This window comes from Pelophylax lessonae (genome assembly GCF_965119305.1).
Source record: "Pelophylax lessonae genome assembly, chromosome: 2".
Taxonomy (NCBI): Eukaryota; Metazoa; Chordata; class Amphibia; order Anura; family Ranidae; genus Pelophylax; species Pelophylax lessonae.
In genome coordinates, this window is record NC_138769.1 from 567,965,734 (window position 1) to 568,109,912 (window position 144,179).

A 144,179-nucleotide genomic window follows, 5' to 3' on the forward strand; every position below is an offset into this window, starting at 1 on the left:
GTGGTACTGTTTAAGCAAGCCGTACCGAGCCATACCATGTAGTGGAAAAGCGCCGCTGTACCAAACCGTACCGAACCGTTCAAACACATTCCAATGCGGTACCATGCAGTGCAAAAGCGCCAAAGCGAGCCATACCGAGCTGTACCATGCAGTGAAAAAGCGCCATAAGTGTCCTACTCCTGTAGGTGGGGATAAAACCCTGTTTGGTCATGGATAAAGAAGAAGCAGCTGTGTCCGTCAATTATCATAAGAGAAAATGCCTTGGGTCTGTGGTAAGCAGATGGAAAAAAAATGTTCGGCCTCAATGGTCAGTGAGAGGAAAAAAAATGCCCTCTATTTTTGATCAGTGGGTGCAAAAAATGTCCTTGGCAAATGAGGGACAGTTGGTAAGTATGCATCTCAGTGCTTTTCACAGCAAAAGATTTTCAGCTTTTTCTTTTAAAGACAATCAGCAATGGCAGCCTTTTCAAAAAAGAAAGAGCTTTCATACACAATGCACACAGTTATTACATTCCAAGTACAGTACTTGAGATCATTGTTGTGAAATTATCTGTATGAGTATCTTACATAGTATGCCGCTACACAGGATACAATTGCAAATTCAAATAACATCTTTCAAATAACACAAATGTACCTTGACCCTTACACATGATCCCTTTAAACTTGCAGAGGCCCAATATTTGAAAACATTTTTTAAATACAGTATATAAAGCAAAAGTCTGTTATCCAAGTTGAGTAAGGCCTCTTTCACACGGGCGTTCTGTATGTCCGTATATCACCCCATCCGTTTGTGGGTGATATACGGACATAATTCAGGTCAATGGGATTGCGGATGTCAGCGGATGACCATCCGCTGACATCCGATTTGCATCCTTTCAGTTCTGTTCTGTTTTTTGGAACGGAACAGAACCCTATTTTTCTTTCATTTAAAAAAACGGAAAGGACGCAAAATCGGATGTCAGCAGTGTCATCCGCTGACATCCGCAATCTCATAGACATACATTATGTCCGTATATCATCCACAAACGGATGGGGGATGGGATGATATGCGGACATACGGACTGGATGACACAAGTGTCATCCGTGTTCGTAAAAAAAAAAAAAAAGTGTCGGAGCGGATCGCAATATGGTCAGCTCCATGTGAAAGAGACCTAAATTGTTTTCTGATTTGTTTTGAAAATGTATTAAATTTTGTCTGAACTATGCAAAACATTTTAATACAGATTTTTTCCACATTCATGTATTCATGGGAAAGGAAAACCATCTAGAGAAAGTAATTTTTTATTATTTTTTTATTTAACAAGTGAACAGTGAAATACGTATGCATGATATGCCATGGCTATAAAAATATAGCAACAACAGAAATGGAAATGTTACATAATTTCATGCAGTATAACCTGTAGAGATTTGAGTTGTCCTAATATAACATTGAAAAATATATTGATATTACCTGTTAATACTGCACACCTAAAGCAGCTTTATGCTTACAATAAACATCATGTGTACATAGTTTTCAGCCATGGTAAAATACCCCACAATTGGCATATTTGGAAGGGGAATCCACATTGTTGTTTTTGTAAAGTAAATAGCTTAAATTAGGCAGTAGAGGTAGTTAAGCTTTCTGGATTGATGTAGGTTTGAGTATGCTAATAAGGAAATCAGTGATTATAGTAGGGAAGTAAGACAGTGGAATGTAGAGCAGTTTGGCATCCCAGCCTGCAGAATAACGTGTCTTGGGGTATTCAGCTGTCAGGGCATGTTCCATGCAATCAGTTACCAGAGACAACTTAGTGCTGCAGGTTGCCAAATGTTTTTCAGTAACTGAGCAATCTAAACATAAAGGAAAAAAATGTTAAAATATAAATCACAAGGTGATCAGTGGTAAAACTGACAGAAACATCCTTAAATTATCAATGACAGCATTTAAGTTTGGAATTAGATTCCCCTTGAGGCAGTCATGTGACTGGTAAGAGTGGGAGTTTGGTGGGGCTTATGACGTCATCACATCGGACCAGAAGTGCCGTTGTTCAGGAAGCCTGAGAGGTGATAGTGACTTGTAAGGCTAAGAAAAAGCCTTAAGTGGTCAGTGTATACATGCTATATTTCAATGTGCACAAAATTTGCTGAACTTTTAAATGTGAGCGAATTTCTTGGCTTTTAATAAACATGGAGAGTTTTATATTTGAAACATGCTGATGGTCTTTCTTGGTTTTCTTGAAGAGTTGCTGTGAAGTGGCGTATTTCATCTGAGTGGTCCGGAGAACAAAATCTGGAGGATTGTTAATAAAGAATTTGGAGAATTCTGACATGGAGAAGAGTAAAGCCCCCTGATGGGGAAAGCCCATATAGACCGATTCGTTACATAGGGCATATAATTGAGGTGAGCGGATGGTGTGACTGGTGGAGGTCAACATGTGGTGGTTTGGATTATAGCATTTCAAAGCTCACTGGTACATAATAGGGACTCCAACTAGAGACTGTTTGTTTCACTAGTATTTTTGACTTTTCTTACATATATTATTTTTTTACTGATTGTTTAAAAAGATAATCTCAAGTATTGGAGGTTCTCACCATTATTCTTAAGCTGCAATTGAAACTAAAATCATGTTGATACATGTACTTTTTTAATTAATATTTTTTTATTTGCTTTTTGTATTTGAGTTTTGAAGTCATTTTGGAGGTGTTGCTAATACTAACAGCTTGAAACTGGTTGTACAAAAGTTGATCAGTAGAATGCATGAAGGTAAAACAACTTTGAGCCTTTACAACCACTTTAAGGCAAATAATGTACAAATGGTGTCTAGCTGTGCTCCTTGTATGCCTTGTGTAGATTATTTTATATTGTTTAGCTATTTTCATTGAAAAAAAACATAGTTAATTTATAAAGCATAAAATATTCTACCTACTATACGTTACCTAAATAAGTCTTTATTCCACTTTCTAATATGCAGAGTCCAAGTACTCAGTACAGTAACCGTATCCATAACTAGTGGGTGTAAGCCAAATGCACCCAAGTTCCATATACCGGAGGTTTGCCCAAATGCGCTGAACTTCTGAAAATGAATCCAAACCCCTCTGAAGTCAATAGAAGCCAAAGCTTTAAAATCAGTTATGGCCATTTTAATATTAATAAGCAAGGGATTGTCAAACAAATGGCACGGGGAGTTTGGCACTGCCCTGGGGGACAAGTGCCAATGCAAAACATTTTATTTTAATAATGGTTAAAGTGAAAAATTATATCTCTGGGTGATGCTCTAAACTAGGGGTCTCCAAACATTCCAAGCAAAGAGCTAGTTTACTGTCCTTCATACTTTAGGTGGGTCGGATTGTGGCCAGTGGAGGCAGAAAATGCCCCAGCATCAATGGGAGTAAGCAATCCCTCAGGCTTGATGGTCAGTAGGAGTAAATAAATGAAAAGTGAATGTGGTTAGAAGGAGCAGGGATAATGACCACCATTGGTATTAGAGGGAGGAATAATGCCCTATCATTGGTGTCAGTGGAAGAAATGGTGCCCCGTTGTTGGTGTCAGTGGTTGTGATACCCTTATTCTTAATGAGTCTGTTGTGGATTTTAAGGGGTAATCTATGCAAAAACAAGAAAATTACCTGCCCCCCCCCCAAATCCAAACCAAAAAGTCACAGAAGCATGCAGCCTGAATGGCCAGAAGAAGAGGGATGGGCATGCACCCACCACCTTCTGAACCATACCAGGCCACATGCCCTTAATATGGGGTGGGTATCTTGCCAGAGTGGACCCCCCCAGGCAAAGCACCTTGTCCTCAGATTTAAGGATGAGGGTCTCTTCCCTACAACCCTGGCATAGTGGTTGTGGTGGACTGGGGGCAGAGGGTGTATTGGAATCTTTTGAGCGTATTGAAATTTTGAAGCCCCTTGAAAAATAAGAAAGGGGTACATTGTACTCAAATTTATTCCCAAAAGTAAACAGTAAATAAACACACTTGCACAGTTTTTGACAAGTCCATTAACCACTTGCCGACCGCGTACTGTATATGTACGTCGGCAGAGTGGCTCCTACAGCCATAACCACGTACCAGTACGTTGGTCGCCTGGGGGCAGCTAGGGGGTGAGCGCGCGCCGCCGGTTGCTCGCTCCCGCCCCCGATCGTCAGCGGGGAAGCCGATGCGTGTGTCAGGCGGCTCCGATTGCCACCTGACACCCGTGATCACTCCCCGCTAAGAGAGAAGGACAGTCGGCTGTTGTAAACACAGCAACCGTCCTCCCTGAAATGATCACAGAGCTCATGTGATCCTTCTATATAGGATCACGTCTCTATGGTCATCTCAGAAGCCACGCCCCCCACAGGTAGAATCACTCCCCTAGGGTCACATTTAACCCCTTGATCACCTATACTGTTAACCCCTTCCCTGCCAGTGTAATTATTACAGTAACAGTGCATATTTTTAGCACTGATTACTGTAGTAATGTCACTGGTACCCCCAAAAGTGTCAAAAATGTTAGGGGTCCGATCTGTCCGCCGCAATGTCGCAGTCCCGCAAAAAATTGCAGATCGCCGCCATTACTAGTAAAAAAACCAAAAAAACAATAAAAATGACATAAATCTTTCCCATAGTTAGTAGACGCGATAACTTTTGCGCAAACCAATCAAAATACGCTTATTGCGATTTTTTTTTTACCAAAAATATGTAGCAGAAAACAAATTGGCCTAAAATGTAAAAAGATTTTGATTTTTACATTTATTTTTTTTGAGAATGTCATACAACAGAATCTGAAAAATATAGTTTTTTTTTTTTTCAAAATTGTCACTCTTTTTTTGTTTATAGCGCAAAAAATAAAAATTGCACAGGTGATCAAATACTACCAAAAGAAAGCTCTATTTGTGGGAAAAAAGGACGTCAATTTTATGTGGGTACAGCGTGGCACGACTGTGCAATTGTCTGTTAAAATAACGCAGTGCCGAATCGCAAAAAAGGGCCTGGTCATTAAGGGGGCAAATCCTTCTGGTCTTAAAGTGGTTAAATAGCATTTAGCGGTAAAAAAAAAAACGCTGTTATTTGTACCACTTCCTGCTGCAGCTACAGGTTTGGCTTGCCAGATGGGTAAACACCGTTTGTTTGCTAAACACCAAATAGGCTAAAAGGGGACTGGCACCAGATGCGACCCATTCAAGCGAATCTGGCCGTGTCACAACTGCCCTGCAACCACATGCAATGCAGGTGCAGTTACAGCATGGTGGTATTAAATCAAACCCAGAAGAAGTGACATATCACAAGGTCTGCTGTAAATGTAAATGTTATGGAGTCCTAAAGGATACTTTTCCAGAGAGGAAACCTGGAGGTTGCCAATGCGTTTTACTAATTTTAGAATAAAGGTAAAATGCGTGGTTGTCATGATGACCCATTTGTTTTATTACACATAATAACTAGCCTTTCTTCTTTCTCCAGTGCATATATAGCAGGTGGCATTGAACATACTAAATCCTATCCATGGGGTAATTAGTCGATGTGTGCTGCTCGTGTCTTTCAGCAACAGCATCTTAGTTGGACTTTGCAATAAATAACGTTCGAGTTTACACAGTGGAAATTTAAACACATTGGCAATTATCTGTGTTTGTGTTAGTTGCGTACCCTATAATATTAGAGCTCTGTGTCCTATCAGGCTGTTGTGATATGAGAGGGCACCTACAGGACCCATAAGAAAGAAACATGTGCCTTACTACAAAAGTCAACTAGCAGTTTTAGGAGAACAGCAATGGCAACCAGGTTAAAGGTTTACTTTAAAAATGAAGCTGTTAAAGAAGATCCACTATGTTACTACGGGGAAGAGTCCAAAGTCAGATCACTACAGTCATTTATTGATACATACTCACATTGTTCATAATATTGCTGTCCATAGCTCCTTCGGATTTCCTCTGGAAGTCGTATCCACATTTTTTTCGCACACTCTTTTAGAATGTTTGCATCTGCCACATGTGTACTGAAGAATCCTGGCTCTATAATGCAGACCTTCACCCCAAAAGGGGCCATCTCATGGCTACAAATCAAAAATACCCTATAATAAATAGTCTGAGAGAAATGGATAATGGGCTCTACTAGTTCCATATTACAGTGAAACTCAAACCGAATCCTTTTTTTTTCTTTTGTTAAACTGTATGGATTGGCAAAATAAAAAAGCGTACGCGTTCAAACAAGTGGCGCATATTCCCCTCAGGGTCCATACTAGTGGGTGAATAACTGACTTAGTTTACCCCAAATATGTGTATCCAAAAGATTGTATTAAGGGACATAAAACTAAAAGTGCCACTGAAGCAGGGACTGATGCCAAATACTCAGTGTATGCTGGAAAGTGCTATGGAATTATATAATAAACAGTAGAAATAGTTGCTTACCGGAGACTGTCCGAGAATGATTCGACTCCATACTTGGACATGCAGTATCCTCCACCACAGATAGTAAATCTACCTGCAATGCTGGCTACATTCACTATACGTCCTCGTGCTTTTCGGATCAGAGGAAGCATCTTAATAGTCACATCAACAACCCCTAGCAAGTTGACATTCAGGATGTTAAAGAAATCGTCCTTGGTCAACCACTCATTTGGAGCAGTTGGAAGAGATATTCCTGCGTTATTCACCAAGCCCCAGAGCCCTGCAGAATAAGAAATGAACTTGAATGAACAATGTTTTAATTGATTACCTATAATGTTTGTGCTATCTTCATGTTGTTTGTATTTTTTCTGTAGCACCCTGTCCTAAACAGGGGCTACAATTTAAATTTAGTCCTGCTAGGTAGTAATTAGTCTAACATTATTTAAAGTCCATTTGTTCATTTGGTTTCCCCCTAAACTCAATGGAGCTGTAGTTTTTGGTGCCTCAAGCAATAGTATGAGAAGCTACTGAATAAGACTGAATTATGAATATTTATTTTTCCCCTAGCCAACCAACTAGAAATATTTATGTTTCCCCTAGCCAACCAGTATGAGTTTTGTTGCCACTGGTTTAACCTGGGGGAGAGCATAAATATTTTGGGAGGGCCATGTGATCTCTCTTTCCTCCAGGCTGTGGCCTAGGGAAGGTGTGTGCAGAGCAGTTAAAAGACTAGGCCAGGGGCCTGGGAGGCATTTGCTTGGAGCAGAGGTCTGGAAGCACAAGGAGCCTGCCTGTCCAGAGTGTCCTGCTGCTTGAGACCCAGTACAAAGAAATTAGGCATGCCGCTTCAGCCTCTAGTGGGTCCTTATATGCAGGCAGGGAAAGAGCTCATCTCAGCTCTATAGAAGTCAATAAGGAAGGAAAAAAAGTCCCAGGAGCCACACATCACACCAAACCCTCATTAAAGAGTGTTAGCAGCCTCAGCTTAGACCCAGTCCAGGCCCCACACCCAGCATGTTTCAGCCCGCCAATGTGGTTTAGTCATGGGAATGACTTCCCATGACTAAGCCCAGTGGGCAGAGTGGGACTTCTTTTCCTTCCTCATTGACTGCTGCCTGAGATCCTGGGCTCAGGGAGCCTTGCAGAGGACAGGGAAGGATAAGCGATGGAGTACCAGAGGTACCTTCATTGCTTGAAGTCCTATGGAGGAAGAATTTACAAAGAGTCTGGAAGAATCACTAAGGCTGCTGCTGCTGCTAAAATGGTTTTGGCTGCTTTTGGAGACTGCTGCTATTTCTAAAAGGGCACAGGTTGCTGTTTCCAGTGTAAAGGCCCTTTTTGCCTGTACTGAAGTATGTTGTTTGATTTTGAGTTTTAGGGCCAGTAATGGGTGTTCTGAATTACCTACCCTTCTCTCCCTGGAGTTTGAGTGAAAGCTAATAAACTCCTTTTGTTTGCATTTATTGTGACTGCTGCCCATCTGTACACATTTTTCACTATTGCCTAAGGGACTACAACCTGAGGTGAAATGTCAGCCCTCCCTGCTTGCAGGAGTCAGGGGGTGCTACATTACCATTAACAAACATTAGTTACTGCAAATAAAACAAGCAACATAAAATACAAGATACAGTAGCTCACAAAAGTAGGTACACCCCTTACATTTTTGTAAATATTTTATTATATCTTTTCATGTGACAACACTGAAGAAATTACACTTTGCTACAATGTAAAGTAGTGAGTGTACAGCTTGTATAACAGTGTAAATTTGCTGTCCCCTCAAAATAACTCAACACACAGCCATTAATGTCTAAAATGCTGGCAACAAAAGTGAGTACACCCCTAAGTGGAAATGTCAAATTTGGGCCCAAAGTGTAAATATTTTGTGTGGCCACCATTATTTTCCAGCACTGCCTTAACCCTCTTGGGCATGTAGTTCACTAGAGCTTTACAGGTTGCCACTGACGTCCTCTTCTACTCCTCCATGGCGACATCACGGAGCTGGTGGATGTTAGAGACCTTGCACTCCTCCACCTTCCGTTTGAGGATGCCCCAAAGATGCTTAATAGGGTTAAGGTCTGGAGTCATGCTTGGCCAGTCCATTACCTTTACCCTCAGCTTCTTTAGCAAGGCACTGGTCATCTTAGAGGTGTGTTTGGGGTCTTTATCATGTTGGAATACTGCCCTGCGGCCCAGTCTCCGAAGAGAGGGGATCATGCTCTGCTTCAGTATGTCACAGTACATGTTGGCATTCATGGTTCCCTCAATGCACTGTTTCTCCCCAGTGCCAGCAGCACTCATGCAGCCTCAGACAATGACACTCCCACCGCCATGCTTGACTGTAGGCAAGACACATTTGTCTTTGTACTCCTCACCTGGTTGCCGCCACACACCCTTGACACCATCTGATCCAAAAAAGTTTATCTTGGTCTCATCAGATCACAGCACATGATTCAAGTAATCCATGCCCTTGTCTTCAGCAATCTGTTTGCAGGCTTTATTGTGCATCATCTTTAGAAGAGGCTTTCTTCTGGGACGACAGCCATGCAGACCAATTTGATTCAGTGTGCGGCGTATACGGTCTGAGCACTGACAGACTGACCCCTCACCCATTCAACCTCTGCAGCAATGCTGGCATCACTCATAGGTCTATTTCCCAAAGACAACCTCTGGATATGACGCTGAGCATGTGCACTCAACTTCTTTAGTCGACCATGGCGAGGCCTGTTCTGAGTGGAACCTATCCAGTTAAACCACTGTATGGTCTTGGCCACTGTGCTGCAGCTCAGTTTCAGGGTCTTGGCTATCGTCTTATAGCCTAGGCCAACTTTATGTAGAGCAACAATTCTTTATTTCAGATCCTCATATCCTGAGACCTTGTAACACGAATGAGTCACATGACACCGGGGAGGGGAAATGGCTATTTGAGCCCAATTTGGACATTTTCACTTAGGGGTGTACTCATTTTAGTAGCCAGCAGTTTAGACATTAATGGCTGTGTGTTGAGTTATTTTGAGGGGACAGCAAATTTACACTGTTATACAAGCTGTACACTCACTACTTTACATTGTGGCAAAGTGTTATTTCTTCAGTGTTGTCACATGAAAAGATATAATAAAATATTTACAAAAATGTGAGGGGTGTACTCACTTTTGTGAGATACTGTATATCCAATACCTTTGTTAACCACTTGACAACTGCACTATAGTCGAAAGACGACTACAGCACAGCCTAAATTGCCAGGAGGGCGTACATAGATGTCCTCCCATCCTCTGCTCTATGAGCACTGAGTTCTTGGAACTCTGTTATTTAAACCTGTGAGTAGAACACGATACAGTGGCTCTGAGGAAGAGGCACATGCCTCGAAATGCGTCAGCCGTTATCCTAATAGGACAATGGACATTCGTATGGACTACTTCTGACACTCAATTTTCTGAGTCCGATATGATTGATTTCATCTGCGTTTGTGAGTAGCCATTTTTTATGTTACAATAATAAAGCTTATTATTATTTAGGATAATGCGCTAGGTCGGTGCACCCTTTTTTGTGTTTTTTGTTTGCAGTACTGTTGGACTGCCCCAGTCCTTTAGGGCAGCAAGACCATAGACACCCGAGACGCCTTTTGCAAAGTCCTGTGGGAAGAGCAGTCGGGGAGCCTCGTTTTCTGAGAGCAGGAGAAAGGTGGTACATCTTATTTTGTTTGGAGCAGTTCTTGGGACTTGGCTGATCACAGATCGGGTAAAGGGCCAATCACAGCGGGCCCTTTACCACATGATTGGCTGTCAGCCAATCGATCCCCCACAGTGTACATCAGTGCCACTGATCAGTGCCCTGCAGTGCTGCTAACCAGTGCCCACCAGTGCCATCTATCAGTGTCCATCAGTACTGCTAATCAGTGCCCACCAGTGCCACTTATTAGAGCCACTTCTCTGTGCCGCCTATCATTGCCCATCAGTGCAGCCTCATCAGTGCCTCTCGATCAGTGCCCATCAGTGCTGCCTATTAGTGTCGCCTCATCAGCTCACATCAGTGAAGGAGAAAAATTACCTGTTTGCAAAATTATAAACCAAAATTTGAAAAACCTTTATTTTTAGGTTTCAAAATTTTCGGTCTTTTTACGTTTGTTTAGCATTTGGATACAATGTTTCATTAACGCACAATTGTCATTCAAAGTGTGAAATTGCTGAAAGCTGAAAATTGTCCTGGGCAGGAAGGGGGTGTAAGTGCCCAGTAAGCAAGTGGTTATTTATTCTGCCCTCTATCTCAGCAAAAGATTGTTCAATTTAAAAGTGGAGAGTAAAGGGCCGTACATATGGGCAAAATATGGAACGATATCGGCTGGTTCAATAGTCACCGGCTGAAAATCAGCCCGTGTGTGTACGGCAGCCGGTCCAGCCTCTGTCGAAGGAGCTTGACTGAAAAAGGTCTGTCGATCAGCGCTCCCAGCCAATGGCTGAGAATGCTGACTGGAGTGTTCCGGCGGGGTGGGGCAAGGGGGGGGGGTTCGTCCCCTGTCAGAACACAATAGCTCAGCGGGGGAGATCGCTATACTAACATCGGATTGTTAGTACAGGATCTCTTCAGTTTTTTTGTCATTCAGCCTGCTGGGATGAAGCAAAAAAAAAAAACCAGATAGTGTGTACCAGGCTTAAAGCTGGCCATAGATGGATAGAATTTCAAATGAAAATTTTTATGAAAAGCCTCAGGAAAATTAGTACGACAATTCTCAGAACATTTAAATGTAATTTCAAAGATTTAATTTGCTTTTGATTTTGGAATTAATAAAACTTTACTAAACGAAAACCAAATACACTGTTAGAAATACGTTCATTCAAGAAAAATGTTCCATCCTGCTCCTTAAAATTTTCTCTTTTAGTTGGAAATTCTACCTATCTATGGCCAGCTAAAGTGTACAATTCCAGCAGCCTACTTCACTATTACAAGATTAGGGAAGCTTCCATTGCTAACCATGCCTTCTAAAGATGCTTATTGCCTGGCTATAATATTTATGCATTGGCTCCAATGCTTCCTAACTCACTGATTTGGAACAAGTATAAGGAGTTCTAACACATTTCTAATACTCACTTGCAGCATACTTGCTCCAGGGTGTGACTCAAAAAGTACTGTTGGCAGAAACAGCCAGGTACCTAGTATTTTTACAAGGAGGGCGGCTATGACAGGCAGGTCCTGTACATCATTCCTAACAGGGTCATGTGTGTGCAGTTGATTCCTGAACTGTAATCCATGTAACAAAACCAACCTTTACCCTAACCTGCATAACACTCTCAGTGCATAAACATTTAGATACCCCTATGGCCATAAACATAAGAGACAGCAAAGAAAAGAAATGGCTCTTTTAGATAAGTAAATCATTTTACACAGTTAAATGGCTATTAAGATGTCTATCAACACATGACATTCATAATCCAAAGAGACTATTTTTATTATCAATACCTGTACATTTAGATGTTATCAGACATGTTCTGACTCATAAAAGCATTTAAAGCATTTATTGCATGTCAGTAGGTAAAATGTTGGCTGATATGTTTCAGGGTAAATACACTACCTTTATTAGGACTATAAAAAGATCACAATACATTTAGGCCTCATGCATACTGGGTGTCAAAAACGCTGCTCTTAAAGCGGAGTTCCAGCCTAACCGCACACTCACCTGTCCCACGGTCCAGCGATGCGCCATCTTCTCCCTCTCTGCTCCGCGGCGCCGGCATCACTGATGTGGGCACCCGGCTGTGACAGTTTGCGGCTTCACAGCCGGGTACGCACTGCGCATGCGCGAGTTGCGCTATGCATCGTGATTGGCCGGCAATCTTCTGGGACCTCTGACATGTCCCAGAAGATTGCAGGGAGGGAGGGAAAGAGGAGAACTTCCGCTCAGGGCACCGCGGCGCTCCGAACGGAAGTGGGAGCGGGTACCTGTCAAAACTAGGTACCCGCTCCCCCCCCAAAAAAAATGACATGCCAAATGTGGCATGTAAGGGGGTTAGGAACTCCGCTTTAAGGATGTTTGACTTTTTTTTCTGCCTCTAAGTGCCCCTCGGCATGCCTAAACAGGCTTAAATGCGCCTAGACCACATTTGTCAAACACAAAGCCCACCAGGCCATTTTATGTTGCCCTCACACCCAGGGCTTTTTTCAACTGAAATGTGTCAGAACTCAGTTCCGCCACCTCCAGCCTTTGCCCTCTGCTCCCTGCTCACCATAGTCACTTATAAACACAGAGGCCTTCTGTGTTTACGAGGATAGCTCTCCTCATGGCAGCTCACGGCTGTCACAGATCCCTGTCTGCCCTACATGCACTTATGATGGGAAAAGATGTCGACCAATGATCTCCCTGCAAGTGAGAGAGGCGGAGCCTGCACTACAGAGGAGTACTAGAACTGGGTCGGGTGAGTAGGATGTGAGAAAGCTTTGGGGGGGGGGGGTATATGTACAGAGATGAAGGACGGGGGAGAGTGGTGCTGAGGAGGAGGAGGGGTGGAAGTGAGGTGTGGACAGCTGGAAAAGAGAGCTGAACCCTGTATTCTGTACACAGTGCACCCCTGAACTTTGTGTGTAGTATATTTCGGAACTCTGCACTTTGTACATAGCACACTCCTGACCACTAAACTCTGTCCGTAGTGCACCCCTAAACCCTGCGCTCTGTAAATAGCATACTCCTGAACCGTGAACTCTGTACGTAGCACACCTCTAAACTCTACACTATGTAAATAGCATACTCCTGAACCGTGAACTCTGTACGTAGCACACCTCTAAACTCTACACTATGTAAGTAGCATACTCCTGAACTTTGCTCTCTGTTCGTTAAGCACTCCTGAACTCTGCACTCTGTATGTAGCGAACTCTGCATACATAGTCTTACAGATACAACTGGCCCTTTGAGGGCAACCATAATGCTGATGCGGCCTGCAATGAAATCTAGTTTGACACCTCTGCTCTGGACAATCTTCTGGCCAATGGAATAAATAAACATCCAAACGCAGCACATTTGCAAAAGGCAGATTTTGGTGTGTTTTTTACGCTGTTTTTCTCCTGGCAGGAGAAAAGGTGTTTACAAGAGCTGGGCAAATTCTCATGAATTGAGGCCTTAATGGTTGGGTTTCCTTTTTTTTGCTTAAACTTAATCCCTATGAGCGGCTAGGATCTTCCTATCTTTCCTGCCCTCTGAGGAGTGCACAGAACCTGTGGGAGGGTCTACAGACTTCCATGAAGTGTCATTGTCTGGGACATTCCAGTAATAGGCAGATACGCATGTGCGTGCAGAAATTCTCACATGCGCACACAGATTCGCCTGCGCATATAAAGGCAGCAGCTGCACTAGTGCAATGCTGTTTGATCTGCAGCTTTACCTGAGTTCTGTTCCTGTGCCTGTATTGATTTCTGTTTTGACCCGGCTTTTCTGACCACACTTACTTATCTCCAGAACTGACCGCAGCTTGCCTAGACTTTGTTATACCTGCTTATCTGCCTGAAATCCTGTTGCCAACCTCTGCCTGTATACTGACTATTCTCTGCCTGCTGCTTATGCTATATCTGATTATCTGTGACTGATCTGGCTTGTCTGACCCTGCTCCACTCTTTTGCCTATCCTGCTCTGCCCAGTGCCTGGTGATGCTCTCCTGCATCCGCTGTGCGTCTGCACCAATGTTTCTGATGCTACCTGCTGCTCAGTAGTCCAGTCTGGTGACTCAGCGGCCACACATCTCGGCTGCCAACAGAAGACCAGGCACTCTTACCCCACTGCACTCTCTCATTCACTGTTCCTGAGCCAGGGTGGTACGAGAGGTCTCCCTCCGCACATCAGGTTCTGCCACAAGGTACATGACAGTCATACTGACAATGGGAGTCTAGATCCACCCTGTTTCCTTCTCTGCTCTCTCCTTCACACAACACCCAGAGCTACTCTCCTCCTTCCTCCTCCTTCCTCCCCTTCGCTCCTCTGTCCCAGGCAGAACGATCTCAGCTTACACAAACCTGTAATAGTAGCAGTAGCCTTTAGTGCAAGGATCTTCAAACTACGGCCCTTCAGCTGTTGCGGAACTACACATCCCATGAGGCATTGTAAAACTCTGACATTCACAGCCATGACTAGGCATGATGGTAATTGTAGTTCCTGAACAACTGAAGGGCCATAGTTTGAAGACCCCTGCTGTAGAAGTCACTGAATGTGCTCTTTATAATACATTCTACATTTCTAGGAGTTATAATGCAAAGTATACATTTTAAAGTAAAACACAACTGGCCATTATCAGATATTTCACTTTAGATTTAGAGGGCAGGGAGTTCTCAGCATTCCTCTCCCCTGCAGCCAGTGGCGGCTGGTCTATTTAGGGCGCAGGGGCGCCGCCCCCCCCATCCATGCGTCCGGCCCCCTAATCTGCATGCAGGGGCTTCCGGATGCATGGAGTTCAATGGGATTTTTTTTTTTTCTTGGCATCACCTGATTAGAGCCAGAGGCTCTAATAGGGTGATGCAAAGGGTGGTCCCGGGGCGCAGAGCAGTGTGTCCCGAGCCCACCCATTGTGTCACAATAGCGAATGAAAATTCGCTATTGTCACACCGATCCTCCTCCTGACCAATCAGGAAGCGCGTCCGATACGCGCTTCCTGATTGGCCACAAGGCAAACCCCTTGCCATTGGCCGAGGAGGAGGCAGGAGCGGAAGGAGACGCGCCGCCGGTCACCGGGAGTCGAGACTCAGAAGAAGCTGCCCGCCGCTGCTGCTGGAAGGGCTCGTGGAGCTGCCCGCCGCCGCTGCTGCTCCAGGTAGGTAAGGGGGCATGCACGCTGATCTCTGCATTGGGGGCATGTATGCTGGTCACTACATTGGGGGCACGCACGCTGATCTCTGCATTGGGGGCATGTATTCTGCATTGGGGGCATGTACTCTGCATTGGGGGCATATACTCTGCATTGGGGGCATGTACTCTGCATTGAGGGCATGTATGCTGGTCACTACATTGAGGGCACGCACACTGATCTCTGCATTGGGGGCATGTACTCTGCATTGGGGGCATGTACTCTGCATTGGGGGCATGTACTCTGCATTGGGGGCATATACTCTGCATTGGGGGTATATACTTTGCATTGGGGGCATATACTCTGTATTGAGGGCATGTACTCTGCATTGGGGGCATATACTCTGAATTGGGGGCATGTACTCTGCATTGGGGGCATGTACTCTGCATTGGGGGCATGCACTCTGCATTGGGGGCATGTACTCTGCATTAGGGGCATATACTCTGCATTGGGGGCATGTACGCTGGTCACTACATTGGGGGCATGTACGCTGGTCACTACATTGGGGGCACGCACGCTGATCTCTGCATTGGGGGCATGTTTGCTGGTCACTGCATTGGGGGCATGTACGCTGGTCATTGCATTGGGGGTATGTATGCTGATCTCTGCATTGGGGGAATGGTATGCTGGTCACTGCATTGAAGGGGGCATGTATGCTGGTCTCTGCATTGGGGGCATGTACGCTGATCTCTGCATTGAAGGGGGCACGTACGCTGGTCACTGCATTGAAGGGGGCATGTACGCTGGTCACTGCATTGAAGGGGGCATGTACACTGGTCACTGCATTGAAGGGGGCATGTACACTGGTCACTGCATTGAAAGGGGGCACGCTGGTCACTGTGCTTTGAAAGGGGGCATGCTGGTCACTGTGCATTGAAAGGGGGCACGCTGGTCACTCTGCATTGTAAGGGGGCACGCTGGTCTCTCTGCATTGAAAGGGGACACGCTGGTCTCTCTGCATTGAAAGGGGGCACACTATACCTTAATTACTGAAGGCCCCTTTCACACTTTTGTGACCTCAAAGTCACGTCTATGGGGGAATCGGATGAGAACGGACTGCCTGTCCGTTCTCATCCGATCCCATCTGCTGGATGGATGGAAAATAGGGTTTTCATCCGTCCAGATTTGATGGACCGGATTGGATCGGATGTCAGCGGACATGTCTCCGCTGACATCCGATGCCCCATAGAGATGCATGGGGCATCCGTTCAGATCCGCCTGAAAAACTGACAGGCGGATCTGAACGTTCATGAAAGTGTGAAAGAGGCTAAATCTTCCATTGTGTTAATTCACAGAACAGAATGCCACAAAAACAGGGGCTGATTTACCATGTCTTTCCTTATAAATGAATACAGTGGGATGTTTAGAGAGCATCTCCTATATTGGTTTAGAGGATCACTGAGTATGTGAAGTATTAACTGGCACTTTCCCCCCTTCGCAATGCTGACTACCGGATCTCCCTACCCCATCCCCTGTGCTTGCAGACTTTGACAGCTGCTGATTAATGGCAGGGGGGGTCGAGATAGTTGGAGATCAAAGCCCATGGGAGAGGTGAAGGAAAGCTGCAGAAGGGAGAAGATACAAACTGGAGGGAAAGTGCAGCCAACAACACAAGACCAGCAGAGCTACTGGAGGATAGGAAACAGACTGGGTTTTGTAGTGACAAGTTGCCATGGAGATGGTGTGCTTACTCTTGCTGGCAGCTGGGGGTGTGCCTGTTTACCAAGCATAGCCACATGTCCAAGAGAGGGAGGGACTAAAAGAGGGAGTGTATTGCGGGAGAGCTTTCCACCCTGTGACCCCTCTCTAAACTTTCAAACAGAGAAAGAACCGTTACCTCACAAATGAAATGCCTGAGGAAAGAAAGAAAAGATATGAAAGCATGAGGGTAGTATATAATGCTTATTTTTGCTTTCCAATACTTCTCCTTTAAACATCCAAATGCGGCCTTATGGGTAAAGCTAAAGTTTAGGCAACTTTTTACATAGTTAAATTGGTCCAGTTTGGACCAAGGTAGGTTGGTATGTGTCATTCCTGTTGGATCCAAGTGGAAGCTGGAAACCACTGTAGTAGGCACCACTAATTCACTCCACTCCACTAGCTTCTGGGTCCTGTTCTTAACAGATACCTTGCTGCATTGTGAACACAGGAGGTTGCTTGCTCAGCACAGGAGCCATTCGGGGAACACTTAGGATTTCCTCAATTAGTGCAAAGTGTTTTATGATTGGATGAGGTAGAGAGGCAAGGTGGTGACATCACAATCTCCACCTTGTCCAATCAGAGAACACTTTGTATTCCTTAAAAAAATATTATATACTAAATATAGTATACTACTATATACTATACTAAAGTATTCTCTGAATGGCTCCCATGGCAAGCAGGCAAGTTTCTACTGTATGTTCATTAACCACTTGCTGACCGCTCACAGTACTACTACTGCGGCAGGTCGGTTCCCATGGGTCCAGCGACGTAGACCTACCCCGCTGGACTCCTGGTGATCTCCGCGCCACTGGAGGCTCACTCCCGCAGTGTTTAGACACAGCGGGAGTTGGGCTGGAGGAGGAGAGGCTGGGATCGCTGCCTCTCTTCCCCGATCGTCGAGGGAAAGTGTGAGAAGATCCACCTGCTTGTGTAAACAAAACAGGCAGATCTCCTCTGTGACAGACAGGAGGAGATCACAGGATTCAGCATAGCTGAACCTGAGATCTGTGTATGTGTGTGTCACAGAACCCCCCACACACGTCAGTAAGCATGAGGCATACATTTAACACCTTGATCACCAACAGTGTTAACCCCTTCCCTGCCAGTGTCATTATTACAGTAACAGTGCATATTTTTAGCACTAATTACTGTAGTAATGTCACTGGTCCCCCCAAAAGTGTCAAAAATGTCAGTTAGGGGTCCGATCTGTCTGCCGCAATGTTCTAGTCCTGCAAAAAATCGCAGATCGCCGCCATTACTAGTAAAAAAAAAAAAACAATAAAAATGACATAAATCTTTCCTGTAGTTAGTAAACGCGATAACTTTTGCGCAAACCAAACAATATACTCTTATTACGATTTTTTTACCAAAAATATGTAGCAGGAAACAAATTGGCCTAAAATGTTAAAAAATTTTGATTTTTAAATTTTTTTTGGGAATGTTATATATCAGAATGTGAAAAATATTTTTTTTTTTTAAATTGTCGCTCTTTTTTTGTTTATAGCGCAAAAATTTAAAAATCGCACAGGTGATCAAATACCACCAAAAGAAAGCTCTGTTTGTGGGGGGAAAAAAAAGGATGTACATTTTGTTTGAAAACAGCGTCGCACGTTGGGCACGTTGGCGCAATTGTCCGTTAAAGTAACGCAGTGCCGAATCGCAAAATATGGCCTGGTCAGGAAAGGGGTAAAATATTCCAGTCTTAAAGTGGATAAAAATACGCTCATTAAGAATTTTTTGTCAAAGACATGTAGCTAAATACATTTTGGCCTAAATATATAACAAAAATTGAATATATTGGATATTTTTTAACAGTCAAAGTAGAAAATGTCAACTTTTCGCAAAATTGTTGCTCTTTTTTTTATTAATATCGCAAAGAATAAAAAGCGCAGAGGTGATCAAATACCACCAAAAGGAAGCTCCATTTGTGGGGGAAAAAAAGACATACATTTAGTTTGGGTACAGCATTGCATGACTGCGCAATTGTCAGTTAAAATCACACAGTGCCAAGTTGAAAAAAGTGGCCTGGTCATTGAGCAGCAAAACCTTCCGGTCTTAAAGTGGTTAAGCAGCAGGGCAGACACTTTGAATGAGCCCCAGAAACGAGTGGCGATCACTGTAGTAACAGTGGCTACTACAGTGAATTACAGCTTCCATTGGATCCCACAGCTATGGCATATCAATACTTACACTGATCAAAGGTGAACCAATGTCACCTTGTAAAAATTGCCATACCTCAACTTCAGCTTTAGGGAAAGAATATGGTGTTTGGTGGTAATAAGTCATATTAGCAACTATAAAATAAAAGATACATAACAAAATAATCCTAATGTAGAATTACAGATAAGGGGGAGGGAAGGGCCCTACACATGTTATGAGACAAATATATTTACAAAATTAAGTGTAGTACCCTCTAGTGTGCTACTAGAATAGTACAGGCAACTGTATTTGACTCATGGTAAGTGTGAGTATGGAATCTGGATCAGTGTTTATTGCAGGTCAGGCTGGGTGACTCACAGAGGCAGGTCTCTGGTGGTGCCTCCCCCTGATTCTGGATGTTTAGTGAAACCAGGAGGCCAGGAGGGTTGATCTACATACTTACGGAAATTTGGCCTATCCCCAGGTGTACTGTCCTGGCAGTATGTCTAGGCCATCCCTAAAAAATAGTTGAGTTATGCCAGCAGGGGAGTCGGGTGGAATATGGAGTGCTGAGGAGACTGTCGGTGGCCTAGGAGGGGTCTCCTAGGTCTAGGGGAGACCCCAGCTCCATGCTGGGCTCGGGCTGGCCCAGGAGGATCCATTCAGCAGAGCATTGTGAGTACACCAACACACCCAGGGATTTTGAAGGGGAGAGACTGCCACATGTAGCAAGGTTTTTAAAGGACAGCATTGTGCTTAACCCTTTTATTACCTTGCCCTGGGAGATCTTCAGAGCAGCCAGGAGAGCTGGTAGTGCCTGCAAGCAGTGTAGTTGGGAGCAGATCTACACAAGCAGAGGATACACTCCTGCATACAGTTTCCCTCAATTTTTGTGCAAATTTCTAAGAGGGACTGAGAGCTCCTAGCCTGTAATGGACTTTTACTCCTAATCTACTAAGGACTGTCTGAGGAAAGGAAAGAAAGCAGTTCAGGATCTTTTGTCCCCTTTTTGTTGTTGTTCTTCAAGTTGAGCATCCCATAAATCCCTTCATCCCATCCAAGTTGTTAAAGCGGAGTTCCACCCAAAAGTGGAACTTCCGCTTTAAATAGTCCTAACCCACTGACATGCCACATTTGGCATGTCATTTTTTTTGGGGGGGGGGAGCGGGTACCTAGTTTTGACAGGTACCCGCTCCCACTTCTGCTTGGAGCGCCGCGGCGCCCTGAGCGGAAGTTCTCCTCTCTCCCTCCCTCCCTGCAATCTTCTGGGACATGTCAGAGGTCCCAGAAGATTGCCGGCCAATCACGACGCATAGCGCAGCTCGCGCATGCACAGTGCATACCCGGCTGTGAAGCCGCAAACTGTCACAGCCGGGTGCCCACATCAGTGATGCCGGCGCCGCAGAGCAGAGAGGGAGAAGACGGCGCATCGCTGGACCATGGGAACTCCGCTTTAATAAAACAATAAAAACAAAGCCAAGGGACTGACTTCTTGTTTGGAGATGCAAGTGGAGAATGCATGTTGCCTGGCTGTGCAGTATGGGAGCCAGTTACCAGCAGCCCCTGCAGGGGTAGAGCTAAATTTAAAAAAAAAAGAGAGAAATAACCGAAAAAAAAAAGAGGTTTATTTACAAAAGTTTTCACCCAAGATTCACACAACTTTCACCCAGGATTCACACATTTTATCAATTGAATCCAATTAGAAAAATGTATAAATCTTGGATAAATGTTTTCTGTTGCAGAATTATATCACTGCAAACAATCAGCAGTCTTCAGATTTCATTATTAAGACATTGGACACACCAAATGCTGTAGATCATAAACCTATATTCTTTTAATAAATAAAAATATATTGTGATCTGATGTTTTTATGGTCCTGATGACAGGGATTGTATTTCCCTTGAAATATGTTGGACTTTGTTTTACCCACTGAATCTCAATAAAGCATCTGAAAGATTCTGACTCTATATTGAGATTCAGTGGGTAAAACAAAATCGCTGTGAGATTGGTCTCCTGGCACTGGCAATAAAACGCATGTTGACGCTTTATTGTCTGGACAGGCGCACCATGACCTTCCACTTTTACAAGCGTCCTTCAACCCCCAGAAGGAAACACCCAGGATCTTTTTAATAATTAATCTTCTTTATTTTTGCCCTAAATTGACCAGTGCACTCTGATCACCCTTTTACACTCTGATGACTGCTTTTCTTGGGAAATATTGGGCAGGTTGGATTTGCTAAGCCTGGAACTACTGTTTTTCCGAGATATTATTGCAAAGAACATTCCATGTTGATGATCAACCTGGTCCTAAAGCGGTAGAGAAGGTTAAACAACAACAGCAAGAAAAAACTTTCCCTGCAAGGCTAACCACTTGCCTACTGGGCACTTTTACCCCCTTCCTGCCCATGCCCATTTTCAGCTTTCATCGCTGTCGCGCTTTAAATGACAACTGCGCGGTCATGCAGCACTGTACTTATATGACATTTTTATCATTTTTTTTTTCACACAAAGCTTTCTTTTGGTGGTTTTTAATCACCACTGGGTTTTTTATTTTTTGCTAAACAAATGAAAAAAAGACCAAATATTTTGGAAAAAAAAAAGGTTATCTTACTTTTAGTTATAACATTTTGCAAACAGGTAATTTTTCTCAATTATTGATGTGCGCTGATGGGGCTGCACTGATGGGCACTGATATGCTGCACTGATGGGCACTTATGAGGTGGCACTGAAAGGCACTGATAACAGACAGCAGGATTCGACCCCGCCCCCCGCTCCCTCGCCACTGGCTTTAATTGACAGCAGCGGGAGCCAGCTCTCTATGCCCTAGCAAAGCCAGTAAGTGAGGGGAAAGAAGAGCTGCAGATCTGCTCAGCACTGGATCAATTGAGGGCTCAGGGAAGTAAAGTTGAGGGGGGGGGGATGCTGATACCTAAACATTTCTTAATGCAAGGAATGCATTAAGGTAAAAATGTTTAGGCTTTAGAACCACTTTAAGACATAATGTGCTAATATGCATTGCATACTAGCACATTGTGAAGGACTTACCTTGAAACGATGCCCCCCAGCAGCGAACTCTCACTGATGCAGAGGCTTCCATCTTCACCTGGTCTTTCATCCGGGGTTGGCAGGCTGCAGCAGCTTGAATGGCAGAGCCACGATTATGTCACTCCCATGCATGGGTGTTGGAAACACAACTGCAGCACAGAGTTCTGAAGGAATGGCATGGGTATGCCGTTCCTTCAGAGCGCATGCACCGGTGGCGTCGCTTACTTCTGCTCACTAGAATATCTCCTAAACAGTGCACGTTTAGGAGATATACATTTAACCTACAGGTAAGCTTTATTATAGGTTTACCTGTAGGTAAAAATAAAAACAGAGTTTACTACCACTTTAAGTAAATCTTGGTAGTCATTGTGCCCAGTGATATTACTAGTATATAATCTTTCATAATCCCGTAAGGCTAGCATGCTATGAAGTGGCTTCTCTGTTTTGTTTTAAGCTCGCCATGATGACATTAAATCAAAACTTGTAATAAACCTATGTTAAAGCGGAGTTCCGGGCACAAAATCTGTATTTTTTTTTTGTGCCCCTCCGCTAGCTACACATAACCTGAAAAGGAATTGGATAGTTATTTTTTTTTTTTTTTTGTACACTCACCTTGTAATCGAAGATCGTAAATACTCACCTCAGGGTACTTCCTCCTCCAGCGCCGAGGCTCACCCCGTCACTTCCTGCCTCGCGATGATTCCTGGGAGCTGAACGTCATCGCTCCCAGGAATCAATGCGACGGCACCGGCCCCGCACGTCACTTCCGGGCGACGCCGCATTCCCCTGCTAAACAGCTTCTGGGCATGCCCAGAAGCTGTTTAGGAATGCGGCGCCGCACCGGAAGTGACGAGATGGGCCGGTGCGGCGCATTCTGGGAGAAGAAGACGCGGAAGAAGACACCGAAGAGGACCGCGCCGGCTTCAGCTGCCCACAAGAGAGATGGAAACGCTGTGGAAGAAATTTTCAAAGTAAGTATTTCTTCTTGCAGGTAAGTGCGAACCGGGACAGATCAGAGGCTAGCCATTGTGGAATGTGCTAGCCCTGACTGTCCCGGGGGTATGTTCATCAAAAAATGAGATCTGTGCCCGGAACTCCGCTTTAAGGGAAATAAGAAATCTGCCATTGCTGAACCAGCTTCTGAAAATTACAGTTTTCCTAGCTGTAATAGTGGTAATGTGGGTAGTCAGTGGCCATCAGAATCTAAGGCAGATGTGCATGGCAACCAATCAACTTCTAGCTCAAACCTTAACTGAACAAGCTAAAGATAGAAGCTGATTGGTTACTATGCACAAATGCTCCAGATTCTGTCTGCTCCAGTTTTAAAAAATGCCTAACAATGTATTTTCTTCACTCCTTAAAGAGGAAGTAAATCCTCCTCTGCAAGTTATACCTATAGGTAAGCCTATGATAAGTCTTACCTGTAGGTACTGTAAATATCTCCTAAACATGCACCCTTTAGGAGATATTTACCTTACATGCAGCCAGTGACGTTACTGGCGCATGCGCTCTGAAGGAACGGCCGCTGGTGCCGTTCCTTCAGAGCCCCGTGCCGTGACCGTCGGCTCCCGCACGAGTGCGCGGGATTGACTTTACCGCGGCTCCGGCCAATCAGATGGCCGGATGCTGCGATCCCGGAAGACAGGTGACTGGACATGTCGCCCGTCATACAGGTAAGCGGGCGGAACGGCGGGGGCTCGTTCTAAGGTAAGTATTTCATAATGAGCTAGTATGCGGTGCATACTAGCTCATTATGTGTTTCTCTTGCAGGTTGCAAAAAAAAACATTTATGGGTTTACAACCTCTTTAAATGATTAACTATTGTTATGTTGTGTAATGGAATAATTTACAACATTCAATAATAATTTTTCACATGTGGATGGTTTGAAAAAAAGTCTCTGCTTGCCTCAAACAAATCATATGTCATTTTAAGATATTTAATATGTTTAAGCTATGACAACCTTTTCATTTTCAGGTGTTTTCTGTAATGTTAGAAAATTAGGCATTCAACAGAGTCAAATCACTCACCCTGATCTCCTACAATATCAGCTACCCACTTGGCTGTAATGCTCACACTCTGGCTGTCTGTGACATCTAGGATCACAGTCCGCAGCTTACGGGATGACTCCTTTTTCAGGTCTTCAGCTCCTTTCACAGTCAGACAAGCTGCAAGAACATTTAGTCCACGTCTGTCCAACTGTTTTGCTGCTAAATTTCCAAAGCCAGAGTCACATCCTGTAATCAGCACGTACTTGTTTGTGAGATTTGGGAGGATCAGACGTTTTTGATTCCATCTGTATAAGTAGACCAGAGCTAGGATCCCTAGCAGTAGAAGCCACATGATGACACACGGCCTGCCAAAAAAATCCAAGAAATGTATGTTCAATCAAATAGAAACTAAATTGTAGATCAATTCTCCTGTGCTTGAGTGAAAATATGACGGAGGGAAGAGGGATACTTCAGACTTGACTGGATAAAGCTTATGGTCTTGCTGCCCCTTCAGGATCAAGGGTGTCCGGAACCAACTGGGAAACAACAACAAAAAGAAAAGGGGCGCACTGACCTAGTGCATTACCACTAAAAACATTTATTAAGATATTAAAAAGTATTCATTATACTCACAAAGCAGGTGTGAATATACACACATCAACATGATATACATAAAATCTCCAAGGAACCGCACGATGCTGAATGGTATGCAGTGTGACGGCTGGTCAGCAGCAACTTTTTTGGCTCTGAGGAAGGGGGCTCGCCCCTGAAACGCGTCAGCCTAGCCACAGCAGCCTCATGCGGCACACTGCATACCATTCAGCATCGTGCGGTTCCTTGGCTACCTTGGAGATTTTATGTATATCATGTTGATGTGTGTATATTTACACCTGCTTTGTGAGTATAATGTATACTTTTTAATATTTTAATAAATGTTTTTAGTGGTAATGCACTAGGTCGGTGCACCCCTTTTCTTTTTGTTGTTGTTTCCCAAATAGAAACTAAACACCCAATTGTTGTGGAGCTCATGGAATAGCCTTTCTCAATCTTTTCACACTAGAGGAACCCCTGAATAAAAATGTAGGTCTTCAGGAACCCCTGCTATAAATTATTTTATCTACAGCTCACAGTACATTAGCATGATAGGTAAATTGTAGATATAATCATAAAACCCAGCTTTAGATAATTACAAAATTAAAATTAAACAAATAGTAATAATTACTAAAAAAGAAAAGCGAACAATGAACACATTTGTTCACTATACATCGATGAAGAATGGAGAAGGGCCTTTCCTACATCAGCAGAGAAGAAGACCTTACATTTATGGTCAGTAGTACAAGGGTCCTCACATTGGTGGACACTTGAAAGAAGAACATACTTTACATTAATGGTTACATTAGTAGTTAGTCAAGGAACTCCAAGCAACCTTTGGAGGAACCCTAGGATTCCACGGAACCACGTTTGAGAAACTTGGTCATAGAAGAACATATACCTCTAAGTAAAATATTTATGTGCTTTATATAGGATTCCTAATAGGATAGGCTTTTTGTAGAGGGTTAACATGTGTGTTGGAGTTATAAAGAGGGTTAGTATTAGGGGGTATTACTCTCTGTGCCAAAAATTTCCAGTGCTGAGCATTCAGATTTGAAAAGTGAGGTATAAGAAAATGTACCTTCAAAGTAACCTTCAGTGGACTGAAGCCTCGTACACACGCAACGAATTTCCGCCGACCGGTTGTCCGTCTTTTGTCCAGAGTGCTGTCTGTTGGTTGGAATGTGCTCTAGACTGCACACGAATTTTCCCGCACGACAGAATTCTACTTCAGAAGTGATGTCATGTGTTGTATTGCTTTCTTTGTGTTCTTTCATCTCTGAGCATGCCCAGTCTTGCTCATAAGATTTTTCCCCATCGAAATCTGTGCTAATGTGACGAAAATCGGCCGTGTTTTGACGGTCGACAAAAATTTTATAGCCTGCACACCAGATTTTTTCGGCCAAAAAGTCGGAGTCGGTTGTCGGAAGCACCATACTAACAAGCCGAAAATCGGCAGATCGGTCGTCGGACGAAATTTCCCGGCCGAATTTCTACTCGTGTGTACGGGGCTTAAGAGTCTGCTGAAGTCTGTATTTGCATAGATTTAGAAACCTCCCTTGTCCCACCGATGCCAAGGCATTGGCTTTAGCCATAGGTCACCTAAACTCTTCATGTTGTACTATGGGGAGGGGGTTAGAAGTAGGGATATTTCAGGGGGGCTCTGGTGCCTTCACCTAAATGAAGAAGCTAACGATTCCCCGTTTAATAGGTAACTTTAGTTTAGAACATTTTTCTTCACTGCAGTTTTACTCCCAGTTTCTCTATTATACTAATTTCAAATACATTTCTTCCATCCATGTTATAATGTGGCCTAAAAGAAACTTAAGTATATTCTGGAAACTTAGTTCATGCATTGAATCCATCCATCTATGGCTAATTTAACTTTGACAGGTCCTTTGTTTATTTTCTTATCACAAGGACTCACAGCTTCTTCACTACAAAGGCAACAGAAATGTCCCTGCTTATTCCCTACTTTACTATTCAGGAAGCTTATTATTACTGCCTGGACAGCATCTTCCCTATCTCCCATCTTATACAAAGTTCCAGTAACTCTGGGCAATGTAATGTTTAAAGAGTTCCATGCAAAATGTGTTCGTAGCTTGTAAGCAGTGTAAGTACCTGAAACTGAGTTGGTTTTTTGGACTCGGTCCTGCACAATGCAGGCGGTGGCAGGAGGATGCAAAGGCCCCCACCCAATGCAGGACAGCACACAAGGCAGTGCCTCTTTTGCATCTGCCCCAACCAGGCACTGAATTCAGCTTTAGACTCGCTTTATGCTAATACGATTTAAGAAAAAGGTTCCTGGACTGCTTGGAACTCGTGCACAAACTTGATAAAGTTTCATTTTTGACTGTCTATTTGTTCAGCAGGAAAGAAGGATAGGTTGACAAAGCTGCCCATGACCTGTATTTGTAGCATTTGTTGCTGACTTGAAAGGGATGTCAAATCACACAAAACACCAACGTAATACTTACATATTTCTTCCCAAGCTCCATCCCTGCCTGTATCAATCACTTGCTGCAGATTGGTCGGCTGCACATCCATGATGCGAATCTCCCGTTTCACCACATCCCAAAGGTGCTCTATCGGATTGACAACTGGTTACTGTGGAGGCCATTGGAGTACAGTGAACTCATTATCTTGCTCAAAAACTAGTTTGAGATGATTTGAGCTTTGTGACATGGTGCATTATCTGGCTGGAAGTAGCCATCAGAACATGGGTACACTGTAGTCATAAAGGGATTGACATGGTCAGAAATACTCAAGTAGGCCGTGGCATTTAAGCGATTCCCAATTGGTCCTAAGGAGCCCAAAGTGTGCCAAGAAAATATCCTCCACACCATTACACAATCACCACCAGCCTGAACCATTGATACAAGTCAGGATGGATTCATGCTTTCATGTTGTTTACGTCAAATTCTGATCCTACAATCTGAATGTTGCAGCTGAAATCAAGACTCATCAGACCAGGTAATGTTTTTCCAATCTTCTATTGTCCAATTTTGGTGAGCCTGTGTGAATTGTAGCCACAGTTTCCTGTTTTTACTGTAGCTGACAGGAGTGGCACCCAATGTGTCCTTCTGCTGCTGTAGCCCATCTGCTTCAAGGTTCAATGTGTTGTGCATTTAGAGATGGTATTTTGTATACCTTGGTTGTAGTGAGTGGTTATTTGAGCTACTGTTGCCTTTCTATCATCGTGAACCAGTTTATTCATTCTCCTCTAACCTCTGGCATCAGCAAGACATTTTGTTAACACAACTGACACTCACTGCATATTTTTCAGACCGTTCCCTGTAAACCATTCTCTGTAGAGACGGTTGTGCGTGAAAATCCCAGTAGATTAGCAGTTGTTGAAATACTCAGACCAGCTTGTCTGGCACCAACAACCAAGGTCACTTAAATCCCCTTTCTTCCCCATTCTGATGCTTGGTTTGAACTTCAGCAAGTCGTCTTCACCAAATCTAGATGCCTTAGGCATTGAGTTGCCGTCATGTGGTTGGCTGATTAGCAATTTTAATCACCAAGCAATTGAACAGGTGTACCTAATAAAGTAGCCAGTGAGTTTACAGCACCCCTGGACATACAAATATATAACACCAAAGGTATAGGAAGGCTAATGAGGGCCTCAATGGGAGATTGAAGTTGGTCTTCACAATACTGAGTATGATAGAAAAAAGAAAAGGAGTCTTTGTGTTATTTCCTGTGCACGTGTTTCTCATAAATCCATCCTCATACATGTTGATGATAAAACCACAATATTAACCTTGTAGCTTTATAGAATAGTGGAAATATTTGGCCTTACAATACTCTGGGCCAGTCTTTCTCAAACTTTTCAACACAGAGGAACCCTTGAAATAAATTTCTGGTCTCGGGGAACTCCTGCTAAATTTAAAAATGTCGAACTCATGACACATTACTGTGACAGTTAGTGGGAAGAATGCTCCTTAAGCCTCGTACACACGTGTCGAAATTCGGCCGGGAATTTTCGTACGACGACCGATCCGACGATTTTCGGCTTGTTAGTAGGGTGCTTCCGACAACCGACTCCGACTTTTCGGCCAAAAAAAATCCTGGTGTGCAGGCTATAAAATTTTTGTCGACCATCAAAACACGTCCGATTTTCGTCTCATTAGTACAGATTTCGATGGGGAAAAATCTTATGAGCAAGACTAGGCATGCTCAGAGATGAAAGAACACATAGAAAGTAATCCAACACATGACATCACTTCTGAAGTAGAATTCTGTCATGCGGGAAAATTCATGTGCAGTCTAGAGCACATTCCAACCAACAAAACACCACTCTGGACAAAAGACGGACGACCGGCCGGCGGAAAATCGTTGCGTGTGTACTAGGCTTTACTCTTGTCATCATTGGGAAGAATTACCCCCTTACAGAGAGCTAAAAGGAACAATGGTGTCATTGGGAACTTATCTGAGAGGCAGCCCAAGGAACCCCTAGCAACCTCTGGAGGAATCCGAGGGTTCCACGGAACCCTAGTTGAGAAACCTTGCTCTGAGTAATTATTTGTGACCCATTAGTAGTTCATTAGTGACAACAGTTATATATCACATTTTAAATATCACATTGAGACTGTAAAGAGACAAAAGTTATGAGCAGAGGAGAAAGTGTGGGAATTACTGAGAACACAAAGAACAGAATTGACAGCGCTGAGATTCCGAGCCTTCATTATGAAACATACCAAGGATCCCACGTCTCATGGTCAAGCATAGTAGTCCAAAATCAGGGTTATTACTAAACTAAATGACTGGGATTACTGCTTGTGGCATTACTACGAGACGGGAGTGACATAAGAAATGAGACTGGCAAAGGATTTTTTTTTTTTACTGTACCTTGTTTCAGTACACCAGCCGAGGATAGGGAGAGAATGTAAACGCAACACAAAAAAAGCTGAAGTATGTCAAAGACTCGGGGACAAATTTCATGGGCTGGGTTTTACAGAGCTGGACTTTATTACTGTTATCACATTTCCCCCCTCCCCTTTACTAAGAAAACACAGCGCAGGGATGGTCTGATCTGTTCATACAACTGTGAAACACTGTGATGCATTTACAGTCATGGCTGTAGACCCTCCTCCTCAGTTACATGGTCAGGAATAGGAAGGAAAGAGGTGGACACCATCGTGCTGCAACTAGGAAATAACTGGGAGAAAGTACAGGATTTACTTGGGGTAACCAGGAGATGTTAAGGCAAAACTCCAACCTTTTTTGTTTACAAAATATTTTTAGAAAAGATTCAGAGAGTCTGTTTTCCAAACAGAATACTGCACTCGGGAAACTATCACTGCCAATATTTTACAATAATTATTTTCTAAGAATGTTTTGTTAGATTGTAAGCTCTAACGAGCAGGGCCCTCTGATTCCTCTTGTACCAAATTGTATTCTTAGGGCCGGTTCACACATATGCGATGCAGGAACCCTGCGAATCCACTGCAGGTTCCCGCATTGCACTCAACTCGCAGGCAGCTCACACTGCCATATGCAATCGCTGGGGGTGTCAATACAAAGTTTATGACACCCCCAGATCAGTTCGCATATCGCAGTGCAAACTGTCAGTTCGGTGTGAACACCCATGCGATCCAATTCTGATGCGGACCAAAAAAAGAGCCCTGTGCGACTTTGGTCCGAATGCAATGCAAATTCAGATATACAATCTGTATGGCTGAATTTGCAACGTACAAACATTGCATGTGATTTGCAGAGCAGTTCGCTGCGAATCACATGCAACGTCTGACATCGCATATGTGTGAATCGGGACTAGCTGCAATGTCTACCTTCATTTTGTTAAGCGCTGCGCGAACTGTTGGCGTTATATAAATCCTGTATAATAATGATCGCTTCTTTGTTTGTGACACACTATACTGTATCAGAGAAGTGCATAGCATTAGAAAAGCAAACACAACATTTTATATTTATTTATTTCAGGTACTTATATAGTGCTGTCAATTTACGTAGCGCTTTACATATACATTACACATTCACATCAGTCCCTGCCCTCAAGGAGCTTACTATCTAAGGTCCCTAACTCACATTCATACATCCATAGTAGGGCCAATTTTATACAGGATCCAATTAACATACCAGCATGTCTTTGGAGTGTGGGAGGAAACCCATGCAGGCACAGGGAGAACATGCAAACTCCAGGCATGTAGTGTCGTGGTTGGGATTCGAACCAGTGACCCTCTTGCTGCGAGGTGAAAGTGCTAACCACTACACCACTGTGCCGACTAGAAAGAAATGCATTTGTGTACAGTGAAGGTTCATTTTAAAAAATGTATTTTGAAAGTTTCTGTAAAGCTTTGTTTCCACTAGTACGACTTGTCATGGGACCTTGGACACATTAAGTCGCATGACAAGTCACAGCCCATTGATTTCAATGGCTCCCGTTCCAATCTATGTGACTTAAAGGGTACAGCGACTTTGAAAAGGTGCCTGCACTACTTTGATGCAATTTTTGATGTGACCTTGAGTCAGAGAGTGTAAAATCAGATCAAAATTGCACTCAAAGTTGCATCAAAGTCGCACTGCAAAGTTGCACTGTAAATCGTGCGACTTTGGGGTCACACTAGTGGAAACGTAGCCTAAATGGTAATGGATTACAAAGATTTTATTGGAAGGATACATACAGCTCCAGGTGCCTGTCTTTGCCCTCCTCTGCTATTTATTATTTAAATTGTTTTTTTTTTTTAATAGCGGACAAAATTACATCTTCGCGGACAAAATTACATCTTCTCTTTTCTGCTCATTCATAATGTGGACTGTCTCTTCCTTTTAGTAGTTGATCCTTTTTTAATCTTTACCTCCTCACTTCCATTTCTGCAATGGCTCCTATCATTATGTCTTTCTATGGAGCCACCACAACAGGCATACTTTTCCCCCTTGCAGATGTGTGCAGCCGCCTCTGTGCACCGACATGCACAGGTGCAGGGGTCAAGTCCTGGGAAAAAAAAGAGTGGGAACTCACCCAAGATTCCCCCCGCCCACCTCAAAAATAAAAAGGGGGCATGTGTGTATGTATATATATATATATATATACTGTATACATATGTATATATACTCATATACATATAAAACATACTCCTTTTTTAGCAAAATAAAGTGCAACATTTATTGTGAAGTGCCAGTTTACGACGACACCTCCAAAATTCACATGCATTAAAAAAATACATATAGCACAGATGTAACAAAAGTATAATTCAACCTGTATGCTTTACTAACAAAACACCACAATGTGTGATAATGGTTTCCTCACATGGAATTTCTAAGAGACGTTGCAATGACTGGGGGCCACTCCTGCACTATGTTTCTATGCAAGCTCCGATATGTGGGGCCCCTCCTGCCCCAAGGTGTCTGCACACTGCTTGGTCTGTGCAGAGGAGTGCGGCCGGGAATGCTGAGTGTGCTCTCCTCAGGCTGCCTGTATTGATTGTGCAAAGTGCGGCCCAGGCTCCAGGACACTCACTCCTCAGTGTCCATGCAATGCAGCCTGATCGGTGTCCATCAATGCAGCCTAATCAGTGCCCATCAAAGCAGCCTGATCAGTGCCCATGCCCATCAAATCCAGCCTGATCAGAGCCCATCAATGCAGCCTGATCAGTGCCCATCAAATGCAACCGCCGCGTTTCGGTCCTTTTCCCCGCTTACCGGACCCGCCGGCAGCGGGGAAAACGATCCGGTCCCGGATCCTCACAGACAGGATGTCGAGTGAGGGCAAGCTTGCCCTCACTCGACTCTATGGTCTTGGAGGACCGGAGCTACGGCAAACGTCGTTGCCTAGAAACCGGTTTAAAGGTTTTTAAAACGGTGTAAAAATAAAAAATAATAAATAAAATAAATAGTAAAAAAAAAAAAAAGAAATTAAAGAGCCCTGTCCCCGTGAGCTCACGCGCAGAAGCGAACGCATATGGAAACCCCGCCCACATATGTAAACTGTGTTCAAACCACACATGTGAGGTATCGCCGCGATCGTTAGAGCAAGAGCAATAATTTGAGCTCTAGACCTCCTCTGTAACTCTAAGATGGCAACCTGTATAAATTTCTAAAATGTCGCCTATGGGGATTTTTAAGTACTAAAGTTTCCGTGAGCGTGCGCAATTTTGAAGCATGACATGTTGGGTATCTATTTACTCGGCGTAACATTATCTTTCACATTATGGAAAAAAATTGGGCTAACTTTACTGGTTTCTTATTTTTTAATTAAAAAAAGTGAATTGTTTCCAAAAAAGTTGCGTTTGGAAAACCACTGCGCAAATACGGTGTGATAAAAAATATTGCATTAATCTCAATTTTATTCTCTAGGGTCTCTGCTAAAAATATATATATATATATATATATATATATATATATATATATATAAAATGTTTGGGGGTTCTAAGTAGTTTTCTAGCAAAAACAACTGATTTTAGCTTGTAAACACCAAATGTCAAAAATAGGCCTAGGCAAGTGGCTAGGATGCATGACGGTGCTCCTTGGATGTTGGGCCCCTTTATGTGGCCAGGCTGTGAAAAAGTCTCACGCATGTGGTATTGCCATACTCAGGAGGAGTGGCAGAATGTATTTTGGGGTGTCATTTTTGCTGTGTACATGCTGTGTGTTAGGAATATCCTATAAATTGACAACTTTGTATAAAAAAAAAAGTTTTCATTTTTTTCCCACATTTTCCAAAAACTTGTGGAAAAAAATCACATGTTCAAACGACCCATAATGTCTCATAGAATATACGTTGGAGTGTTTGCTTTCCAAAATGGGGTCGTTATGTGGACTTTTCCACTGTATTGGTGCTCTAGGGCCTTCAAAAGTGTGATAGGTAGTAAGAAAGTTTTATGTGTATTTATGCTCCTAGAACGCCTGAAGGTGCTACTTGGATGTTAAGTCTCTTTTTGTGGCCAGGCTGTGTAAAAGTCTCACACATGTGGTATCACCATACTCAGAAGGAGTAGCAGAATGTATTTTGGGGTGTCATTTTTTCTGTGTACATGCTATGTGTTAGAAATAGCTTATAAATTGACAACTTTGTCGGAAAAAAAGAAAAAAAAAATGTCTTCATTTTCCCAAGAATTACGGGCAAAAATTATAACTTCAAAAAACTCACCATGCCTCTTACTAAATACCTTGGACTGTCTACTTTACAAAAAAGGGGTCATTTGGGGGGTATTTGTACTGTCCTGACATTTCAGGGCCTCAAGAACGGAGATAGGCCATCAGTACATCTGGTGTGATCAATTTTCAGTAATTAGTACCATAGCTTCTAGACTCAATAACTTTCACACAGACTAAATAATATACACTAATTTGGGTTAATTTTACCAGAGATATGTAGCAGTATAAATTTTGGCCCAAATGTATGAAGAAAAATTAATTTTTTGCAAAATGTTATAATAGAAACTAAAAAAAGTGTTTTTTTTTTCAAAATTTTTGCACTTTTTTTGCTTATATCATGAAAAAAAAAACCCAGTTGTGATCAAATATCACCAAAAGAAAGCTCTATTTGTGTGAAAAAAATGATAAAAATTTTGTTTGGTTACATTGTAGCATGACTGAGCAATTGTCATTCAAAGTGTGAGAGTGCTGAAAGCTGAAAATTGATCTGGGCAGGAAGGGGGTCTAACTGCTCTGTATGGAAGTGGTTCAGGAAAGACACCTTAATATGGCAGTTAATGGATGATTGGACAGCAATTCCCAATGCAAGCCAGGCATAAAGAGAGAGAGAGATGTATTTTTCACAGGCTGAACACAGAAGGATTTCCTCTTTGCTGTGAGGAGACCGAGGGGCGCACATCAACCTTCTACAAGCCTGTGGATGCGTGCTGAGGACTAGCGTTGCTCCAGGCAGATCCAGAAGTGACATCTGGACAGTGAGACTCATCACTCTGGTTGTTGTATTGCTAGGACTGGTGAGAGGACACTGCTACCATTACCTGTTGTTGTTAGCAGAGACTGAGCACTTACAAACTTACCATTTAACAAGCAGAATAATTTACTGCATGCACACTTTACTGGGACTGTACTCATGTGCACCACCATAAAGACTGAACTTACTCAATGATGCCAGATGCCGGAAGGTGTGAAAGGGGCGTGGCTACTTTATGTTGAGATGGTAACACCTCTTTCTCAAGCCTGCCTACCTATAGCATACCATTCCCTTTATGCACCCAGTGGCTGGCAAGAAATCCCATTACTGGACTACAGGAGACAGCGATGCCACCTGATCTCCGTGGACACAGAGATACAGGCTAGTAAAGGGCCAATGATCCAGCCCATACAACTCATAAAGGACAATGGAAACTGCAGACTGTTGTGGTGCTCACAGCAGTCCACAGATTCCATTGCCCTTTGTAAGTTGTATGGACAGGGTTTCTTGCCAGCTGCTGGGTGCATGAAGTAAATGGTATGCTGTAGGTAGGCAGGTATAAGAAAGAGGTGTTACTGTCTCAAAATGCCCCTTCCAATCCTCACCTTCTGACATCCTCTACCAAGTTCCCAGGCTGTCAGGTCAGCTCTTGAGCTGTTGCATCTTCTGCTACTGGTGTTTTTTGCTTCTGATCATCATAGCATTGCCTGAGTTCCCTGGATGAAAGCTACAGAGCATAATATGCATTTTTAATCTTACTACATATGAGTGGCTAAATTGTATTTTTACTAATATATGATCTTCTTTACTTCACTTAGATGTGCCCTCTTGTGTCACTTTGTATTATTACAGATACTCCTATCTGCTGAAGAGCTGCAATAAGAGTAATGAAGCCAGCTGAGTTTACCCATAACATATTCCTTGTGGACATTATGAACGTTTTAGCTATGACTTCACTAATCTAGAATCTACTGGCTGCTTTTTTTTTTTCCTTTTTTTTTTTTTTTGCGCGCTCCAACAGATTTATTTTATTAACTAATTTCTGTTCATACTTTACATACGTCAATGGTATTTACTGCAATCCGTGACAATATATTGGGTTCATTTACCACTATCCAGTCTGATGTTTGCCTACTGATATGGAACCTTAGTTTGTGCTCTCAGTAGCAGTGCAGTATCCATTTGCCTAACCTGGAGTGTCAGTGGGGCGGAGGTTGTTCTCAGAGTTTAGCAGAAGAACGGCACACGCAATCTACCAAGCAGCTCCTGTGGAAGTAGCATTACAATATTAAGAAGAATGTTAATTGGCACCAAAATACCAATCAGCCATTGTCATTGCTGTGTAGGATAGGGTTGGGGATTTTAAAGATTAGTGACTTTTGGTTCCCAGGGGTCTGAGATTTTAGGTTAGGGTGCTTTAGAGCTGAGGGCTTTCGTTTTTAAGGATGTGGATTGGAGACAATAATATGATTACCTTCAACCCTCTTCTAACATAATCTGTGAATGGGAGAGAGGATCCTGTGATTGATCAGGCTCTCCCCCATTAACAAATCATGTTGGAGGTAGTGTAATCAATGAAACAACTTTACTCAAAGGGAGAGGAGGAAGAAGGTGGCATGCCCCCATTGGACCATCTGTTCAGCTGCTCTGCCTGAAGCTGGCAGGAGTTCAAAGACAGGAAGAGGACAGGCAACCCTGCAGTGAGGATTTCTCCAGGATCCAGCCTCCCTCACAATGTAGGACATCCTTTATTACAGGTAAGTGAAGTGACTTTTTTAACTTTAGCTTTAAAGTGGAGCTCTATCCACTCTGGGTCCCCAGAGCAATTTCATTAACGTGAATTCCAGTTGATGATATAGCCCTTGACTATTGTCACAACATCTTTTTCCATTTTTGACATCTTATTATACACTGCACAGCTCTGCACTGTGGCCGGCTTACACAAAGAAAAAAGAGTTTGCTAGAAATCAAGTAAGGCAGATTTTTGGAAGGACAGACTTAAAAAGTCTAGAAATTTTTCCTTTTTCTGTTCAGTTTCACTCTAAATGTATTAGAATTGGGCAATGAGCCTACTGTTTTAACGTAGCAGCATTATCTTTCCGAGAAGGTTGTAGGGGGATATCAAATTGACAAACAGCCAAATATTACCCATGTCTGCTCATTTCTAAAAAGAGCATATTTGTATAAATAATCAGAGATTCCTACTTTCAGCAATTCTGTACAAAGGCTAAAAAGCTCACGTATTAGATTGGTTACAGCTGTATTGCAAAAGCAAGATATATTTATTTATAACAACGTGTAATTCTTTACTGTGCAAGTTCAACAGAACTTTTTGCGGTTTTGTGTACTTCTGCTATCATCTTGTGTACTCTTCTACCAATGTCTTCTTGAAAGGATGAAATCCATTAACATCGTTGGGCAGTAGGAAAGAGGCAAAAATATAAGTTTAGCATCCCAGCCAGCAGAGTATCGTGTCTTTGGGTAGATAGCTGTAAGAGCGTGCTCCATACACTCTGTTACCAAGTGAAGTTTCTTACTGGTCTTTGAAAGGCCTTCAGCAACACTCTGGCAATCTGTGTGAACAAAAAGTAAGCTTTAATTATCTAAAAATCTAATATGAATTATATCCCTAAAGAAAAATTCTAGATTATCCTATACGCTGATTTAAGGGTAGAAGATTGGAATAGGTGGGGTCATTTGGGACAACATGGGGTTATTTTAGGCCCCCTTCACATGGGCTTTCTAATCAGCTCCGCCCGACAGTTTTTCTGGCGGACCTGATCGGACGCTCCATGCACCCCTATGGGACAGCGGATGTCAACGGTTACATGTCCGCTGACACTCGCTGCTATCCGATCCTGTCTGTGAAATCCAGACGGATGGTAACCCTATTTTCCATCCATCTGGAGGATCTCATCTGATGGGATTGGATGAAAACGGACAGGCATAAAGGAGAGCGGGGCTCTGACAGGTCCATCTCACCACAGGGAGTGGAGACTGACTTGTTTTCCGCCTGCTTAGCGGGGATCAGCGGATCGATCCCCCGTTGAGTAAAGCAGAGTCCGCTGGGCAGAAAGTTCATGTGAAAGGGGCCTAAAGCTGGAGAGTGCAAAATCTGGTGCAGGTAGCCAATCAGCTGCTAACTTCAGCTTTTTCAAAATCTCGTTTCTATGCACAGCTGCACCAGATTTTGCACTCTCCGGTTTTAGTAAATCAACCCCGGTGTGTTGAAAAATGTCAGTGTGCAAACCCCTGCTGCAGCCTTGATAATAAATATCCAGAAAAATAAGGATACTTCGGAATATACTCCAAACTCTAAAAAAAAACAATGCTGAATATGATACCATACACTAGAAATAGGAGTACAGTATCCAGGGCAATCAGATTCCATCTCGTAATAGTCAGATTTCTTTGACAAAAGCGGTCCCTTTTGTTTCATTATTCAAATGCTATGTTCACCTTTTACATAAACCGAGCCATGAAAAGAAGGGGCCTCAGGAGTTTAAAATCTACTGTACTGTTTGTAAAATTATTCCTGATGACCAGCAACATACTAGTACATCACTGGACTTCAAGTGGTTATACCAGGATGACACGAGCAGCTCTAGGCTTCATCCCGATATTGTCTTTTAGAGCTCACTTGTAAAAGCAATACTAGCGGCAAATGGAAGGGGACGCCACGTGGAGCCAGGGTTCATTTGTTGTTAGTTAGCTAGCAGGCTCTGAGGGCTGAGTCTCTGTCACCTCCCCCTGGCTCCTGGAACCTTCCTGAAAAATTCCAGAACTTAAAGGGTGGAGGGACAGATATCAAGGCCTAAATGTTTAGGGGATCTCTACCAATCCCTGGGTGAGGTTGGCCCAGAAGGTGGGAAGATGGCCCTTATATAGGCCGGGACCTGGCCATGTGGGGAGAGAGTTCAGGATCCAGAGGGCTGGAGGGGACCCCTGTGCTGGGGGGCTCTGCCTCCAGGCAGAAGGTGCCAGAGAGGGAGAGGGAAGGTGTGCAGAGGGAGAAGAGGAAAGAAGCTGAGAGGAACCCTTACCCCCTTCAGCTCCAGCCAGCAATACATAGTGATGCTATATTGGTCTTGGAATCTAGACATCAATAACCTCTGGTAACAAAAAGTTAAAAACTGTTGCGTTTGGCATGGAATATTGCCTCTGCCCACCATCCCTTACATTTCTGACTATTTATTGTTAACTTGTTCCAAACTGACTACAGTTAGCAATACTGGGTCACAATTCATAAACACCCACATTTTTCAAAGAAAGCCTGCCCGTAGGTCTTCCGGATTTCATCTGGTAACTTCTCCCATCTGTTCTTTAAAATTTCCAGAAAATGCTTGTAATGAGTTAGTTCAGTTCTGAAGTAGCCTGGCTCTATAATGCTGACCTTCACACCAAATGGGGCCATTTCACGCCTAAAAAGTCCAGAATGTTAAACAATAACAAGAGACCTTCCACTACATTAACAAAAGAGAGTCAATTATCAATAAACTGCAAAAACAAATATTTTCAATTTATAGCAATACATAAAATACATTTCTCTTACGTCCTCCGACAGTCGCCGCCTCTTCATATTCGTCACATATGGGGTATTAGACTTTGCTCCGAAGGAGTAGCTAGGCAACAGAATATGTTAACATTAAAGCTTTTAACATATCCCACCCTCAAGGGGTGGTCCCCCCAGTCAATACCCTCCTACTTCCTGCAACCATATCTCAGTTTCAATGTCTAGCTTGTCAGGAGTGGCTGGCTCTCTCTGTGCTGGGGCTTTGTGCCCCAGACTCTTTCTTCTTTTTTGATTTTTTGTTTGAGTTTTCTCTCTACCTTTACTTAGCTGTTCTTTTTGTCAGCGTTAGTTAGTTCTTCGGATGAAGAGGATCATGCGGGCTGGGTCTCGGGCTGATCCCCCTGGTCGCAGGTCGTGGGTCAGTGGCTTCCCAGCCTGCCATCGAGCGTTCAGCCAGGTAACGCTCCTGGCACAGTGAACGACCCATCCCTGTTCGGTGCAGGGATGATTGGTGAGGTGGCTACCTCACTGGACGCTGTGCGGTTTCTTAACCCCCATTCTGTGCGTCTTGTATGCGACTCTCCCTGCCTCATGTGCAGCAGCTTGTTCGCCTGTGCGGGTCCCCCACGCCATTGTGAGGTAAGTGTATCTATGTGGGGACCTGTCTGTCTGGGGGGGTGTCAGTCTGGGACTGTGTAACCTGCCTCTGTTCACACTGTTTGTCTCCCTATCACTCGGCTGCATGCTGTGGGCTGCAAGGGGGGGGGGGGAGCTGTGTGACACTATGTGTGTCAGCCTTGTCAGTGTGAGAAGCTGTGTGCTGTGGGGCATGTTTTTGGGCATGTTTGGGCACTATACAGCGATCGCTGCGGCGATCTGACATGTTTTTTTATAATGACATGTGTGCATTACTGTACTGTGGAGCGGCGGTTTCGGCGCCAAACGGCGCCATTTTGCCTGCACTCGCTCCGGCCGCATGTTCTACATGCATGGCGGCCATTTTCTTGTAGCCTCCCATAGGCTTTCATAGAGCGCCCTGGCAGCATCACTTCCTCTTCTCCAGGAACACCGATCGAGGCAGCAGCAGCGGCGAGGGTCTCCTCAGGTTATATCCTTCCTATCCATTGCCTGTGTCAGTTTTATTGTCCCTGTGGGGGTCTCATTGTGCTTGTGTGTGGTGCGGTGGGCTGCGCTCGCCGCGCTTGTTAAAGGGGCAGTTAACCCTTTATTATCCGGCATTTGTAATAGGGGCAATGGATTCTCAGGAGGGCAAATTTCCTACCGCCTTGGTGGAAAGCCAGGGGACCGCTGTTTCCCCCCCAGGGGGGGATTTAGCCACTATTGTGGCTGGCCTTGCTGCTCAGGTGCAGATGCTGGTGGCTGCTCAATCTACTAAAAGACCCAGAGTTTCTCTTTCCTCTGATTCTGAGGGTGAAGGTGATGGGGCTGTTATGGCGGGGGCCTCCTTATCGGGGTCCCGCTCCTCCCTGGATCTAGTGGGGTCCGAGGTGGAGGCTGAAGTTGAAGGGGTTGATACTTCTCCCCCTGGCTCGCCTGAAGAGCTCGCAATCATGGATGAATTGATTGCTTCCATAAAACAAACGCTGCGTTTGCAGGATGAAGTGTGTCCCCCCGCTGCCTTGGCGGCTTATGGGACGCAGAGAAAACGCAGGACGCCGCAGGTTTTTCCCTGCAATGATGATTTTCAGCGCGCTGTTAAGGAACAATGGCGCAATCTGCGCAAACCTTTTGCTGTACCAAGTAGGTTCAAGCTGCGTTATCCTTTCTCGCCTTCCACTGATGAAAGGTGGTGTGTACCACCCCCAGTGGATCACGCAATTGCGGTTTTAAACAAATCCACTGCGATTCCTGCAGAGGATTCCCCTGTGTTCCGTGATGCCACGGATAGGAGATTGGAGTCTCTTGCCCGTCATACTTATTCTGTTACGGGTTCTATGCTTAAGGCTCTGTTTGCCTCTCTCATGGCGGCCCAGGCGGTCGCAAGTTGAACGCAGATGCTTAGGCGCGTCCTAGTGGCCGATTCGGCCTCGCCGGCGACCCTGGATATGGTGGATCAAATCCACCAGGGTGTCATGTATCTGTGTGATGCGGACTTGGACCTAGTCCCGTTGGCTGCACGTGTGCACAGCGTGGCGGTGTTGTCTCGCCGTCTGGTTTGGTTGAAATGTTGGTCGGTGGACCAGTCTTCACGTAAGACCTTAGCCAATCTGCCTTATGATGGGTCTCGCCTTTTTGGGGAGTCCTTGGATGTGTTGATTAAGGGGATCACCGGAGGTAAGAGCACTCTCTTACCCCATTTCCCCAAGGCTAAGGGGGCTTCTGGGAAGAAGCATGCTAATTTTCGGCCCCCTCAGGGGTCCTTTCGTGCCTTTCGGTCGCACTACAAGGGCAAACCGTTCAAAGGTCAAGGCTCTCAGAAGAAGCCCTGGTCTGGTAAACAGAAGTCCGGTCAATCCGGATCCGCAGCCCATAACAGTGCGGCCTGAAGGGGCGCCCTCACCCAGTTTTGGGGTGGGGGGACGCTTGCTTGGTTTTCTTCAACCCTGGTTGGCCCGCGTGCGGGACAGATGGGTTCAGGAGATCGTTCGATCTGGTTACAAGATCGAGTTTCTCTCTCGGCCGGAGAGCAGATTTTTTCCCTCAAATCTTCAACTGTCTCCAGAGCGTTTACGGGACCTGCACCTGGCGGTGCGGGACCTGCGGGCTCAGGGAGTGGTAGTTCCGGTGCCTCATCGGGACAGATTTCGGGGTTTTATTCCAATCTGTTCACCGTGCCCAGAAAGGAGGGCAAGGTTCGCCCAATTCTGGACTTGAAGGCTCTGAACCGCTCTGTGCGGGTTCGCAAGTTCCGCATGGAATCCCTGCGGTCGGTGGTGGCTGCCCTGGTTCCGGGGGAATTCATGGCCTCCATCGATTTGAAGGATGCGTATCTTCACATCCCCATTTTCGAGGGTCACCAGAGGTACCTTCGATTTGCCATTGCGGAGGATCACTACCAGTTCGTGGCGTTGCCCTTTGGTCTCGCCTCGGCTCCGCGGGTCTTCACCAAGGTGCTTGCACCGGTTCTGGCATTATTGAGGGCCCAGGGCATTTCTGTCCTGGGGTATCTGGACGACATTCTGGTTCGGTCTGCGACCAGCCAGGGTCTGGAGAAGGACCTGTCTGTCACGATGCAAACTCAGCAGGAGTTTGGTTGGACGATAAATTTTCCAAAGTCGACACTGAGTCCGTCGGTTCATCTTCCCTACCTGGGAATGATTCTGGACTCGGTGCAGGCGAAGGTCTTCCTGCCGGAAGACAAACTCAGAACTCTTCAGGAGGAAGTCAGGTCCCTCAGGGACGTTCCGCACTCGTCTCTGCGGACGTGCATGAGATGTCTGGGATTGATGGTCTCGGCCTTCGAGGCGATTCCCTTCGCCCAGTTTCACACGCGGGGTCTCCAAGCGGAGATCCTGTCCATGTGGGACGGGCGACCTCAATCTCTGGATCTTCAAATCTCGTTGAGTCATCGCACCAGAAGAGACCTTCTGTGGTGGCTCCAGTCCCCGATGGTGTCCGGGGGCAAGTCGTTTCGTCCTATCTCGTGGACGGTGATCACCACGGATGCCAGCCTGTCGGGCTGGGGTGGTGTTCTGGGTGTTCTGTCCGCCCAGGGAACTTGGTCGGAGGGGGAGTCTTCCCTTCCGATCAACATTCTGGAATTGCGTGCGATAAATCTCTGTCTTCATCGCTGGACGGACCGGCTGCAGGGCTTCCCGGTTCGGGTGCAGACGGACAATGCCACGGCGGTGGCCTACATCAACCACCAAGGGGGCACCAGGAGTGCCCAAGCGGCTCGAGAAGTGGCCGACATTCTGTCTTGGGCCGAGACTCATGTCCCGGCGATAACGGCGGTTCACATTCCGGGGGTGGAGAACTGGCAGGCGGACTATCTGAGTCGCCAGACCCTGGATCAGGGGGAATGGTCTCTCCACCCGGCTGTCTTTCAGTTGTTGTGCGCGAAGTGGGGTCTTCCAGATGTGGACCTGTTCGCGTCTCGTCTCAACAACAAGGTGAGAAGGTTCATGGCAAGGACGCGCGACCCTCGGGCGGACGCGTCGGACGCGTTAGTGGCCCCGTGGCATCAGTACAAGCTGATGTACGCGTTTCCACCGATTCAGTTGCTGTCCAGGTTCCTTCGCAGGTTACACTCGGAACGCAGCACGGTGATTTTTGTGGCACCGGACTGGCCTTGCCGGTCCTGGTACGCAGACCTCGTGAATCTGGCGGTCGACGCCCCGTGGCGTCTGCCTCTTCGAGACGATCTCCTGTCTCAAGGACCGATATACCATCCTGCTTTACAGTCGCTGGCTTTGACGGCCTGGCTGTTGAGACCGAGGTCCTGAAGGAGAAGGGTCTCTCCCCAGAGGTCGTTCATACTTTGATCAACGCGAGGAAGTCTTCCTCGGGGAAGGTTTATTACCGTACTTGGAAGGCCTATTTTGCCTGGTGTGAGTCCAATGGGTTTTCCCCCCGCACGTACTCGGTTTCCCGAGTGCTGTCCTTCCTTCAAACGGGTGTCGATCAGCGATTGGCGCTGGCTACGATAAAGGGTCAGGTGTCTGCGCTGGCCGTTCTGTTTCAACGTCCCGTGGCTTCCAACTCCTTGGTTGGCACTTTTGTTCAGGGAGTGCGGCATCTGGTTCCTCCTAGGAGGGATCCTCTGCCCCCTTGGGACTTGAATCTCGTTCTATCTGTGTTACAACGTGCTCCTTTTGAACAGATCAGGGAGATCTCGTTGTTTATGTTGTCCAAAAAGGTCGCCTTTTTGGTTGCGATCACTTCGGCTCGCAGAGTGTCGGAGCTGGCGGCTTTGTCCTGCAAGTCTCCGTATCTGGTTGTTCATTTGGATAAGGTGGTCTTGCGACCTAATCCTTCTTTTCTTCCGAAGCGAGTTTCGGAATTCCATCTTAATGAGGATATTGTCTTGCCTTCGCTGTGCGCGAAGCCTAAACATCCAAAGGAGGTGAGATTACATTCTTTGGATGTTGTTCGGGTGATAAGGGTTTACCTTAAATCGACTGAGTCTTTTCGAAAGACGGACTCCTTGTTTGTTCTTCCAGAGGGTCCTCGGAAGGGCATGGCGGCGTCGGCCTCTACCATCGCCAAATGGATCAGGCAGACCATTGAACAGGCCTATGCCTTGCAGGGGAAGGTTCCCCCTGTGCCTGTGAAGGCGCACTCTACTAGATCTCTGAGTACGTCTTGGGCCTGTCGTCATGGGGCTTCTGTAGCCCAGGTGTGTAAGGCGGCGACTTGGTCGACCGTGCACACTTTCACAAAATTCTACAAAGTAGATGTTCAGGCATCGGCGGATGCTTCCTTTGGCCGCAAGGTTCTTAGTGCGGCAATTCCCTAGGGTCCCTTGTTGGGGACCTCTGGCTGTTGGGATAAGTTTTTTATCCCCTGGTTATTTGTCTTTTCCTGGGTTGTTGCTCCTGTTGAGCAATTATTTTTCCTGTAGCCCAGCTGGTTTCCTTCCTTTGGTAAGGTTCCTTTCTTTGATGCGGAGACTGCGTTGCCTTTCGGCGCGGATGCGTTTCCCACCCCTCATGTTTGCACTGCTTTGGGACGTCCCCATATGTGACGAATATGAAGAGGCGGCGACTGTCGGAGGACGTAAGAGAAAACGGAATTTTTGTAAAATCTTACCTGTAAAATTCCTTTCTCTGAGTCCTCCGACAGTCGCCGCCCCCGCCCCTCTTTTGGGGTTTGGTTGTATACTCTACTGCTATTCCACTGAAACTGAGATATGGTTGCAGGAAGTAGGAGGGTATTGACTGGGGGGACCACCCCTTGAGGGTGGGATATGTTAAAAGCTTTAATGTTAACATATTCTGTTGCCTAGCTACTCCTTCGGAGCAAAGTCTAATACCCCATATGTGACGAATATGAAGAGGCGGCGACTGTCGGAGGACTCAGAGAAAGGAATTTTACAGGTAAGATTTTACAAAAATTCAGTTTTTTCATTAGTCCAGGCTATAAACATCCCAACCTGTAGTCAGCTTAAATAAACGACAAACCCCTAAGATTTGGATTTATGGAATCATTTAATTGGGGGGGGGGTGACGGGACTGTGAATCCCACTTTTAGATCAACTGCCTGCTTCTCTGCCAGCATTATTTCTACTTGTGTGGGGCTGCTATTCCCTGCGACCCTATCATTTAAAAAAACCTTGCTAGAGAAGAAGTAGTATACTTATTTCTCATGCAATATGTCTCCTGTCCTACTTCTGATATAGTTGTTACACCTGTTCTAGGTCAGTGTCTTATTTTGAAGCCAGAGATAGCCAGTCAATTTGGATTTTCTTGGATTTTTTTTTTCTTTAAATCTGTAGACAAATGTTTTCTCTTTCAATTCTATTTTAAACTGAATGGGTTGTTTTACAAGGTGATCGTTTACATCCCCATTCACACCTGAGTCCTTGTAACACTAATGAGTCACATGACACTGGGGAGGGAAAATGGCTAATTGGGCCCAATTTGGACATTTTCACTTAGGGGTGTACTCACTTTTGTTGCCAGCGGCTAAGACATTAATGGCTGTGTGTTGAGTTATTTTGAGGGGACAGCAAACTTGCACTGTTATACAAGCTGTACACTCACTACTTTACATTGTAGCAAAGTGTCATTTCTTCAGTGTTGTCAATGAAAAGATAGAATAAAATATTTACAAAAATGTAAGAGGCGTACTCACTTCTGTGAAATACTGTATGTACTTTGCATACAGCCAGTGACATCACTGGCGCATGCGCTCTGAAGGAATGGCTGCCCGTGCCGTTCTTTCAGAGCCTGTGCCATGAACAGTGGCTCCTGCGCACATGCACAGGAGTGACATTGTTGCGTCTCTGGCCAATCAGATGGCCGGGGGACGCAAACCCAGAAGGAAGACGGCTGAACATGTCAGCCATGTCACCACTGCTAAGCAGGAACACAGATCCCTGTTTTCCCACATTTAAAGCACCCCCCCCCCCCAACACAATTACAAAGCACTCCCTATTCACACGTTTAACCCTTTGATTGTCCCTGATGTTAACCCCTTCACTGTCAGTGTCATTAGTACAGTGACAGTGCATATTTTTTAGCACTGATCACTGTATTGGTGTCACTGGTACCCAAAAAAGTATCAAAAGTGCCACTTAGTGTGCAATTTGTCCACTGCAATGTTTCAGTCCCACTATAAGTCGCTGATCACCGCTACTACCAGTAAAAAAATAAATAAATAAAAATTCCATAAAAATGTCTCATACTTTGTAGACGCTATAACTTTTGTGCAAACCAATCGATATACGCTTATTGGGGTTTTTTTTTTTTTTACCAAAAACCTTTTAGCAGAATACATACTGGAGTAAATTTATCAAGAAATTCGATTTTTTACATTTTTTTATTGGATGTGTTTTATAGCAGAAAGTAAAAAATATTGTTTTTTTTTTTTTTTTTCACAAAAATGTCAGCCTTTTTTTATTTATAGCACAAAAAAGAAAAACCACAGAGGTGATTACATACCACCAAAATAGAGCTCTATTTGTAGGGGAAAAAAAGGACATCGTTTTTTTTGTGTACGACATTGCACGACCGCGCAATAGTCAGTTAAAGTAACGTAGTGCCGTATTGGAAAAAATGGCTTGGTCATGAGGGGGGCGTAAACCTTTTCCGAAGCGGTTAAAGCAGGTCAGAGGGAGATCAGAAGAATATGATCATCCCTGTCTATCAATCCCTAAGGCTGCATTCACACCTGCATATTCTGCATCACATTTCCATGTGCTTTCTAGCAATGTGTGAAAAAATCCATGTCTCACTTACAGTGCCATCAATTGGTAATGGCACCCCAAGAGCAACCAGCAAGCATGCTAAAACATGCAGTAAAAAATGTATTAAGCTCTGTGAGTGTTTGTCGTGCAAAGGGCAGCCCAGTCAAATGAATGGGCTGGCCTATGATGTCAGGTTAAATAAGTGCAAAAAAGCACACATTTGCAAAGTGTGAATGGGGCCTAAATTATATTTTAGGTAAGCAATCCAAATGCATTTTTAATTCTCCGATTCTGTAATCACCACACATTTTCTCTGTACTGTAACTGCATAAACATATTTGTACCCCAAGTGTAAACATGAAAAAGTGCTGCAAAGAGCTACAGTTTATACAAAAATAATATTTATTATTGTAGACATTTACAAAAAAAATGGGTTTTACCGTAAACTGTCTGAAAAAGATTCCACTCCATATTTGGAAAGGCAGTATCCTCCTCCACAGATTGCCACTCTCCCAGCAATGCTGGACACATTAACAACCCGTCCGTGGGCTCTTCGGATTAAAGGCAGCATATTCAATGTGACATCGATTAGTCCTAGAAGGTTTACATCCAGAATTTTCTTGAAGTCATCTTTAGTTAGCCATTCATTGGGAGCAGTAGGTACGCCAATACCTGCATTATTCACCAAACCCCAGAGGCCTGTATGAAAGATGGTGGAGTTAAAGGGACACTAAATTCTGGTTAAAAAAATATATATTCAAGTATATTTTCAGACCTGAACCGCGAAACCTAATAAAGTCTTTGGGACCCAAACCTGAAAAATCAAAAATCCCCAATTTGAAAGCTTATATGCAAGTTGTTTTTGGCCATAAAAAGGGTATGGGGGCCCGGGTACTGCCCTGGGGGACATGTATCAATGCAACATTTTTAAAGGAGCAGTGATTTTAATGATGCTTAAAGTGAAACAATAACAATGAAAAATTCCTTTAAATATAGTGCATGGGGGGGGGGGGGGGTCCCCTTAGTCTGCCTGTAAAGTGGTGCATCTGTACTATGTATAGAACCTGCTGAAGCAAAACTGACATATAGAAAGAAAAAAAAAATGACATTTAAATTGATTTTCCCAGCTGCAAGCTTTCTGGAAGAAAAACATTGGCAGTAATACAAGAATATGAAAAAAAAAAAAAAAAAACGGCATAGGGGGTCACACCCAATCCATACCAGGCCCTTTGGGTGTGGTGTGGATTTAAGGGGAACCCCACACCAAAATTTAAAAAAAAAACGGCGTGGGGTCTCCTCCAAAATCAATGCCTGACCCTTATTGTAGCATGCAGACTGGCAGGCCAGGAAAAGGGGGGGGGGGTAAGCAAGCACCCCTCCTCCTGAACCATACCAGGCCACATGCCTTCAACATGGGGGGTGCTTTAAGACAGGTGGGGCTCTAACCCCCCCACCATAAAGCGCCTTGTCCCCATGTTGATGGGGACAAGGGCCCCTTTCCCACAATCCTGGGCGGTGGTTATGGGGGTCTGCAGGCAGGGGGCTTATCAGAATCAGGAAGCCCCCTTTAACCATGTGAATGAGTTTGGTGTACATTGAACCCCTACTCATTCACCAAAAAAAGTGTCAAAAAGAAATAAACACACACAGTTTTTGACAATTTCTTTATTAAAAATAAAAAACAATGTCCCCCGATGTAGATCCATCGTCAGTCATGACGCCCGCAGCAGCGCCGGACCTGGAAAAAAAACGATGACAAAGGCTAACTGCTGACTATCCACATCAACATGGGAACAAGGTGCTTTGGGGTGAGGGGCAGAGCCCCCCTGTCCCAAAGCACCTTGTTCCCATGTTGAGGGCATGTGGCCTGGTATGGATCAGGAGCAGGGGGAGCTCGCTGGTCCCCCCCTTTTTTCTGCAAGGGCATGCTTGGATAAGGGTCTGGTATGGATTTGGGGGGGGACCCCATGTCCTTTTTCTTCAAATGCTTCTATTGCCAACAATGTTTTTTTTTTTTCCATTCAACTGTCAGTTGGGAAGCCCGCTGGCAGCTGATTACTCATCTGTTGTTAAGAATACGGCAGCCAGCTTCCTGGCCCGCTCCTTAACAACCGGCAGCTATTCACTGTGCGATTGGCGGGCGAACATCCTTAAAAATTAGGGTGTTCGGTGAACACCTGAATGGGTGATGTTCGGGGGCGTACTGATACTCGGTCCAAACTGTTTGCTCATCTCTAATCCTCAAGAAGCAAGTGGCTGACGCTGTGCTCAAACAATTCAGCTGACTCTTCTGTGCATGATGGTGGGGCTATGGCAGTAGTAGCTGTGGACATGGAGGCAGAAGAGGCCACTCTGGCAGCTGCAGTGGACTGTGAACTAGTGTCAGCTTGGACGATAGAGGATGAAGATGGTTTAGTAGGCCAGTTAACCACCTCTTCTACATGCCGTGGCTGAATAGCACGGGCAACATCAGTAAAAACATACAAACATGCACCACCTGAGTACGGACCATGTCCACCTTTGCATGTGGACACAGACACTGCCGGTAGGGTTGCCACCTCATCCCTTTAACCCCCCTGGCAGTATTCCAGAGTGTGGCTCGGGGTTAACTTTCAGTACCAAAAGCGGTAGCAGCGAGCTACACTCGGGATTACCCCAGAATGTTACTCACCTTCACTGCAATCCCCTGCCAACCTCCCCGGCGTCCTCACACTGTGCAAGCTGTGATTACTGCTACATAGCTTGTGGAATTTGGGAAGTATTTCAAATGATTTTAGAATTTCCAACGGAGCTATGTGCCAAAAAGAGACATCAGAATTGTCGCTGTCATCACTTTCCGTACCTGATGACGAATTTTCCCACGAATCGCTATCGCTCAGTTCTTCAAGTAACTCAGTTTCGCTGTCGCTGTTTTCCAGTTCGTCTAAAAGTGATTTTGCGCAAAAAAGAATGCTTTTTGGACTCCAAGGTCATTCGCTATTTTCCAGGCACAAAGAACTGGAAAAGCACAGGCAGGGCACTGGAAAAGTCACCAGGTACAATCCTGTGGTGAAATGGCATGATACAGTGTAATCCATTAGGATCGCAACTTTGTATTAGGTCATTTAGTGTATTTACATTTTTTAAATTGCTGCAGGTTCCACCCCCCTGCGTCGCAACGCTCGCAGGGAAGGGAACCGGAAGATAGGTGCCGGCATCGGCCGAGCACACAGCGGGAGGACAGCAGGAGATCGCAGGGGAAGGTGAGTTTTGAAAATGTAAAACAACAGATTTCCATGTAAAACAATGTACCACTTTTAGCACACAAATCTGGACATAATCAAACCACCAGGGAGGTTAAACCAGGACACATATTAATTACACAGATTCTGTGGCTGATTGAGGTGGTAATTAAACTCACTTAGTGCCTTATGTGCAATATATCAGCCTCAGAACATGTATAATTATTATGAGTCCTGGTTTAAAGGGATGAGGTGGCAACCTTAGCTGCCAGCCCCCTCATAGTGGTATGGGAATGGCTGCTTCTTCTTGTAGGAGGGGGGGCTTAGTACACAAATGTGTTAGATAATAGGAAATAGGTGATTGGATGCACTTCATTTAAAGCAATGTGGTGTTTTGTGCACTATAAACAGTATACAATTGAGGACTGCCACAGACACAAATTGAAAAACTAAAAAAAATATTAATAAAAAAAGGGGGAACACCAGTGTCGCAGTAAAACAAACTGCGGCTGACAATTTTAAAAAAAGGTCAGGGGAATAACAACAATATTAAAAAAAGATGCAGTGACAAAAATTTTAATTAAATTAAATGTGGTGCTTGGTGCATTATAAGCTGTGTAAAATTGGGGACTGCCGCTGACACAAATTGAAAATTAAAATACAGCACTGTATACAGCACTAAATGTAATGTATTTCTGTTAAACACTGCACTACACTCACACTACACTACAGTATACTCACTCTACTCTGCCACAGTACACTATAATCACACTACGCTAACACTACACTGCCACTCTACACTCAGAGTCACAATAACACACTAACTAGTAGCTAACTAATGCCTCGTACACACGTACCGATCGTCGGCCGACCGATCGGCCGTCTTTTGTCCAGGGCTGTCCTGTCCGCTGAAAAGTGCAAAAGACTGCACACGAATTTTGTCCGCCGACTGCAGAAGTGATGTCATGTGATGGTTTTTCTTCTCTGAGCATGCCCAGTCTTGCAAATCTGCTGATTGTCGGCCGAATTCTGTACTGACTGGCGAACAATCGGCCGTTCTGGTGTTGGCCAACAAAAATTTTAATGCTTGCACGACAGATTCTGTTCGGCCGAAAATGCGCTGTCGGCTGTCTGAAGCATCATACTAACAAGCCTACAATCGGCCGATCGGTCGTCGGCCGAATATTTACGGCCGACAATCGGTACGTGTGTACGGGGCTTTAAGCCTGCTCTATCTCCAACCAAAAAACACACTGCAAAAGGTTCCTGTGGGAAGGAACCTTTTATAGTGTGGGGTGGGACTATGAGCACTAAGCCATTTTTGTGCAAAGTAATCATGACTATGTCCAATCAGGGCTCTGACAGTGCTCTGTGCCCTGATTGGGCAAAGCCTTGCATCTGGCAGGTGCATTGCTTCATCCAATTATGGCCCTAGAATGCACTGTGCATTGTGAGGTGCTCAGCGGGCGAACATACCACTGAGCTCCCCGCAATTTCGGGTGTTCACCGAATGTTGGGGCCGAACCTATGCTTGATTCGAATGGTTTGCTCAACACTATTCCTGACATTGTGATTGTGACTAGGCACTCATTTTCTGTAGCCTCAAAGCTGTATATCTGAAGTATGAGATCATTTAAGATATTACTACCTCTGATTGCTAATCCTATGAGATTTTGTGTGAAAATGTGAATGTCTCTATTGTGCTGTTCACTGTTCTCCTTGCTGGAATAAAAGCTGTAACTGAAAACATTACATCTCATCTCCCTGCTTTTGTTTCATCCATTATGAGTTTACGATTTGTGAAACTGATTACTGATTAGTGGCTGTGGAGAAGTAACTCTAGTTCTTTTTAAAGACACATTGGGATTGATTTACTGAAGGCAAATACACTTTACTAGTGCAGTTGCACTAATTTTCCCAGAGCTTAGTGAATGTAGTAAAGCTTCACTTTATAAAGAATACCCAATCAGGTGCAAGGAAAATAAAAAACAGCATTTTTATGATTGGATGATGGAAGTCAGCAGAGCTTCACCACATTCAGCTCCAGTGAAAACAAGTGCTTTTGCAAAGTTCACAGTTTATTTGGCTTAAGCCTCGTACACACGCACCGATTGTTGGCCGTGAATTTTCGGCCAACGTCCGATCGGCCGATTGTCGGCTTGTTAGTATGATGCTTCCGACAACCGACTGCGACTTTTCGGCCGAACAAAATCTGGTGTGCATGCTATAAAATTTTAGTTGGCCGTCAACAAAACGGCCGATTGTTCGTCAGTCAGTACAGATTTCAGCAGACAAAAATCAGATGAGCAAGACTGGGCATGCTCAGAGAAGAAAAAAAACACACGGAAAGTAAACCAGCACATGACATCACTTCTGAAGTTGGTTGTTGTTGGCCGACAAAATTCGTGTGCAGTCTAGAGCAACAACACTGGACAAAAGACGGCCGATCGGTCAGCCAACAATCGGTGCATGTGTACGAGGCATTAGTAAATCAGCCCCAATGATACACAAGCCCATAGTGCTTGTAGCCTAAAAAAAGTTTGTAACGTTGGATTTCCCAAGAGGCTGGTTGGAAGGCGTTTGGGTGCATAAAAGTGTATCCTCCAATCTTTCTGACAGATTGACTCAATTATATTTCCCCCTTCTTTGCACCCACAGAAACAGCTTAGTGTACATCAACCAAATTGGCCATTACTATTGCCTAAATGCAACTCCTTTCCCCGGAAATTATTACACATGGTACAGCAATGCCAACAAATTCAAGGTTGCAGGGTGAATATTAATAAATGCTGGCATGATATTATAGGCATACTAATCCCGTTGGAAGCCAAATGGTGTCTATCAATTGCACTGGCCAACATTTCTTATGTACCTTTGTTTGTAGCTGTATATAATAAATAAAACTTTACCCTGCCAAAAGTTGGTTTATGAACATTGGGACCGACCACCCCTACAAATAGCTTAAAGTATGGCATTGCAATCACCCAAAACAGCCAATTAGAATCCATCAAATAATGGTCTCACCTCAGTAGAGTGAAATCTAATTGTATTAAGGAAGTATAACTTTTTTATAGGTTAAATCTACACAGCATATTAGTTATTTGTATATTTTAGGATATCAAACCTTGATCAGCGACTATATAATTGACCCACTTGACAGCAGAGCTCACACTTTCCGAGTTTGTTATATTGAGGATTGTTGTTTGCAGTCTACTGGAAGCCTCTTTCTTCAGATTCTCAGCCCCCGTCTCTGTCAAACAAGCGGCCAGAACCTTCATTCCACGTTTGTCCAGTTGTTTAGCCAACAAATTTCCAAACCCTGAATCACATCCAGTGATGAAGACATATTTATCTATAAGATTCTCCAGGATCAGACTGTACTTGTACCATCTGTACAGGAGGATTAAACCCAAAGCCGCCAGCAGAGGGAGCCACATGATGAAAACTCAAGATACCTATAGTAACAGTAAGAGGTATTAACCATTGCATTTTTTATTTATTTACAAGAAACTATACATTGGAGTCTTGTTGTCAGTCTTCTGCACATTTTCATATCAAGCACCTCAAAAATGTCTATGTTAAAAGGCATAGTCCACCTTTTGCTAAAAATTACTAAATGCACCCACACTAATTACAAAAACAAACATTAATTAATTTTTTGCATAGGAACCTGCAAAGTATTGCAAGTGTGATCAGTGGTTTACAGGTGTAAAGCACAGGCTCTTCCTCTATGCAATTTCTCCAGCTGCATATACATACCGAGGTATAGATCTTCAGATACAAACTGGATGAAATAGTAATTGACTACAAGTTCTGTGACATCGCTATACCTGTGCTTCATTGAGATTTACAGTCTCTTTGTTACAGTGGCAGATGGGACCTACAGTATGAATGGATGACGCAGCTGTGCTGGTGGAGCCATGGGGAGAACCCCTGAATTCAGTAAGGGGGAGGAGGGGCAGTTTGGGGGTAGTGTAATCTAGACTGTGAACATGTACTGATGGGCATTTTTGATAGACACTGATTGGCATCTGATGGGCACTGATTGGCATCTGATGGGCACTGATTGATATCTGTGATTGGCACCTCTGATGGGGGCTGCGCTGATAATCAATGTGCTCATTATCATCGCAAACCCCCCCCCCCCAAGTCGGGAGAGCCGCCGATCGGCTCTCCTCTGCTCGTGCCTTGTCAGTGCTAACTGGGGAAAGCCAATTTACCGGTGTTCCGTGAAAAAACCATACCCGTGAGAAAACCATACCCTCGTCAATTTTGGTTCAGCTACGGAGGGTATGGATTTCTCACGGTACTTACACTTGCGGCCGTTACATTAAAACAGCTCCACTGCAACATCAGTCATCTCCGCTCCTTCCCCTCTCACTTCCCTCATCTCGCCTAATAAATATAAAAGCGGATCACGGAGCCGAGATCGGCGTCATTTACATCTCATACACCCGCCGCCGCTTATATATTTATTAGGGGAGATCAGGGAAGTGACAGCGATAGGAGAGCAGATGTTTGATGTTCCAGCCGAACTGTTTTAATGATACCGGCGCAAGTATTACATTTCACACAGTGCCGTGATTATTTCCTACCCTCTGAGCATGCGCACTTGTGAACTTCTTTGCTGTTCAGTTACGTCTCCGGGGCTCTGAGCATGCGCACTGCTGCGCTGCTCAGCTGTTTCACACAGGAAGTGACGAGGGTATGGTTTCTTCACGGGGTATGGTTTTTTAACGTTACACCGGCACTTCCTGGTTACTGCTGTGATTGGTCATAGATGATCACGTGGTAAGACCCTACATCATAGGCTCTTTACCAAGATCGGAGATGCGGTGTGTCAGAGTGACACACTGCACCACCGATCGCCCCCCCACAGGGGCACGCACGAGCGGCTTATCCTGCTGGACATCATATGACACCCAGTCAGGATAACTGAGCCACCTTGCGGATGTCATTGCGCAATAGGCCAGTAGGGAAGTGGTTAATTGATGGATTTAAATAAATGTACTGCGCTATCAATACTGTATATTACATCTCTTTTGGATTCATGATTCATATTTGAATTCGGGAGAGGAGCTGCAGAGGAGTGCATAATAAATGTTGAACCCATCTCTCCTTTTTTGTTGGCATAATCCAAAGGCTGAGCAGGCCTTTATGGCCACTGTACAGTGCATCCGGAAAGTATTCACAGCGCTTCACTTGTTCCACATTTTGTTATGTTACAGCCTTATTCTAAAATGGATTGAATTCATTATTTTTCATATAATTCTACAAACAATACCCCATAATGACGACATTAAAGAAATTTGTTTGAAATCTTTGCAAATTTATTAAAAATAAAAAACGGAAAAAATCCCATGTACATAAGTATTCACAGCCTTTGCCATGACACTCAAAATTGAGCTCAGGTGCATCGTGTTTCCACTGATCATCCTAAAGATGTTTCTACAACTTGATTGGAGTCCACCAATGGTACATTCAGTTGGTTGGACATGATTTGGAAAGGCACACACCTGTCTATATGAGGTCCCACAGTTACAGTGCATGTCAGAGCACAAACCAAGCCATGAAGTCCAAGGAATTGTCTGTAGACCTCGAAGCATAGATCTAGGGAAGGGTAAAGGAAAATTTCTGCAGCATTGAAGGTCTCAATGAGCATGGTGGCCTCCATCATCCGTAAATGGAAGAAGTTTGGAGTGGGCCTCCAGTCCAAACTGAGTGATCAGGAGAGAAGGGTCTTAGTCAGGGAGGTGATCAAGAACCCGATGGTCACTCTGACAGAGTTTCAGAATTTCTCTGTGGAGAGAGGAGAACCATCCAGAAGAACAACCATGTCTGCAGTACTCCACCAATCAGGCCTGTATGGTAGAGTGGCCATATGGAGGCCACTCCTCAGTAAAAAGCACATGACAGCCAAAAGGCACCTGAAGGACTCTCAGACCATGAGAAACAAAATTCTCTGGTCTGATGAAACAAAGATTGACCTCTTTGGCCTGAATGGCAGGCATCATGTCTTGAGGAAACCAGGCACCGCTCATCATCTGGCCAATACCATCCCTACAGTGAAGCATGGTGATGGCAGTATCATGCTGTGGGGATGTTTTTCAGTGGCAGGAACTGGGAAACTAGTCAGAATCAAGGGAAATGTGATTGCAGCAATGTACAGAGACATCCTTGATGAAAACCTGTTCCAGAGTGCTCTGGACCTCAGACTGGGGTGAAAGTTCATCTTCCAACAGGAAAATGACCCTAAGCACACTGCCAAGATAACAAAGGAGTGGCCACAGGACAACTCTGTGATTGTCCTTGAGTGGCCCAGCCATTGTCCAGACTTCAACCCGATTGAAAATCTCTGGAGAGATGTTCCCCATCTAACCTGCTGGAGCTTGAGAGGCCCTGCAAAGAAGAATATGAGAAACTGCCCAAAAATAGGTGTGCCAAGCTTCTAGCATCATACTCAAAAAGACTTGAGGCTGTAATTGGTGCCAAAGGTGCTTCAACAAAGTATTGAGCAAAGGCTGTAAATACTTATGTACATGTGATTTTTTTTTTCGTTTTTATTTCAAATAAATTTGCAAAGATTCCAAACAAAATTCTTGTTCTATTTTGTCAATATTGGGTATTGTTTGTGAAATTTTGAAAAATAATAAATGTATAATAATAATGGAATAAATGGAAATAATAAGGCTACATTCACACCTGAGCGTAGCGTTTTTCGCGCGTTTTTTACCGCGATTTTAGCGGCTTTTTTACCGCGATTTTTACCGCGATTTTTGTGCAGGCGTTTTTAGATTGAATAGAGATCAATGGAAAACGCCTGTAATCTGCCCAAAAAGAAGCTCATGTACTTTTTTGAGCGTTGGGCGTTTTGTATACAGCGTCAAAACGCTCAGATGTGAACAGGGGCCATTGAAATGAATAGGATTTGTCTTGTTGGGCGTTTTGAGAGCTGATCCTAGAGCAGAAAAACGCCCCAAAAACGCCCCAAAACGCCTAGATGTGAACGGAGCCTAAATGTATTCCATTTTGGAATAAGGCTGTAACATAACAAAATGCGGAAAAAGTGAAGCACTGTGATTACATTCTGGATGCACTGTAATCCAAAGGCTGAGTAGGTCTTTATGGCCATATACGTCTGGTGAGTGGTTTACCTTACCACAGGTGGTGGAGCACTATTTTTTGTCACTAATAAGCGTGACATGTTAGGTATCTATTTACTTGGTGTAACATTATCTTTCACATTATACAAAAAAATTAGGGTAAATATTGTGTTTTGTTATATTTTAATTCAATAAAGTTTATTTTTCCCCCAAAAAATGGATTTGAAAAATTGCTGCACAAATACCATGTGACGTAAATTGCAATACTCACCATTTTATTCGCTAGGGTCTCTGCTAAAATATATATATATAATGCTTGGGGATTCTGAGCAGTTTTCTAGCAGAAAATTTTTTTTTTTAAGTTGGTGTCCTGTTATCTAAAATGTTATTTTAGGAAATTACTTTTGCAGAAATCGTATAAATTTTTTTTCTAATTAAAAGTGGGGGTTTCTTCCACATTTGTCATATACAACATTTTTTTGAGGGCTACAAATAACTGCATACCCAAGTAGGGCATATTTTTGAAACGGAATTTATACATACATCATTTAGATTTCAAGGGCCAGTTGCCAAAAAATCCTTTATATACTGTAAGTATCCTATCCTAATATATATTGGTTGATTTTGTAATGCTATTCCCAGCTTCATCCCAATGGGATTTCGTCAATATTTTAGCCATCGCACAGCCCTAATCCCCATAAAGAGTAGCACCCAATTATATCTTCACCCTGGGTGCCTGAGGACTTTGTCCTCACACAACATATACCCTATCAACCCCACAGATGAAAGGAGGGATATGCATTTAATACCCAGGCCAGTGGACCATTCAATGGCCACCATTTTCCTTCTTCCCAGGAATATTGTGCACCAGGGATAGGTGAAATGAGCAGAGGACAAATTGGCTTGGGAACAATGTGATTCTGGCTAAGAAATTGGAGAAAGATGATGTTTTGTATATTGCTTAAATTTAATCCTATATGATTTGCTATATAACACCTTGTACTATTTTGTCCTCTTTGTGACAGACTACACATATGTACGTATGTCCATATAACAGAATGATTGAATATCTAACATAACATGATGTAACACAGTAAACAGTATATAGTCCATCACTGCAACTATATACTCCAATATACGAGCATATGTAAACAGACTAAATAATTTTAAATATAAATATATATATATATATAGTTATGACTGTTCCATCCCTGATACTCAATCAGTAAAAAACATATGAATAACAGCAATTGACAGTAAGTCCCAACACAACTCAATGTGTAGACGAATAATGTCTTAAGTGATGAAAGTTGAATGTGCAGTAGGGTATTCCTAGTGATATATGAGAGTCAATGAAGTCTTAGTAGAATCCGGGACAATCTCCACTTCTTGACTATAAGGTCAATAGGTGTATGAACTGCTTACCAGATCCTCATAAATTTGAAGCAAGGTTCAGAAAAAGATCTCCCAACTCCAAACCAAGACGAACCTCTTGCTAACATAGTCCTCAAACGATAGAGAAATCACGGACCAAGTGCATGTAAAAAATAATAATCCTCATAGCGTGATACTGTTTATGCACTCAAATAGTTACTGTTTCACCTTAAGTGTAATCATTAAAGGAAGGTGCTCAAGAGAAAAAACCTCCACCGACAGTAAGGCTGCTTACCAGTAGTGATGTCGCGAACGCGAACCTCCGCAAATGTTCGCGAACGGGCGAACCGCCATAGACTTCAATAGGCAGGCGAATTTTAAAACCCACAGGGACTCTTTCTGGCCACAATAGTGATGGAAAAGTTGTTTCAAGGGGACTAACACCTGGACTGTGGCATGCCGGAGGGGGATCCATGGCAAAACTCCCATGGAAAATTACGTAGTTAACGCAGAGTCGGATTTTAATCCATAAAGGGCATAAATCACCTAACATTCCTAAATTGTTTGGAATAACGTGCTTTAAAACATCCAGTGTGTGTATACTATCAGGTATGATGTTGTATCAATCAGGTAGTGTAAGGGTTACGCCCGCTTCACAGTAACAGACCAAACTCTGACAGACCAAACTCCCCGTTTAACAGTCAGTCAGTCAGTCCATTTGCACAACCGCAAACTCCCCATTTGCACAAGGTTGGATACCAAGCTAGCCATGTCCCGTTCCTCGTCCTCACTGACGTCATTGAAGGTCTCTTCCTCCACCCAGCCACGTACAAACACCAAGGGCCCCCGAAAGGTGACAACAAGCCCCCTGGGACGCCTGCTGTGGTTGGTCTTCCACCTCCTCAAAGCCACCTTCCTCCTCTGACTTCTCTTCTTCAGACTCCTCTCTCTGCGTTGCCACAGGTCCAGCAATCGACAATGACAAGGCTGCTTCTGGTGGTGATGGGGACCACAACTCTTCCTCTTCATGCTCATCTACGGCCTGATCCAGCACTCTTCGCAGGGCACGCTCCAGAAAAAACGCATATGGGATGAGGTCGATGATGTTGCCTTGGGTTTGACTGACCAGGTTTTGTCATAAAAGGATGCATGAGCCTACAGCCATTGTGCATGAGCATTCAGTAACACGGCCAAAAAATACCCAGCTCCGCAGAGGCTGTCCTCTTTATTTTAAATTAAAAAAATCTGTTCTTATCAGTTTAATCCCTGTTACGTTACGTCCCCTATCAGGGGCTGGTGTACGGAATAGATTTTAGGAACCGGGAGATGGAAAAAGATGGTTGGTCTGTCCTCTTACTTCCAATTTTGGGCACTATGCGTGCGCCGTGCAATGTACTGGTACGTGGTACTATTCTTATCAGTTTAATCCTTGTTACGTCCCCTATCAGGGGACGTGTATCGAATAGATTTTAGACAACCGCAAAGAGTTGTCAATAGTTGACACACTCATGACATAAATTTTATTCCTCTATGCGCCAATCTTGCTGTAGTGATGACTGTGCTCGTTTGGGAGATTGCAGGTGATGGCGGTTTTTCAAAGCCTATGGTCGTGCTGAGGTAGTTCAGTGACAATTAAGTGACCCAGAAAACAATGATTCTGCAGTGTGGGCCCATTGTTGGCCTAGTAGGCTTTAATGATCACTCAAGATGATCATAAAGAAAATTAATGTTTTTTCTATGAAAAATTATCCAGCGGATCGCTTTTGGTCTGTTCACAATGAAGCAACGACCTTATCATCTGGGGTGTGCCAACATTGCCAACACACTCCTAGAGGTGATCGCTTCATTGTGATACGCAAGCCCCTTCACCACAACAAGGTAACGATCACGAAGGGGAATTGACACATGTATGTGCCTTATTTTTGTGTTTTGTTTTTTGCAGCCACAGTGTAGCACCAGAGGCCAGAAAAATTAGGCATGTACACATGCCTGAAAAAGTAGGTATTGTTGCAGCCGCTGCTGTAGCAGCGGCTGGAAAAATTTAGGTTTTCCAGGCAGAAAGTGCACTAAAACATTGCGGCTTGAACCGTAGTTGGTGGCGGAGAAGTCACGTAAGTCATCCGGCATGCAGAGATTAAATACAGCAGCGTGTGAACCATTTTTAGCCCAAGGCATCTCATCAGGCCTTTTTTAGTCAAGTGCATCCCCCACTGTCAGTCCCTTCGGGATCCATGCCTCATTCATCTTAATAAAGGTGAGGTAATCTAGACTTTTTTGACCTAGGCGACTTCTCTTCTCAGTGACAATACCTCCTGCTGCGCTGAAGGTCCTTTCTGACAGGACACTTGAAGCGGGGCAGGCCAGAAGTTCTATCGCAAATTGGGATAGCTCAGGCCACAGGTCAAGCCTGCACACCCAGTAGTCAAGGGGTTCATCGCTCCTCAGAGTGTCAATATCTGCAGTTTAGACAAGGTAGTCTGCTACCTGTCGGTCGAGTCGTTCTCTGAGGGTGGACCCCGAAGGGCTGTGGCGATGCGTAGGACTTAAAAAGCTCCACATGTCCTCCATCAACAACACATCTGTGAAGCGTCCTGTCCTTGCCGGCGTGGTTGTGGTAGGAGGAGGATTACTTTCACCTCTTCCCCTGTTAGATTCCCGTTGTGCTGTGACATCACCCTTATATGCTGTGTAAAGCATACTTTTTAACTTGTTTTGTAACTGCTGCATCCTTTGCAACTGCCGGTAATTCGGTAACATATCAGACACTTTCTGCTTATACCGGGGGTCTAGTAGCGTGGCCACCCAGTACAGGTCGTTCTCCTTCAGCCTTTTTATATGAGGGTCCCTCAACAGGCATGACAGCATGAAAGACCCCATTTGCACAAGGTTGGATGCCGAGTTACTCATGTCCAATTCCTTGTCCTCACTGATGTCATTGAAGGTGTGTTCTTCCCCCCAGCCACGTACAACACCACGGGTACCAGATAGGTGACAACGAGCACCCTGGGATGCCTGCTGTGGTTGGTGTTCCTCCTCCTCAAAGCCACATTCCTCCTCTGAATCCTCTTCCTCAGACTCCTCTTCCAGCTTTGCCGCAGGTCCAGCAAGCGATAAGGCTGTTTCTGGTGGTGATGGTGACCACAACTCTTCCTCTTCCTCTTCACGCTCATCTACGGCCTGATCCAGCACTCTTCGCAGGGCACGCTCCAGGAAGAAAACATATGGGATGATGTCGCTGATGGTGCCTTCAGTGCGACTGACTAGGTTTGTCACTTCCTCAAAAGGACGCATGAGCCTACAGGCATTGCGCATGAGCGTCCAGTAACGTGGCAAAAAAATACCCAGCTCCACAGAGGCTGTCCTAGCACCCTGGTCATACAAATACTCGTTGATGGCTTTTTCTTGTTGAAGCAGGCGGTCGAACATTAGGAGTGTTGAATTCCAACGTGTCGGGCTGTCGCAAATCAAGCGCCTCACTGGCATGTTGTTTCGCCGCTGAATATCTGAAAAGTGCGCCATGGCCGTGTAGGAACGCCTGAAATGGCCACACACCTTCCTGGCCTGCTTGAGGACGTCCTGTAAGCCTGGGTACTTATGCACAAAGCGTTGTACAATCAGATTCAACACATGTGCCATGCACGGCACATGTGTCAACTTGCCCAAATTCAATGCCCCCAACAAATTGCTTCCGTTGTCACACACCACTTTGCCGATCTCCAGTTGGTGCGGGGTCAGCCACTGATCCACCTGTGCGTTCAGGGCGGACAGTAGTGCTGGTCCGGTGTGACTCTCTGCTTTCAGGCAAGTCAACCCCACGACAGCGTGACACTGTCGTATCCGGCATGTGGAATAGCCCCTGGGGAGCTGGGGGGGTGCAGTTGGTGTGGAGCAAGACGCAACAGCAGAAGAGGACTCAGCCGAGCAGGTTAGCAAAGAGGATGGAGTAGGAGGAGTAGAGGAGGTGGCAGCAGGCCTGCCTGCAAGTCGTGGCGGTATCACCAATAGGGATGATCGAACTTTTGAAAAGTTCGGTTCGGCCAGAACATCCGAACTTCCCGAAAGTTCGGCCCGGATTTCAGAACCCCATTGAAATCAATGGGACCCGAACTTCGGTAATCAAAAAACACCAAACACCATTTTAAAGCTCTAAAACCCAATAAATGCCCCTAAAAAGTGCCTAGGGTTCTGGGTCATGCCCCAGGGACTATTAATCACACAAAAAAAGTTCTTAAAAATTGTCATTTTTGATAGAGAGCCAATTATTGAAAAAATTAAAAAAAAAAAAGAGATTTTTTGATTTTGACCCAAAAAAAAATGCCAAAAAAATGCCAGTGCCAAAAAAAAATGCCCAGGTTTGTTCTTGCAGGCGTTTTTTTTGGCATTTTTTGGGGTTCTTTGGAGGCAGGCATGACATCTGAACTTCTGTATAGGGGTATATATACACACCTACACATATATAGGTGTGAAAGTAGCACAACACTATACTTTTGCTAATGAAATAATTTGCACTAATATGGCTACGCTCCTAACACACCTATATATGTGTGTTACGGAACAGGGCACCCCTGAGCAGGTACCTCCGTTGACAGATGCTCCTAGTGCTTCCCGAGGGCTCCAAGCACTCCACCAGACACCGTAAGCACTTCAGACTCCACGAACCGCCGCAGCTTGGTTAGGGTCTTGGCATCTCCTACCCACCCTGGACCAACGACAAGGCCCCAGGTTCCTGTGGGTGAACCTCTCTTCCCCCAGAGAGTGCAGCACGAACAAGCTCTTACACAAGCTCTTATAAGAGCTTAGTGATTCTCTAAGGGAGTATGGAAGACCATAGCAATCCCTGCAGCAGATTTCCCCAATAACGAGACAAAGCTCCGAGATGAGGGTAAAACAGGAACAACATTTATTGGAACAACAGAGCACACTTTTATACAGAAATTGGAACATCCTTCCCCCAACAACCGCTTTCCCATTGGTCAATTGTAAAGTACTTGCAGTTCTCACTAAGGTCCTCTCCAGCATATGCAAATGAGGGCTTGAAAATGAGTCAACAGGGATTGGTCAGATAGCTTTGACCAATGCAAGGAGACAGAAGCCCCAGGGGGCAATCAATGTACACAATAGTCAGACACAGAACAATGGTTCCCCAATGAGCCCTCAATACACATTACTCTGAGTGTCAATAGACCGCCCGTCTCCTCAGAACTTCCTGTAATGCCCATATTAGGAGTTGGCTTCCTGTTCCTTACAGTTTACAGGAATACGTTTTAGCTTCCAGGAGAGGCAAGGCTCCATTAGCCACATGTTTAAAGAAACACAAAAAGACACAAAAATGCATAACTCCCAGTCTACTGAACAGAACCCCTATATTCAACCCATCCCCAGATAGCCTGGATCTGAGCGCTCAACATATCCAAACAGCGCTCAGATACCACAAACACAGTCAAATTGCCATGGGGTTTACGTTTCGCCTGGGCTGATGAGAGGGTCCATAGTCCCATTGCAGGAGGCGAGCAACCAGGCTTCTCCAACGCCCAGTGGCGAGATTGGTCTCGTCACATCCCTCCCCCTTTCCAAAAAGACTAACAGGGTACCTGACCTCCTGCCGGTCAGTGCCCTTGTTAGTCCAGCAGCCCACCCACAAAACAGAAAAAACAGTACGGCCCACCCACAATAAATGGTTACTACACCTGGTTAGAGGAGAAACTTGTCCATGTCCAGGTGCCTCACCACGGCTGTGTAGGGGACTGGTAGGCTGCCTTGGTGGGTTGCTGAGTGGGCAGAGACCAGCGGTACTCTGTCCTGGTGCCAGCACTACAACTGGAGTAGTCTGGTTGGAGCCTGGTTGCTGGAGGGGGAGACCGCCTGTCTCCCCTTTAGATACACCACCATGCTGCTGTGGGGGAAGACCGACTGTCTTCCCTTTGGCTAAACAGCCCTGTTGCTGGGGGTCAGGACCGACTGTCCCTACCCCCTGTGCTGTGAGTGTAGAGACCACGGTCCCATCTGCACTGTTGGGGGGCTTACTGTCTCCCCCTGGTACATTAAGCTGCTGCTGGGGAGAGGGGGTAACAAGCTCCTCTCCCGATAGAACACTCTGCCCATCATTGATCCGCTGCTGGGGAGAGGTGGTAACAATCTCCTCTCCCATACATACTTCCAGTCTTTGCGGAGGGAGACCGACTGTCTCTCCTCCCAACACAGAGTCCTGCTGCTGGGGAAAGGAGACTGGGCTCTCTATTCCCTGTAGGATACTCTGCCGCTGGGGAATGGAGACTGGGCTCCCAATTCCCGGCACATCACACTGCCGCTGGGGAGGGAGGACACTGCTCTCCTCTCCCTGCACTTTACACTGCCGCTGGGGAATGGAGACTGGGCTCCCAATTCCCTGCAGGACCGGTGGAGAGACCTCGGTCCCATCTGCACTGGTGGGGGGCTTACAGTCTCCCCCTGGTACATTAAGCTGCCGCTGGGGAGAGGGGGTAACAATCTCCTCTCCCATACATACTTCCAGTCTTTGTGGAGGGAGACCGACTGTCTCTCCTCCCAACACAGAGTCCTGCTGCTGGGCGACAGGACCGACTGTCTCTGCCCCCTTTAACTCAGCCTGCCGCTGGAGAATGGAGACTGGGCTCCCAATTCCAAATAAATCAGGCTGCCGCTGGAGAATGGAGACTGGGCTCCCAATTCCCAATAAATCAGGCTGCCGCTGGGGAATGGAGACTGGGTTCTCCTCTTCCCTTAACTGTACCTGCCGCTGGAGTTCCTCCCAACATGCCAGCTGGCCCTCTCTCTCTGCCCTGTCTAGCAGAGTCCCGAACACTAAGTTCTTCACGAACCGCTTGGATCTCTCCAGTGGATTGGGTCCGAAAAAGTTCAGCCGTAACCACACCATACGGTCATATTCTCTCAGAGAGTATCTGTACTCCACTGCTGGTTCCATCCCGTCGCTTGCCACCAATTGTTACGGACCGTTTCAGCAGACAAGGGGTTAAAATCCGTTTAGGCGATATGCCCCTTTTTGAGAAACAGGCACAGCTACTTGCAGGAGATCAAACTCCCGAACTGCATACAAAATAGCACTCCAACCTGGAACCTCACGAATAGCTACTAGCAGCTGAACAGGAAAAGCATACATCAGCTTACATTCCTAGCAATCAGTCTACAGCAGCATACAGTGAATCCCCCCAAGAACGAGACAAGGCTCCGTGTGGAAGGTCAAGCAGTGGTATATTTATTGAGGGCTCCCTGCCCCTGTATTTATGCAGGTCTCCCACCTGGTAGACACTCCCCTAGGGGACCAGATGGAAGACTGTAACACAAACAGACATGTATCACATTACAGACTCACAGAAGACATTCCTCAGGAGGGGGCTGCTGGAAACCATCCCTCTCTCTAGACAAAAGCACTCAGTTTAAATCAGTAGACATTCCTCAGGAGGGGGCTGCTGGAAACAATCCCCCCCTCTCTCTGCAGCTAAAACTAGTTTGCACAGAGACCTCCATTAGCCGCATGGTTAGAGAAACACAAAAAGACCAAAAAATGCATAACTCCCAGTCTACTGAACCGAACCCCTACATTCAACCCATCCCCAGATAGCCTGGATCTGAGCGCTCAACATATCCAAACAGCACTCAGATGCCACAAACAGTCAAATTGCCATGGGGTTTATGTTTAGCCTGGGCTGATGAGAGGGTCCATAGTCCCATTGCAGGAGGCGAGCAACCAGGCTTCTCCAACGCCCAGTGGCGAGATTGGTCTCGTCACAATGTGTAAGTGTAAAATACATATCAGTGTGTGTGTGTATATATATACCCCCCTATACAGAAGTTCAGATGTTTTGCCTGCCTCCAAAGAACCCAAAAAAATGCCCAAAAAAATGCAAGCGCCAACAAAAAAATGCCCAGGTTTGTTCTTGCAGGCATTTTTTTGGGCATTTTTTTGGGTTCTTTGGAGGCAGGCAAATCCTCTGAACTTCTGTATAGGGGTATATATATACACACACACACTGATATGTATATTACACTTACACATATATAGGTGTGTTGGGAGCGTAGCCATATTAGTGCAAATTATTTCATTAGCAAAAGTATAGTGTTCTGCTCCTTTCACACCTATATATGTGCAGGTGTATATATACAGACATGGATGTATGTATATATACCCCTATAGACATGTTCAGATGTCATGCCTGACTCCAAACATGTCCTCAAAAAAGCACTAGCAACGCCTGCAGCAAAAAGAATGCTGACAGGAGGGGAGCCATATCCCTGCTCTGAAAGTGACACAAGAGAAACGATCTTTTCTCTATAGCGATCACCCTGCTATGGAAGGGTTTTGTCACCCTTCCATAGCAGTCACAGTCAGTTAACCCTACACTACACTACGGTACCCTTACACTTAACACTTTCCCTACAGAAACTGAATAAATTAAAGCTAACTATAGTGGAAAATAGCACCCTAACTACACTAGATATCCCTTTCCTCACACTGCAAATTGCTAAATGACACTTTGTAACAGTTTGTAGCAGAAGTAACAGAACAGCATTCCACTCTCTTCCATGTCCCTGTATAAGAATGCTAGGAATTTGGCGGGGGCTATCTTATATACTGGGGGGCGTATTCACTAATGATTGGACTATGGACCCCCTAGTCACTCCAATCACATTCCTAGCATTCTCCTGCCCCCTCAATTGGCTTTTACTGAAGGTTCTGGTCCAATCACGGGCTTTTAAAGCCCATTTCCTGAACCATTGCATTTTGGTCGGTTCTGGTTGCTGAATTCCAAACTTTTTGGGCAAAAAGTTCTAAATTCGGCCAAACCTCGAACAGCCAATGTTCGGGTCGAACCGATGGTCGACCCGAACCGTTCGATCATCCCTAGTCACCAACTCCTCTGCAGAGCCACGCATTCCATTCTTAGCAGCTGCCAGCAGGTTTACCCAATGCGCAGTGTAAGTGATATACCTGCCCTGACCGTGCTTTGCAGACCAACTATCAGTGGTCAGATGGACCCTTGCCCCAACACTGTGTGCCAGACATGACATGACTTCCTTTTCCACAATAGAGTACAGGTTGGGGATTGCCTTTTGTGAAAAAAATTTTCGGCCGGGTACCTTCCACTGCGGTGTCCCAATAGCGACAAATTTTTTGAAGGCCTCAGACTCCACCAGCTTGTATGGTAAAAGCTGGCGGGCTAAGATTTCCGACAAGCCAGCTGTCAGACGCCGGGCAAGGGGGTGACTCTGTGACATTGGCTTCTTACGCTCAAACATTTCCTTGACAGACACCTGACTGTGGGCAGATGAGCAGGAACTGCTGAAGGTGAGAGGCGGAGTGGCGGGTTGTTGATAGGGGGCAAGGAGGACAGCAGTGGTTGACGTGGCTGAAGATGCTGGACCAGGAGGAGGATGGAAGCTTTGAGTTTGTGTGCTGCTTTTATTCATGTGTTGATCCCATAGGCGTTTGTGATGTGAGATCATGTGCCTTCGCAAAGCAGTTGTACCTAGGTGGGTGTTGGACTTCCCACGACTCAGTTTCTTTTGGCACAGGTTGCAAATGGCATCGCTGCTATCAGAGGCAGACACACAAAAAAATGCCACACTGCTGAGCTTTGCAATGACGGCATTCTGGTGGTGGCAACAGCTTGCGTTGATTGGGGTGCTGTCTGGCTGACCCCGGGTGCCGATACATGCTGTCTGACTGTGCCACTAGCTCCTTGCGATGACCTCCCCCTGCTTCCAACTCGTCTCCTCCTCCTCTCTGTCTCCCCATCTGAACTTTCCCCCTCTTCTTCTGCTCTTCGAGCAGGCACCCAGGTGGCATCCACGGACACATCGTCATCATCAGCCGCTTCACTTGACAACTCAGCAAAGGCAGCAGCAGCAGGTACAACATCATCATCATCATCACGATGTACGTCCATGTGTATAATGCTGCCTGACTGAGACATATCCCCGTTATCTACATCCTCTGGCACTAATGGTTGCGCATCACTTATTTCTTCCAACTGATGTGTAAATAACTCCTCTGACAGATCAAGTGAAGCGGCTGTGGTGCTAGTGTTGGTGGTGGTGCCGGCGGGTGAGTGGTAAATTGAGAGGTGCCCGACGCTGAGCTGGAGGAGGATGGTGCATTAAGGTTCCGAGCGGAAGCTGTAGAAGATTGGGTGTCCTGTGTAAGCCAGTCAACTATGTCCTCAGAATTTTTTGAGTTCAGGGTACGTGGCTTCTGAACACTGGGCATTATTCTAGGGCCAAAGGAAATCACAGCACCATGACCACGACGGCCCCTGCGGTGTGGCCTGCCTCTGCCTGTCATTTTTTTTTATATTTGTGGTACTATGCGTGCAAGGTGCTGTGCTACCCTATATGAGTGGTGGGCAGTGGGTACAGTACAGTCTGTGGACCTGACACTCACTGGCAGGCCAGGCAACTGCAATTATAAAAAATATATATTTTTTTAATTTGCAAGCTGCTGTGCCACCGTATATATGAGTGGTGGGCACTGCAGTGGGCACAGTACACTCTATGGACCTGACACTCACTGGCAGGCCAGGCAACTGCAATTATAAACAATATATTTTTTTTTAAATTTGCAAGCTGCTGTGCCACCGTATATATGAGTGGTGGGCACTGCAGTGGGCACAGTACACTCTGTGGACCTGACACTCACTGGCAGGCCAGGCAACTGCAATTATAAAAAATATATATTTTTTTTAATTTGCAAGCTGCTGTGCCACCGTATATATGAGTGGTGGGCACTGCAGTGGGCACAGTACACTCTGTGGACCTGACACTCACTGGCAGGCCAGGCAACAGCAATTATAAAAAAAATATATATTTTTAATTTGCAAGCTGCTGTGCCACCGTATATATGAGTGGTGGGCACTGCAGTGGGCACAGTACACTCTGTGGACCTGACACTCGCTGGCAGGCCAGGCAACTGCAATTATAAAAAAATATATATTTTTTTAATTTGCAAGATGCTGTGCCACCGTATATATGAGTGGTGGGCACTGCAGTGGGCACACTACACTCTGTGGACCTGACACTCACTGCAATTATGACAGAGGAAAAAAAAAAATTTTAAACTGCAAGGTACTGTGCCATCCGATATGAGTGTGGTGTGCACACAGTACAGTCTGTGGTGGGTCTGTGGCCTCTCACACACGGCGGGCAGGCAACTGCACAATAGATATATATATATATATATATATATATATATATATATATATAAAAATTACTCAAATACCGGCCTAAAAAGGGCTTTTTGGGGTGCTGTCAGGATGCTGTCCTTACAGCAGGAGTGGACCGAGAACACTATCTATAATCTAACAAGACTTACAACTGTCCCTATTAACAGCAGCAGCAGCAGCACTCTCCCTGCTCTCACTACTAACACTGCTTCAGAATGATCTAAGATGGATGCTGCCCTTGCTTTTTTATAGGAGGTGGGAGGGTGTGGGAGGGAGGGTATGCTGATTGGCTGGAATGTGTCTGCTGACTGTGAGGTACAGGGTCAAAGTTTGCCTCAATGATGAAGTATACATCGCATATGTTCGCCCGCAGCGGCGGATGCAAACAAGTGATGTTCGCCGGGAACTGTCTGCCGGCGAACAGTTCGGGACATCTCATATCTGACGAAACGTACGCCGGTCGCGGCGTGCTGACGTCACCACTACAAGGGTTGAGGACGGGCGGAAGAGTCGACCGGCCAGCGGCTCACATGATCTTTGCTCTTGCTCGTCCATTGTTTGTAAGTTGCACTCTTTTAATTTTAATAAATTGTGATAGTTTTACACTATGGGGCAATTAATTTCTTCCATATAACGTGGTGATCGATTGCCTGTTGGTGATTTCGTTTGGAGCGCATCCCCTGTTGGAATACATTCTTATGATGTTTGGCTACTATACTTATTGCATCTGGTAAGCAGCTGTGATATTGGTGGCGGTTCTCCTCCGAGTGTTGTTAGAAGTGGATTTGGGAGCCTGTCCTTATTTATCTCCCTATTTATCTCTGCGTCTAAACTTTTTCCATCTGGTAAGCAGACTGGGTATAAGGTTGACGGTCTTCACTTCATCCTTTGGCTTTATAACATTTTCCATCTGGTAAGCAGCCTTACTGCCGGTGGAGGTTTTTTCTCTTGAGCACCTTCCTTTAATGATTACACTTAAGGTGAAACAGTAACTATTTGAGTGCATAAACAGTATCACGCTATGAGGATTATTATTTTTTACATGCACTTGGTCCGTGATTTCTCTATCGTTTGAGGACTATATTAGCAAGAGGTTCGTCTTGGTTTGTAGTCGGGAGATCTTTTTCTGAACCTTGCTTCAAATTTATGAGGATCTGGTAAGCAGTTCATACACCTATTGACCTTATAGTCAAGAAGTGGAGATTGTCCCGGATTCTACTAAGACTTCATTGACTCTCTTATATCACTAGGAATACCCTACTGCACATTCAACTTTCATCACTTAAGACATTATTCGTCTACACATTGAGTTGTGTTGGGACTTACTGTCAATTGCTGTTATTCATGGTTTTTACTGATTGAGTATCAGGGATGGAACAGTCATAACTCAGCGCAGCTTACTTTGTTTGATTTTGTTTTTTTGTGTTTGTCACACTTTAAGTTGCTGCTTATTAATTAGGAGCCTAGCGCGGTTATCACCCTTGAATATATATATATATATATATATATATATATATATATATATATATATATATATATATGTACACACACACACACTATGTTGTCAAAAGTATTGGGATGCCTGCCTTAACGCGCACATAAACTTTAATCGCAACCCAGTCTTAGTCTGTAGGGTTCAATATTGAGATGGACCACCCTTTGCAGCTGTAACAGCTTCAACTCTTGTGGGAAGGCTGTCCACAAGGTTTAGGAGGGTTTTTATGGGAATGTTTGACCATTCTTCCAAAAGCGCATTTGTGAGGTCAAGCACTGATGTTGGATGGGAAGGCCTAGCTTGCAGTCTCCACTCTAATTTATCCCAAAGGTGTTCTATCAGGTTGAGGTCAGGACTCTGTGCAAGCCAGTCAAGTTCCTCCACCCCAAAACCGCTCATCCATGTCTTTATGGACCTTGCTTTCTGAACTGGTCCAAATTATTTGGTGGAGGGGGGGTTATGATGTGGGGTTGTTTATCAGGGGTTGGACTTGGCCCCTTAGTTCTAGTGAAGGGAACTCTTAAGGTGTCAGCATACCAAGACATGTTGGACAATTTCATGCACCCTACTTTGTGGGAACAGTTTGGGGATGGCCCTTCCTGTTCCAACATGACTGCGCACCAGTGCACAAAGCAAGGTCAATAAAGACACAATAAAGACACAGATGAGCGAGTTTGGGGTGGAGGATATACATTAATCACCTAAGGATTTATTCTTACAAATGTAATAATAATGCAAAGTATTAAAAAGAAAGTACATGGATTTCTGCTCACCTACAAGCAGTCATCAAGGTTCAAGATGTTGGAAGAACCAGATTTACATTGCATGTCGTAATTTAAACTCACACTATGGTACACAGTCTAGGAAAGTGTCACATGTTTTTTTGCTATGGCAACTGAGCACAGTAAATTCCCAGATGAATAATATATGGCGTTGTAATGTAGCTGTCACAGATCAGATCTGCAGCTGCTCTACTGTTATTAGTTTTACAAACATGCACGACTATTCTGTTAACTGTAGTTCCACAAACATGCAGCCTTTTGCTGCCTGAATATGCGCTGGTCTGACCATTTTAACCACTTAAGCCCCGGAAGATTTTACCCCCTTCCTGACCAGGCCCTATTTTGCGATTCGGCACTGCGTGACTTTAATGGACAATTGCACGGTCGTGCGACGCTGTACCCAAATGAAATTGACGTCCTTTTTTTCCCACAAACAGAGCTTTCTTTTGGTAGTATTTGATCACCTGTGCGATTTTTACTTTTTGCGCTACAAACAAAAAAAAGCGTAAATTTTGAAAAAATAACAATATTTTTCACATTTTTTTATATGAAATCCCCCCCCCCCCCAAAAAAAAATGTAAAAATCTAAATTTTACTAACTAACTAACTACTTACTAACTGGTGTTTTTTTTTTTTTAACGAGTAATTGTGGCGATCTGCGATTTTTTTTGCGGGGCTGCGACATTGCGGCAGACAGATTAGACCCTTGACGGACATTTTTGACCCTTTTGGGGGTACCAGTGACATTACTACAGTAATTAGTGCTATACATATGCACTGTTACTGTAAAAATGACACTGGCAGGGAAGGGGTTAACTTTATTGGTGATGCAGGGGTTAGGTGTGTCCCTAGGGGCGTGCTTCTAACTGTAAAGGGGTGTGGCTAGTGATGTAACCACAGAGACATACGATCCTACATAGCAGGATCGTATGATCTCTGCAGTTAGATCAGGGAGAATGACAGGCGGCTTTGTTTACATCAGCCGCCTGCCTTTCTCCCTCTCCACGGGGAGATCGCTAGTGACCGGTGGACATCGGGTCCGCCGGTCACACGCGCGGACTTGTTAGGGAACAAGCGGGGGCGGGAGCACGCCTCCTGCGGCGCGCACTCGCCCCCGGAGGCGGGCGCTCACCCCCTAGAGGCTCACAGGCTAGCGACGTAGTCCTACGTCACTTTGCCTGTACGGGGCTGACCGCCGCAGTAAATGCGGCGGTCGGCAAGCGGTTAAACATTGCTTGATTCTACCTGCTGATTTATATAACAGATTCCATGGTAGCTCCTGCCTGAACGGTCACCAGGAGAGGCTGATTCTCCCTAAGAGGAGCACAGGCAGCAATAAATTACTGAGGTGTTCTAATCTCTCTCTATGCTATCCAAAACAAAAAAAGTAAAAAATTTTGGCCGTTAGATATACTTTAAACCTAAGCCCCCAAACAACCATGCCTATAATTGAAGGTTGTTAATACTTATCGTCTTGTGTAAGAATACAGTGGTTTTAAAGGCTAAAGGTTTTTTACCTTCATGCATTCAATGCAGTAAGGTAAAATAAACCTTCACTATGCTGCTCCCCCCGAAGCCCTCTATTATTTACCTGACCCCGATCACGATCCAGTGATGTGCATGAGAGCAACTGCCTCCTCATTGCCATTCGCTCCCGCTGCTGTCAATCACAGCCCTGAGTAGGAGGGAGCGGGGCGGGGACGGGGCTGTGCACCGTTCTATATGTTTTATGAACACACAGAGCGGGGCTCAGGGGCAAACACGCACAAGTGCCCCCATAGCAAGCAGCTTGCTATGGGGGCCCTCAGAGAAGAGGAGAAGCCAGGAGTGCTGGCAGGGGCCACCAGAAGAGTAGGATCAGGGCAGCGCTGTGCAATGGTAAGTATAACATGTTTGTTATTTTTTTTATTTTTATTTTAACTTTTAATATCACTTTAAATACCCTCATGGAAATTGTAAACTTTTTCAGTTTGTTTAACCACTTGCCGACCGCCCGCCGCCTTTTTACAGCGGCAGGGCGGCTCGGCTGCGTCCAGTCAAATAGTACTACGTGACTGGAGTGAATGTGGTTTCAGTGGCAAGTGCGCACCGACGGAGCTCCCGCGATCGTCCAGGAAACCGAGAGAAGACCCGCCTGCTTATGTAAACAAAGCAGGCGGATCTTCTCTGAAACAGCGATGATCTGTCTGTGCCTGTTACAGAACCCCCCCACACACACACACACACACACACACACACAGTCAGTAAGCATGCAGGCATACATTTAACCTCTTTCATCACCCCCAGTATTAACCCCTTCCCTGCCAGTGTCATTTATACAGTAACAGTGCATATTATTTAGCACTGATTACTGTATTAGTGTCATTGGTCCCCAAAAAGTGTCAAAAATGTTAGTTAGGGGTCCGATCTGTCCGCCGCAATGTCCCAGTCCCGCTAAAAATTGCAGATCGCCGGCATTAAATAAAAAGTCCAAAAATCTATCCCGTAGTTTGTAAACGCTATAACTTTTGCGCAAACCAATTAAAATACGCTTTTTGGGATTTTTTTTACCAAAAGTATATAGCAGAATTCAAATTGGCCTAAACTGATAAAAAAATTTAATTTTTACATTTTTTTTTTTTTATTGGGGATGTTTTATAGCAGAAAGTAAAAAATATGGCATTTTTTTCAAAATTGTCGCTCTTTTTTCGCTTATAGCGCAAAATCTAAAAACCGCAGAGGTGATCAAATACCACCATAAGAAAGCTCTATTTGTGGGAATGGGGCTTGACTGCCTAATTTTCCATTAAATTAACACAGTGCAGAATCGCAAAAAATGGCCTGGCCATTAAAGGGGCAAATCCTTCCGGTCCAGAAGTGGTTAAACAGGTAAGCATCGAATTTCTATTCAAACAGTGCCTAGAGATAAATTAGATATACTTAAATAAGATCACAAGGAAATTTTACCTTTTTAAAAATGTACACAAAATCATCAGTAGATGTAGTGGAGTACTGTAAAATAATAAGTACACCCTTGCATCAAGAGATGGTATTTCCCCTTCCCCACCCCCACTGCAGAAATAACTTGTGTAGCATGCCCCCCACAGGGGTTCGTTTCCTCCACACAGGTTAGTTTCCTCCACACTTCCTTGACCCCAAGGCACCTCCAACCCACTTGACACTATGGGTTCTGACATGATAGTTCAGAAAAACAACAATGACACCTAGATATAGGTATATCAGTTTTACTGACTTTAAATGGAAAAGGAACAAAATGCCGTTTCAACACCACAGGAATTATGACAGTCTAGAACTAGAGTGAGATTCTGAGTCTTGAAGTCCCAAAAAATACAAAGTAACCCAAGACTCAGAATCCTATATTTCAATAATATTAGAAACAAATAGCTATATAGCAATATCTAACTGGAAAAACACATGAATAGGATTGCAAGAGCAATGCAGTTCTGCTTATAAAAGGTGTGAGAGTGACAAATCAGCAATCTGACTCTATATTAACTATAAATAAGACAGTCAGATCTAACTAGTTCAGCTGCATTAATATCTCTCAATGGAGTATACTTTAAAACAAATGTAACCTGACAGAGTGCACTCTATCACCTATAGGGGGCCCCCTTTGTCCCTGAATTAAGTGAGTCTCTTCCCGAGCAAGGCCTTGCTGGTCTTCGTCGGCAGTAGGAGCTCAAATTATTCCAAGAATTATATTTGTAATCCAAGGGGGAAAAGGGGCACTTTTATCCAAATTCTGACTTAAAATAAATCAGTATGATCCGCTGTGTGTATATAAAGGCGGTCTCTTGGTTCACCACGCACTAGGCAGACTCAGCAGTGTCCCATGGCAACCGCTCTGCTATCCCCTTAGTTTCACTGTAATTGTACTGCGTCACAGGCCGTCTCTCTGTGCCCGTGAGCTGCTGTGCCTACTACAGTCCTCCGCACTGGGCCGGTCACTCCTCCACAATGTTCACCACATCTCGCAGGTGTTGTCACTCTGGATCAATCACTCCTCAGTGATGTTTGCCACCTCTCGCTGGTGCCTCCGCACTAGGCCTCCGTCTGTCTCCGGCTCTGTCCACCTCACACACGGTCCCCGAGGCAAGAGAGTGAATCCCTTACTCCGCCCCTTATTTATAGACCTCCCCACAATCCCCTACATGACACGCGGCTCCCTGGGAGTATAGTTCCATCTGGACATCTCTCACAGTCTTTATCCTCCACCGGACCACAAATCCCATAATCCAATACGCCACTCTTCAGAAGAACCTCAGAACAAACAGCCAACTTAAAGGAACAGTACATCAGCCTTAACTATGTTGGTAACGATTTCCTTACTTGGCTACATCTGTTTAACCACCCATCAGTTTCTGACATTGACTCATTGACATTTTTGACCATTTCTTCATGAAAAATTAGTTTAGTTGCAAGATGTTTTTGTGTTTCCTTGCATTACATGCCAATTTCAAAACCCCCCTACATGATTTTAATGGTGTAGCCTGGTGCAGACTTGCACACAGATGCAGCCAGTGTTGTTTCGGTCTACACCTACTAAGGGGCCCCTGTGAAACATGGAGCACAATAGAGACTCTGGTGAAAAATCATGGTGGATTGTGGGAAGCAAAGTTTGTAGAGCAGAGCTATACCAAAGGCTGAATGGAAAATTACAACTCCAAAGCCAGAGACATTGAAGGGGAGGGCCTGGAGTGATTATTCTAGCTTAAAGGAGTAAGAAAGCTCTTTCTGCAGGGAGACCAGAACTATGCAGACCATAGCCCACCCATTTGCATTGAGAGCAGTGAGCAGGACATCTTATCTGGAAGCAGGGGAGGCAAAACAGACGCTATCCTTGAGCCTTGGATTGCAACCTGGACTGTGGGGGGGCTGCTGTGTGGTAAAGAGCCACATGCTGAGGATACCACCAGAGGGGAAGAGGGAAGCCCTTTATTCCTGCCACAAGGACAGACAGCATCTGCTTATACAGGGCCTGACCTGCCAGGCTGCATGCTCGAATTAGGGTCTGATATTGATTTTAGGGAAGGACCCCACACCATTTTCTTTTACATTTTGACGTGGGGTTCCCCTTAAAATCTATACCAGCCCCAAAGAGCCTAGTATGGATTGGGGGGACCCCCACGCTGTTTCTTTTTACATTTTTGTGTTACCAGCAATGGTATACTATTGCTGGCAGTTTAAACGTTTTTTTCTTTATAAATGTCAGTTTTGCTGCAGCAGGTTCTATACACCGTATAGATGCGCCATTTTACAGGCAGACTAAGGGGACCACTCAGGCACTATATTTGACTTCCCCCCGCCCGCCATATAGTAAAATGACAGCGGGCGGGATCTCCTCTCATTCTGGGATGACGCCATATGATGTCGCCCCAGTGTCACCACTCTCGTGTGCCCCCTGGAAGTGCCGTTTATCGGCTCTCCTCACCTCACGCTGACAGAGTGTGAGGCGAGGAGAGCTGATTAGTGTCATCTCCTCGCAGGGGAGACTGTACAGGTCATCAGTGCCCTGAGACCAAGAATGATCCAATTTTTCCTAAGGTGAGTACAGTCTTCTTTCACCCTTTCTTAAGAGTACCAGTCTTCAAGGCAACTATAGGAACCATACAGTCCCAGTATCTGTGAAAAAGACTGACATCCTTTCCACTCCTACCAAGCTGTGGCTGCAAACAAACAGATAATGAAGACTGGGAACCCTAACTGAGAGTGTCCCATTCACAGGAAGCCACACCCCCTCAAAAAAACATATCGGCTTTAGCAAAAGGCCTCTTGAAGAGCATAAGGAGCTTTTCAAGACATTTAGGGTATGTTTCAAGTATTGTGCTTCTACAGAACATTTTGCTGGAACCAAGTGTGTGCAGGAGGCTGAAGAAGAAGGAGGCTGTATATAGAGACTGTATATAGAGACTGTTTTAGGGAAGTTGTCCCTGAAGTTTGTTGAAGTCAAGTGGGCATCCCATAATCTTCCATCTCTATCCAGGTTGAAATCCCCTAATAAAACATATAAACAAAGCTATGGAATGTTCTGTCTCTGAAGTTCTGGTGAAGATTCGGTATTCCTGGCTAGGCAGGAGTGGGGAATCCCTTTAAAGAGGAAGTAAACCCTCCTCAGGAAGTTGTACCTATAGGTAAGCCTATATTAAGGCTTACCTATAGGTACTGTAAATATCTCCTAAACATGCACCGTTTAGGAGATATTTACCTTTAATGCAGCCAGTGACGTCACTGGCGCATGCGCTCTGAAGGAACGGCAGATCGTGCCGTTCCTTCAGAGCCCCGTGCCGTGACCGTCGGCTTCCGCGCGCGTGCGCGGGAGTGACGTCACCGCGGCTCCGGCCAATCAGATGGCCGGATGCCGCGATCCCGGAAGACGGGCGACTATACATGTCGCCCGTCATACAGGTAAGCGGACGGCACGGCGGGGGCTCGTTCTAAGGTAAGTATTTCATAATGAGCTACTATGCGATGCATACTAGCTCATTATGGGTTTCTCTTTCAGGATGTAAAGAAGAGAAAATTTTTTTTTCTCGGTGTACAACCTCTTTAAGCTGCAGCTCCTGCGTGGGGTGTACTACAGAAGCAAGATACGGTCTAGGGGCTGACAGTAATATGCCCATCAAGTGCATAGAGTGTGGCTCTGATGAACATGTGCAAGCCCTCCATCCGCTTGAGCCCAGCTCTGCACAACCTGCTAACTATCCTCTCAGGTCAGCGCATGGCGGGGGGGAAAACTAGTGAAGACACATCTTTGACAGTTCCTGGTAGTCCACTGACTTATGTATTAAGATATATACCCCCCCTAGAAAAAGAGGTATGCGTAGAATGGTAGATCTGTCGTGCCCAAGCGTACCAAACACAGCCCGCAGTCTCGGCAGTGAGATGGGTCTCCTTAAGACCAATAATAGCCGGGTGGTATTTGCGCAGGACAGAATTCACCATAGCCCTTTTCAGGGGATCTCCCAGCCCTCTGACATTTCACAGAACCAAGGGGACATTAGACATGGTCCATGATTCGTACAATCATATACAATGCAATGTAGCAGGTACAGCTCCCCCAGGCAGAGTAAGGGAGCAGGATGCATTGGTATGTAGTCTCAACAGGGACCTGTCCTCCTCGGAAATTACATTTTTTCAACAGAAAGTGGGAAGTCTGTGCAGAAAGGAAAGTAGAAACAAGGTGGCACACTGTGTGGGTGAACATAGAAGAGCAACATCCTGGATGGTGCCAGGTAGATTTGGATAGAGACATAACATTCCAGTTGGTGCAAACCTGTCATAGCAATCAAACGGTAAGCGCCTCTGGTGTAACTATAAATCGGCTCATCAGAGACACATAGACATCAAACTAGGTACAAAGCAGCCGAGCAACCAGCAACTTCAAGTGTCACGCTGTCATGCCCGCAATGACGGCTCGTTAACATCCAGCCAGTCCGCGGCCTCTCTAGCCGTATTGAAGAAATTGATTTGACCCCTTGCAGTAGCCCGCAGGCGGGCTGGGTACAGCATGGCATAGGGCAGTTGAACCCTTTGTAGGCGTTGCTTGACCTCCTGAAACTTGGCCCTTTTCTTCTGTACTTCCGCCGAGAAATCCGGGTGTATGGACACCCAAACCCCATTATATTTGATCATGGCCTTCTCCCTGGCCAGCCGGAGTGCTTTCTTACAGTCACGATAATGTAATAGACGTGGCAGGACCAGCCGAGGTATATTGCTAGGAACAGCCCTTGTAGCAGTGCGATGGGCCCTTTCCACGACGAAGAGGGGAGAGAACGCCTTCCTGCCAAAAACATTCAGTAGCCAACTCTCTATAAACTCCGTGGGGTCCCTGCCCACCACTTTCTCAGGGAGCCCCACAATTCTGATGTTGTTGCGCCTAAGGCGGTTTTCAATGTCATCAGTTTCATCCTGTATAGCTCGTGCCAGTGTGGATGCAGCCTGGGAGTCACTAATAAGAAAGGGCAGTCTATCTTCCACTTCACTAGTGCGCTCTCGCATTTTTTGTAGGTCATACCACAGCGGGGAGACCTCCTCAGTGAGCGCCCCCAACCTCTCCTTTACTGTATTCACAGAGGCTGTACACTGTTGGACTGCAGCGAGTATCTGGCTCAGGGTAGGCTGGGGATCCCCCTCCTGCATGTCCCCCACAGCATCTGGGTTCATAGCATCAGGGGAAACATAAGGAACAGGCTCTGTATCTGTGCCAGTGTCCATAGTCAATAGTGCTCTGTTCCCCTCCTCCCCACCGTCCCGGTCACAGGTCACTTGGGCATATGTGAGCTTCTGGACGTAATACAGCATATCTTTAGGGCCATCCTTACAAGCTATCTTGCCGGCCTTGCCGCCCTGCTCTCTCACCTTCTCTGCTCCGCGCGGCGTCCCCTTCTGCAGGCCCGCCACGGCACACTGTTTGGCCTCCGAGGCCACGCCAACCTCCTTGCCTTTCCAGGTCATCATAGATCGTGGCACAGGGAGAGAGGTGTCAATCGATTCCCGGGGGAATAAGGAAGTGAGCGGCGGTGGTCACGAGACAGATTGGGAACCGGCGGAAGGATCGGTGAGAGGGTAAGATGTGGGAGCTCCGTGCAGCGTGTCCGCTCACATGCACTGCTCGGCCATGCCCCCAAGGGAGTTATCTTTGATTGGTGGTGGCCATCCCTTGAGAAGGATTCCTCTTCTGAGCTTTCTCCGCCAACCATTGATTGGCCTCCTGCCCCACTCCCTGAGCAGAAACCAAGTCAGGGGCCTAGTGTACCTGTAATTTCAATGGGGCCGGATCCTTCAGACGAAGCTATAGTAGTGGTTTCTGAGAGTCGGCTACCTAGTGGAGATGTTCCTGCCGATCTCCCTTCTCCTGAGGAAGAAGAACTTGTTAGTGGAGAGTTAAGTCATTCCCTAGCCGAATCAACAGAGGCTCCGATTGGAAGTCAGGATTTGGTGATGTCTAACTCAAGGAGAGAAGTGAGTTCTTCTGAAGAATCTCAGGGATCATCAGTGAGCCACGACTTGCAAGAGATGGAAAGTAATTCTGAGCCTGATAGCGGAATATCATCCAGGTTGCGGCGAGAAATACACCCACCAAAAAGACTGACTTATAGTGCATTGGGAGAAACAGATCACAACAGCTCAACGATCTGCTCCAACAGCTACCTCTTCTGTTGAAGTTTCTAATGAAGAAAGTTCTATTCCACCCACTGACAATATCAGGTTGGCCACTGATCTTTTGTTGGCCTTTTGCGAGAGTAGATATATATGTTGGCATTAATCGCCAACAGTACCTGCGCAAATGGCAAATTTAATTAAAATGACAATAAAGCTAAAAATGAAATAAATTGTGTACCGTGTGAATTCTATGCAGAATTAATGAATCATAAAGTGCAACATGTAGGCATGAACCATATAAAAGAGCTGCAGCTGAATCTTAGCTAACGTGAGAGTGGTTTAAATACACCTATAGAGGTGTACAGAGCCGCGCTCATCTAAAGTGCACTAAGTGTAGTGTTTTAATATAGTGAACCATTAACGGGTAATAGTATATATATATATATATATTAAAAATAAATCACTAATAACAATTGATATGAATATAAATATAAATATAAAGTGCATTAACAGTGGTGAATGTAAAGTGCAACAACAATAAGTGAAATAAATCACATATAAAGTCCCATGCACAGTGAAAATAAATATAAAGTGCAGTGCCACTATTATTGCAGTGCTATTATTATTGCTGCTGCACTTTATATTTATTTTCACTGTGCATGGGACTTTATATGTGATTTATTTCACTTATTGTTGTTGCACTTTACATTCACCACTGTTAATGCACTTTATATTTATATTTATATTCATATCAATTGTTATTAGTGATTTATTTTTAATATATATATACTATTACCCATTATTGGTTCACTATATTAAAACACTACACTTAGTGCACTTTAGATGAGCGCGGCTTTGTACACCTCTATAGGTGTATTTAAACCACTTTTGCTAGAGTAACCCAAATTTGTCAGATGATCTGTAAAATCAATTGTTAGATTGTGCTTTTATTAGCCAGTTATCAGTTGCAATGAGCTCTACACAAGGTTGTTGTGGATGGGATAAACTCTCTCCTTGAGACTCTCTGTAATATTTGGGGACCAAAGATGTTCAAGTGGGGGGACGATGTAGCCTGGCTGCAGGTTTCATCTAAAGTTGTTCAGGGGTTGTTCTGTCTTTTTACTATTAAAGTTTCTGCAAGTCAACAGAACATTGGATTATGGGAAATATAGTCACGGAAGGAATGAAGATTGTGGAACACCTGTTTGATTGGACTATTCTCCCAGGGAGCATTGAGACTCGCAGGGGCAGATGGGAGTGTCTATAAAAAGGGGGCGGGACCAAGATTCGCTCTCTTGCCTCGAGGACAGAGAGCTGTGAGGGGAAGAGCTGCTGCAGAGTGCAGAGAAGGATAGGCTGGAGGCCTAGCAGAAGGACACCGGAGAGAGCGGTGTGGGATTGGCGCTCGGTGACAGACCGGGTGGAGGGACACTCAGAGAGACTGCGAGTGCTTCTGAGGAAAATGAGACGCTGGCGGTACGGACAGTGGAACGCGGAGTTCATCACATTGGGGGGGTGAGAGATCCAATCTGAAAGTATATACTGTAATTGCTGGACTGAGTAAGGGTGGGCCTGTGACGCAGTTTAGTTTGAACAGAGGGCTGCACTTTTTATATAACGGTTGCCACAGGACACTGCAGTACTGAATGGTATGTAGCAGATCAGAAGGCATCACCCCACCTTTCCAGTTTCCTTAGATTGGGTACCAGTTGATTGGGTACAGGAGCCTATTTTCCTTTCTAGTTTGGATTACAGTTGATCATCACCTTTACTGTGGATTACAAATACTTTTCCTTGGATGATTAAGGACACCTTTGCCGGCGAAGATCAGCAAGGCCTTGATTGTTCAGGAGAATCTTGCAATCTAAAGTAAAGGGGGCCCCTATAGGATACAGAGTGCACTCTGATACATAGCCTAGTTTCAGGTTAATAGAGTCACTGAGATAAGTTAGTTATATTGCGGTGTTATTCTTTATTACAGTAAAGCATTGATTTCTATGGTCACTCTCGCATTACATTTAAGGAGTAATCTATTGACAGATTATTGATACATTAATCCTCAATTATATAGCACAATATATATATAGAGATGTCGCGAACCTAAAATTTGCCGTTCGCGAACGGGAACCTCCACAAATGTTCGCGAACGGGCGAACCGCCATAGACTTCAATAGGCAGGCGAATTTTAAAACCCACAGGGACTCTTTCAGGCCACAATAGTGATGGAAAAGTTGTTTCAAGGGGACTAACACCTGGACTGTGGCATGCCGGAGGGGGATCCATGTCAAAAGTCCCATGGAAAATTACGTAGTTGACGCAGAGTCGGGTTTTAATCCATAAAGGCAGGGCCGGATTAAGAGCATCATGGGCCTGGTGCTGAGGATTTTGGTGGGCCTTTTTATGAAAAAAAATAAAATGAAAACGCAAACATTTTTTTGTTAAAATAAATTAAAGAGAGAGAGAGATGCAGGGCCATCTTACCGAATGGGCACGCTGGGCAGTTGCCCGGGGGCCCCACTTGCCCGGGGGGCCCCACCTGCCCAGCGACCCAGCCCAAGCCAATCATTTGTCCTGATTCCCACGTGCATCTCGCCGCCAAACTTAGCAGGTGGCAAGCGCCTTTTGGCCCTGCGCTGCTGTCAGGCCACTTGGGCCATGGAGGGGGAGCCCACAACTGCAGGAATGTCTGTCCACCTCCACGGGAACAGGCGCACACAGGACAGTCCGATTCTCATCCTAGCTGTTATTAGCCTGGCACTGCTGTACCAATAAATATTGCCTTATCGATAATTTGCATTTTTATTCTCGTGGGTAATTGTGTAGGCAGGGCCCCAGTGTACTGCATTGCCCGGGGGCCTACAATGCTCTTAAGATGGCACTGGAGAGATGGGTTGAGAGAGAGAGAGAGGGGGCTGAAAGCGAGGGGATGAGAGAGAGAGAGAGGGGTGAAAGTGAGAGCGAGAGAAAGAAAGAGAGAAAGAGGTGGTGAGAAAAATGGGGATAGAGAGAGGGTGAGAGAGAGAGTGGGTGGTAGGAAAGAGGGGGTGAGAGAGAGAGTGGTAAGAGAGAGGGTGGGAGGAGAGAGGGGGTTAAGGGGGCGAGAGAGAAAGGGTAGAGGGGAGGTGAATCTGTGGGGAGGCACAGTATAATACAATACATGGGGGTAATAGCAAAGTACATTACATGGTGGGCACAGCACACTAAATGGTGGATACATGGATACAGCACATTACATGGTGGGCACAACACATGACATAGTGGGCACTGCACAGCACATTACATGGTGGGCACAACACATGACATAGTGGGCACTGCACAGCACATTACATGGTGTGCACAACACAGCACATGGTGGGCACATCACCTTATATGGTGGGCACAGCACATGACATACTGGCACAGCTGAGCACATTACATGTTGGGCACTGCACATCATATGGTGGGCACAGTACAATATATGGTGGGTACTGCACATGGCATGGTGGGCACTGAACAGCAGATTACCTGGGGCACTCCACTGCACCACATTACATTGTGGGTGCAGCACATTTCATGGTGAGCACTGCACATGACATGGTGGGCACTGCACAACACAGCACATGACATGGTGGGCACTGCACAACACAGCACATTACATGGTGGGCAAAGCACATGACATGGTGAGCACTGCACGCCACAGCATATTTTATAGTGGGTACTGCACGGCACACGACATGGTGGGCAATACACAGCACATTACATGGTGGGTGCAGCACATTACATGGTAGGCATTGCATGGTGCAGCACATGACAAGATAGGCATAACACAGCACATGACATCGTGGGCACTGAACAGCAATTGACATGGGAGGCCTTCATGGCATAGCACATTACAAGGTGGGCAATACACATGACATGGTGGGCAGTGCACAGCACATTACATGGTGGGAACTGTATATGACATGGTAGGCACTGCTGCATAGCACATTACAGGGTGGGTACAACGCATTACATGCTGGGCACAGCACATTACATGGTGGGCACTGCATGTGACATGGTGGGCACTGCACAGCACACGACATGGTGGGCACTGCTGCATAGCACATTACACAGTGGGCAAAACACATTGCATGCTGGGCACAGCACATGACATGGTGGGCACTGCACGGCACAGCACATGTCATGGTGGGAACTGCACTTGACATGGTGGGAACTGCACATGACATGGTGGCCACTGCATGGCACAGCACATGGCATGATGGGCACTGCACATTACATGGTAGGCCCTGCATGGCACAGCAAATTACATGGTGGACACTGTATGGTACATCATATGGCATAGTGGGCACTGCTCATAACATAGAGGACACTGCATGGCACAGTACATTACATGGTGGGCACTGCATATTACACTGCAAGCACTGCATGGCACAGCATATGACATGGTGGGCACTGTATGGCATAACACATTACATTGTGGGCAAAAGGGAACACAATACATGGGGGAAAGCAGCAGTCTCTCCAACAATCATCACAGCCCCCAGGAGAGTTTTTGCACAATCCTCTCTCCCTATTTACTAACCTCATTTCAGCAGCATGAAATATTTCCTTTCTCCCGGGCTTCTGCTGATTAGGATGACATCAGCGACAGCACCCCTCCCCCAGACAGCTATCTGCATCTCCTTTACACTGAGGATCTGTGTGAGTGTAACAGATCCTGTCATAGGAGCCAAGCATCGGCAGGAACAGGACTCAGCTGCAGCAGCTGAGACTTCTCTCCTTCATGTTTGCAGTGCAGAGGGGACTTCTTCTTCAAGACAGCACACATAGCTATCGATAAGCCACTGGCATAGGCCTATATTCAGGGAGGGGCCTGGAGCTGCAGCTCCAATAGCCCCTATGTTAATCCGGCCCTGCATAAAGGGCATAAATCACCTAACATTCATAAATTATAACGTGCTTTAAAACATCCAGTGTGTGTATACGATCAAGTATGATGTTGTATCAATCAGGTAGTGTAAGGGTTACGCCCGCTTCACAGTGACAGACCAAACTCTGACAGACCAAACTCCCCGTTTAACGCACCGCAAACAACCGCAAACAGTACATTTGCAGTGGGTACAGTACAGTCTGTGGACCTGACACTCACTGGCAGGCAAATATAAAAAATATATTTTTTTTTATTTGCAAGGTGCTGTGCCACCGTATATATGAGTGGTGGGCACTGCAGTGAGCACAGTACACTCTGTGGACCTGACACTCACTGGCAGGCCAGGCAACTGCAATTATAAAAAATATATATTTTTTTAATTTGCAAGGTGCTGTGCCACCGTATATATGAGTGGTGGGCACTGCAGTGGGCACAGTACACTCTGTAGACCTGACACTCACTGGCAGGCCAGGCAACTGCAATTATATAAAAAAAAAAAAAATTAAATTTGCAAGGTGCTGTGCCACCGTATATATATATATGAGTGGTGGGCACTGCAGTGGGCACAGTACACTCTGTGGACCTGACACTCACTGGCAGGCCAGGCAACTGCAATTATAAAAAATATTTTTTTTTAATTTGCAAGGTGCTGTGCCACCGTATATATGAGTGGTGGGCACTGCAGTGGGCACAGTACACTCTGTGGACCTGACACTCACTGGCAGGCCAGGCAACTGCAATTATAAAAAAATATTATTTTTTTTATTTGCAAGGTGCTGTGCCACCGTATAAATCAGTGGTGGGCACTGCTGTGGACCTGACACTCACTGACAGCCGGCAGGCAACTGCAATTATGAAAAAAAAAATTTTTTTAAACTGCAAGGTACTGTGCCACCCGATATGAGTGTGGTGTGCACACAGTACAGTCTGTGGTGGGTCTGTGGCCTCTCACACACGGCGGGCAGGCAACTGCACAATAGATATATATATGCTGTATATATAAAAAAAAATTTACTGAAATACCAGCTGTGCTGCCACGCAGCTTTAACTGTCTAGCAGTTGTTATTACATGTTATGTTATGCTATGTTATTGGTATCTTCCTTGCACCCCTGCTGTTTCTGGCTAGATGGTTTCTCCCATCTCCATTTTCCTGCTGTAACTACCATTTTGTTTAGTTGTTATGAGGAGACTGCAGAGTGTGGAAGCTGTGTAACTTCATTGTAAATTTAACTATGGAAAAGCCTCTATGTTTATGCCTTTGCTAACTTGAAGCATAAAGAAGCATTGGAGAACACCTCTGGAGTCTTTATTCATTGAGTAAACTATCTGTTAAAGCCATCATTCAACCTGCTGCACACACTTACAGACTGGGTCTACAAGAAGGTCACAGGTACAATCGATGCTGAGACAGAACAGTAAATTTACAGGAGTACACAGCTTCAGAGAGTAAATTTACAGGAGTACACAGCTTCAGAGAGTAAATTTACAGGAGTACACAGCTTCAGAGAGTAAATTTACAGGAGTACACAGCTTCAGAGAGTAAATTTACATGAAGAATTCATCACAGGTATCTCTGCAGCTTAAGAAAAGTAAATTTCCAAGACTCTGCAGCTTCAGAACAGTAAGTACCACACTTGTCTGTGAGTCACCAGAAGCATTACTCTGCATATGAAACCAGCCACCTACTGAATGCTTCATTACTGTTACAGCCTTCTGAGGTGATCCAGTTTGAACTAGTTCCAGCAATAGCTAGCTATTGTATCAAATACCCAGCACCTCAGCCAGCCTGCTTAATAACAGAAGTCACTACCTACAGAGCTGAGCTCTGGCAGATTTCTAACAAGACACCAGAAATACAGTACTTATTATGTCTGACAGAGATCTCACAGAATTACCTGCATTTAGTCAAGATAAAGCAGACTCCTTACTTCATTCTGCTCGTCCTGTCAGAGCCCCTCACCCATCCTTGAAGGCAAGGGAGGTTTATGAAGCAAGTAAGGAAGAAACATCTAGTAACCTGACTGCATTATGGGAAAAGACTTTAAGTTGTATAACAGCCACTAATGAAACTAGCAACAATTCTGAGCAATTGAACACTGCTCTCTCAAGGGTTAAGAAGGCATTTGAGAATTATAAAAGACTTTCTGAGAAGTACTATTCCCTATTGTCACATTCCAACATAGAGGAAGCTGCATTGGAATTAAAGGACTTTACTTCTACTGACCAGCAGAGGCATAGCACATATCTTGAAGCAAAGGCACAGATAGAAGGGAGATTGGCACAGATACATGAGACTACATCCTGTAACTCTGCTTCTTCCAGACACACAGGAAAATCTTCTAGGTCTGCCCGCTCATATCATAAATCTTCTTCTAAGTCATTGCGGTCCTGCTCTATAAGGTCAATACTGAGCGACCAAATACTCAAAGCTCGCCAAAAGGTTGCAGTAGCCCAGGTTCAAGCCGCCTGCTCTGAAAAAGAAGCAGCCTTCAAAGCAGAAGTTAAACGCATTCAAGCAGAAACAGAGGCTCAGCTAGAAATTCTTCAGAAGAACAGAGAAAAGGAAGTAGCTTTAGCAGAGTTATCTGTCTTGGAACAAGCCCTATTGGAAGAAGAAGGAGCAGCTTGTACCAGCTTGCCTGCTTGTCAAGACCCTGTTGAAAGGACCCTACAGTTTGTCCTAACTCAGAACCACGACAATACAGTCCCACCTACAGTTGGATATTCTTCTCATAATCATCCAGCAAGTGGATCAGAAGGCAATGTGTCGCCAAAGCAAGCTGGTCAACTAGACACACCTACTAACAGAGACCCTCCACAACTACCGCACGTCACAAAATCAAGTGAATCAACCTACGCAGCTCATGTGCCACCACAACCCTATGTGCATAGAGATTACAAGGGCACAGCAGAAGACTACAGAATGAACTCTATACCCCCTTTGATACAGCTCTCTTTGACTTCAAATGCTCAGAGACCTTCAGACGACAGACCCTTACCTAAATTAAACCCATCTGCAACACCTTTCTCTCTACCTACCAGCCAACATCAGATACCAACCATGGTCCAAGACGGCGCACCATCAGTAGACCCTGTGGCTATAAAAACTGAAAGCACTGACATTGCAGAGTTCAGCAAGTATATGATTCGACGAGAGTTGATTACAACTGGACTGTCTGGATTTGATGACCGCCCAGAGAACTACAGGAGTTGGAGATCTACATTTAAGGCGGTAACCAAGAACTTGGACATTGATCCTCAAGCAGAACTTGACTTACTAATAAAGTGGTTGGGGCGTCAATCTTCAGAACAAGTAAAGAGACTTAAATCTGTCTACATTTATAACTTTAAAGCAGGCCTTGATGCTGCCTGGGAACGTCTAGAACAAGACTATGGGAGCCCCGAAGTCATTGGATCTGCCTTATTCCAGAGACTAAACGACTTTCCTAAAATCTCTGTTAAGGACAATCATAAGCTTAGAGAGTTAGGTGACCTCCTTCAAGAACTTGAAATTGCTAAGTTAGATCCTAGTTTACCAGGTCTTAGCTATTTAGACACTGCTCAGGGCGTAAATCCTATTGTAGCAAAGTTGCCTAGTTATCTTCAGGGAAAGTGGACTAGTGTAGGGTCAAAGTATAAGTATGAGCATCGTGTTTCCTTCCCTCCCTTTTCTTATTTTTCAGAGTTCGTGCGGAAGGTTGCAAGATCCAAGAATGACCCAAGCTTCTTCTATCCAGATACAACCACCATTCCTTTAAGTACTTCAAGGGGTATTGCCACCAACGGTAAATTCAAGGATTTAAGGCATCCTATTGCAGTGGGGAAGACCGCGATAGCATCCAACATCTTAGCTACAGACATCAAAGCTAGCAATCTTAATCAACAGTGTCCTATTCATAATGCGCCACACTCTCTCTCCAAATGTCGTGCATTTAAGGACAAGCCTATTGAAGAACGCAAGTCATTTCTCAAAGAGCATAATATCTGTTTTAAGTGTTGTGCATCCTCCGATCATTTAGCTAGAGACTGTAAGATCGCCATCAGATGTTCTCTCTGCAACAGTGACAAACATGTGGACGCTCTTCATTCAGATCTGTTCAAAAGGAAACCTTCACTCGGCAGCAACCCCAAGACTACATCAGATGATGGCGGGGAGAGAACTGAGCAATATGCCGACCCCGTAACCACAAGGTGTACAGAGGTATGTGGAAAAGGGCTTCATAGCAAGTCTTGTAGCAAAATATGTCTTGTAAGAGTTTTTCCTGAAGGATGTCCACAAAAATCCATAAAAATGTATGCCATACTCGATGATCAGAGCAATCGCTCATTGACCAGTACAGAATTCTTTGACCTATTCAACATTCAAGGAGAGACCTGGTCCTATACCTTGCAGACATGTGCAGGAAAGGTCAATACTTCTGGAAGAAGAGCCCATGGCTTCATAGTCGCATCAGAATATGAGGACACAGAGTTTTCTCTTCCAACGCTAATCGAATGTGATCAGCTACCGAACAACAGAGAAGAAATCCCAACACCAGAGGTTGCACGTCATCACCCTCATTTGAGCCACATTGCTAACTACATTCCACCACTTAACAAGGATGTTAAGATTTTGATTCTACTAGGGAGAGACATTCCTAGAGTTCATAAAATAAGAGAGTTATGTAACGGTCCAGATGATGCTCCTCAGGCCCAGAAACTTGATCTTGGATGGGTGATAATAGGAGAAGTCTGTTTAGACCAATCTCACAAGCTCTTGGATGTAGCTTCCTACAAAACTAATGTTACCTATCGATTGATGAAATGTCCATTGCACTACTATGTGAAGGAAAGACTTGATTTCAAAAACGAAGTTCCATATCAAGCACTTCAAAGTATTAACTGTAAGCTCACTTCTCAAAAGGACTTTGGTGATTCAGTGTACCAGACTACTTGTGATGACAACAAGATTGCTCCTTCAGTCGAAGACAAGGAGTTCATCAAGATTATGGATGAAGAGTTCTTCAAGGACAATTCCAACAGTTGGGTAGCTCCAGTACCCTTCCGAGTACCAAGGCTTACTCTCCCTAACAATCGAGAACAAGCTTTAACCAGATTTGCTGCACTGAAGAAAACTCTCCGTAACAAACCTGAGAAGCGAGAGCACTTTCTAGCATTCATGCAGAAGATTTTAGTGCCAGCAGTTGTCCTCACACAAACCATTTGGTTTTCAGGACCCAAGTTTTTAATGGACCAGTCTTCTACAAACTCAGAAGAAGATATCGATTTCCGCCTGGAGGATCCAGATACTGATCCGGAAATCCGGCCTGAAGTTGTAGCATTGAGTTCCAACATCTGCTCAAGAAGAAATTTGGAGGATGAAGATGACTCCACAGATATGGGGGATGGAGCTGATGAATGGATGCAGGCCAAGACTCTGGTTAAGCCTCCGGACCAGCTGGAACTCAGCGAGGCTGAACTTAAGGAGAAATTCGCTCGTATCCTGACTACAAACAACCCTCATGCCCCCCAGAACATTGTGAGGTACAGTTTTAAGGAACGGGCCTACAAACCCATTAGCATCGTGGACCAGCTGGCCGTACACTTCTCCCTGGAAGGAAACATGCCACGCGAAGACTCTGATGAAGCGCGGCGACAGATGGCGAAGTTGGGAGTCATTGAAGAGACTCAGACCAACGACTTCACAGAGCCAAGAGACAAAGATACAGATAGGAAGTCTGACGCTCAGGCTAGTGAAGAATGGACAGAAGGTGAGGAAATATCATCCAGGAACAAGAAGGAGAGAAAACTGACCAACCAGTTCAATTATAGCGAGAGAGCGTCCCAGAGCATTAACAAACCCCTGCGGGAGCGAGCTTCTCAGACAGAGCCACCTCCAAGGGCCACCTTCTCCGCCACTGCAAACCTGTGGAAATTCAACCCACCACACGCTTCACACATGGGCGGAGCATGGGAACGTATGATTGGGATGGCAAGGCGCATACTGGATTCTATGTTGCTTGATGTGAGTTCTTCACGTCTTACCCATGAAGTACTTAATACATTCCTTGCTGAGGTCGCAGCAATAATCAACTCAAGACCGCTGACAGCTGTATCCACAGACCCAGAATGTCCAACTGTTTAAACTCCAGCTGCATTATTGAGCCGGAAAATTGGACAGATCCCAGCGCCAAAGAGCATCTTTGATGAAAAGGACATATATACACGTCAATGGAGATACGCTCAATACCTTGCAGATTGTTTCTGGGACAGATGGAGGAGGGAATACCTCACACTTCTTCAAGGACGTAAAAAGTGGCATACCCAGAAGCCTAACTTAAAGGAAGGAGACCTGGTTCTTCTAAAAGAAAAGCAAACCAATCGGATCCAGTGGCCAGTTGGAGTTATTTCAAAGGCCATTGCTAGTGATGATGGAAAGGTCCGAAGTGTGGAAGTCAGGATTGTAAAGGACGGGAGCCCAAAAACCTTCCTGAGACCAGTCACTGAGACAGTCCTAATTATGCCTGCTTCCAAAAATTCTGATTCAGTGTTATGTGAAGGAGTCACTTAGACCTCTAGCATAGTTAGCTTAGAGGAGAGGGCTACATAGCATTCTACTGTATGCAATGTTAATTGTATGTTTATGGAAAATAATTGTGTAGTGGTATCTCACGATACCAGGCGGGGAGTGTGCTGCCACGCAGCTTTAACTGTCTAGCAGTTGTTATTACATGTTATGTTATGCTATGTTATTGGTATCTTCCTTGCACCCCTGCTGTTTCTGGCTAGATGGTTTCTCCCATCTCCATTTTCCTGCTGTAACTACCATTTTGTTTAGTTGTTATGAGGAGACTGCAGAGTGTGGAAGCTGTGTAACTTCATTGTAAATTTAACTATGGAAAAGCCTCTATGTTTATGCCTTTGCTAACTTGAAGCATAAAGAAGCATTGGAGAACACCTCTGGAGTCTTTATTCATTGAGTAAACTATCTGTTAAAGCCATCATTCAACCTGCTGCACACACTTACAGACTGGGTCTACAAGAAGGTCACAGGTACAATCGATGCTGAGACAGAACACCAGCCCTAAAAATGGCTTTTTGGGGTGCTGTCAGGATGCTGTCCTTACAGCAGGAGTGGACCGAGAACACTATCTAACAACTGTCCCTATTAACAGCAGCAGCAGCACTCTCCCTGCTCTCACTAACACACTGCTTCAGAATGATCTAAGATGGATGCTGCCCTTGCTTTTTTATAGGAGGTGGGAGGGTGTGGGAGGGAGGTATGCTGATTGGCTGGAATGTGTCTGCTGACTGTGAGGTACAGGGTCAACGTTTGCCTCAATGATGAAGTATAGGGGGCGGCCTGAACATCGCATATGTTCGTCCGCAGCGTCGTTCGCCGGGAACTGTTCACCGGCGAATAGTTCGGGACATCTCTATATACAGTGCCTTGCGAAAGTATTCGGCCCCCTTGAACTTTGCGATCTTTTGCCACATTTGAGGCTTCAAACATAAAGATATAAAACTGTAATTCTTTGTGAAGAATCAACAAGTGGGACACAATTATGAAGTGGAATGAAATTTATTGGATATTTCAAACTTTGTTAACAAATAAAAAACTGAAAAATTAGGCGTGCAAAATTATTCAGCCCCTTTACTTTCAGTGCAGCAAACTCTCTCCAGAAGTTCAGTGAGGATCTCTGAGGCCCCGTTCACATAGGGGCGACGCTACTTCACACTGCGACCTCCGAGGTCGCGGTGTGAGCAGCGTGCCGCGACCTCGGAGCGGCCGCCAAGGACTTCATAACATTGAAGGCTATGGCGGTCGCCTCCTGGTCGCCCCAAAGAAGCTGCGGACCCTTTTTCTAGGTCGGAGCGAATTGTGTCGCTCCTATTAGAACGGGTCCGCAGCTTCCCTATGGGAGGCGACCTGCGGCGACCTGTGAAGCGACCAGGTCGCCTCACAGGTCGCCCTAGTGTGAACCGGGACTGAATGATCCAATGTTGACCTAAATGACTAATGATGATAAATAGAATCCACCTGTGTGTAATCAAGTCTCCGTAAAAATGCACCTGCACTGTGATAGTCTCAGAGGTCCGTTTAAAGCACACAGAGAGCATCATGAAGAACAAGGAACACACCAGGCAGGTCCGAGATACTGTTGTGGAGAAGTTTAAAGCCGGATTTGGATACAAAAATATTTCCCAAGCTTTAAACATCCCAAGGAGCACTGTGCAAGTGATAATATTGAAATGGAAGGAGTATTAGACCACTGCAAATCTACGAAAACCTGGCCGTCCCTCTAAACTTTCAGCTCATACAAGGAGAAGACTGATCAGAGATGCAGCCAAGAGGCCCATGATCTCTCTGGATGAACTGCAGAGATCTACAGCTGAGGTGGGAGACTCTGTCCATAGGACAACAATCAGTCGTATACTGCACAAATCTGGCCTTTATGGAAGAGTGGCAAGAAGAAAGCCATTTCTTAAAGATATCCATAAAAAGTGTTGTTTAAAGTTTGCCACAAGCCACCTGGGAGACACACCAAACATGTGGAAGAAGGTGCTCTGGTCAGATGAAACCAAAATCTAACTTTTTGGCAACAATGCAAAATGTTATGTTTGGCGTAAAAGCAATACAGCTCATCACCCTGAACACACCATCTCCACTGTCAAACATGGTGGTGGCAGCATCATGGTTTGGGCCTGCTTTTCTTCAGCAGGGACAGGGAAGATGGTTAAAATTGATGGGAAGATGGATGGAGCCAAATACAGGACCATTCTGGAAGAAAATCTGATGGAGTCTGCAAAAGACCTGAGACTGTGACGGAGATTTGTCTTCCAACAAGACAATGATCCAAAACATAAAGCAAAATCTACAATGGAATGGTTCACAAATAAACATATCCAGGTATTAGAATGGCCAAGTCAAAGTCCAGACCTGAATCCAATCGAGAATCTGAAAACTGCTGTTCACAAACGCTCTCCATCCAACCTCACTGAGCTCGAGCTGTTTTGCAAGGAGGAATGGGCAAAAATTTCAGTCTCTCGATGTGCAAAACTGATAGAGACATACCCCAAGCGACTTACAGCTGTAATCCCAGCAAAAGGTGGCGCTACAAAGTATTAACTTAAGGGGGCTGAATAATTTTGCACGCCCAATTTTTCAGTTTTTTATTTGTTAAAAAAGTTTGAAATATCCAATAAATTTCGTTCCACTTCATGATTGTGTCCCACTTGTTGTTGATTCTTCACAGAAAATTACAGTTTTAAATCTTTATGTTGAAGCCTGAAATGTGGCAAAAGGTCGCAAAGTTCAAGGGGGCCGAATACTTTCGCAAGGCACTGTATATATTCATTTGTGTTGCTCTATTAGATCCTGAGTGCTGAATCTTATACAATTCTGGGTTGAGGATTCAGGATCTCTCTTGCATTATTTATCGTCTATATTGATTGTTTTATTGAAACTGTTTGATCATTCTTCTAATCACAAGTTAAAGATAGTAAACTTGATCTTTTATCGCAATCTGTTAGTCTAATTATTCAATATGTCTGAACCTATAGTGTCAATTGGGTTGGATAATGTTCAGGGCAACAGAAATGAGGAGGATGTGTAAAAACTTAGCCACTCCCCAAGGGGCAGGGCTACATTTTGTTCATTGTATATTATCTGCACATAGTTGGCTATCCAAACATGAATTTATTTTTCACATGACGAAGTGAGTATTCAAGCGATTTAATGTGTGAAGATTTGCAACTAGTTTTGTAAATGAGCTTTCCTGTCTCTTGACAAAACCAATGTGAACAAAGACAGCATAGGAAAGTATAATTGAATAATTGTCGCACTCAGTGGCGGCTGGTGCTCCATGGGCCGGGGGGGCGGCAGATGGACCACACCAGCTCCAGCCCGCACACCATAACTCCCCCCCCCCCGGGGGGACACCAGCTCCAGCCCACACTCCATAGCAGCCGCATACTGTACCCCCCCGGACCATATCAGCTCCAGCCCGCACACCATACCCTCCCCCCCGGTCGCTGGATCTCACTTACCCTGGACTGACATGTAGAGGCAGCGGCAGCGGCGGCTTCCCCCTCAATTTTCTCCATGAGTTGGGCTCCTCCTTCGCCAATAGGATGGCTTCTCCTTTTGGCCAATCGGGAAATGGGTCTCAGGACCCACTTCCTGATTGGCCAGGAGGAGAATCCGTGTGACAATAGCGAAAATTCATTCACTACTGTCACACAACTGGATGGGCTCAGGGCGCAGTCCCACCCTTTTTTTGAAGCCTATTAGAGCCTCTGGCTCTAATCACGTGCTTCAAAAAAAAAAAAAAAAACCCCATTGGAATCCATGTGTCTGGCGTCCTTTCATGAAGATTAGGGGGCCGGATGCATGGATAGGGTGGACTGCGCCCCTGCACCCCCAATGGACGGGCTGCCACTGGTCGCACTACTGCCCTACGTTGGAGCCAATCTTCCCTCTCTGGCAGAGAAGCGTCAGTAGAATCTTTAACATCTCTGTCTATTATGTCCATAGTGTGTTAATTCAGAGAAAAAGACTTTGTTAGTGCCAATAACAGGCACTTGACTAACGTGGAGGGGCGTTTCCAGGCAGAAAAAAATGAGAGCCTAAAAAAGAGCTCAAAAAGCCCATAGGGGCCATTTCTTTGAGCTGCAGTGTGCAGGACCCCTAACTGTACAGGAAACACAACTTACTATAAACAAACATCACTCAAACAAACTGTACAACAGTGACCTGGATTGGTGAATGATAGGTTAATTAAAGTGAAATAAAGCAAAACTCTGCCTTATTTGGATAAATTGTATATGAAGTAAATTATACCTAAGAGATACAATCATGTGCAGAGGAAGTTTTGTGTTTTCAATCTCTCCTACTGTATAATAGACCCTTGCTGTCCCACAGGTTTCTATCAACTAGTAAGGTCCTTGACAATCAGCCAGATTCTGCTACTCTGCTTAACAAACCATAAAATTCTCACTGATGTAATTTAAGGAAAGCAACCTAACTGTCTCGTAATGTTTTCCCCTAATTACACGTAGGTGATTTATAAATAAATGTTTTTAAGGTAAAACGTACCTGTTCAACTGAAGAAATATATAAGAACAGAAGGACTTCTGAGACTTTTTGGCAATGTGGTCCCTTCAACAGGAGAACTGGTGCTGTGTTTGTTCAGAAAGGGGGAGTCTGTTCTTGATATCCTGTGGAGCAGGTTCATACCAACTGCTCAAAAGGAAGGGCAGGGCAGTAGGAAAGTGTCAGAACTTGTTTACATTGGAGCAAATTAAAAAAGTAGGCTGTCTAACATCATTAAAAGTATAACGAAAGGAATACCTTGTTTTTTTTCTTTTAGTTTTAGATAGAGTGGAGATGGATTAGAATGCCTGAAAGTTTTTATTGCTGCCTGTGCCCTTGTTAAGGAGGCTCACCCTCTCTATAAGTCCCCTTTCACACACATACGGTACGTTCAGTTCATCAGTTCAGTCACGTCAAAATGTATCAGTTTTTCATCCGTTTTTTCATCCGTTTTTCATCCGTTTGTCATCCGTTTTTTTCATTCCGTCAATGGATGGAGGAAAAACGGACAAAATGGACCTATGTGTGAAAGGGGCCTAACAAAAACACTTGTAATCTGCCAAAAATGTATTTTTTTTTTTTGAGCTTCAGGTGTTTTGCTTCAGGTGATAAAACGCTCATATGTGAACAGGGGCTATTGAAATTAAAGTGGAGTTCCAGACTCAAAATCGAAAAAAATCGATTTTGGGCCATCTGCTTGCTGAGGGCCACCTGAAAAAGAAATGGATGCTCCCAATATTTTTTTTTTGGTCACTTACCTTGATATTAAAGAAAATATACTCCCCTTCCTCCCACTTCCTTCCTCTGCGGCCGCGGCCCGAGCTGTCACTTCCGGTTTGCGATGACTCCTGGGAGCTGAACGTCATCACTCCCAGGAGTCAATGCGCCTGCATCGGCCCCGCTCATCACTTCCGGTGCAGGCGCGGCATTCCCTGCTAAACAGCTTCTGGGCATGCCCAGAAGCTGTGCAGGGAGGCCGCGCTTGCACCGGAAGTGATGAGCGGGGCCAGTGCAGTGCATTGTGGGACTCCGACATCACCGAAGAGCAGTGGCGGCCCGTGCATAGGGGGCACCAGGGCGCCGCCCCCCTGCCCCTAAAAAAAAGAAAAAAAAAAGAAAAAAAAAAATTACAAAAAGAACAAATAAAGTTGTGAAAAAAAAAAATTGGGTTCGCAGGCCTATGCAGTGGCACTGTTGGCTATGGGGGGGGGGGGGGGGGGGGTTTACGTCCGTGAAGAGGCGCTGATTGGCTGCCTTCTGGGGGCGTAACCTGGGCGCAAGTCATTGTGATTGGACACCCCCACTTTCCTGATATCCTGGCTGTCATTGGTCCAGGTTCCAGCCTGGACCAATCATCATCCAGGACATCCGATTGCGATGCCGCTGACGTCGCAATGGGGGCGGTGCCGTTGCGTGCATCAGTCACTCACCGTCACCGCCCGGTCAGCTTCCCGCCGCCGAAGAGGAGTCCAGTCCGGAGAAGAAGCCGGCGCCGGTCACCCGCCGCAGAAGAGGCCGAGAGGGAGAAGCGCCGCTCACCTTCCCGCCGCCGAATGAAGAAGAGGAGAGGGAGAAGCCGCCGTGACTCACAGGTAAGTGCACTGCTCTCAGTCGGGCATGCATGCATAGCTCTGCATTGGGGTACATGTATACTGGCTGCACTGGAGGCACGCACGCATAGCTCTGCATTGGGGTACATGTATACTGGTGGTCACTGGAGGCACGCACGCATAGCTCTGCATTGGGGTACATGTATACTGGCTGCACTGGAGGCACGCACGCATAGCTCTGCATTGGGGGACATGTATACTGGCTGCACTGGAGGCACGCATGCATAGCTCTGCATTGGGGTCCATTTATACTGGTGGTCACTGGAGGCACGTACGCATAGCTCTGCATTGGGGTACATGTATACTGGTGGTCACTGGAAGCACGCACGCATAGCTCTGCATTGGGGTACATGTATACTGGTGGTCACTGGAGGCACGCACGCATAGCTCTGCATTGGGGTACATGTATACTGGTGGTCACTGGAGGCACGCACGCATAGCTCTGCATTGGGGTACATGTATACTGGTGGTCACTGGAGGCACGCACGCATAGCTCTGCATTGGGGTACATGTATACTGGCTGCACTGGAGGCACGCACGCATAGCTCTGCATTGGGGTACATGTATACTGGTGGTCACTGGAGGCACGCACGCATAGCTCTGCATTGGGGTACATGTATACTGGTGGTCACTGGAGGCACGCACGCATAGCTCTGCATTGGGGTACATGTATACTGGTGGTCACTGGAGGCACGCACGCATAGCTCTGCATTGGGGGCATGTACACTGGCTGCACTGGAGGCACGCACGCATAGCTCTGCATTGGGGTACATGTATACTGGCTGCACTGGAGGCACGCACGCATAGCTCTGCATTGGGGTACATGTATACTGGTGGTCACTGGAGGCACGCACGCATAGCTCTGCATTGGGGTACATGTATACTGGTGGTCACTGGAGGCACGCACGCATAGCTCTGCATTGGGGGACATGTATACTGGTGGTCACTGGAGGCACGCACGCATAGCTCTGAATTGGGATACATGTATACTGGTGGTCACTGGAGGCACGCACGCGTAGCTCTGCATTGGGGGACATGTATACTGGCTGCACTGGAGGCACGTACGCATAGCTCTGCATTGGGGTACATGTATACTGGCTGCACTGGAGGCACGCACGCATAGCTCTGCATTGGGGACATGTATACTGGAGGCACGCACGTATAGCTCTGCATTGGGGGCATGTATACTGGCTGCACTGGAGGCACGCACACATAGCTCTGCATTGGGGGACATGTATACTGGTGGTCACTGGAGGCACGCACGCATAGCTCTGCATTGGGGGACATGTATACTGGCTGCACTGGAGGCACGCACGCATAGCTCTGCATTGGGGGACATGTATACTGGCTGCACTGGAGGCACACACGCATAGCTCTGCATTGGGGGACATGTATACTGGTGGTCACTGGAGGCACGCACACATAGCTCTGCATTGGGGGACATGTATACTGGTGGTCACTGGCTGCACTGGAGGCACGCATGCATAGCTCTGCATTGGGGACATGTACGCTGGTGGTCACTGCATTGGAGGCACGCACGCATAGCTCTGCATTGGGGACATGTATACTGGTCACTGCATTGGGGACATGTATGCTGGTCACTACATTGAAACGGGGCATTTATACTGGTCACTATATTGAAGGGGGCATGTACTGTGGGGTTTGTGCTAGGGGCCTGTACTGTGGGGTTTATGCTAGAGGGCCTGTACTGTGGGGTTTATGCTAGAGGGCCTGTACTGTGGGGTTTATGCTAGAGGGCCTGTACTGTGGGGTTTGTGCTAGAGGGCCTGTACTGTGGGGTTTGTGCTAGAGGGCCTGTACTGTGGGGTTTGTGCTAGAGGGCCTGTACTGTGGGGTTTGTGCTAGAGGGCCTGTACTGTGGGGTTTGTGCTAGAGTAGAGGGCTTGTACTGTGGGGTTTATGCTAGAGGGCCTGTACTGTGGGGTTTATGCTAGAGGGCCTGTACTGTGGGGTTTATGCTACAGGGCCTGTACTGTGGGGTTTGTGCTAGAGGGCCTGTACTGTGGGGTTTGTGCTAGAGGGTCTGTACTGTGGGGTTTGTGCTAGAGGGCCTGTACTGTGGGGTTTAGCTAGAGGGCCTGTACTGTGGGGTTTATGCTAGAGGGCCTGTACTGTGGGGTTTGTGCTTGAGTTGTTTGTGCTTGAGGGGTTTGTACTGTGGGGTTTGTGCCACTCTCAGTCCATGTATCCCATAATAGGATGTCTCTCACGGTATATCCCATAATAGGGGCCCTGTTCCCTATTATGGGATATACTAGCACTGATGGACCCCTTAATATGTGATATATTGGGAGAATTGGTTCACGCAAGCAAAATATGGGGGACAAAATGGGTGGAGTCTATAAGGGGTGGGGCTTCTGAGAAATGGGAGGGGTCAAAATGGAAGGGCGGGGTCTTGCGCCCTCCCATCTTAAAACTTCACCAGCCGCCACTGCCGAAGAGGCCGCAGAAGAGGACGCGCTGGCTTCAGCTGCCCACACCTGAGATGGCAGCGCTGGAGAAGAAATTTTCAAGGTAAGTATTTCTTCTTACAGGTAAGTGCGACCTGGGACAGTTCAGAGGCTATCCATTGTGGAATGTACTAGCCATGACTGTCCCGGGGGTATTTTTATCAAAATTTGACCCCTGAGGCCGGAACTCCGCTTTAAAGGGATTTTGCTTGTTGAGCGTTTTGAGACTTGAGTGTTTTACGAGCTGAAAAACGCTCAGGTGTGAACAGAGCCTTAGGCCCCTTTCACACATACGGTCCGTTCAGTTTATCAGTTCAGTCACGTCAAAATGTATCAGTTTTCCATCCGTTTTTCATCCATTTTTCATCTGTTTTTCATCAGTTGTCATACGTTTTTCGTCAGTTGTTATCCGTTTTTCATCAGTTGTTATCCGTTTTTCATCTGTTTTTCGTCAGTTATCTGTTTTTCATCTGTTGTCATCCGTTTTTCATCCGTTGTCATCTGTTTTTCATCCGTTGTCATCCGTTTTTCGTCCGATCCGTTTTTTTTGACGGATGAAAAATAGGGCATTCATACGTTAAAAAAAACGGACAATGACGGAAGCGGATGAAAACGGATGTTAACTGATGATCATCAGTTGTCATCCGTTTTTACATAGAGATACATTGATGTCCGTTTTTCATCCGTCAACGGATTGATGAAAAACGGACAAACGGACAGCTTGTGTGAAAGGGGCCTTAGGCTCCGTTCACATGTTAGCGCATGGATCGCGGGCAGAACCGCCACGATTCCGCCCGCGATCCGGAGATTATTGCAAATCGCGGGACTCCTGTGCATTGCCCGTTGATTTGCAATAGCCCCCCAAACGCTGAGCGATGTTGCCGCGATTTCCACCTGCCGAATCGCGGTAACATCGCGCAAAAAAAATCGCGGGACGCAATACGCTCCAAAGAAGCTCTTGTACTTTTTTGGGCGTAATGCATCCCGCGATTTTTTTTTGCGCGATGTTACCGTGATTCGGCAGGCAGAAATCGCGGCAACATCGCACAGCATTTGGGGGGCTATTGTAAATCAACGGGCAACGCACAGGCGTTCCGCGATTTGCAATAATCTCCGGATCGCGGGCGAAATCGCGGCGGTTCTGCCCACGATCCATACGCTAACATGTGAACGGAGCCTTTAGAGATAGGCTCGGGCGTATTCGAGTTCACACGTGCCCGATCCTGCCAGGAAGCTGACACTGTACTCTGCTAATCACAGGCACTGAGACATTTCCCGATCCCCAGCCGCACAGATCAGGAAATGTCTCATTGCCTATGATTAGCGGAGTGCAGTGTCGGATTCCTCAAAAAACTAGACAAACATCCCACACTGACACCATTTGAAAAAACTTTGTCTGAATAAACATCCGCATCAACACTTACTATCCAAAATACATCCTTTACTTTGGTCGGCAAGCCCCATTCATTCCGGTAAAATCTGCGACAACTGGGCCCAAGACATGAATGTTGAGTTTACGGAAGAACAATGGGGCAAAATCTTTCATAGTGTACCCAAAGGTTCAATCAACGTTTCTATACAGGAGAATAATTATAAAATCGTAACTAGATGGTACCGCACCCCTCACCTGCTTAGTAGCTTCAATACAAACATCTTGGATCGGTGCTGGCGTTGTGAGCAAACACATGCGAATATGATACATATTTGGTGGTCTTGTTCCAAAATTGCAATATTCTGGAGTGTGATTTTCTCCCATATTACAAGAATCACATCTTTTGCGTTAGAATTACACCCTGCACAGTTTTTACTACATCACCAACAACATTCCTCTCCCTCATACCACAAATCACTACCAATGATTATGATCAATGCTGCTAAGTTGTGTATACCCAGACAGTGGGGCACTCCCACCACTCTCTCCATATAAGACTGGTTTAAGCAGATAGACAAGGTTACTGAGATGGAAGAACCCCAGACAAATGCATTAATATTTGGTATGATTGGATTACCTTTCGTTCTTCTTCAGAATACTTGAACTTGGGATCTTGGGATCTTACTCGACACACTTTTTACTTGCCTATTCATTCAGAATGAAAATCCTTATAACCCTTCAAACATAATTTAAAAATTAGGCCTTATTCAGTTTATGTTCTGGCTGGGTATACAGTAAAGGAATTTGAAACATTCAATACTAGTGGACTTCTTCCCTGCAACCTTCTTACATCTTTCTCCTTCTTATATCTTTCTCTTCTCCTTTCTCCCCCTCCCCCCTTTTTTTTTTTCCTTTTCTCTTGGGATTTGTGCCGGACACAATCCCCTTCCCTACCCCACCCACCTAATTGCTTAGTCACCCTTTGTTTGACGGCCTTACCAGTCCTGTTCATTTCTGAGATATAATAGCTTCCATGTCTGTCATAACTGCCATCTCATTACAAATAGGGGGCTACATAGGTCCTCATGAAGCCCTATTTTCCATCCGTCCAGCGGATCGGACCGGATCAGATGAGAATGGACAGACGGACAGATGGTCCGTTCCCATCCGATTCCCCCATAGAGAACAGCAGGACCTGACAGCTCTGTCTCCGCACACAGCGCGGAGACACAGCTACCATCCGCCTGCTCAGCGGAGAATCGGCGGATCGATCCCCCGCTGAGAAAAACGGAGTCCGCCGACGGACTCCCATGTGTGAAAGGGGCCTTATTGTTTTTGCTGTTCCCTATTTTTCCTCCAAAAACATTTTGAAAAAAAAAAAAAACGTTTTGCCTTTTAGTTATACTTTAAACCCAACACCATAAACAGAGGGAGCCACATTAGGCAAATCTGATCTATACATTTTTTTTTTTTATATGTAAGAATATTTAATAATAAATATCTCGCGATCGTACTTATGTCAGAATATTTATACTGCTCTGAATATAGCAGTGTATTTATTTAAGGTTAATAAGCAAAGATCTGTGAAAAAGGAGAGTCTTCACCTATTGCCATAAATCAATGTCGAGAATTCTTTTTAATTGATTGATTTCTTTTTAAAAGCATATACCAATCTTAGTGAGTACAGTCTACAGTGTGGAATATATATAAAAATATTTATTCGCCAGACATGTAAACACAATATATGATCAAACAAGAAGTGACACAAAAAGATAACTTCTACAGAAAAATACTAACTTCAAATAATCAATGCAATGTGATGTTTAGCTCAATAATGAAAGTGAAACTAAAACAAAGTGAAAGCAAAACGAAAGCAAGATTACCATTTCTTCCCAGGTATAGTATAAGCCATAAATAAATGTTCTATATAAACAGACTACAATGGTCTGCGCAATGCATAGCCCAAAAGTCATTCCACTGCAGATGAAATGAGAATAAGCCATGCAAAACGGAAGACTTAAAATTGCAAATAATGCACTAAATCTGATATATATAAAAATGTATAAAAACAAAAATCAGCTTTTTAGAGAAAAATCTACCATGGTTTATACGGCTGGGATTGTAATCTCATTACCCTTAAATATGCAATATAAAATATATAAGGAAAGAATAAACAATTGTTGAATAAAATCAAATAACATAGCAAGGCATAATTACCACACTTAAGATGGCCGCTAGCTTCAAATTGTTACCAGATTCCTAAGATGGATGCCAGTGAGGGAGGAGTTTCCTTTGGCGTAGCTCAAAGTTTCAGATGAATGATGTGGAATCAAGATGGAGTATGTCTGGATGAGTCTATTGAGTAATGTAATAGTGTGTGTGATGTAAGTGTATTGTCTGATGGGCAGTGTAATGTGTCCCCCTCTCATCTGGGTTGGTCTTTTATATGGTAAGAACAAAGAGCTATAAAAATTACCATAAGTAAAACCCAGAGGGATGAAACATTATCCCAATTGGTCGGGATATTCTATACCTAAACTGGTGAGGTCAGAGACACACCTCTTTAAATAATTAACCCTATACCTTGGATAATAAAATTAAGGATGATTCCTCTATATGTAAGATTAATCATAAAACACAACATAAAACTTTGTCCAGACTCCCAGTACATACATAAATGTCCATCTGTATCTCCATCATTCACCTGGGCAAGTAATGCCATTCCAATAATTATATTATTTAACACAATATAATATTTTTATATGGGAATATCTAAAATTATCTCAAGACTGCACCTGATATTTCGCCTCCAGAGGGCAGAATCGTACCGTTCATTAGATTTTGTATTTAACATAATTTGAAACAATTACCCATCCTTCTTATCTCATGACCTCTGACCTGTCGGCTAGTGAAAAGCAATTACTTATTTGACTATGCCATAGGGCTGTCAGACACAGTCTAGTTTGGTAATATTTACGACACCTTTGAGCACTTAAACGAGACTAAAGCAATTCTTATATAAACACTCCTACCACATGCCTTAACATGAAGTAATTCATTTCACTTTAGTTTTAAGTCTAAGTAAGATGACTACTATGACAATATAAACCCAAAATGTGATATAACATTCCTAAATATATATATGTATATGCCTTACATAATATAATGACATAATTATGGCTAATATCTTCACACACATATAATAATGTATCTATAAAAACATATATATATATTTCATCTTTAAATGTCGAGTATACTGGGGTATCGTCCATTGTTATATACTTATAGACAGACTGAGATATCCCCCCTTAACATAGCGTCAGACTGACTGAGTCTTATCTGATAAATATGTCAAAAGAAATCTTATTTACGATTACATAGAAATACAAAGATCTCTGTTGAAACCACAGACCCTTTGTAAGCCTGTGAGAGACATTTTGAAAATGAACCTTCTTTGACCTTAGAAACAACATGGAAGCCATCCTGTTCAGAATCTCTTATGCATAATACGAAATATACATGGCTTTTAAAATCATTTTTCTTTTTACCTATTATTATTTTAATCAACCCCCAATAACCCCGACATATCCCCCCCCCTTTCTTCCCAGTAGACAAGTGAGCAACTTAGGCCTATCTGGAAAGAAAGCTTTTTAAGGAGTAGTAAAAGGAAAAAAAATGTCTTGTTCTCTTTTTGTAAGAGAATAGTTCATGTTGGGAATTGTTCATAACTTTTAAGTAAAGCGGTAAAAATGAGAAAAAAAAAATCAGTTCCAAATGTCAGTTCGTAGCGACTTTGCTGGTGTTAGCTATGTCACAAAATGTTCCTTATTAGTCTCTTTGAATTCTGATCTCCTGGTAAAGAAACTCAAATGTTCCTTGAAATTTGCATCATCAGTTTGCAAAGTCTTGATGGAGACAGATATTAACAGCTGCAATGGCATTGGCAACTACCATTCAAAGCGCAGTAAAACAATGTTGGCAATCAGGAATCTGAGAAATCTGTTTGAACGTTCAACCTTGGATGTTGGTTGGATAATGAATGGTTTCAGCATGGCCTAGAGTGTCATACACCTAGACTGAGGTTTTGCTCACATGCGCAATGCACCATTCTCACATCTCCTTCAACTGAAAACAGGAGGTAGTGCGATTCCTCTTAATGGATTTCCTCAGATCAAATGCACAAAGATCTGTAGAAACAAATCTTCCTCTCCGTCAACAAGAATCTGGGGCGTCTCGCAGCTTGATTCCTGAAGAGGGACCCAATTCAATGAGGGGTTCCATCCAGAGCTGGGCTTTAAGGAGAGATGACCCATCTGATCGCTGTGTCTTTGGCAAACAGCATCGTCTGTACCAAGCAACGACCTGGCATGGAAGGTTAATCCCCTCCTATTGGATGAAACATATAGTATGAATATACATTCTTATCAATTGACATTTCAATGCGATGTTGGTACCCTAAGCTTTCTCAGAGTTCTCCTTTAATCCACCGTGTGATCAGTCTTTTTATATAATTACCACGGAAGGTGAGACAATATATGTGACCTTTCCTAGGGCGACTGACTTCTGGGGCTATTAACATGGGCATGTATTTATCGCCATGGATACTACACATTGGACAATTATACAATGATACAATATCTTGTTAAAATTTACCTACTACTTAGGAAAAAAAAAAAATATCTCCCCCTTTGGGGCATCAATGAAATTTATTGTAGGCAATAAAACTACCTGGCATTGAGGATTCCTTCTTGGTTACCGTATACAACCTTTAACCTCTTGACTGCATTACGTCATTAGGGTTTGCTCCTCCTTGTTATCACCGTCATTGGCGATTTTTCAAAATGTGCCCACTTTGAGCAACCTGTTTGAGTCAGAGGGATGAAGTGACCAATGAAAAATAGGAGGGTAGTTAGTATCTAACAACCAAGATCCCCCCCTGGCAGGGATTTCAGGATCCTCAATGCTGTGACCTGGAATAAAATGGTGTTAGAACCTCTGTTTCCTATACCTCTATTCAGTGTATCCTTCTGATTCCTGCCACTGGGGCATTTAAAGATTTTGTGGCCCTTGGCTGGCCACAGGATTTGTTCCTAAAGAAGAATTGTTTTAATTCTGGGCTGCAGTGCCTTGAGTGAACCAAGTGATCAACTGATCAATTTGGCATCTACTCTGCTGAAAATTTCTTTAGAATTGGATTATTGGCTCCGCCTCCTGCGGTGCCTATGTCTCTCGGGTTCAGACATATGGGACAGATCCCCATCAGAACCAGTTACTTGGTTCTGGCGTGAGGTCTGGGCCTTAATGTCACTCGATCTTCCCGAGGATTTTGGGGAGCCCTAGGATGGGGCAAATCCCTATTTATTTGTGGGTGTCCCCCCCCTTGTTAATGGGATGTCCGGTGTCCTCCTTAAGGTATCCGGTGTCCCCTTGGGGCCTAGGTGGCATATCTTGCTCCTTTGCAAACTTATTATTATGTACATGGGCAATGCCTCAAAGCACAGGGATGTAAATTCCGGATGGTTGTACTCAGCTCCTTCATTGAAGGGTGTTAGGCACTTTTGAGTACAGCAAAACAAAAAAAAATTCAATGGGGCTTTGGTGCTATGTACATTTTAAATTGTAGATAACAGCTCTAGCAGCAGTGAAGATTTTATGTGGGCCTAATTTAAAATTACATCCTTGAGGCACAACACAGAAAGGGTGTTATCATAGGCCTCAGGGTAATCAATAATATCTAAGAACCTTTTCATGACAAAAATCAGGACAGTACTCTTTTTAAAAACGTTTTATTCTGGAGGTGCATGGTGTCTTTTTAGGGGTGCTATTCTTTTTGCAGTGACCTGATATGACTCATACCTATTTGTCACGGACCCTACTTCCCCCCCCTTCTTTTCCTCTCTTCTGCACCCCCAGTACTTTACTATCTTCCCCAGCATGGGATTCTTTTCTCCCCCCTGGCTGCTCACTCCTTTGCCTGCCCCCCCCACTGTGCTGTCCCTCTCCCCTCCCCAGCAAGGTGCCTGAATGTCTGCTTCTCCGCCTTCATGCTCACTGTGGACAATGAACACATTCCTTGTGTGGGCTCAAAAAGAGGGGGGCGGGGCTGGTTGCTGGGGCAACTGGACGCCAGGCTGGGAGTTGCCTGGCCCACCTGCTGGGACACAAGTCCTAATATATTTAGCTGAGTGAGAGTCTCTCCTGTGTGTAGTTCATCTTTGCTGTTTGGAAGACTGTGTGGCTCTGAGCTGCGGCCAGGGAACACAGAATCCCCTATTGGTTCCTGCGGGCCTCTTCAAACCTTCCTACAACCTGGATTTTGGATTTACCCTGTCCCTTCCTACAACCTGGATTTTGGATTTACCCTGTCCCTTCCTACAACCTGGATTTTGGATTTATCCTGTACCTGCCTGCTGGTGAGTGGATTAACACTGGGCCTACCAGAACTCTGCCTGAACTTTGTCACCTCATTGTTTGCCCTGATCTGTGTGTGGCCCAATCCCTCGCTGGCCAGGACTTTGCCCATTCTATTGGGAGCCCCTGTTACGGACTAACCCGTTTATCTGCAACTCTGTCCTACCCACGTTGGGTCTGACCCTGGGCACCTTTGTTTGGCCCTTTCTTTGTGAACATACCCGCTACCGTTCAATAAAAGGCTTTGTTGGCACTCCTGCTCTCCATGTGCGTTCTGTCTTACCTACACTTCCGTCACACTGGTTGGCAGCGGCGGGATCAGAACGCTGAAGAGGATGGAGAGCAGCCCCCTCACACTGGACCCAACGCGGGGTGGGGAGTACAGAAATTGGACTGTGGCAAGGTTGCAAGAAAAGGCTCGGGAGTTAAGCCTTACCTACAGGGGCCTGTCCAAAGAAGAGCTGGTCACCGCCATTGAGGAAGCCGGCCTTCAGAGAACTGAAAGCTTGAATGCTCCGCCGTCAGAGAATGAACAGAGTGCATCCACCGTCTCAATTCCCAGGAGCCCTTGGATCACATGGTACGAAGAGGAGATGGCTATCCTGGGGCCCGGGGCCACCTTGGATGACAAGCGGGAGGCTATCCGAAGGGCTCATGAGCGAGAAACCATGAGAGGCCTCAGGGGATATGACCCTCTCCCCAGCCCACGAGTCGGTGGGCCTGATCGGCCAAGGGTGACTCGTAAAGACTTCAAGCCATTTTGTGAAGCTACAGGGGATGTGGAAGGGTTCTTCCAGGACTTCGAACACTTATGTCAGCTGCTGGAGGTGCCCCGTGGAGACTGGGTACGCCACCTAGTGGGCCTGCTGGAAGGGGGTTCGGCTGCTGCCTACCGGACAATGAACGCACAGTGGAATCGAGATTACAGTAGGATCAAACAGACTATACTAGAACACTACGCGGTAACTTCAGAAACCCACCGGATCAAATTCCGGGACCTCTCCTGTCATTCTGAGCCTTCCTTCAAGATGTATGCGCACAAAATCTCGCAGGCCTGCAGACGCTGGCTGGAGGGGGAGCAAGCCTTTACTATTGAACAAGTTGTCCAGGCCTTTCTAAAGGAACAATTCTTTGCCAAATGCCCAGCAGAGGTGCGGGAGTGGGTGAAGGAGAGGGACCCTGGCACCCTTGAGCGGGCTGCTGCACTGGCAGACGAGGCCCTTGCCATTAAACCCCATTGGAAGAGACTGGTAGTCGAGCCGCCCAAAGCCCAGAACACAGGCAGACCACTTCCCAGCAACCCCCTGCCACTCCTCCAGCGCCCTGTCGCCCCAACACCATCCACAGCCCCTTCCTACCGACCTCGTACTTCTGGGCCATTTCTGGACCGCCGGTGCTATGGGTGCAACCAGCCCGGGCATCTTCAGGCCAGCTGCCCTCAGTACCGTCGCACCATGTCTGCCAGCCACAGTAGCCCAGTCAACTACCTAAAGTTGACCCCAGAGGAAGAACCACTACCCCCACCTCCCAGTGACTGGCTGACCCCCACTTTGCCAATCCTCCTCTGGGAGTCTACGGTGTTCATCCCCTTGTCCCATCCTACCCAGAGCAGAGGCAGCGCCACCTGCAGGAGGTCCTGATTGATGAAGAGAGAACTACGGGATTTCGGGACACTGGGGCCTTCCTCACCATTGCTGATCCCCGCGTGGTAAAACCAGAAGCCATCAAGCCAGGCCCCGGGTTCTTTATTGAAATGGCAGGTGGTACTACCAAACACATCCCCAAGGCGTCGGTTCGCCTTGACTATGGGTTTGGGAAAAAGCGCTGCCAAATTGGAATCATGGCTGGACTACCTGCGGACATTCTGCTTGGAAATGATTTAGGAGAGCTACAGTGCCAATACGTCGGAGCTGTGACCAGGAGCCAAGCCAGCCACGGCCTGCCTGCCGAGAAAACCCAACGGGACTCCCCTTCTGCCCTGGATCCGGTGAGTGTTACCAACCCTGACCAGAATACCACCCTGACCTGGGACCGTGAGAAATTTAAACAGGAACTAGACTCTGACCCCACATTGAGCAAATTCCGGTGCTATAGGTGTAACCAACCTGGGCATCTTCAGGCCAGCTGCCCTCAGAACCGTCGCACCACATCCGCCAGCCACAGTCGCCCAGTCAACTACCCAGAGTTGGTCCCAGCAGAAGGACCTCTACCCCAACCTCCCAGTGACTGGCTGACCACCATGGCGCCCAATCCTCCTCAGGGAGTCTACAGTGTTTATCCCCTTGTCCCACCATACCCGGCAGCAGGACCTTCAGTAGGTGAGCCTATTACCACAAGTGCCTCCAAGGAGACCTGCCGAGGTCCCCCTGTCGGCACTTGTAAAATAAAAGGGGGAGGGGTTGTCACAGACCCTACTTCCCCCCCCTTCTTTTCCTCTCTTCTGCACCCCCAGTACTTTACTATCTTCCCCAGCATGGGATTCTTTTCTCCCCCCTGGCTGCTCACTCCTTTGCCTGCCCCCCCCACTGTGCTGTCCCTCTCCCCTCCCCAGCAAGGTGCCTGAATGTCTGCTTCTCCGCCTTCATGCTCACTGTGGACAATGAACACATTCCTTGTGTGGGCTCAAAAGAGGGGGGCGGGGCTGGTTGCTGGGGCAACTGGACGCCAGGCTGGGAGTTGCCTGGCCCACCTGCTGGGACACAAGTCCTAATATATTTAGCTGAGTGAGAGTCTCTCCTGTGTGTAGTTCATCTTTGCTGTTTGGAAGACTGTGTGGCTCTGAGCTGCGGCCAGGGAACACAGAATCCCCTATTGGTTCCTGCGGGCCTCTTCAAACCTTCCTACAACCTGGATTTTGGATTTACCCTGTCCCTTCCTACAACCTGGATTTTGGATTTACCCTGTCCCTTCCTACAACCTGGATTTTGGATTTATCCTGTACCTGCCTGCTGGTGAGTGGATTAACACTGGGCCTACCAGAACTCTGCCTGAACTTTGTCACCTCATTGTTTGCCCTGATCTGTGTGTGGCCCAATCCCTCGCTGGCCAGGACTTTGCCCATTCTATTGGGAGCCCCTGTTACGGACTAACCCGTTTATCTGCAACTCTGTCCTACCCACGTTGGGTCTGACCCTGGGCACCTTTGTTTGGCCCTTTCTTTGTGAACATACCCGCTACCGTTCAATAAAAGGCTTTGTTGGCACTCCTGCTCTCCATGTGCGTTCTGTCTTACCTACACTTCCGTCACACTATTTATGCATGGCTGCCCAATTTCAGCCCTCCTATATTAGGAATGTGGCTGGGGTAGGACATGGACTCTTTGCCTGATTCCCCCCCTTGTCTGGGTCATAACCAACAGACTGGGAATCATATCTGGGTCTATGAATAATTACATCATATTTAAAATGCAGGACTAATTAAGCATTGCCCTTTTGTATGGACACCATGACCTTTTGGAACTCTGCTATTTATTTACTGATGAATTCCTGTCATGACTTGAACTGTTACATTTTTTTTTTTAATTTTCCACTGCTGATTACTCGGCAACTTTTGCTAGAAAACATTTTTCCTTGCTCAAAACTTCCTAATTATTGCATTAATCATTTACATTTCTCTTCCAATGGTTACTTTCATTACAGTTTACTTTTGATGAAACTTCTGCCACAGTTCTACTTTATTTTTGCAGTTTCACGCTACATTCTCTTAACTTATGTGTCCCAATAGAGGTTACTTTCACCTGCTCAAGGAGGTTCCTAATCTCATACTCTCATTTATTTAGAGTGGAGATTGAAACTTTACTAAACTCCTTTTTGCTGAGCCTTCTGGTGCAGTTCCTCATAAAGATACAGTAAGATTGGCCATGACCAAAAAATATATGATCACACTTCCTGATGTCTTTGGTGTTAGATAAGCTTTTGGTGAGTTCATACATACAGGTTGTCCTCTACCCAAGTGTCAGATGCCCTTTATTGGCCCGACGTTCTGAGGATTTTGATATATGACTCTAACCAGCATTTACATATTACACCATTTCAGACTCAGAGAGGTGTTTCCACACATTTATGATCTGTGCCAAATCTACTGGAGTTGTGGTATTACCACTAGGAACTCACACCTTGCCAGAGTTGGCAGCATGAACATTACCTGCTGTAGACATTTTTAAGGCATTTCTATCATATTACAATTAATAAAATTTTTTTTTTTCAAAGTTATTGATTATGTCACCTGATCAATATTTATGATTGGCATATGTAAGAAATCAATAATTATCTCAGCAGTGCCTCCATTATATGTAAGAATATTTAATAATAAGTATCTCGCGCTCGTACTTATGTCAGAATATTTATACTGCTCTGAATATTGCAGTGTATTTATTTAAGGTTAATAAGCAAAGATCTGTGAAAAGGAGAGTCTTCACCTATTGCCATAAATCAATGTCGAGAATTCTTTTTAATTGATTGATTTCTTTTTAAAAGCATATACCAATCTTAGTGAGTACAGTCTACAGTGTGGAATATATATAAAAATATTTATTCGCCAGACATGTAAACACAATATATGATCAAACAAGAAGTGACACAAAAAGATAACTTCTACAGAAAAATACTAACTTCAAATAATCAATGCAATGTGATGTTTTGCTCAATAATGAAAGTGAAACTAAAACAAAGTGAAAAAAAGTGAAAGCAAAACGAAAGCAATATTACCATTTCTTCCCAGGTATAGTATAAGCCATAAATAAATGTTCTATATAAACAGACTACAATGGTCTGCGCAATGCATAGCCCAAAAGTCATTCCACTGCAGATGAAATGAGAATAAGCCATGCAAAACGGAAGACTTAAAATTGCAAATAATGCACTAAATCTGATATATATAAAAATGTATAAAAACAAAAATCAGCTTTTTTAGAGAAAAATCTACCATGGTTTATACGTCTGGGATTGTAATCTCATTACCCTTAAATATGCAATATAAAATATATAAGGAAAGAATAAACAATTGTTGAATAAAATCAAATAACATAGCAAGGCATAATTACCACACTTAAGATGGCCGCTAGCTTCAAATCGTTACCAGAGTCCTAAGATGGATGCCAGTGAGGGAGGAGTTTCCTTTGGCGTCCCTCACAGTTTCAGATGAATGATGTGGAATCAAGATGGAGTATGTCTGGATGAGTCTATTGAGTAATGTAATAGTGTGTGTGATGTAAGTGTATTGTCTGATGGGCAGTGTAATGTGTCCCCCTCTCATCTGGGTTGGTCTTTTATATGGTAAGAACAAAGAGCTATAAAAATTACCATAAGTAAAACCCAGAGGGATGAAACATTATCCCAATTGGTCGGGATATTCTATACCTAAACTGGTGAGGTCAGAGACACACCTCTTTAAATAATTAACCCTATACCTTGGATAATAAAATTAAGGATGATTCCTCTATATGTAAGATTAATCATAAAACACAACATAAAACTTTGTCCAGACTCCCAGTACATACATAAATGTCCACCTGTATCTCCATCATTCACCTGGGCAAGTAATGCCATTCCAATAATTATATTATTTAACACAATATAATATTTTTATATGGGAATATCTAAAATTATCTCAAGACTGCACCTGATATTTCGCCTCCAGAGGGCAGTATCGTACCGTTCATTAGATTTTGTATTTAACATAGTTTGAAACAATTACCCATCCTTCTTATCTCATGACCTCTGACCTGTCGACTAGTGAAAAGCAATTACTTATTTGACTATGCCATAGGGCTGTCAGACATAGTCTAGGTTGGTAATATTTACGACACCTTTGAGCACTTAAACGCAAATTCTTATATAAACACTCCTACCACATGCCTTAACATGAAGTAATTCATTTCACTTTAGTTTTAAGTCTAAGTAAGATCACTACTATGACAATATAAACCCAAAATGTGATATAACATCCCTAAATATATATATCTATATGCCTTACATAATATAATGACATAATAATGGCTAATATCTTCACACACATATAATAATGTATCTATAAAAACATATATATATATTTCATCTTTAAATGTCGAGTATACTGGGGTATTGTCCATTGTTATATACTTATAGACAGACTGAGATATCCCCCCTTAACATAGCGTCAGACTGACTGAGTCTTATCTGATAAATATGTCAAAAGAAATCTTATTTACGATTACATAGAAATACAAAGATCTCTGTTGAAACCACAGACCCTTTGTAAGCCTGTTAGAGACATTTTGAAAATGAACCTTCTTTGACCTTAGAAACAACATGGAAGCCATCCTGTTCAGAATCTCTTATGCATAATACGAAATATACATGGCTTTTAAAATCATTTTTCTTTTTACCTATTATTATTTTAATCAACCCCCAATAACCCCGACATATCATTATATATTTCTTTTTTTACATATACATTTTTTTAATTTACAGTTTCCAAAAAACATTTTTGTTCCAATGTCCCCCAATAACAAAGTGGGGATCAAAGAACAAGTTGATATTTTTTGTGTAAGGATTACACCACTAGAAAAAAATGTTTGTTTCATCTAGCTGATCTGCATTTTCCATGGTGGATAACAACATTAACTCATCTTGAACTCCAAGAAGTTCTGACAGAGACCCCAAGGATAGGCCTATGGCTGTTGCAAAAAAAGGTTGAATGTTTTTCATAATTATTCTAATCTTGTGAAAGGAAAATGCAAAAAAGAAGCCTACTCTCCCTAAGGTCTCTTTTAGATGGGCAGCCAGTAAAAAACGGGCAGCAGAGTTTTGGTTTTACTGCCCCTTGGCCACCCACATGAACTGTAAAATAGCAACCAGACAGAGCTGTTTACTTGCCGCAATGCCTTGCTTTGCAGCCACAGCATTTTTAAATCTGGGTGCAGAGTTTGACAAGCTTGTCAAACTCACCCATTGAGTTCAACCAAATGCAATGCATGCGATTGCAGCACTGTTGTGAAGCATTATAGGGTTAAACAGATGGTGAGGTGGCAATATAACAAAATGTAAAGCTTATTTATTAAACCATATAGAGCAGTGGACTGCAACCCAATGGCTGGGTGTGGCCTTGAATTTGGACGCCCTTTTGAGCACAATTTCTTCCCCGTGACACCAATAATGGGAAACTGTTCCTCTCACTGAAAATCATTTATGCTTATGGGAGTCCTACCAATGACACCAATATTGGGGCACAATCGTTCCCACTGAAAACTAATTAATGGGCACTTAAAAACATTTTTTAGGAACACTGACACCAATAATTAGCCACAATGAGCTCCATTCACAATGCGGTTATCACGAACCGGCAGGACTGGTAGTGGATCCTCTGGACCAGAGAGGCGATGGCGCGGGTTGTACTAGAGGACTGGTTCTAAGCAGTTACTGGTCTTCACCAGAGCCCGCCGCAAGGCGGAATGGATTTTCTGCGGCGGTAACTACCAGGTCGTGTCCCCTAGTAACAACTCGACCTCTCTGGCAGCTGATATGGCGTGGTACACAGGGAGTAGGCAAGAGCGTAGTCGGACGTAGCAGAGGTCAGGGCAGGCAGCAAAGGTTCAAAGGTGAGTAGTCGGTAGCAACGGGTTCGGCAACAGGCAAGGCAAACTAACACAGTAGGGAACGCTTTCTCAGAGGCACAAAGATCCGGCAGGAAGCTGTGGGAGGAGAAGGTATTTATGGGCAGTGCACAGGTGAAGCCTAATTAAGTCAGTACTGCCTCTCACAAACCTTAACCCTTAAAACCACTTTGGGCCAGGCCCCAATCACTGGTGCACTGGCCCTTTGAATCTATGAGTCCCAGCGCGCGCGCGCCCTAGAGAGCGGGGACGCACACGCCGAGACGCTGGAGTGCTGCCTGGGGGCATACGCTGTGAGCGCTCCAAGGCCAGCAGGGGGCCCGGAGCACTCAGCGTAACAGCGGTATCTAATGCTTTAAGATCAGTTGTAAAATACCTGTTAGTATTTTTAACAAGGGGGCCCCCAGATCCCAACCCTCCCTATATGAATAAGTATGGGGTACATAAACCCGCCCCCCATTTAGCAGCAGGAGCCAAGCTTTGGTGTGGATCAGGGTATTTTTTCGTGTGGGTCAGCAGACGGCTTTTATCGTGATTGATGTTGGATCTAGTTCGGGGGACATTTATTTTTTTGCCTTTTTTTTTTTTGGTGAATGAGTAGGAGTACTATGTACCACATACTCATTCACATGGGGGGGGGGGGGCTGGGATCCTTGCTAAAGGGGGCTTCCAGATTCTTATAAGTCACACCCCCACAACCACCGGGACAGGGTTGTGGGGAAGAGGCCCTTGTCCTCATAAACATGGAGGGAAGGTGGTTTACCCACTTCAATACCAAGCACTTTTACCCCCTTCCTGCCCAGGCCAATTTTGAGCTTTCAGTGCTTTCGCACTTTGAATGACAATTGCGTGGCCATGCAACGCTGTACCCACATATATTTTTTGGCATCTTATAACACAAATAGAGCTTTTATTGGTGGTATTTAAACATCACAGGTTTTTGTTTTGCAAAATAAACTAAGAATGCCAAAGGTCATTAACATAGGGGCACGGTGCTATGAAGGGGGAACCCCCCCCCAAGCATCCTCCTCATGTTGAGGGCATGTGGCCTGGCATGGTATAATTGAACCCCCATGCTGTTTTTTTTTTTTAACTTTTTACAAATTTTTAATGCCAGCACTTCTTTTGTCTGAGTCATAGTTATTAAGGATGTGGCGGCCGCATGCGCATGCCTGGACCACTACTTTATTAACACATGCATATATTAATTTCCTATAGTGAATTACATTTAAAACCGTTTTATGCTGTATGTAGCAAGCATTTTTTGTTTTTGAGGTAAATACCTTTGAAAAGAATAGTGAATTGAATTTTCAGCATCGCGTGCGATATTTAGCAAAAATGTGGAATGGAGTAAATTTCTCCCACTGAAAACCATTTATTGGGCACAATGCCTCCCACTGACACCAATAATGAGGAGCAATTTCTCCCACTGAAAACCACTGATGGGGCTTAATTCCTCCCACGGAAACAATGAGGTATAACTCCTGCCACTGGATTAAACAATAAGAATTAGTCCTTCCACTGATACCAAAATGGTGCACCATTCCAACCTCATAATGAGGATTTTCCTTGCTAACAAGTGCAGTTTTCACCCAATATGATATACTGAATGTAAAAAAAGAAATGTCACACACTGTTAGTATTCCCAACAAACTGCAGGCTTTGCCAAATATTTGCTTTGTTTTTCAGACTTCTATGTAAATGATTTCTAGTACCTGGCTGCATTCCATCATTACCTGCAGCCATGAAAGAGCAGTTAAAAAATCTTGTCCCAGTTTGACCTACGCTGTCTCCGTGAATTTAAAGTTAGGGATGTTGTAATAGAATCCAGACTGCTGTCTTGTACAGTAAAAATAAAATCAAAGTTTATTAACCACTTTACCACCGGAGGATTTTGCTGTCTTACGTCCAGGCCACTTTTTGCGATTCGGCACTGTGCAAATTTAACTGACAGTTGCGCGGTCATGCAACGCTGTACCCAAACTAAATTTATGTCCTTTTTTCCCCCACAAACAAAGCTTTCTTTTGGTGGTATTTGATCACCTGTGCGATTTTTACTTTTTGCGCTATAAACAAAAAAAAGAGCGACAATTTTGAAAAAATAACAATATTTTTCACATTTTTTTATATGAAATTCCCCCCCCCCCAAAAATGTAAAAATCTAAATTTTTTATCATTTTTGGCCAATTTGTTTTCTGCTACATATTTTTGGTAAAAAAAATTGCAATAAGCGTATTTTGATTGGTTTGCGCAAAAGTTATGGCGTTTAATAACTAAGGGAAAGATTTCTGTCATTTTTGGTGTTTTTTTTTTTTAACGAGAAATGGCGGCGATCTGCGATATTTTTTGCGGGACTGTGACATAGCGGCGGACAGATCGGACCCTTGACTGACATTTTTGACACTTTTGGGGGTACCAGTGACATTACTACAGTAATCAGTGCTATACATATGCACTGTTACTGTAAAAATGACACTGGCAGTGAAGGGGTTAATTTTTATTGGAGAGGGAGGGGTTAATGTATGCCTGGTGCTTACTGACGTGTGTGGGGGGAGGTGACTGAGTGACACAGGGACAGATCGCAGGTTCAGCTATGCTGAACCCTGCAATCTGACCCTGTCTGTCACTTAGGAGATCCGCCGCTTTGTTTACACATGCGGGCAGATCTCCACACTCGATTCCCCGACGATCGGGGAAGAGCGGCGGTGATCACTGCTGCTCCTCCCCTGGCCTGACTCCCGCCGCCCACAAGGGGAGGAGTCCAGAGACGTAGGTCTACGTTGCTGGACGATAACGAGCCCCATTGCTACAGTAGCAGCATAGCGAGCGGTCGTAAAGTGGTTAAACATATAAAAGTAGCAATTTTTAAATATTTAAAGTGGCACATATATACATTTAATAAACTTGGATTCTTGATATTTCTACAACAGGGGTTTATTCATATACAGCACATATTGCAAGAACTAGTTCATTCTTGGCAGATGCAGATATTTTGAATATACACTCACCGACCACTTTATTAGGTACACCTTGCTAGTAACGGTTTGAACCCGCTTTTGCCTTCAGAACTGCCATAATTCTTTATGATATAGATTCAACAAGGTGTTGGAAACATTCCTCAGAGATTTTGGTCCATATTGACATGATAGCATCACGCAGTTGCTGCAGATTTGTCAGCTGCACATCCATGATGAGAATCTCCCGTTCCACCACCAATAGGGGGGCTGTATTGGATTGAGATCTGGTGACTGTGGAGGCCATTGGAGTACAGTGACCTCATTGTCATGTTCAAGAAACCAGTGGTAAGTTGATTGGAGCTTTGTGACATGGTGCATTATCCTGCTGGAAGTAGCCAACAGAAGATGGGTACACTGTAGACATAAAGGTCACGGTCAGCAACAATATTCAGGTAGGCTGTAGCTTTTATAGGATGCTCAATTTGTACTAAGGGGCCCAAAGAGTGCCAAGGAAATATCCCCTACATCAGGGGTAATTAATTAGAATTCAAGGAGGTCCGGTCGCTAAAATTTTCTTTGGGCCGAGGTCCGAATCTGAAGTCTGTGCTATGACTCAGAAAGATGGGCAAAACAAAACGTGTCCATCAGCGTTGCTCTTAACATAAAATATGCCCATTTGAGTGCCCCTTAACATAAAATGTGTCCATCAGCGTGACCCTTAGCATAAAATTTGCCCATCAGCGTGACCCTTAACATAAAATAAGGGGCACGCTGATGGGCACATTTTATGTTAGGGGGCACTCTGATGGGCACATTTTATGTTAGGGGGCACGCTGATGGGCACATTTTATGTTAGGGTGCACGCTGATGGGCACATTTTGTAAGGGGGCACACTGATGGGCAAAACAAAACGTGTCCATTAGTGTTGCTCTTAACATAAAATATGCCCATTAGAGTGCCCCTTAACATAAAATGTGCCCATCAGAGTGCCCCCTAGCATAAAATTTGCCCATCGGCGTGACCCTTAGCATAAAATTTGCCCATCAGCGTGCCCCCTAGCATAAAATGTGCCCATCGGCGTGACCCTTAGCATAAAATTTGCCCATCAGCATGCCCCCAGCATAAAATGTGCCCATCGGCGTGACCCTTAGCATAAAATTTGCCCATCAGCGTGCCCCTTAACATAAAATATGCCCATCAGCGTGACCCTTAACATAAAATAAGGGGAACGCTGATTGTCACATTTTATGTTAGGGGGCACTCTGATGGCCACATTTTATGTTAGGGGGCACTTTGATGGGCACATTTTATGTTAGGGGGCATTCTAATGGGACCATTTTATGTTAAGGGGCACGCTGATGGGCAAAACAAAACGTGTCTATCAGTGTTGCTCTTAACATTAAATATGCCCATTAGAGTGTCCCTTAACATAAAATATGCCCATTAGAGTGCCCCTTAACATAAAATGTGCCCATCAGCGTGACCCTTAACATAAAATAAGGCGCAAGCTGATGGGTACATTTTATCTTAGGGGGCACTCTAATAGGCATATTTTATTTTATGGGGCACTCTAATGGACACAAATGTGTACCCCTTAACAAAATATGCCCATCAGTCTGTATTTTATAAAACTGTGCCCCACATACCTTTGGGAGCGAAAAATGTGGGAGCCAGGAGCAGCGAACATCAGGGGGGCAGGGCGTGCATGTGATGTCCCGCGGCTAGGCTGAGTGTGAGAGTCAGGAGCCGCAGTTAGGAGCAGGGGGGCGGGGCACGCACGTGACGTCACGCCCCAACTCGCGGCTGGCTGGGAGGGAGCCGAAGAAAGAAGCAGGGGGCGGGGCGCACACACGGAATGTCACTGGTTGCTGGGACACCCGCGGTCCCAGCAAACCAATGATTACTTACGGTGGCGGCCTGACGGGTCCGGGCGGAAGCCTCGTGCGGGCCGCTCCTGGACCGCGGGCCGCCATTTAGTGACGGCTGCCCTACACCATTACACCACCACCAGCCTGAACCAGGCTGGACAAGGCAGGATGGATCCATGCTTTCATGTTGTTTATGCCAATATCTGACCCTACCATCTGAATATCACAGCTGAACGTGAGACTCCTCACACCAGGCAACGTTTTTCCAATCTTCTATTGTCCAATTTTGGTGAGCCGGTGCAAATTGTAGCCTTAGTTTCCTGCTCTTAACTTACAGGAGTGGCACCCGCAGTGGTTGTCTGCTGCTGTAGCCCATCTGCTTCAAGGTTCGATGTGTAATGCGTTTAGAGATGGTATCTAGCATACCTTGGTTGTAACGAGTGGGTATTTGAGTTACGGTTGCCTTTCTATCATTTCAAACCAGTCTGCCCATTCTCCGCTGACATCAACAAGGCATTTTCCTCCACACAACTGCCGCTCACTGGATGTTTTCTCTTTATTGGACCATTCTCTGTAAACCCGAGAGCTGGTTGTGCATGAAAATTCTAGTAGATCAGCAGTTTTTTAAATACTCAGACCAGCCAATCTGGCATACTAAGTTCAAAGTCACTTAAATCCCCTTTTCTCCTGTAGCACCCTCACCCTAAACAGGGTTTATAATAAATTTAGTTTTCTCCCATTTCTCTAAGGATTGCAGCAATTTATCGCCCCCCTGGACCAGCATCACGCTTTTTTGATGACTTTGCTGCCTGGCTACCCTACTTTCTCTCCTCTGAAATACCCACTATCATTCTTGGTGACTTCAACATCCCTGTCAATGTCAACAGCCCAGCTACAACTCAACTTCTCAACTTAACCTCCACTTTTGACCTAACCCAATGGACACACACTTCCACCCACTCCAATGGTAATACCCTTGACCTTATATTCTCCCATCTCTGCTCCGCCGACAACCTCACCAACACCCCCTTTCCTCTCTCTGATCACAACCTCATCAGTTTCACTGTATCCTTGCCTCAAATCACCCAAAGCAGCAAACAATTACCTGTAGGAACCTTCGTCACTTTAACCCCTCATTCCTCTATTCTGCTACTGACCACCTACATGACATAATCTCTCCCCTGTCCTGTCCTGACCTGGCCACCTCTGTTTACAACAGCTCACTCTCATCATCACTTGATGCACTTGCTCCTCTAACTACACGCAGAATCAAGCCCCGACCATTGCAACCCTGGCAAACTGACAGGAGTAGAAATTTCAAGAGACGCTGCCATGCTCTTGAACGACGGTGGCGCAAAACCAAATGCCTGCAGGACTTCACCCTATATAAATCCTCCCTCCAAACTTACAATTCATGCCTCCATGCTGCCAAACCAGCCTACTTTGTCTCTCTTATTACTACCCTGTCATCCAGTCCCCGTCGGCTCTTCTCAACTTTTAACTCTCTGCTTCATCCCCCACCCTCTCTACTCACTAACTCAATCACTGCCCAAGAGATTGCCAATCACTTCAAAGATAAGGTTGATGCAATACGTGAGGACACCGCCACTAAGCGCACATCTTACCCACTCAACATACCTTGCCTAACAGTACAGTCAACACTCTCCTCCTTTGAACTGGCTACTACTGAAGAGCTTAAAAACATTTTCTCAGATGCCCGCCTAACCACCTGTTCCCTGGATCCTGTTCCCTCACAACTATTACAGACACCCTCTTATTCTATCCTATGCTCCCTTACTCACATCTTTAATCTCTCCCTCTCTAGTGGCACCTTCCCCTCCCCTCTAAAACATGACCTGATCACCCCCATACTTAAAAAGCCCTCACTGGACCCCACCAACCTGAACAACTTAAGACCCATCTCACTGCTCCCATTCACGTCCAAACTTCTGGAACGCTTAGTCTACAACCGTCTCAGCTCCTACCTCAGTGAAAATAACCTTCTTGATCCCTTACAGTCTGGCTTTCGCTCACAGCACTCCACAGAATCTGCCTTACTAAAACTCACCAATGATCTACTAACTGCCAAAACCAATGGCCACAACTCCATACTCTTATTACTTGACCTCTCTGCAGCCTTTGACACTGTTGACCACCCGCTCCTTAATAAACTCTGTTCCCTGGACCCCTCCTCTTATCTATCTACACCGCCTCCCTCGGTCACTTGATAACCGCCCACGGTTTCCAATACCATCTCTACGCCCATGACACTCAAATCTATCTGTCTACTCCTCACCTCACTCCTTCAGTCTCCTCTCGCATTGCTAACTTACTTACTGACATATCAACATGGATGTCGCACCACTTCCTCAAACTAAATCTCTCTAAAACTGAGCTGGTAATATTCCCTCCCGCCCGTGCCCCCCTCCATGACTTTTCCATCAAAACTATTTATGCAACCATCAATCCCCCCCATGCCAGGGTACTAGGTGTAATCCTGGACTCTGACCTGTCCTTTCAGCCTCAAATCTAATCATTGTCAAAAGCTTGTAGACTTCACCTCCGCAACATCTCAAAAATCCGCCCCTTTTTAACAACTAAAACCACCAAGCTACTCATTCACTCCCTTGTTATTTCTCGCCTTGACTACTGCAACTCACTTCTCTTAGGCCTACCACTTCATAGGCTATCCCCTCTTCAGTCTATCATGAATGCTGCTGCCAGGCTTATCCACCTTACCAACCGCTCAGCGTCTGCCTCCCCTCTCTGCCAATCCCTACACTGGCTCCCGATTGCCCAGCGAATTAAATTCAAAATACTAACCACAACATACAAAGCCATTCACAACTCTGCCCCGAGCTACATCACCAATCTTGTCTCCAAATATCACCCAAACCGTCCTCTCCGCTCCTCTCAAGACCTCCTACTCTCAAGCTACTTTGTCTCCTCCTCCCATGCTCATCTCCAGGATTTCTCCAGGGCCTCTCCCATCCTCTGGAACGCTCTACCTCAACCTGTACTGCTATCTCCTACTCTAGCTGCTTTCAGGCGATCCCTGAAAACTCATCTCTTCAGGGAAGCCTATCACACCGCCAACTAATCTTCCATCAGCTCATTCCCTACTGTTACAACCTCTTGTACCACCTGCCCCACCCTTTTAGATTGTAAGCTTTTCTGAGCAGGGCCCTCTTAATCCTTTTGTATTTTATTGTATTGTAACTGTATTGTCTCCCTCTAACATTGTAAATCGCTGCGTAAACTGCTGGCGCTATAGAAATCCTGAATAATAATAATAATTTAGTTGTGCTGGGTGGTAGCTAGCCTGGCTAATTTGTAGTCTTTATGATCAAATGGGTTTCATCCTAACCCTGGTTTAGCTGTTGTTTCTTCCTTTTGTCAATAGGTGGCACTGTTACCTTTGGCATTAGTATGATGAGCTACAGTGAATCCAGGTTATAAATATGAATACTTTTCTTAGCCAATCAGTAGGAGTTTCTTTGGCCGCTGGGAATGCTGGGAGAAGGTATTTATTTGGAGTGATCTCGTCATTTTCCTGGGTGGGTGTGTGAGGAACAGCTGCTACTGGGTAGGCCCAAAGCTTGAGGCCTAACCCATGTGTTCAAGGCTCCGCAAGGAAGAGCCTGCTCATTACCTGGAGGCATGCTGAGAGGGATGGAGTTCTGAGGAAGTACCAGAGGTGACTATTCATCAGCTGGGGACTACTAAGGGGCTGGAAAATACATTCAAGAGAAATTCGTACGATGCTCAGAGTTGAGCCTATGCTAAGTAGAGATTGCTGGATCCAGCTTAAAGGCTCTTTTTCTGTACTGCTGTCCAAATTTTCTACATTTTGTCTAAGGAGTCTGCAAATCTGCTAGTCTGCTACTGTTTTTGACTAAGGGTGTCCTGTGCCCTACCCCTCTCTCCCACATTTTTACTGTTGTGAGAAATAAACTTCTCCTTGTTCAAGCATAAAAGTGACTGGCACCCATCTTTCTACCCTGTGCACCACCCACCATGCCTAGTGACCTGCACCCTGAGGAGGAATGTTGTTCTTCCCTGTCTCTGGGGGGTGACCACCAGGCCTTTGAAGGTTTGGTGGGCGCTACATTCCCCATTCTGATGCTCAGTTTGAACTTCAGCAGGTCATCTTCACCACATCTAGATGCCTAAATGCATTGAGTTGCTGCCATGTCATTGGCTGATTAGCAATTTGTGTTATCAAGCAATTGAACAGGTGTACTTAATAAAGTGGCGGTGAGTGTAATTTTTACTTGGGTTTAGCTGGATATAATGGACACAAACACACAAGAGGTTTATTAATAGAGAAAAAAAAAATCTGCAGAGCTATTTGTCCTGTGAAACTGCATGCACATTTAAACTGTGCAAGTAAGAGCAAAATCAATTGTTGTTAGGCTATTTTATCTTCAGGTCGAATGTGAGTCAGGAAAATACTGCATTATGGCCACTAGATGGAGTTGACAACCATAAAAAATAAGTATTTTTTTCCCTATTCACACAGAACCAACGTGTATGCAGTTTCACAGGATAAATAGCTCTGCAATTTTTTTATTTTTAAATACATGCCTAAGACTTGTTAGCACTGGGAGACATTTATCAAATTTGTCCTAGACCCAGTTAATGTTAAACAGGTGCAAAGGGACAAACTTGACCCAGATTTATTATAATTATGCTGCTCCATTCATAAATTCCTCCTCAGCTGCTCTAAAGTAACACTGCTGCAATAAAACCTGCCCCTGACCACTTCTTAATTGTGAGTCTGTTTTGAGTATCTGTAGCATTTCTGGTTGTGAGTCTGTCGCAGTTTGCTGTCTAGGAAAACAGGCGCAATTACACATAAAACCTGTCTCATAGGCTCTACTGGCAGTCAGCCTTAACTGTATCTACACTTGTCGCTTGTTTGCTTTACAAATGACCCTCAATGCACTTCACTTTTTTGTAACATGTGTTCGATTCAGGCACCCTGCAAATGCCCATTCTAAAATTGTAAAAGCCAAATTAGTGTGTCTCCATAATCTTTGTGCAAATCAATCTAACCATGTTCTGTAGGACATGACTAGGATATTAAATACAGCTTGTCTATTCTGCTCAGGCCATCATCACCCCATCATATTTGTTTTTAATGATAATAACGACACCACAACAAGTTGGAGTTAAATGGCCATAGCAGCCTTTTACTAAGCAAAATATAAATTAGCATTTTCATACCATGGAGCCCCAAGGTCCTATTAGTCCTCACGAGAAAGGAAAGTAGCTGCGTATCACTTAACCACTTAAGCCCCGGAAGATTTTACCCCCTTCCTGACCAGGGCCTATTTTGCGATTCGGCACTGCGTGACTTTAACGGACAATTGCGCGGTCGTGCGATGCTGTACCTAAACGAATTTGGTGTCCTTTTTTCCCACAAACAGAGCTTTCTTTTGGTGGTATTTGATCACCTGTGCAATTTTTTGATCATGCGCTATAAACAAAAAATAGCGTAAATTTTGCAAAAATAACAATATTTTTCACATTTTTTATATGAAATTCCCCCCAAAAAATGTCAAAATTGAAATTTTTTAACTTTTTAGGCCATTTTTTTTTTTTTTACCATATGTTTGGTTTGCGCAAAAGTTATTGCGTTTGCTAACAAAGGGAAAGATTTTTGTCAGTTTTGTTGTTTTTTTTTTAACGCGTAATGGCGGCGATCTGCGTTTTTTTTTGCGGGACTGCGACATTGGGGCGGACAGATCGGACCCTTGACTGACATTTTTTACACTTTTGGGGTTACCAGTGAAATTACTACAGTAATCAGTGCTATACATATGCACTGTTACTGTAAAAATGACACTGGCAGTGAAGGGGTTAACTTTTTTTGAGAGGGAGGGGTTAAGTGTGTCCCTAGGGGCGTGTTTCTAACTGTGATTGGCTGTGGCTTGATGTGTAAGAACAGTGATCAACGGTCCTACATAGTAGAACCGTTTGATCACCATTCTTACACAGGGAGAACTGACAGGCGGCTTTCTTTACACTAGCCGCCTGCCTTTCTCCCGCTGTCGGGGGGGGGGTCCGTGACCGTGCGGGAGCGGCGCGCGCTCGCTCCCAAAACCCTTACAGGCTAGCAACGTAGCCCTACGTCGCTCTGCCTGTGAGGGGCTGACTGCCGACGTAAATAGTCGTGCGGCAGTTGGCAAGTGTTTAATCAGGCCTCCAGCCGCAAGACCACTGACTCAGGGACAACACGCAGATACACATCCCAACAACAGGGAGCCATACCTCAGGCGGGTCACCCCAGGGCCCTTTGAACCATTTAAACAAAAGGCCAAACCCACCAACCTATGGTTCAACACTGACACCCCGCTCTACACATTATGCCCAATAAAATACAATGAGCGAATTGTCAGAGCTTTCAAAATCCACATCACCCAAACTGTTGACCAAACCAAACCATTACTCCCACACCTTTGTACATGCTAACCAGGTAGCACCACACACCTACTGACAAATCAGCAAAGCCAGGGCTAGCCCTTCTATGGGTCCCACTGGGTCCATTGGACCCAGGCAGCACTTGGAGAAGGACGTTAAATTGACTCCCAAGATTTTTTTTCCAGCAGTTTTGTGTGTCATTAGTTTGCAGCGCGTTATGGGCGGCATTTCCCCATCTCATACTGCCGCCTGTAGTGCAAACTGATGAGTATGAGGAGGCAGAGTGTCTCCTCCAGAGAACGTCCCTCACGTGATTGTGGTGTGTGCAATGATGTTAGACACCAGCGCACTCCATTTCACGCAGGGCAGGCTGGATCTTTTAGGGCGGTGGGCACAGCAGACACAGGAGTGATGGAATGACTGAGGACAGACAGGGGGTGTTTGGTGGACTGGTCCGGTGGTGAGTTATGGAAGAAGAGAACAGTATATATAATATTTTCTAAATGTTATATTTATATAAAATAATGGATGTGAGGGGCCTTTTGTTGGGCGTTATTTTTTTTTGGGGGGGGCAGCATTTAATTCTTGGACCCAGGCAGCACAAGGTCTTGGGCCAGCCCTGAGCATTGCCATCATATTAATGCAATCTTACACAGCCAGAACAAACAAGGAACTCTGTTGCTCTGCTCCCGGAGTCAACAAGTGAAATCTATCCCACTCAAACCGAGAAAAAACACCAACCATTGAGTTAACACAACCTGGAACATAGACTGTGTACCAAAATGAATTACAGTGTAACAAGACAAAAACCAATGCTGCATCAGGGGAACTGCCGTAGGCGGCAACGAGGGAAGGAAGGGATGTGGGCCTTTGGCCTACAGATGTGAGCACATGGTTTGCTGCCTCCATCTTTGTTTGTTGGAAGACATGAACAATCTAAGCATGGTGGAGAAGCCATGAACACTCCAAGCAAGGTGGGAAAGCCATGAGCACTCCAATCAAGACGGAATCCGTTTTCTACTCCTGCAGCATTAGCAGATGGGTTATGAGAATTGGTGACTGTCTGCTTATGATACTGGCTGGTGTTTTTTTTTTTTGACTGTTTGATCTAACTACAATTGATATGACCCGACTGCCTTTCTGGAGGACATGATCATATTCCCCTATGGATGGATGGGATGCTTTTTGTGACCACCTATAACTTAGTGGTCTATGTGTTCTGGTAAGGAGATCCCTGTATCACAGAGGGTGTGAAGTGTTTATACCAACTTTCCGGTCACCCTTATCTTCCTATCTGGTTTCTGGCTCCTTTGGGAATATTAGTTCTTCTGGATTGTCTATCGTGGACTTTGCATGAATTTTATTAATTTTTATTTTTGTTTATTTATACTATTTTTGGGAACCTGCATAAAATGTATTAACTGCATTTTTTTTTATCTGTTCTAATCATGTTGATTACACGTTTGCATTAATTTTAGCGCTGCACTATTCTGTATACTCTTTAAATGATAGACAATCTCAAGGCACCCTTTAAAATTATGGACAATCTCAAGGCACCCTATAAAATAATGGACAGTCCCAAGGCACCCCATTTTAAAATGTAAAAAATGATTCTAATAGTTTTACACAATGCAGCAACATCCACATCTGTAGGACACCCAAAGTTAGAGGTGATTTATTCTTCGAAACCAAATACACTTTTGCACACTGGTACTGACTAGTATTCCAATGTTTCTCTTCTCCCTCAATTTCTCTCCATCAGTCAGCTAATGTGAACCCAGTGCTGAGGGAAAGGGGCACAGGAGGGTCAAACAAGGATGCTGTGGAGGCGACAGACATCCTCCTTATCAACTGATGTCATCATTGGTTGTTAGGATGCCAGTATCTAGAATGTCGATATGGTGCACCATGAAAACTTGTGACTTTGTGTAACTAAAAGGCTGGCTTTATCCACCCCCTGGCTTGTGTACAATGTTTGATACATTTTTAGGCATTTTTCCAAGGCACCCATGAAGAAACCTTAAGGCACCCCAGGGTGCCTGGGCACCCTGGCTGAAAAAGGCTGCTCTACACTATCATTATAGGAGTCCAAAAAGGTATACAAAACCACATAAGTCTGCCTTAAGCTCCCGTGTAATGAGAATATGATGGCCTGGTGCGCAAACCCCAGCCAGGGCGGCCCCCAACTGGCAATTAAAAATTTGCCCATAGGCATAACCTGACAGGAAAACATTTAGCTTACCTAGAAGTGACAACAGCTGGGGCAACATCAACTTGCCACCCTACCGAGCTGAAAAAAAACAAAAAACGAAAACTTCAAATCTGTCAGCTTGTCCTATGGGAGCAACACTCCATAGCCTCAGCCATCCATAGCCATCTTAGTAGTGACCAGTGGAATGCCAAAGCGATCTGCTACATGGTGCACGGTAGCCAACAAGACCCTAAAGCGGTTGGAAGCTGCGGGGCTAATTTACGTCAGCCAAATAAAGAATGACTGATGAAACCCTAAACACGTCATGAACACCCATTCAAAAATTGAAAATTTCAAACAGTGAGCAAGAAAATGAACACCCCATAGGTAAACAGTGGTCCACAAAATAGCCATCCGGCCACCAGCAACCCAACAAACCGAAACTGTCGGGGTGCACTAGCAACAGTCAAAAAGCGGATTTAATGTCCATTTTTTGTTTTATGGGGTTTTTTTTTGCTAACAAGAACCCAGACTGTAGCAGTGAGCCCAACGCACTGCCGAATGAAGGAAGTGTGTGAAACGGAACTCAAGTTTGGATAGATATGTTAATTCAGGAAACCACCTTAGGGATCCGACAAATGATGAATCAACCGACACTTATCATGTTCCTTCTTAGGGATGAGCCCCAAAGGAGAAACCACTAAAACGTCCAAAGGCAGAGATCGAAAGAGGCCAGCTATGTGGCTCAAAGCAACTCCCTTAGACCGCTCCACCAAAACAACAGCAGGGTAAGCCTGTGCCAACCTCAAATTATTTGCGTGAGGGGAGGGGAGGGCCCTGGATGTCAGGCCGGTTCCCGCTGACACAGCTCTTCCCACCTGAGCAGCCCAGGCAGACACAGGCCTGCCAGAGGGTGCCAGTGGAAGATTTCCCCAACTCTTCAGACCTCTGACTAAAGACCTTCCCAGAAAAACTACCAGATGACCCCCTGCAACCCCACCCAACCGTGACCTTGACCCAATCAGCTAAATTCTGCTGCCTATATTCTTTCAGACTGTAGCTGAATCCCTCACCTAGACCCACACCCCTTTAACCCCTTTCATGCCGGCCCTTCGTCCTTTTCCTTTTGAATTGTTACTTCGGGCCTCCCTTTCTACAGTTTTGCTCTCAGATACAAGAATACCTTGGTTTGCAAGCATATATCGTTCCAGAAACATGCTTGTAATTCAAAGCACTCATATATCAAAAGCGAATTTCCCCATAAGAAATAATGGAAACTCATATGATTTGCTCCACAACCATTTATTCATATAAAAATGATTACAGTAATACAAAATACAGTATCAAGTATACTGTAAATATAAAACCAATTTAAATGAACTTCAAAATACAGTACTGTACCTCCCCTCTCTGCCTGTCAGCTCTGTTCACTCAATGATACTCCTCTCCTGCTGCTATCATATCTATACTGTAGTACAGTTCTGTATAAGCATGCCATCCCCCCTGTTAAATACACTATGTGTCCCTGTGCTGTATATAAAAGATGCTGATTTCTACCTATACTGTATCAGAGCGTCTCCCAGCGCTCATGTGACTCCTCGGCTCTCTGCTCCTCTTCCCCCCGGCTGACATCAGCAGGAGTGCTCAGCCCCGCCAGCCAGGGAAGAGCAGAGAGACGAGGAATCAAGTGAGCGCCGGGAGACGCTCTGATATAATGTATAACCTGCATTTTTTTATACAGCACAGGTACACATAATGTTATTTAACAGAGGGGATAGCATGCTTATACTGTACTAAACTACTTTAACATTGAGAGTGTAATAGTGCTTGTACATTGTATAAAGACACCGCTCGCATATCAAGGCAAAATTAAAAAAATAGAATAAATGTTGCTCGTCTTTTAAATGGTTTGTAAACCAGGTTACTCGCAAACCAAGTTACTAATGTATTCATGGCCCTGAATGTATAAGGGTAATATGCAGCCCAGACCTGTGTGCAGGGATGCTGTTAGAAATCACGGGGCCCCATACAGCCTACCTGGCAGGGCCCCCCCAATATATCAATACAATATTTTCACTAAAAATACACTAAGATAATTATTATCAGATGCAAATGTAAAAGAGAACCTTGTGAATTAGCCCTTTTTAATCGTTTTTTACATTTTTTTTTACATTAAAAAAAAAATATATATATATATATATAATTTTTTTTATAGAAGGTTAACATTTTTTATAATTTTAGTTTACATTTCTTTTTTTTTTTAATGATTCATTAACAATGTATAATTATTGTAATTTTTTTTATTTTACAATTTGGTATTTTTCCACAGGACAGGGAAGCCTGCAGCCCTGCGGCACAGTGAAAGGGGGGGGGGGGGGCACACGGGGAGGGGGGAGGATCAAGTGCAGGCAGAACAGGGAGGGGGGAATCGGTGTTGGAGAAGCAATTACAGGAAGGATGCCCTGTGTCTGTGTCTCTCCCTGCAGCAGTTGAAAGCTGGCAGAAGAGGGACAAACTGCATGGCAGCTGCTGCAGAGAGCAGCACAGGGCTTCCTTCTTTAATTGCTGCTCTGCCCCATGGCACTGATTCCCCGTGCTGTTGGTTCCCCCCTGTCTGCCTGGGCCCCCTACAGGAGGACTAGTGCCCCCCCCCATCAGCAGCCCTGCCTGTGTGGAATATAAAATCTACTGTATGGCATGTCTGATGTTGTGCAGCATTATGAATCTATCATATGGCTGCTATCCTGTTCTCAAAAATAAAAAAAAATAAAAATAAAGTATTCCATTTTATTGTAAAATGGGAAGTCAAAGCTGAACTCCAGATATAGACTTTATGGCAGAAGTATACATATGCCGTGTACCTGAGGAAGCTGGAAATCTCTGAAACTGCTGCCACTACTACAGTTACCACCGCTGTCTTCCAAGTCCTGTGCTAAGCAGTAGTGCTGCAGCATGGTGACCAAAGGGTGTCACTTGTTCAGCATAATCACCATTCACTGAATGCCTTGTTCTCAAAGCATGCAAGGTACACTCTGTTTGGAAGAGTTGGAGAGGCCATCTCATCCAATCAGAGAATGCTTTGTATTTATTGAGAAAGATGCAAAGTTTGCTTTAAATGGCACACGACCCAGAAGACGGTGGAGATCACTATAGTAATGGCAACTACTACAGCGACTTTTTGCTTCCACAATTGTGGCATATGCATACACACTTGTATTAGAGCTTTAAAAGAATGCACAAGCAGAAATAACCTTTCACAAAAACTGCATCTAAAACAGTAGATCCAGAGATATTGACAGGTAAATTTATATCCAACTGTTATTGTAAAAATTGTAGAAAATGTTACATTTGAGTGCAGTAATTTACCCGCATACACATGTTTACATGTCTATAAGCATGTTTACACGATTGTAAATTATATTACAATACTGGAAATGAAGAAGAATTTTACTCATCTATAGTCAGGTCCATAAATATTGGGACATTGACACAATTCTAATCTTTTTGGCTCTATACACCACCACAATGGATTTGAAATGAAACAAACAAGTTGTGCTTTAACTGCAGACTTTCAGCTTTAATTTGAGGGTATTTACATCCAAATCAGGTAAACGGTGTAGGAATTACAACAGTTTGTATTTGTGCCTCCCACTTTTTTAGGGACCAAAACTAATGGGACAGATTAACAATCATAAATGAAACTTTTTAATACTTGGTTGCAAATCCTTTGCAGTCAATTACAGCCTGAAGTCTGGAATGCATAGACATCACCAGATGCTGATTTTCATCCCTAGTGATGCTCTGCCAGGCCTCTACTGCAACTGTCTTCAGTTCCTTCTTGTTCTTGGAGCATTTGAAATGCATGCTTAATCGGATTCAGGTCAGGTGATTGACTTGGCTATTGCATAACATTCCACTTCTTTCCCTTAAACTCTTTTGGTTGCTTTCACAGTATGCTTCGGGTCATTGTCCATCTGCACTGTGAAGCGCCGCCCATTGAGTTCTGAAGAATTTGGCTGAATATGAGCAGATAATATTGCCCGAAACACTTCAGAATTCATCCTGCTGCTTTTGTCAGCAGTCACATCATCAATAAATACAAGAGAACCAGTTCCATTGGCAGCCATACACGCCCACGCCATGACACTACCACCACCATGCTTTGGATCATGAGCAGTTCCTTTCCGTCTCCATACTCTTCTCTTCCCATCACTCTGGTACCAGTTGATCTTTGGAAAACTCTAATCTGGCCTTCCTGTTTTTGAGGCTCACCAATGGTTTACATCTTGTTGTGAACCCTCTGTATTCACTGGTGAAGTCTTCTCTTGATTGTTGACTTTGACACACACACACCTACCCAACTGTTGTGAAGGGTGTTTTCTTCACCAGGGAAAGAATTCTTCGGTCATCCACCACAGTTGTTTTCTGTGGTTCTCCAGGTCTCTTTTTTTGTTGCGGAGCTCACCGGTGCGTTCTTTCTTTTTAAGGATGTTCCAAACAGTTGATTTGGTCACACCTAATGTTTTTGCTATCTCTCTGATGAGTTTGTTTTGTTTTTTTTTTTTTTCAGCCTAATAATGGCTTGCTTCACTGATAGTGACAGCTCTTTGGATATCATATTGAGAGTTGACAGCAACAGATTCCAAATGCAAATAGTACACTTGAAATGAACTCTGGACCTTTTATCTGCTCATTCTAAATGGGATAATAACACACACCTGACCATGGAACAGCTGAGCAGCCAATTGTGCCATTACTTTTTACTTGGGAGGCACATATACAAACTGTTGTCATTCCTACACCTTTCACCTGATTTGGATGAAAATACCCTCAAATTAAACCTGAATGTCTGCTGTTAAAATACATTTTGTTTGTTTCATTTCAAATCCATTGTGGTGGTGTATAGAGCCAAAAAGATTAGAATTGTGTAGATGTCCCAATATTTATGGACCTGACTGTATACACTTAGAGCCCTTTCCCACTGAGGCACTTGAAAGCTTCCCATAAAATGTTGAGCACTTTTCAGGCGTTAGCGGTGCACTTTTTTAGAGGACATGTGACTTTAAAAACTTCAAGAACCATTTTGGGGCACTTTTGAAGTGCTTATCATGCGCTTTTAACCGCTTCCATACCGGGCCAATTCTGGCACTCCGCTCCTACATGTAAAAATCAACATTTTTTTGCTATAAAATTACTCAGAACCAGCAAACCTTATATATATGTATATATTTTTAGCAGAGATCGTAGGGAATACAATTTTTACAGGTTACCAGTTTAGTGCTACAGAGGTCTTGGGCTAGAATTGTTGCTCTTGCTCGAACATTTGCGGCGATACCTCAGATGTATGGACTAAATGCCGTTTATATATGTGGCCGTGATATACGTATGCGTTCGCTTCTGTGTGCGGGGATGGGGGCACTTGAAAATTTTTATTTTTACACTTTCCCTTTTACTTATTTATTTATTTATTTTAGCACTTTTAATCCTTATTACAAGGAACATAAACATCCCTTGTAATAGGAATAGTAAATGACAAGCCCTCTTTATGGAGAGATCTGGGGTCAATAGGACCTCAGATCTCTCCTACAGGCTAAAAAGCCAAGCCAAGATATGGAAGCCTGGGCCTCCAAGAGTCAGAGACTGCCGGGGACCATCTGGTCCTAGATAGTCTCTATGGTGTACTTTCGCCGCCGGTGGATTCCTTCTCTGGCTTGCCGATCGCACGGGCGATCTGGTAGAAGCACCGGAGGGCAGCGGGAGGGGGGGATGTCCCCTCCCACCGCCTGTAAGAATGACCAAGCGACTTAACAGCTGCTATAATTCTTACTGTGCAGGGAATCGCCGTCTAAAAAAAGCAGCAGGGGGCATCATTCATATATCCCCACTTAAAGCCCAGGACGTCATATGACATCCAGTGGTATGGACAGTGGCGGCTGGTGCTCCATGGGCTGGGGGGGGGGGGGCGGCAGACGGACCACACCATACCGCCCCCCCGGACCACACCAGGCCACACACCATACCCCCCACCCCCAGACCACAGCAAGACAAGAGACAGGACAGGGGAGACAGGACCCCCCCCCACATCACCCTGCCTGGATGCAGCAGCAGGCGGCTTTGGCTTCTTCCCCCTGTCTTCTGCATCTCCTCCCTCCTCCTCCATGCCCAATGGCATGGCTTCTCCTTTCGGCCAATTGGGAAAAGGGTCTCAAAACCCGCTTCCTGATTGGCCAGGAGGAGGATCCGTGTGACAATAGTGAATCTTAATTCACTGTTGTCACACAACAGGGTGGGCTCAGGGCACCATGCGTCCGTCGCCCCGCATATAGATTAGGGGGCCGGACGAGAGGGGCACTTTTGGGGTGCTTTTTTCTAAACATGCTCCAAAGATGCTGCCTGCAGGATTTTTTTCACCGCCCCGCCAGCACACCGCCCTAATGTGAACGCATTCATTGATATTAATGAGAAAATGTTTTCGTGAGCTTTTCAGGCGCTTTTTTTTTTTTTCGTGCCAAAGCACTTGAAAAGCACCTCCAGTGTGAAAGGGCTCTTACTGTGCTACCTTTACTAGCCTATACGCATCATTACTCAGGTCATTACACATATTTACAGACTTTCTGTCAACAAGTTCCGGAGTAAATTATTACACCCATGTGTAACTGGCCTAAATAGCAAGAATAGAGCGTAGAACCAGAAATTCTACAACCAGGGGATCATCAAGGGGATTCCTGTGTGATGCCACCACAGCTGACTCCCACTGTTATGAATGTGCTTCTGTTTGCCACTGATCATTTCATAGGACGACGACTATGAATGTTCACCATTTGCCTGCCACCGAATTGCAATCCATAATGTGCACTAAGTATTTCACAATCCTCATAACCCACCAAGTATTAATATAATAATTAAAAAGTACAAGTTTTTTTTTTTTTTAATTGGCTAATGCAGTGAACAGTTAGTTCTGTATGACATTAAGATACACTTTGCACAGGTTTGGGAGCAGACCGACAAAACAAATAATCAGAGATGGCAGTGGGGAAGTAAGATACAGGGAGGAAATACAGTTTGGCGTCCAAGCCAGGAGAGTATCTGGTCCAGGGGTGCACAGCAGTCAGGGCATGCTCCATACAGTCGGAGACTTCATGCAGCTTTGAACTGTTTGCTTGTGTTAGTCCTTCTAAAGCCAGGATACCTGTAGGAGTATCAGACAATGATGATAACAGCAGTTTATATGCATTAATTACACACATTGATGCTTAATTGTTTAAGTGTTATTTGCAATAATGTTAACATTTTTTTCAGCCATGAGACCTATTTTCAGGTCTCATGGGTTCTTGATGAAAACAATGGTCATCATGACAACAATCACAGGTACTAATTTGTGGTTTGAACCCAAGATGTTTAAGAATTGTTTAAAGTGTTACTAAACCCACAACAGTAAAATCAGACTGTATATGCAGTAAAGCATGCTTGTTATACTCACTGTGGAACCCAAGGGGTTAATCATCTGCATTGTGTAAAAAGGTTGTTTGATCCTATCTTCCCTGATCCTCCCCTTCGTCCACAGTCCCCAATCTATCTCCTGATAGTACAAAGCCTTGGGGACAAGCTGCACATGCTCAGTTTGGTGTGTGTTCAGCACAGGGCCAATAAGCACTTTTCAGACAGAGGGTCTGGAGTCCTGCAGCCTCATAGGATAGTCAGAAGAGAATGAAAACTCATCCTACAAGCTTCAACCAGACACTGATAGAAGTCACAAGACTGCTATATGCTGCTGATGAGAAAAGGCATTTAGCAGTTTATATTTACTAAAATAATTGCATTTCCATGTTCTGTGTACTGTGGGAGACCAGAAATAGTGAGTGCAGACTCCTGGGTTTAGTAACACTTTAAGTTGATTCTTTGACGTTCTCAATAGTTAGTAAAGATCCTACTAGTGCAAAAACACTGTGTTTATGGTGAAATGGAGTTTTTTCCCCCTGGTTTTAAAGTGATTGTAAAGTCTTGTGATGTTTTTTTTATTTTATTTTATTTTTTTTATATTTTTTTTTATATGCTCTGTGCAGCTGGCTTTGCACAGAGATGCCTGGATCCTCCTCTTCTTGGGTCCCTCTACGGCTCTCCTAGCTCCTCCCTTCTGTCGGGTGCCCCCACAGCAAGTAGCTTGCTATGGGGGCACCCGAGCCGAGCTGCAGCTCTGTGTGTCCATTCAGACAGGGAGCTGTGTTTTGGCCCCACCCCTTCTCTCTGCTGATTGGCTAAGTGACTTTGACAGCTGTGGGAGCCAATGGCACTGCAGGTGTGTCTCAGCCAATCAGGAGGGAGAGTCCCGGATGGCCAAGGGACTCGTGGAAATCGCTGGAAAGAGATGGGGCTCAGGTAAGTTATTAGGGGGTGCTGGGGAGGCTGCTTCACACAGAAGGCTTTTTATCTTAATGCAAGGAATGCATTAGGATAAAAAACCTGACTTTACAACTCCTTTAAAGGTCAGAAACCACAACATGACTTATCCCCTTAATTAATGTAGATGTATTAAAGACACATGTCTCTGTCTTTTTGATTATGAACTTGAGCTTTGTCACAGACTATTCAAAAGAGTCTATTATTTAGGGAATGTACACTATACATGTGTTTTTCTTATGTGTTTTTCTTTCTACATGGCATTTTCTTTTTTACATATTGTTCTAATATATTGCCTTTTACTTTGTATTTAATTCAGTTAAGTATTAACCACTTGCCGACCGCCCGCGCAGTCTTACTGCCGGCAGGCTGGCTCGGCTGCGTGAAATGACGTAGCCTTACGTCGGTCACCTGTATGGTGCTGGGGGACAAGCGCACGCCACTGGCGGCACGCTCCCATCCCCGGTAGGCAAGGGGGATGCCGATGGACCGGCGGCCGCGATTGCCGCTGGGCACACACGACCGCTCCCCGCTGAGAGAAGAGGATGGTCAGCTGTTGTAAACACAGCTGACCGTTCTTCTCTCTGAAATGGAGACAGAGTGCCTGTGATCCTGCTATATAGGAACCCTTTGATCACCCTTAGGTTAACCCCTTCCCTGCCAGTGTCATTATTACAGTAACAGTGCATATTTTTAGCACTGATTACTGTAGTAATGTCACTGGTCACCCCAAAAGCATCAAAAATGTCAGGGGTCTGATCTGTCTGCCGCAATGTCGCAGTCCCACTAAAAAATAAATAAAAATAACATACATTTTACCCCTAGTTTGTAAAAGCGATAACTTTTGCGCAAACCAATCAAAATACGCTTATTGCGATTTTTTTCTTTTTAACCAAAAATATGTAGCAGAATACAAATTGGCCTAAAAGGATGACAATTTTTGATTTGTAATTTTTTTTGGGGGGGGGGGGGGTGTTATATAGCAGAATGTGAAAAATATTGTTTTTTTTTTTTTTTAGAATTGTTGATCTTTTTGTTTATAGCGCAAAAAATAAAAACATTGCAGAGGTGATCAATTACCACCAAAAGAAAGCTCAATTTGTAGGTAAAAAAGTCATCAATTTTATTTGTGTACAGTGTCACACGACCGCGCAATTTTCTGTTAAAGTAAGACAGTGCCGAATCGCAAAAAATGGCCTGGTCATTAAGGGGGCAAATCATTCCGGTCAAGAACTGGTTAAAGAAGGTATGGCATTTTTATATAGTCACATTGGTCCAGCTTGGACTTTTGTATCTACATATATACACACACACACACACACACACCATACCAGTGAGATCTGCCCAGAAGCTGGAAATCACTTTAGTAGACACCACTACTATGGTGATTCTTACTAGCTACTGAATCCCAGGGCAAGTAGCAGCCCTGCTGCATTCTGAACACAAGTCAGGTGCTCAGCCTGTTGCCATTCAGAAAATGCTTTGCATTTTCTCACTGAATTCAAAGCATTCTCTGATTGATTGAATGAGGTGGGGGTGGTGATGTCTCCACCTCATCCAGAGAATGCTTTGCATTGAGAAAATGCAAAGTATTTGCGGAATGGCGCCAGGGCTGAGCATCCAAACTCCTGTATTCAGAATGCAGCGGGGCAGTCACTCAGCACAGGACCCAGAAGCTATGGAGATCACTGGACTAGTGATTAGGGTTGAGCGAACACCTAGATGTCCGTGTTCGACGGGTTCGGCCGAACTTTAAAAAAAAGTCCGGGTCCGTGTCCCGGACTTTTACCGAACTTTTCCCGGACACCGAACCCCATTGAAGTCAATGGGGACCCGAACTTTAAGGCACTAAAATGGCTCTAAAACACCAAAGGAAAGGGCTAGAGTGCTGCAAATGGCAGCAAAACGTAATTAAGAGCATGGCAAGTGCTCTGCAAACAAATGTGGATAGGGAAATAACTTAAAACAACAAAAAAAAACAGAAAAATAAAACAATGTTCTTCTTCATCTCTGAAGGACGAGGCCCATATGGAGTAGGAGGGAGGTTAAGGTGGTGGTGGATGTGGCGGTGACATAGGCGTGCGCACAGGGTGTGCTGGGTGTGCCTGGGCACACCCTAATCACCTAGGGCACATAGCATTGCCAGTGAGGAGATGGGAAAGATCTCCCTGGGACCTGCTCTGCTCTATTTCTCCTTGCCTACAGGTACATGGCCCCGATACATTACTCTCCCTGCTGGCAAACACATGCATGTGTATTTCAACTTTGGGGTGCACACCTTAATGCAATAGGCTGCGCACACCTATGGGCGGTGTAGGTGGAAGCGGCGGTGGAGGAGGACCAGGGCCGGATTAACAGCATCATGGGCTTGGTGCTGAGGATTTTGAAGGGCCTTAGGGCCGTGCCTTGCCATGCACCCAGAGGAGGAAGGGTGCAGCCATGCATGCCTAATTCAACATGGGATGCTGTCTCTGAAGCCCATAAACACATCCATGCATCGCCAACTGTCCCTCCTTGTCCGGCCTTCACGCTGTGTGGGGAGGTTCTGAGGGTGCTGCCTGGGGAAGCGAGCATAGAAGCCAGACTTCTGTGTTTACAAGTGACAGAAGAGCGGTAACAGTGAATATGGCCAACCCGGGGCCTATATAAAAGGTAGGGGCCTGGAGCTGCAGCTCCAATAGCCCCTACATTAATCTGGCCCTGAGGAGGAGGACGAGGTAGCCAACACTGCTTCTTTTCACAAATTTTAAATGAGGGTACACCCCAAAAGAGTGAGAAAGAGCAAAAATGGAACAATGGGTGGGTAAGGTCGGTATCCATTGCTATTCTGCATAAGGTACGGAAAAGTCCCGTGGGATCCATGCCTGGTTCATTTTAATGAACGTGAGCTTGTCCACATTGTCTCTGGACAGGCGGCTGCGCTTGTCTGTTATAACGCCCCCAGCCGTGCTAAATACCCGTTCAGATAATACACTGGCTGCAGGGCACGCCAGCACCTCCAAGGCGTAAAGGGCAAGCTCAGGCCATGTGCCCAATTTGGAGACCCAGAAGTTGAAGGGGGCAGACCCGTCATTCACTACATGTAGGCGTGTGCACACATACTGCTCCACCATGTTGGTAAAATGCTGCCTCCTGCTAAGACGTTCCATCTGAGCTGCTGGTGCTGCTGTTTGTTGTGGCGTGCTGACAAAGCTTTTCCACATTTCGGCCATGCTAACCCTGCCTTCTGAGGTGCTGGCGGTGCCCTGGTTGCGTTGGCGACCTCCTCCTCCTCCTCCTCTGCCTTGTGCTTCCACTGTGGCCCCGCTGTCAGATGGGAATGCCAGCAGCATGGCGTCTACCAGCGTGCGCTTGTACTCGCGCATCTTGCGATCGCGCTCCAGTGAGTGAATTAAGGACGGTACGTTGTCCTTGTAACGGGGATCCAGCAGCGTGGCCACCCAGTAATCAGCACAAGTTAGAATGTGGGCAACTCGGCGGTCGTTGTGGAGACACTGCAGCATGTAATCGCTCATGTGTGCCAGGCTGCCCAGAGGCAACGAAAGGCTGTCCTCTGTGGGAGGTGTATGGTCCGTGTCCTCTGTATCCCCCCAGCCACGCACCAGTGATGGCCATGAGCTGGCCTGGGTGCCACCCTGCTGTGAACATGGTTCCATCTCCTCCTCCAGCTCCTCCTCCTCCTCATCCTCCTCATCCTCCAGAACTGTGCCCCTGCTGGACAATTGCGTCCCTGGCGTTTGCGTGTGCAGGAACCCACCCTCGGAGCCCCTTGCGAATGACTGCCCTGAAAGCCTTGGAAATGTTACCTCTTCATCCTCCTCCTCCTCCTCATCCTGTGCCACATCCTCTTCCATCATCGCCCGAATTGTTTTTTCAAGGAGGCATAGAAGTGGGATAGTTAAGCTGAGAACGGCGTCATTGCCACTGGCCATGTTGGTGGAGTACTCAAAACAGCGCAACAAGGCACACAGGTCTCGCATGGAGGCCCAGTTAAATTAAATAGCGGAATAGAAAATATGATCCAAAAAAAGTGTATGTATATCACACGTACACAACCACACTAGGCCCCAATTACTATTGTTTGTACCCCTAAAAGGCTAGATGAGGAGTAGGGGGAGTATGGAACAGGCAGCACCCTCAAACCTTCAGAAGTATGAGATGAACCCCAACAACTTGGAAAGGTGGATCTCTCTCACACGTACCGACACAGACTATCCCGCAATTCAATTGATCCTCAAAGGTTTTTATTGAATAGCGGAATAGGAAATATGATCAAAAAAAGTGTATGTATCTCGCACGTACACAACCACACTAGGCCCCAATTACTATTGTTTGTACCCCTAAAAGGCTAGATGAGGAGTAGGGGGGGTATGGAACAGGCAGCACCCTCAAACCTTCAGAAGTATGAGATGAACCCCAACAACTTGGAAAGGTGGATCTCTCTCACACGTACCGACACAGACTATCCCGCAATTCAATTGATCCTCAAAGGTTTTTATTGAATAGCGGAATAGGAAATATGATCAAAAAAAGTGTATGTATCTCGCACGTACACAACCACACTAGGCCCCAATTACTATTGTTTGTACCCCTAAAAGGCTAGATGAGGAGTAGGGGGGGTATGGAACAGGCAGCACCCTCAAACCTTCAGAAGTATGAGATGAACCCCAACAACTTGGAAAGGTGGATCTCTCTCACACGTACCGACACAGACTATCCCGCAATTCAATTGATCCTCAAAGGTTTTTATTGAATAGCGGAATAGGAAATATGATCAAAAAAAGTGTATGTATCTCGCACGTACACAACCACACTAGGCCCCAATTACTATTGTTTGTACCCCTAAAAGGCTAGATGAGGAGTAGGGGGGGTATGGAACAGGCAGCACCCTCAAACCTTCAGAAGTATGAGATGAACCCCAACAACTTGGAAAGGTGGATCTCTCTCACACGTACCGACACAGACTATCCCGCAATTCAATTGATCCTCAAAGGTTTTTATTGAATAGCGGAATAGGAAATATGATCAAAAAAAGTGTATGTATCTCGCACGTACACAACCACACTAGGCCCCAATTACTATTGTTTGTACCCCTAAAAGGCTAGATGAGGAGTAGGGGGGGTATGGAACAGGCAGCACCCTCAAACCTTCAGAAGTATGAGATGAACCCCAACAACTTGGAAAGGTGGATCTCTCTCACACGTACCAACACAGACTATCCCCCAATTTAACTGATCCCCAAAGGTTTTTGATTAAATAGCGGAATAGAAAATATGATCCCAAAAAAGTGTATGTATATCACACGTACACAACCACACTAGGCCCCAATTACTATTGTTTGTACCCCTAAAAGGCTAGGAGTAGGGGGAGTATGGAACAGGCAGCACCCTCAAACCTTCAGAAGTATGAGATGAACCTCAACAACTTGGAAAGGTGGATCTCTCTCACACGTACCAACACAGACTATCCCCCAATTTAACTGATCCCCAAAGGTTTTTGATTAAATAGCGGAATAGAAAATATGATCCCAAAAAAGTGTATGTATATCACACGTACACAACCACACTAGGCCCCAATTACTATTGTTTGTACCCCTAAAAGGCTAGGAGTAGGGGGAGTATGGAACAGGCAGCACCCTCAAACCTTCAGAAGTATGAGATGAACCCCAACAACTTGGAAAGGTGGATCTCTCTCACACGTACCAACACAGACTATCCCCCAATTTAACTGATCCCCAAAGGTTTTTGATTAAATAGCGGAATAGAAAATATGATCCCAAAAAAGTGTATGTATATCACACGTACACAACCAC

The 144,179-nt window shown here is 44.9% G+C and overlaps 3 protein-coding genes across 3 annotated transcripts in view; 1 reads left to right on the forward strand and 2 right to left on the reverse strand.

Annotated features, from left to right (window-relative positions):
• Positions 1 to 1,563: 1,563 nt before the first annotated feature.
• LOC309546082 (retinol dehydrogenase 7-like) lies at positions 1,564 to 53,518 on the reverse strand. The gene is made up of 6 exons (XM_082245595.1): positions 53,163 to 53,518; positions 47,258 to 47,516; positions 24,072 to 24,397; positions 6,367 to 6,625; positions 5,848 to 6,011; positions 1,564 to 1,830 (listed from the first exon to the last, which is right to left on the reverse strand). Exons 1-6 carry the CDS (start codon positions 53,473 to 53,475, stop codon positions 1,613 to 1,615), a joined length of 1,539 nt encoding a protein of 512 aa, XP_082101721.1. The 5' UTR covers positions 53,476 to 53,518; the 3' UTR covers positions 1,564 to 1,612.
• A 34,348-nt stretch (positions 53,519 to 87,866) lies between these two features.
• Positions 87,867 to 89,716, forward strand: LOC309546084 (uncharacterized protein; the record flags this gene model as incomplete). Its single annotated transcript, XM_082245597.1, has 2 exons — positions 87,867 to 89,284; positions 89,683 to 89,716. The coding sequence occupies 2 exons, from the start codon at positions 87,867 to 87,869 to the stop codon at positions 89,714 to 89,716; spliced, it is 1,452 nt and encodes a 483-aa protein (XP_082101723.1).
• A 47,207-nt stretch (positions 89,717 to 136,923) lies between these two features.
• The window catches only part of LOC309548188 (uncharacterized protein), a 103,609-nt gene continuing 96,353 nt past the window's right edge, over positions 136,924 to 144,179 (reverse strand). Inside the window, exon 11 of the mRNA XM_082248144.1 lies at positions 136,924 to 137,159. Coding sequence (XP_082104270.1) covers positions 136,939 to 137,159 — 221 coding nt within the window. The 3' untranslated portion in view covers positions 136,924 to 136,938. The remainder of the gene's footprint in view (positions 137,160 to 144,179) is intronic.

Bases quoted from the DNA above. Each gene is read 5' to 3' on its own strand.
- LOC309546082 (XM_082245595.1), bottom strand. From the start codon at position 53,475: ATGTGGCTCCCTCTGCTGGCGGCTTTGGGTTTAATCCTCCTGTACAGA. The intron at 47,517-53,162 runs GTTTGATATCCT...TCTTTCATACAG, and splicing joins TTATATAGTCGCTGATCAAG to GCCTCTGGGGTTTGGTGAAT. The intron at 24,398-47,257 runs GTAAAACCCATT...TTTTTTTGGCAG, and splicing joins TCTTTTTCAGACAGTTTACG to GCCGTGTGTCATCATGTGGC.